The 143,904-nt window shown below is 44.1% G+C and overlaps 3 protein-coding genes across 3 annotated transcripts; all 3 read right to left on the bottom strand.

The window, feature by feature from the left end:
- Window positions 1–1,882: 1,882 nt before the first annotated feature.
- Window positions 1,883–15,118, bottom strand: LOC115310046 (monocarboxylate transporter 12-like). The gene is made up of 6 exons (XM_029968317.2): window positions 15,028–15,118; window positions 14,915–14,925; window positions 12,961–13,147; window positions 11,535–11,678; window positions 8,786–9,628; window positions 1,883–2,151 (listed from the first exon to the last, which is right to left on the bottom strand). Exons 1-6 carry the CDS (start codon window positions 15,116–15,118, stop codon window positions 1,883–1,885), a joined length of 1,545 nt encoding a protein of 514 aa, XP_029824177.2.
- Window positions 15,119–67,810: 52,692 nt separating this feature from the next.
- Window positions 67,811–116,641, bottom strand: LOC115309999 (monocarboxylate transporter 12-like; the record flags this gene model as incomplete). The annotated part of the gene is made up of 4 exons (XM_029968268.4): window positions 67,811–68,079; window positions 68,736–69,578; window positions 110,696–110,839; window positions 116,446–116,641. Coding segments are annotated over 4 exons (1,452 nt in total), but the record flags the coding sequence as incomplete, so codon positions are not given.
- A 10,082-nt stretch (window positions 116,642–126,723) lies between these two features.
- On the bottom strand, window positions 126,724–139,684 carry LOC115310003 (monocarboxylate transporter 12-like; the record flags this gene model as incomplete). Its single annotated transcript, XM_029968279.4, has 4 exons — window positions 126,724–126,992; window positions 127,631–128,473; window positions 130,427–130,570; window positions 139,489–139,684. Coding segments are annotated over 4 exons (1,452 nt in total), but the record flags the coding sequence as incomplete, so codon positions are not given.
- Window positions 139,685–143,904: the final 4,220 nt, after the last annotated feature.

Below are 143,904 nucleotides of genomic sequence, written 5' to 3'. Positions count from 1 at the left end.
CCTCGGGGTTCATTTGAAACGGTGTAAAAGTTGGTCCCAGGGGACCAAGTGCAAGGGCCTAACGGTTGGTCCTCGAGGTGCAATTGAAACGGTGTAACAGTTAGTCCCAACGGTGCTAGTGCGAGAGACTAATGGAGGGGCACAACTGTTACTTCCCTTCCCGTCAGTCCCCGAGGGGACTAATGGTAGTGTCAACGCACTTGCTCCTTTCGGGGACTAAGTCGCGCTCCCCTTTTTCTTAAAGTGTAATTGCTAAGTTTAACTCGTGTACAAGCCCATCGTGTGAGTTTGTTTTTCCTTTATGTCCTTATTTCCGTTAATAACTGAGACTGCCCTTGTTCAATCATTTGCACTGTCTGAAGTATTGAGTCTAGTATCTGGACCAGGGTTAGTCCCGATGTCCCTTGATAATAAGAAAAGTATGTTTGATAGACAAATCTGGGCGCAAATGACCAGCCACTTTCTCCAATTCAACTAGGAATTTGGACATCCTACCCTTTTTGAGTAGATTGCTCGCGACTGATATTCTAGTTGTAAACTATGAAGCCAAAACTTGTGGTATATATTAATACGCAACCTTTCACTGGGGACCAGATAGATCCTTTTTGACGCTATAACGTCTGCATTCTCAAGCTGTCCGCGACTTTACTGCATCTCAAACGCAGGAAACTGAAAAACTAAAACATGTCCGACATTCCGGGACTCCCGTGCACTCAAACATATTCTTTATTTATTTATTTATTTATTCATGGTACCTCAAAGGCCCAATTAAGGGCATTACATGATGGGGAGTACATTCAGGGTAAGTATCAATCAGAACAAAAGAATAGAAACAAAGTCAATAAAAAAAAAAGAAATAGAAAAAAAATAAACCACACACACAGAAACGCGCGCTCCGAGGAAAAAAAAAATCTTGGATTACAGGGAAAGAAAGCAAATGCAAAGCGAAAGTATGTAGATAAAAGAAAACGGATGTGAAAATGAAGTTATAATGCTAGCATGCGCGACAAGAACCCAAAAAGCAATGATTCAAACTAAATGATTACAAATAATAACAATGACAATACAAAAGTTCATTTTGAAGCAAAAATGACAGAGTAAAAAAGGCAATAGAACAACAAAACAGCAATTTTCAGGATGCAGTGGGGGATCATGGGAAAAAAAATGATTCGAGAGGGCATTGCGAAACATTTTTTTTATCAGATATGTTGACGATGGCGTCGGGAAGACCGTTCCAGTTCCCTCGTTAATCAAGTTTATTTTATTGGTACATCCATTTCAATATTTATACTACCCTAGGTCAAAATAGACAAACATATGTTAGGTTAAATTCTCCAAATAACATATTTGCTTTGCTCGATTCGCTAGTGAAGCTAAGGTGACAAAGACCGGTTGCTGAAACTAAGACACAACATAGCTACGAAACTTCCCCATTTACCGCTGCGCAAGCGTTTCGCCAGTAATTTCAGGCCGATCCATCAGCAATGAAATGGGTCTGGATTACGTGCTCCCCGTCAAGGAACGCCACAATCTGGTGTCCCTTCGTCTGTTAGTGTTTCGAGCTATTTCCTTTAATATGTGGCATGGCGTGTCCTAGATATATAGCCTACAATAAAGCATTGAATAGTGCGGAGCCGGATCGTCTTATAGAACAAAACAGCTGTTATGGCCTATTTTGAGGCTTTGATTTAAATCACCGATCCACATGTGCTGGAAAAGACAAATATTTGTAAAGCAAATAAGTTAAGTTTATGTAAATGGTTTCGTGATATTTATGCCGCCTTCGTGCCCTTACGTTGACAAGGTAGATAAAGACATTCGTAATAAAACTTTTTTTTTATTTCAAGTTCTCCTTTCGTTAAAAAGACGGTATGTATATAATTTAGTAAAATACAAGCGCTGCTGTGTAAACCGATGTTCGTCTTTGATAGGCGTGCTTGCCGTCGTCCTTATGAGCCACCCAAGAAATGTGCACGTAGGTTCCATCCGAAATAACTCTTTCGTCATTCTCATGGTCGATCGTCCATTCGTGTCGTTCTGTGGTACATCTTACTACCGATATCGTGGCCCACGTCACTGAAGCCAAGATTGCTCCGCAGCCGCAGGCGACGAACAACAAGTCGTATTCTCCCAAAGAATCCCGGAAATAGCCTGTTCGTAAAAATATCATTTCAATTTACCGGTATACCAAACATCGCACGGACAATCCTGTCGTGAAACATAAAATACATGCAGCCAGTTTTTATTTTGCTCGAAGATGTTCAGAAACGAATATTGTCAGAGTTATTAACCATTAGCACCTCCTGATACACCTAGAGCACTATATAGCTCCTACGGAGCAGGGTAGCGCAATCCTTTGATCCGCGTGTTTCGCCGACAACATGGCCGACAGAGCAGCTCGGCGCGAGTCACGTGGTACTCAGGGTTCCAGGAGGCGGCCCGCCCTATGGGAGAATACATGGAGATCGACTCAGCACGGCTGATTAAAAAATAAACGCCGAGTTCACACTTTCAAAACTAGTCTGTCATGAAGTTGGTAAAACATTTATCACTTTATCAAAGTTTTAATAATATTGGATGCGTGTGCAAATTTTGCGAAGGCAATTTCCAAAGCAATGGCGTTTGAAGCAGACGATTGATTTACGCAGCGGAGATGGACTTTATGGATTGGCCGGAGCGGGTCACGTGAAATGTGTGACGTCGCCGCGTCGTCTGCTGAATGATGCTGCTCAGACAATTTTTAAAAAAGAAATTAAGTTATTCCACGGCGCACAACGTAGCGCAAATTATTGTAAACTATTCCCTTATTATGTCCAAAACTATTGTCGTTCCATAGATCGCAAAAATAATCGGGAAGCAGCGATTTACTCCCGTTCGATCCCCATGCATTTGTGGCCGTAGTTGGAACCCCCGGGCATTCGCCGCTAGTCGCCGAGAGACGGCGTTCTAGATTGCGGTACTCTGCTGCGAAGGAGCTATATAGTGCTCTAGATACACCTTTCCAAAAATCGCTCCTAGGCCGCCGCCATGTTGCTGATGCTAATGCAGCTGGTGCGACTCTCTCGACCTATATCAGCTAGACTGTGAGCAGCGTGCCTGCCCACAGCGCCGAACGTGCCTCATATGGCCTCAGAGACAGGAAAAGAAGTAGAAGTAGAAGAACGCCAGCCAGCCATGACGAGCCATCAGCCTTCATTCAGCCGTCCCTCCATTATTTACTTTATTTTCATTCATTAAACATTTTTCTTATTCCCAAAGTCTTACATATGGCGCAGTCGACGCCCTCAACCTGCCTTCGCCACCTAATCGCCACGTAAGCCTGCCTGCCCGCTTTCATCCGCGTAGCCGAACGCGAAGCCATTTTTAAGCCTACCAGCCTCCCCTTTGCCCATCGCCCGCCCAGAACAACGATGTCACTTATCAACTAGGGTAACGCTACATCCGAAGATCTCGCGACCCTGAGCGTTCAGTTCCTCAAAATAGAACTTCAACGCCGAAACCTTAGCACAATCGGAAACAAGGAAGAGCTTATTGACAGGCTTTTGACTGATGCCACCCAAAACCCGCCAAACGCACTAGCTCCTGCAACGCTATTCCCGACTATGCCAGCGTTTACCACAGACGAAGCTGAGAACATGCAGCGCATGGCCGCATTCCTTCACCAGAACATGGCCGTAATGATGACGATGCTAGCCAATCAAGCGAACCAAGTGCACATGACAACTCTGCAAGATCTATCAGCTTCGCTGCCCACTTTCAACGGAGGCGGCACTCCTACATTCAAGCACTGGATTGAAGAGCTTGAACGCACTCAGCGCCTTGCAAGATGGAAAGACCCCACTCTTTTAGCCATCGCCCAAGGGAAGCTACGTGGTGTCGCTGCTGACTGGCATGCGTCAACAGGGCGACAACTTACCACCTGGACCATTTGGACAGCCGGACTGAAAGAACAATTCGGCCAGCAACTTTCACTCATTCAGTGGCAACAGAAGGTAACAGCCCTCACCCAGAAACCTGGCGATAGCCTTCAGCAGTATGCCTTCGCCAAGCTCAAGATCATGTCGCGATGTCCAGTCCCCATCACTGACAAGGAACGTATTGAATACCTTGTTCAAGGCATTCGTGATGATCAGATCGCCACATTCATTGCTGTCCACCGACCCCGAACAGTGGACGACTTCCTGAACATTGTGTCCGAAGTGGACCGAACGATAGACCATTCCCGTCTGGCCCGCACACCCACATTCCCAAAGCCAGGCCGGGATGGACGTTTCTCAGCAAGCGGCTCAACCACGCACTTCTATTGTACGCCTACCACATCACAAACTGGCCGTACGCGCATCGCGGATATGCCTCCCAACCAACAGGAAGCCAGGTACAATACAATTTCCGCAGAATATGGTTCCCCAGCATACCGACCGGGACAAGACATAAAAGAAGCCATCTGCTACAATTGCAAAAAGCCTGTCCATCTCGCAAGCAAGTGTAACAAGCCAAAAGAGCCTCCAAATCATTCCAAGCCAAAAACGCCACATGAACCTACAGCTCTAGTTAGCCAGCTAGATGTTTTGCAAGGTTCTCAGCTGAAGTGCCCAGTCGTTGCTGCTCACAACTGGAGTTGGCACAGTAAGCGCCTTTCCTGACAGTGGTTCCAGCATAACAGTCACCACTGCAAGCCTTGTCAACGAACTCGCCCTACTGCCATGGACAAAACCACCATTGCTCGTCGTTGGCGGCGCTTCTGTCACTCCAAAAGGTGTGGTCCCACTCCTGATTACAATTGGACCAATGTCAGCCACAGCCAAAGCAGCAGTCCTCGAAAGAAACGCCTTACCTCTCATATTGGGAGAAGACTGGTTTCGCATCGCACAAGCCGAGCTTGACATTAGGCCCCCAGAGCTGCCTATCATTTGCCTACCCAACAGAAACACGGTTGTACAATTTAGAGAAGAACTTTTACCAAGGATGTCCAACGCCGTGATCCTCACACGGTCGGCTCTCTCGCAGTTTGATCCTCCGCATGCTACGGCGAGCCTCTGCAGACCAAACTTGAGCCCGACGAGGATGCACCACTATTTAGTGAGCTGAACAACGCAGCTTGTTGTCATGAGCCCTCAACCTCTGCTCCGCCACAACTAGCGGCAACCGGATCACCAAATCAAAGCCTCACATATGGCTCACATTCATATGCATCCGTATCAAGTGAAACTACTCTTGATGGCGTTTGCATCGGCTCCCAGCTCACGACTAAACAACAACACGATGTGAAACAAATCTTGCTCCTCCACACTGACCTCTTCCCGCGTGACCTTCTCGACATTGGCCTCTATGAGGGCATTGAACATCAAATTGACCTTGTACCTGAGGCAAAACCATATGGACGACAGCCATATCGCTACACGGCGACGGATAGACAATTCCTTGAGACCCAGGTCGTCACGCTTCTAGACAAGGGTATCGCCAAGCCATTCTCGGGACCATGGGGATTTACAGCCATTATGGTCACACAGAAAAATAAGAAGAGACGGTGTGTCAACTACATCCCATTAAACAAGATGATGATCAACGTCCTGCAACCGCTTCCCCGGGCCGACGACATCCTAGACGATCTTGCAGGATGCTCTTTGTTCGCGGTCCTGGACTTGTGTTCTGCCTACTGGCAAATTCGTGTCAGGGAGTCCGACCAAGACAAGAGTACGTTCATTACGCATTATGGTACATTCAAATGGACCCGAATGCCCTTTGGATTGAAAAACGCACCAGCAACATTCCAACAGGCAATGAATAAAGTTTTTACAAGTCTGCAACCTAGACAGACCAAGTCAGAAGCCAGGACGTACCTGGACGACATCATTGTGTTTGCCGTTGGATTCTTGGAATTCTTGGACCGTCTGGATGACACTATGAGCCTTCTCCAACTCGCCGGCTTCAAGATTTCGTTAACGAAATGCAAGTTTGCCGTGGCCTTTGTTAAGTTTCTTGGGTTCCTGATTTTCGACAAAGGAAAAGAGCCAGACGCCTCCGAAGTTGGAGCCATGCTACGCATTCCTATACCATGGACCTCAAAGCAACTGCTCTCCAGGGTTCTGACAGCCAACTTTTATAGGAGATTCGTTAAAGAATTTTCGAAGATTGCTGCCCCCGGCAAGCTGTTATCCGAAGACCTGAGTTCAACTGGACACTGGAGTGTCAACAAGCAATTGAGACCTTTCGTGTAGCCCTCACCTCGGCGCCAATCCTTGGACAATTCGATGCTGTTGCGCCAACACCTGTTGCTACAGATGGCACAGCCACAGCCCTTGGTGCTGTCCTCTCTCAGAGGCAGAATGGCAAAGAGATTTTCACTGAGTATGCAAGCCGTACCCTCATTGAACCGGAACGCAAGATCCACAGCCTACCCAACAGACCAGGGACCACAACAGCACCGGACACAACCGAAACGACCACACGACTAAGATTTGTCCCTGTAACGATTTCAATGCAACAACAGAGCCCGAGACGGGCTCATAAAGGACCCGGCCGGACCCCGGCCGTTCTCTCGAACTCAGTCCCCTCGAAGTTCGTCCTCTCGAACCTCAATCCACGTGATAAACTACGTTTTCCATGCCAAGCTTAGTCCCAGGGTTTAACTGATTGCCAAAAAACCCTTCAATAACCCTGAAAAAAAAAAAAGATCGGATGTGAGCAGCGTGCCTGCCCACAGCGCCGAACGTGCCTCATATGGCCTGAGAGACAGGAAAAGAAGTAGAAGAAGTAGAAGAACGCCAGCCAGCCATGACGAGCCATCAGCCTTCACTCAGCCATCCCTCCATTATTTACTTTATTTTCATTCATTAAATATTTTTCTTGTTCCCAAAGTCTCAAAAACCCTTCAATAACGCTCAAAAAAAAAAAAAAAAAAAAAAAAAGGTCGGATGTGAGCAGCGTGCCTTCATCCTCACACGGTCGGCTGTCTCGCAGTTTGATCCTCCGCATGCGACGGCCGAGCCTCTGCAGACCAAACATGAACCCGACGAGGATGCACCACTATGGAGTGAGCTAAACAACGCAGCCTGTCGTCATGAACCCCCAAGCTCTGCTCTGCCACAAGTAGCGGCAACCGCATCACCAAATCAAAGTCTCACATATGTTACTGATGCTAATGCAGCTGGTGCGACTCTCGCGCCCTTTATCAGCTGGACATTTTCTGCCTCTCTCTTGGACTGTAAAGACCCGCTCAGCGCGGTTCTCTACCTAAGATTTTGCGGTTTTGCATTCGACATTTTCTCTCCTTTCTTGAAAACTTCCGCTTAGTTTTTTTTTTTTTTTTATGCGTGCTGCGTACTCTTTTTGTGTTATCTTCCATTGCGAGAAATAAGTATGGTAAAAGCCAGCCATTCAAGTTTTTCAGCTTTACATTCACAGAAAACGAAGGAGGTGAAGGACGTCGAACGACCCTCGACGCGATTTTGCGAACATTGTTCTCCCCCCCCCCCCCCCCCCCCCTTACAGGTAATCCGCGTAGAATCCTCAGTCGTTTTCAAAAATAGTTGTCCGGGTTGGGGTGGGAAACGGGCCAGTCGCGTTCGTTCCTTTGCCTTGGAGCGGTTGTGAAAAAAGGAAGCTCTCCCCAAAACGTGCCCCGAAATGAAGTCATCTCGGATTGCGTCCGATCGTCAAGATGTGACTGTCGTCGATTGTGACTGTGTTATTTGAGAACTTTCTCAAATAAATTCTTTTCGGATAACGCTGCATCGTGTGGTGCGTACGATATATTGTTAGAATTTTAACACTCCCTCAATTGTATGTCCGTGTCCTGTCAATCGGTAAACACGTTATTTGTGAGCGTGAAAAATGCATGCCTTTCGGCCCTCTTCTGTTGCAATTTATTTTTGACAACAAAGCGCTTTGTCGTTTCACATGCGGCGAATCCCACGGCGCCGTCAAAACTTATCGTAAGAAAAAAACGCAAATAATATAACTATACATTCCAGCCGCATTCGTTCTGTCGCACGCGTACCCAACAAAAGTAGTTCAGTTTTTTTTTGTCTTTTTTTTTAAACATGGTAAAATGCTTTCTCAATGTCCTTGGAAAAATACATGTACCACGAAGCACAAAATACAGCGAGAAAAGACGAGAATTTAGCCGCCAGCAGCGTTTGAAACTGCGTCTACGCAGGCTGCGCCTATTGAAATCACAGTCCACTCGGTTAGGGTTAGGAGGGACGCCTGTGAGAGTCTAGCCTCAAACTCAGCGACTGGGCTCGAAAATGGTTTGTTGAACCTGGGGTCGCGTGTTTTTTGGAAACGGGCATATTCCGAGTACTGTTCAATACGAAAGGTCCCAAGCAAACTTCTAAGAATGTGCCATAGCTTTTTAATTCTTCTTTTTTTTTGTTTTTTTGTTTTTTTAATGAAACCAAAGCTTTTGTAGATTTTAAGGGTTAAAGAAATATGTTTCATTTTGAAGCCGAGAAGAATTAACTTTCAAGCGAGAAGGGTACATTTTGAAATATTGTAAGTCTGATGTAAGATTCGCACGTAGTTCTACAATGGAATGATTAAAAAATAATACTGCCACTCTGGTGATATTGATACATTCAATAACGCTCTCTTATATGTTAAGTAAATTTTTTTATCAGTGCATTGTTTTTAAGTTTTAAACACACAAACAAAAGCTCGTTTAGTTGAGGGGGTAGTGTTCTCAAGTAATAGTAATAAACAAAAACAAGAGTAAGACAATAATAATGTTAATAGTTATAATACTCAAGTTTTTAGAACGCTATAACTGTGTCAAAAAACTTACCGATCAAGAATGGTTTAAAAAATGAAAAAACTGCTGTGAGAGCCGTCAGCATGCCTGTAGCCATAAATATGTTGTCCAAACCGACGTGTTCGACAAGAAGCACAGGAAAGAGCACGACACCACAGCCGAGAAGGGCAGCTATTGCCATTGTAAATGTAAATATGACCCAAAAGCCACTTGCAAAAGACATCGCAATATAGAAACATCCCAGCAATGTAAGCAGAGCCGTCACAGATGTCTTCCTTTCGACCAGTTTTTTGTCAGTTAATGCCGGTAAGATCAATCTTCCGGCGAGGTCAGCCAAGGAGCAAATGGACGTCATGGTTACAGCATTGGACATACTTATTCCCCGACCAATGGTAAAATCAAGGAACAGGGAATTGTAGCAGTCGTAGCTTAGGCAAAATGCAATGAATGAGAAGGTAATTAAGTAGAACACCGGAGCCTTGAAAATAACAAGCGATCCTTGCATTGATTCTACCTTCTGCTTCGATTGGCCACCCCGCAGAGTCATCTGGCCTGAGATGGTATAGGGTTCATTGGCGCCTTGGAACTTCGACTCCCCTGGTTGTTTAGGTATATGCTCAAGGTTCTGCGGTACGAGCCAATGAGGTCGACGAAGGAACAAGCTGAACGCCAACGCGTTGAGCAAGATACTCCCAAAAATGAGCATGGCGCTGTGAAAGCCGTACACCTGCACTAGTTGTTCGAGGAGTTTTGGGAAAATAAAACTTCCAAGAGGGGATCCTGCGAAGTTGATTCCTGTGGCGAGAGCCATGTACTTGTCAAAGTGCTCACTGATAACAACTGGGTTCATCGCATAAACAATGCCACTTCCGAATCCTGCATCAAAAAAGAGAAAACATCGTCAAATCTTTGGAGAACAATATCATACTTTGTGTTATATTTGACGTGCATGACTGCATTATATTAAATGACCTAGCTCATTTATCATACTTTTTACCATCACATGTCTAACTTTCTTTGACATAAACGCCTCGGCGCATGCATTGAAATGAGAATTTAAATGAACAAAAGTAAATATCGCAATGTTCGCCTGAAATAACTTACATGGCATTCATAAAACATTCATAAGCATTAAATAAACATTTGGACCTGTATAGTCTTTTCTTCCACAGAACTCTTTTTTTTTTTCAATGTATTTTGTGGTCTACATTTACAAAATTGTTAATCTATGCCTTTCTTGACAAAAGATAGTAAGGTTCCTGTGGGCCGTATTTCACTCGGCGTCATAGTAAAAAAATGTATTAGAATTTTGATATTTCAATATTTCATCGAAAACCATTTATTCCACAGATTGTTCCAGACACTAGACCATAATTCAACATACTTAAACGAACACTTATAGCTTGTTTAACAACAAACATCAAGGCACAGATTTGCATACACGTTGTGCTTAAATTGAGTCATATTTTTAACTGGCTTGAATAAGCGAATGTTTTTTATTCTCTGACCTATTTCGGCAAACCTCCAGTGGAGAACGACAATATATTTAAAGAGCAAAAAAATATAGACATTAATTATACAACCTCTCAGAATTCCAGCAGAGTTGCTAAGAGACAGCTCCTCGAAGCCTAATGCTGACAACTTGAGCTTTATAAAAGATTTGTTTCCAGTAATTTTCCGCCATTCACATAACTGTCAGTTTTATTGGTGGAGTTTAGAACTACGGCATCTTCAAAAATGATTAAACTAAACATAATCAACGCGAAATATTTTATCTTTTATTATTATATTACCACACTTCCTTTGTAATTACTTAAACCATATATCACACAGCACTACATTTAGAATGCCGTATATTCATCGTATCTTATTCTTATTGGAGGGGTGGAACTTAATTTTCACACTTAATGTCCGAGAAATCAATATTGTGTGAATGAGCTCGAACTACTTTTATTATTGGCGCACATCACTTGTCAGAGTTGCTTACATCGCTGCAATCGAGAAGGTTAGCAACTCTTATATGAGAGAGCAGTGTCGCATATTCTTGACACCTGATGCCACGCAGACGAGGTTGTAATATAAAATTGATTTTCGGCTCTGGCAATGTAGGGGAAATTTTCTGCTTATATTTGTTAAACAGATGTGGTGGGCTTCGCCGCCCGTTTCATATAAATGAGCATTACAAATAATAAAATTTATAATCATAGTATCAAGTTTTAATATCCATGGGCGTACATGTTGGCAATTATTTCCTTAATTTATATGGTTCTTTTTAGTCATATTAATTTATTGGCCACAAATGTTTAGACGACCAGATGGGATGGAAAGGATCTTCCACCAAGAAACGACTCAAAAATATTCCCGCAAAAATTTGCATACAGCTCTGATAAGTGCAACTTTTCCGGAGTGCAAGTTAGTCTGCTTCCTGCGCAGGGGTGCAATGGTGTCAGAAGGCCAAGCTCTTATTGGCTGATAAAAAAAATAGTGGGTAGATATTAATGCTAGATGCCTTGAGGCCTACCCACTATCCTTCCGACCAAAGCCAATCAGAACTCGGCGTCATTCTGGCGTCACCGAAACCCCTGCGCTAGCATAAATTTTGGAGTGTATTACCTCGAGTGCACTCATTTGTCAAACAGGAAATTAAGTTTAAAACCGTTCCCGCAAACACCGGGCTAGCGTGTTTCTTGTTTGAGTGAAACGTAAATATAAATTTACTGACCGAGATCGAATGCTACCCCACATTTCTGACATTTCTGCTTTTTATGCGAAAATTACTTACCGTGAATTGCTCCTAACGTCAAATGAAGCATCCAAAGTTTATGAGCAAAAAAGCTGAGCATCACACCTAATGAGGAAACGACGGCGCCGAAAATGATTAGCGGCCTTGCTGTAAATCGATGTCCAATAAACGCCGCCAGTAGACCTAAAAAGTACCAGAGAAGCTGTATAATATTCGTCATATTATGAATTATACAGATCAGCTGGCTCTAGCAGTCAGTAAAAGCTATCTTGGTCCTATAATTTTTACTGATGGAACACAAAGTTTGATTTATTTGTTAGCGTATCTGTGGCACGCAAATATTTTATCAGTAGCATTTAACGGTGCCCTATCTCCTGAAACCTAAATAATATAATGTTTGTTAGTTTGTTTGAGTGTGTATGCGGTCATGCTGGGAGGATGGGAATATCTAATAAACAAGCATCTAAAATAAGATTTCCTAGAGTATTACTGATCTCAGCCTTTTGAAATATAAAGTTGATAACGCTTACACTAATTTTCAGCAAAAGCTTGACTGATTACAAAGAAAAAAAAACTCTCGGCGACTGTAAATATAAAATACATGTGCTAAAAAAGCGAAGAAATTAAAACTATATACAAATTATTTTATTTTATCTGGTGATGTACGTGGCATATAATAATATGACAGCAGCTTTTTTTTATTTTTTAACATAAATGGATGGGCTCTACCAGGTGAATATGCCCGTGGAGGAATCGCTGTGCCCTAGGGTGATTTCCAGCAGTTCTATTTAAAAGTGCGATATAAAATATCATATTTTAATGTTTTGCATATATTACCGAAGATGCCATGCTTTTTCTAATATCCACTGAATTTGAAATAAAGTCCATTGTCGGAGGTGTGGACGCATGCCATGTTTAGAAAGCAAATCATGACTCTAACTTTCTGTTTAATTTAGACGAAAATATTAAGCTTTTGGAAGAATTGTTTTTGAATAAATATTTTGCAATGCTGCACACACAAAAAATATGGCTCTTACAATGATAACGACTCTACAAAGAATAATGGTTGCGAGGCAAATCTTAATCGTCCATAATGGCATATTTTGATGAGCTAATTTGGGCAGCAGTTTCCCGATTTACTTCGGAAATCGTTTGGTACGCGATCAAGAAAGCCAGATATCTGCTTGTCTGAAAAAAGGGTTAGTATGTTACCCCAGCGAACTTTTGTTTCACCTTACTTTTATACAGGTAAAAACCCATACCTTAACAGGGCCTAATTAAGTGTACAAGGTGAATGGAATCACTGTGAAACAACATTGCCGTAAAATTATATAGCAAAATTTCTATTGCTTCAGTGATAATTTTAAGTGTAAAATGTGTTCTCATTGAGAAACATCAATAAATTCAGTTCTGTCTATATAAATTCTGTGAAAACGTTTATTGTTCAATATTCGACGAGCCTTGCCTGAAAGAACCCTCGCTCCTCCAAGAATCATGATTGTCCAAGAGGCTTCTTGATGGCTCACATTGAATTCGTTCATAATGGTGACGTAAAAGAATCCAGAGCACATTAAAGGGGCCAGGGCGAAGAAGGTGGTAAACGCACACGCTCCAGCCGTGAGCCAGCTCTGGATGCTGTCACAACCATATTGCTGAAAGCGCGCGAAGTGTGTCGAGTTTTGGTCGAACTTTAGCATCCCGGATAAAAGTCAAAACAATGAGTTTGGCCAGCATATATAAACTATGCATAATAGAATGTTGAAGCTCCGTTTGATTATGACTCTAGTGGGGGTGACAGAATGTAAAGGTTTAAGAAGACGTTAGTTAAATGAAACGACAAACCATATGCCAGATTTTTTTGAGTCGACACCTACCTAGCCTTAGTATTCGTCAAACCAAAAAAATGCCGCCCTGGGTACCTATGACATTAATTTCGGTGCAGCACATTTGCGATCTAGACAGACAATCTTCGTTTCTTTCTCGTTAATAATTAATTACAAGATGCATGCATTTTTTTAACCTTTATTAACACTTGAATATTATTTCTTCTAAACCTTTTTCGATGTTCTGAAAAAAAAAAGATTTGAGTATTCATGCGGATATAACCAAAACGTAAAACAATATGGAATGATAAGAAAACTTTAAGCTGACAGAGCCGCATGCCAAAACTAAATAAAAAGTATTATCTTTTTTTTAATGTAATATTTAAGAATATTTTACCTTTGGAAAATGATAGGGAGGTGTAGCCTCGGTCTCCGAGGTGATTTGAGTGATGTCGATGTCTTCTTGACGCTCACTCAGTGTAGGGGATACATTTTTGAAAGGAAAAAACTGACGAAAAAAACCACTACGTTTCTGCTTGTTGTGAAATGTCATATTTTAGCTGTTAACATAAATCGAAGCTTGCCCAGTAGCGAAAAGAAAGTGGGGAGAATTGGACCTAAACACAAAAAGAAAGGAATTATGCTCAGCTCCAACCGACAATGTTGAAATATGCAATAAAACTAAGATGCCACCTTATCTTAAGTCATTATTTTCATATAAAATACTCAAAATACAGAAAGGGAGGAAGTAGGATAGATTTGAGGGAGACTAATAGAGACATACGGAATTCCATCAGGTTCCTTTCAACAATACTCAAGATTAAGTACAAGGTTTCTTCTGTCAATTTCTAGCATCTATTTATTCTTTTTTTTTTTTTCATTTCACAAAATATAGCGCCGCCCGGCAACAGCTTGGAAGTCAACGAGGAGCTGCGGGTGATGTATACAGAAATTTTGCTCTGGCCTAGGTTTTCTTTTTTTTTTTTTTACTTTCTGACTGAGCAAATAATCACTGGCGGGCAACAGTGCCCTATAAAAGCTCTTCCCAGCGTATGATCTAGGCTCTCAGAGACAAGACAGCACATAATATAAAATATAAAAATTTAGTATCCACCTACAAAAAGCAGCCATACTCTGGTTACTATTGCGAGATAACTCATTTATTGTGACAAGCAGACGTGTCTGTCAATGTTGAGCTTAATAGTCATTCTGCTGCTTGAGTCCCCAGCCAACAGCACTTGTGGTGAGGTCGGACAACCGGTGCGCCATATATTTCAGTCTGCTTCTTGATTGTGCATTATACGTTCAAGAACTTAATGTTTTTATTCTTGCATTTTGTTCTAGGTTAAAGTAAAAATGCTGGATTTTAAGAAATGATTCTTCAAATATATTTTTAGAGACACCCTTTCGATCTCAACAGTTCAAGGTTGTAGCCGACCAACATTTTTTTAATTAACCAACGCAAATAACCCATCGCTTCTTATGCGGGCGAATACATTTATATAAATCAATACAAACTATCGCCGGAAACACTTTCAAATGGAAGAAGATACTCACAATAACTTTGTTCTGAGTGTGTCTGGTGTGAGAGTTTACTTGGATTTCCTCTTTAACAAATCATTGTTCGGCCATATGCAAATAGTCCCCGCCAAATGGGATTCGCCTCAACGACCGAACGGTGCTTTGCACGAAAGAGAACTCATATATACCTCTGTAAATTTTAACTCTTTTTCCATTTATCAGCAGGAACTGGCTTTTTTCTTTCCGAATTATTTTATGTAGGCGTTCGTGGCAGGACATATCTTACACGCCGGATGTGCAATAGACATGCGTGACAGTATTGTTTATATTTATTTGGAATACACACTGCGGGCCTTTTGAACAGGTCCCTGCCATTGTTGGGCAAAAAGACCTGAGATAACTAAGAGGAGGACATAAAAAAGGAATAATTTCACATGCCACTTTGCATTCAGATAAACAGGCGCATTAATAAAAAAAAATATTGTAATACAGTTTATGCCATATTATAAAAAAAACATTAGTCAGTCAATTGTATTGCATCATCTGAATTACAAAGGGCTTGTGGAAAAACAACGAGCGAAACGAAATTGTCTTTATAACCTGTAATTATAGTGAGCTTTATCAAAATCTGGAGCGAGAGAGGGCGTTCCAAGCAGATATACTTAAAAAAAATGCTAAAATAATGTAGAAACCAAAGGAGTAATTACCTATGAATGCAACAGCATTTATCGTTGCACACACGCTAAATTTAGCGGGGAAACAGAATTGGTATATATATAGGTCACGTGTCGTAAGTTTCCCCAGCAGGGGAAACTGAATTGGTGCTTCGGTCACGTGAAATCAATTTTTACGCTGAATTTAGCGGGGAAACTGAAAACACGGCAGAGAAACAAACGCGTATGGGAAAGAACCTTGAATAGTAGCTTAATAATTCTACTGCACCGAAATGCTTGTTTGAGCCATTATTGGTACTTCATACGTTCCTGAGAAACTTCAGGTAGTTCGGAAAATATAGTCATGTGTTCGATAGAACGCTAAATAAATCGAGCTTGTTTCAAACCTCAAATCAGCCGTTTTATATTTTCTCGTTTACTTGTACTAGGCGTTTGAGTGTAGTTTATTTATGAACGATTCTATGTCGTTTCTCAAAATAAAAATTTGCAGGTATGTGCTTTTTAAGTTTTGCAGTTTTTTTTTTTTATGTATTGGTTTTCAGTTGCAATATGCGCAAACAACGGCAGAACGATATTTAAAAAAAAAAACAAAAAAAAAAAACGAAAAAAACGTTTACGTGAATTTTTTTGAGATGCAGGAAAAGATTGCTCACCAAAATGTGTACACACATTGGTGGCCCCAGTAAGCAATAATATTTGCGAGTGGTGCACTGTGCTGCCAATATTTTACCGTGGAGAAGCACCTTGACATAAATTTGGGCGTTACCTATTTTGTTGAAAAAAATACTTCCAGTCTGATACCACAAGAAAAAAATATTCTCGGATATTTCCTAGCAAAAAAGTTTACTTCAAACTATAGCAGGAATTTTGAAACAAAAATATTAGTGCTGGACAATTGATCAATCCACCTACCGATGAGTCCGTTCATGCTTTAACCGCGTTTATTTTTTTTTATCCGGTTAATCATTAGGCTTTTGACGATCCGAAAAAAAGTAAAAATTAAAAGCCTTCACCACGCAGACATGGAAGAGTAAATCACTATGAAGGGCAAATATGAGGTGACCTTTCAACCTACACTAAACTGTAGGGGCTCGATTTGTAACTCCAGATAAGCGCGAGGAAGGTTACACGTATCACGGCCCCTTCAACACCGTGCGAGTGTGCGTCTAGGCAATCGTGAAGAATCAACGTCGGTCACTAGAGCCGAAAATATCAGCCACCCCTCAGCCTCATGCAGCTGAAGCATGAATCATTGATTTTGAGTGTTCTTGAACTGTTCTTAATTGCACATCAAGGTTGATTCATAATCGAAATTGTATATTGCACCGTTTATCACGTACACAGCAAAGGAAAAAAAATGGCGTTAAACAAATGTTGTACATGGAATTGAGAGACCGATTAAACGATTCATTTATATATTAAAAGGGTGACGATCAATTGATGAAATATTTATTCAACGTCCAGCCCAAGACGAAATGCCAACAAACCGAACTACGTTCGATTATTTCCACACGCTTTTTCTCGTCCTCGATCGAGCGGTTTGGAGCGCCAATACTTGTGAAGCTGTTGAGCAAATATAACGTGGGGCTAAACCACCGCCATCCGCTCACACGTCCTGCAGCCCGCAGTAAGCAGTTTCGGAATTTAATTTTTGTCCTTAGTAGTCCTATAAAATACACGATCCTAGCAATGTCAGTTTAATGTGAGTAACGAATGTTGAATCTGGTTAGAACTACGCACAAGTAGTTCTAACCAGATTCAACATTGTGGGTGGGCATGGAAACAGCCTGAGGATGCAGTCTTCTAATCCGTTCTGCTTCATTGTACAGATCCTGCTTTGCCTGTGTTCAGCGCCTGTCTGGGCATCGCCGTTTTCTCAAGTCATCGTCACAACAACGCTGGCCACGGAAGGATTTCCAGTTTTTCAAGATAAATCCGACGTATGTTTTGGCGTACTCGCGTACTGGCCGCAGTATGCCTTTACCCGGCACAAGGAAGCTACCCCATCGACATCGACACTAATCAACGAGGCTTCAAAACCGTGGAACGTCGCCAGTTCTGTCAGTGGGCATGGAAACAGCCTGAGGATGCAGTCTTCTAATCCGTTCTGCTTCATTGTACAGGTGGGTTCCTCTCCGTCGTTACATACTAGACGAACGAATAACGTCGTTCTTCTGCTGTTTCCATGCCCAAGTGTCATTTGTGTTACGGTCATTGAGTGTTATGATGTGGTAAAATCGTTACTAGCACTTTCGGGCGACATTAAACTCAATCCCGGCCCCATGAGCGACGTTCAAGCGAAACAATTCGCGGATTTGATGCAGCTGGTGAGGGATATGAATGAACGAATTTTGAAATCTGAAGTTGGGCAAAACAGTTTACTAGACAGTGTGAAAGAAATAAGAGAAAGTCAGAGTTCAATCGAAAGAAAAATTAACGACATCGGTAATCGACTTACGCTTGTCGAGAATAAAGTATCTGCGCTTGAATTGGTTGACCAAGATTTCAACACAGTGAAATGTCTCGCTGAAAAATTCAATTATGACAACGCCACTTGGAATGACCGTCTAAACGACCTTGAAGATCGATCACGTAGAGATAATCTAATTATTTATGGTTTGGCGGATTCTCCGTCCGAAACTTGGTCCGTTACTGAAAGAAAAGTTCTCGAGCTTGCTTCTGGCTCTCTTGAGCTACAGGTGTCTCCAGACTGCATTGAGCGCTCACACCGCATCGGTGCTTTTAGTGCCAATCGCTGTCGCCCAACAATAGTGAAATTCTCCTCCAATAAAGTCAAGAATTATGTATTTTCGTCGCGTTTTAAGTTGAAAGGTAGTGACATTTACATCTGTGAAGATTTCTCGCCAGCAACCCGCCAAGCTAGGAAAAAACTAACTGAGTTTGGAAAAGCCTCTAAAAATGTGTTTCAACTACGCTACAATAAACTGTTTATTAACAAGAGGTCTTATATGTATAACTCAGTGTCTGACGAAGTGTTTGATCTCGGTGCTAGTCCTGATAGGAGTGAAGGTGATAACGTCAACAGGCCTCCCCTTAACTTGCATCAAACGCCCTCATCTGATAGGCGCGAAGGAGATAACGTTAACATGCTTCGTAACATACATCAAGCGTCTTCTTCACCATAACATGTGGCAAGGGGCGTGGGCGCTATTCCTTTTTCCAAAAATGTGTCAGCACTTTTTAGCAATATAAGGAGTATTTTACGTCATCGTGATGAATTGTGTTCAGTTATTGATTCTTGTAGCGCTGACGTAGTAGCTTTAACCGAAACGTGGCTGTCATCGAATGTTCGGAATTGTGAATTATTTAGTTGTGATAAGCGTTTTAATGTCTACCGTTGTGATAGGGGTGCACGAAATGGAGGTGGCGTTTTATCGGCAGTTGCCGATCACATTGATTCTTTCTGTGTGCGTTTGAATAGTGATTTAGAAATAGTTTGTTGTTGCTTGTGTTTGAACTTCCAAAAAGTTATCTTAGCCGTGTGTTATCGTCCACCATCAGCTCATCCTTCTTTTGTTTCGAATCTTCATGATGTTTTGAACTCAATAATAGTGCGCTTTCCTTCATCTCCTATACTCCTCCTTGGTGATTTCAATTATCCTCAAATAAAATGGTCTCACCCGCATATTTTCTCTAACCCTTTCTCATCAGATGCGGAAGATTTTATAAAGTTATGTGATGACTTCAGCTTTTCGCAGCTGGTGTCTCTTCCTACTCGAATCACTGCTACAACTGCAAACGTATTAGATCTCATTTTGTCAACTTCACCTGAACTTATTTCTTCTGTTACTTTCATGCCGGCTCTCAGCGACCATTCGCTACTACATTTTTCACTTGATGTGCCAGCCAAAACAGCCCAGCGAACTCTTAAAAAAATACGAGACTATGGTAGAGGTGACTATGACTCTATTAACGGTGCCCTTGGCCTTTTTCTTAACGATTACTTAGACCACTTTTCTGACCGTTCTTTAGAATTAAATTGGACATTGTTTAAGACGCAGGTTGAGCTCCTAACCAATAAACATGTACCGCTACGTAACATCCCAATTGTTTCGAATTCCCCTTGGTTCAGTAACACTCTAAAAAGACTTTCCAATAAAAAGAAGCGCAAATTTCGTGGAGCAAAGTTAACAAATTCGGAGGTTAAATGGCTCGAGTATCATGAGGCTGCCAATGCTTATAAAAGTGCAATCGCGGATGCAAAGTCAGTTTATTTTTCTATCACCCTGCCATCACTACTAACCAACAACGTCAAACAGTTTTGGAAGGCGATTAACAGCAATAAAAACACCACACTGTCTCTGTTTACTTTATCAGGTGAACCTGTTTCCACCGATACTGTGCAAATATTTTCAATTCTACTTTTGTTGAATCATTTTCAAACTGTATTTCTTCAACTTTACCTCAACTTCAACAACGCGCTTTTCTGCCCATGTATCCCATCTTAATTCAAACAAGTGGAATTATAAAGGTAATTGAACAGCTAAAAATATCCTGCTCCGCGGGAGTTGACGGAATTAATTCTAAATTTTTGCTAAGAACAAAAGAGTATTCTTCTGTAATACTGTTTAAATTATTTGAGCAATCACTTACTCTAGGCTGTTTACCTGACGATTGGAGGGTGGGTAAAGTGATGCCCGTGCATAAAACCGGTGATCATCATTCTCCTCTCAATTACCGTCCCATTTCCATAACAAGCATTCCGTGTAAAATTCTTGAGCATATTATTTTTTCTCATCTCGTTCAACACCTAGAATCCAATTCATTCTTTGCTCCTGCACAACATGGCTTCCGTAAATCATTTTCGTGTGAAACTCAGCAACTCACCTTCACTCATGACCTTCACCTTATTCTTGATCATGGTTCCCAGGTGGATTGTATTTTCCTTGATTTCGCCAAAGCTTTCGATAAGGTGTCACATAATCTACTACTCCATAAGCTTAGCAAACTTAACATTGATCAGGATGTACTTTCATGGATTCGCGCTTTCCTTAATAACCGATCTCAATTTGTGTCTGTGAATAATACCTCTTCAAGTCCAGCTCCCGTGACATCAGGCGTACCTCAAGGCTCAGTGTTAGGACCCCTGCTCTTTCTTATTTTTATCAACGACTTACCTTCCTGCGTTTCGTCCTCTATTAGCTTATTTGCAGATGATTGCGTTCTTTACCGAGAAATAACTAACACCTCTGATGTTGCTATCCTTCAGTCTGACCTTGATTGTGTATTAATTGGTGTAACAAATGGAACATGCAGCTCAACACTAACAAATGTAAAGTAATGACTGTTTCTCGTCTTAACTCGCACTCTACTTTCTACTATCTAAACAGTGTTTTGTTGGAAGGTGTATCATCGTATAAGTACTTGGGGATCCATATTTCATCGAACCTGTCTTCGAAGCCTCATATTCGCTACATAACTAACAATGCTAACCGCATGCTTGGCTTTCTCAAACGTAATTTTCCATCTGTTCCTGTATCTCTCAAGCTACTACTATACAAAACCCTTGTCCGCTCAAAATTGGAATACGTCTCCCCTATATGGGATCCCGGTACTGACTTACTTACAACAGCAGTCAAAGCTATTCAAAATAGATCTGTTCGCTTCATTCTTACTAACTATCACCGTAGTGCAAGCGTAACATCCATGAAAACGTTTTGAAACCTACCTAACCTTTCTTCACGTCGTGAGTTATCCCGTCTTTGTCTGTTTCATAAAATTTATCATCACAATTCTTCCTTGCATCAAAAATTACTAACCCCTCACTCATATGTCTCGCCACGCGTCGATCACCAACACAAAATCGGTCTACCTGTTTGTAAAACCACTACTTTTTATAATTCATTCATCCCCAAAACAACAATCACGTGGAACCACCTTCCATTGTCAGTTGTGTCTGTAACATATGCCACCATGTTTAAGCGTTGTTTAACTACTTTTCTAAGTTAAAATTTCTTATGTTCGTGTTTCTATTCTTAGGTTGTCATTTTGTTTTTTAGTGATTTTACTTTGTAACCCACTCCCCTCTGTAATGCCCTCGGGCCCTGAGGGTACAATAAATAAATAAATAAATAAAATAGAAATGAACAGTAAAAAGAAAAGAGAGAAGAGACAAGCGCAAGCTCACAACTCTATGTATTGAAGGAAGAAAAAAGAAATAGACCGGCGGTATCACCTCGAGCCCAGGCCACATTCGCACGGGGGCACCCGAGCACGCGGAGGACACACTTTATCAACCACACTCAAACTATTGTAGAAAGGCAACTTCCTTGCCAGTTAATGCCACAGAAGGATGGCTGACGCAACGCTCGCCTAGGCAGAGTATACTAAAAGCTTCAAAAATTTCCCTAGTGCGTTTTTCGTGAAGTCTGCCAATTATCGAGGTTTTTTGCAAAGAAGGTATACACTTACACGCTTGACAATGCAGAGGTAGATGGCCCCGCACCGTGGAATTGAAAAAAAAGATTGTGTTCCCTTAAAGGGTGATTAATAAGCCGTCCTGTTTGTCCTACGTAGGATCTACTACAGGAAAGGGGAATGCTATAAATCACTCAGGTTGAACAGGGCACATTAGGGCGGATGTGCTTTGTGCAGCACCTGTGTTTTGTAATTTTTTCTACTTTTGCTCGAACTTTAGAATTAATTTGACCCATTTTTGGGTGGCTGACATTACTAAGGGGACTCCGTACCTATTGGCTACCTGTTTAAGATTGTGAAACATTCTGTGTATATACGGAACCACCACCACGCTTTTTTTTTTTTTTTGTCGACAATACGTGCAGCTTTTTCACATCCTTTTACTTTTTTTTTATCAGAGTTCCTACCATGTCAGTTAGCACCTGCATTGGAAACCCAGACGCTGGCCTCTCAATTTGAGCCGTAAAACTACCTTTGATGGTGTGGAGGCATGACTTCTTTAAGCCTGAAGTAAGGCAGGGAAGAGCTATGGCTCTCTCGACGCCTTTTGAGTGCGAGGACGTATAGTGTAGTAAACCTTTTTTAGGAACAAGTGAATATTACCAGCAGAGGTAGGTTGTTTGCACAAATAGGGGAAGGTCTAGAAATAGCAGTACACGTTCCTTAGGAGTTTTACAGGTAAAAATAAGTCCTAAGCCGCACTTGTGGAAAATGTCCATGATGCTACAAATTACATTATTGTCCAATGTTTTTCGGTACCGCCCCTAGCAGGAAATTATCTACATAAGCCATGCCTCCACACCGTCAAAGGCAGTTTTAATGCTCAAATTAAGAGGCTTACAGCGCCTGGGTTTCCAGGCGCTGAAAAAGTGAAAGCCGTTCACAACTCCCTGTAATGCCGAATTGGAGCGCAGCTCTTGAGGAGGAGTAGGGAAGGGTACTGAGGGGAGGGTAGACCCCTCCTTCTCCTCCTCCTTCTCCTCCTCTCCCCTCATTCTTTAATATGCTCCGGGGGGTTACCTGACCTCGGGGGGAGGGGGTCACGTGACTTCGAGGGGGGGGGGGGTCGCGTGACCTCGGGAAGGAGGGGGTCCCGTGACCTCGGGGAGGGGGGTCAGGTGACCTTGGGGTGACCTTGGGAGGGGTCGCGTGACCTTTGAATGACCTTGGGGGTCACGTGACCTTGGGGTGACATTGGTTACGCCGACGGCGACGGCGACGCCGCTCAAGCCGGAAACGGGCGCCTAAGGGCTGCGCTCTAAAAAGCTGCACGTAATGTTGACAAAAAAAGAGTGGTAGTGGTTCCGTATACTGTATCCACAGAACGTTTCAGAATCTTAAACAGGTAGCCAATAGGCACGGAGTCCCCTTAGTAATGTCAGCCCCCCAAAAATAGGTCAAGTTTGTTCTAAAGTTCGAGCAAAAGTAGAAACAATTACAAAACACAGGTGCTGTACAAAACACATCCGCCCTTATGTGCCCTGTTCAACCAGAGTGATTTATAGCATTCCCCTTTCCAGTGGTAGATCTTACGTAGGACAGACAGGACGGTGTATTAATGACCGGTTAAGGGAACACAATCTCTAAATTTCATGGTGGGGGGGTCACCTACTTCTGCATTGTCAAACGTGTAAGTGTACACCTTCTTTACAAAAAACCTCGATAATTGGCAAATTCCATTAAAAACACAATAGGGAAATTTTTGAAGCTTTTAGTATACTCAGCCTAGGCGAGCGTTCGGTCAGCCATCCTTCTGTGGCATTTACTGGCATGGAAATCGATTTTCTACAATCGTGTGAGTGTGGTTGTTAAAGTGTTTCCTCCGTGGTGCTCGAGTGCTCCCGTGCAAGTATGGCCTCGGCTCGAGCTGACACCGCCGGGCTGTTCCTTTTTTCTTCCTTCAATACATCGAGGTGTGAGTTTGCGCTTGTCTCTTTTCTCTCCCCTCTTCAGTGTTCCTTTCTATTTGTGCGCAATTTTAACCATGTTCAATCATTACCAACTCGCCCAACTAACTCCTTTACTACAATGTTGAATCTACCATAAGGGGGTAATACAATTCAATGTTGCAAATAACTGCTACCCGAAAAGTGTCTGATGATCGCTGATATTCTTTTTACATAGCACACCGTTTTAATAACACTTATGAGTGGCAGCAGGGAAAGTTTAGAGTTTCTGGTTCAACTCCCCATTAAGTTTATTGCGCCGCAAGCTCTGCCCACAAACACACTGTAAGAGCTAAAATGCAATCGGATTTGAAGAACATTGTCAATGATTGGCTTGACAAGCAGGATCTAACCGAAATGTTTGCACGGAAATGTATCCCGTCTTTTCAACCTCGCAATATTGTTCTTGGAGTTGTTTGTTAATGTTTTTGTCTAAAATTAGAACGAATTAGGGGATCAAATTTTTGATAAACATTGGGCAGCTCTCTGAAAATATTCACGCGCATTTTGCCCGTCATGCGGAATGTTGGGAGGTGGTCACTGCAAGAACGAACTATGGCACACAGATGCTTGAACATACTATCCCAAATATACTTCACCTACTTGAAGATAAACGAATGGAATTCAGTTCTATGTCCCTTAGAGAAATTCGGCTAATTTTCTCCACCACGGAATCTGAGCATGAACTAAACTTTTGGGGTCTCATAACTTCTGTCTGCAAATAGGTCACTTTTCTGTTATAGCTGATGATAAAATATATTATGTCTGAAACGCGCTTTGTTGAATTGTTGTATCAGGATTCGTGATTGTTTCTCTTTTTTTTTGTCGTCAAGCTGCGGCTACTGTACCTAGTATACGCTGTCAAAGACGTGACAGGCTGTGCCATATAGTTTTTTTATTTGATCGCCACCATCAACGTTCAATAGAAACTCTTTAATATTATTTCATTACTGTTATTGTCGTTGTCGTTGTCGTTGCTGCAGTTGCAGTTTTAGCGCGCATCTCTTGGCGCCAATTTCCGGCGTCGCCGTCGCCATTATCGTCAGCGTAACTGAGCGCTGCATTATGGGAGGTTTCCCGTAATGACGTCACACGTGTGACACCCTCGTGATATCATGTGTGACGTCACGAGGGTAAACGTTTTTCTCTAAATTTAGCGCGAAACATTTTCCGCTAAATATTGCGGGGGAAACTAAATTTAGCGGCAAAAGTTTACCCTCATAACGTCACACGTGATGCGCACAATCCGAAAAAAACTATTTCCGCTAAGTCTAGTGGGAAACTTTCCCGCTATAATTAGTGGGGAAATTTTGCCCTCGTGACGTCACGTCTAATGTCAGACGTTCCGTGCCGTGCGACGTCACTAGGGTAAAATTTTATCGCAAAATTTGGCGGGAAATTTTCCCGCTAATTTAAGCCTGGAAATAGTTCACTAAATTTAGCCTGAAACTTGTACCCTCTTACGTGACCCACCCCTCCGTACTCTCCCCTCCTCCTCAAGAGCTGCGCCCTGATTCGGCATTACAGAGAATTATAATCGTCTTTTTTATTTGTGGATTTGTTTATTGTGCTTGTTTTGTTTAGTGCTGTTGTTTATTGTTGTTGTTGTATGTAACTGTTTGTTGTTGTTGTTGTCATCTGGTTGCTGTGTGCTGTTGTCGTCGTCGTCGTCGTCGTCACTATTGTTGCTGTTGGAGTGCTACTCTATCACTGCCAACTGAAAGGTGGAACTGTAGCGCACTTTTTAATGTGCTGGTCACAGGGGTCTTCTTGGTTGACAGAGCTGCTGAGGAAAGAACTGAAGCCTCCAAAGACCAAAAACGTATTTCATTCCAAAAATGACTTCGGAATAGAGAAGTGTTGTTTCCCTTAGTTTACATATTACGCAACACAACTCACTTGATTGAAACCGAAACCATATGCCTCAGTTTCAGAACAACATACTATGTTTACACATTTAGAATTTTCTATATAAAAAAAAAAAAACCTGATACGCACCAAACTCTAGATAAGCGAATTCGTTTTTCTACACTCTAAGAAAAAAGGGTGCATACGGGTACTCCCCTCAGGGGAGTTAGACCGTGTCCCATATGTGACTCCCCTGGGGTGTTTGTGGTATCCTCTCAAGTTGGGGAATTCAAGTACTCCCCAGATATACGGGATCACATAGCACCCCCCTCAAAGTCCACGGGCCTCAACCGACACCCCTTACTTCAGGTGCTGTTAGGCGCCCTCTGTTACATTCGGGTACTTATATTACACTGCTAATTAGAGGAATTATATGAAACCATTTTCAACTCGCAGGGAGTCAACGAATCCCTTCTAAATAGGGTGCTTTTTGGCGCCTTTTGTGACACCCAGGTACTCATGTGACACCCGTAAATCCAGGCATTATTTAGTACCGCTTAATACTCTCAAGGAATCACTTGATCGCCCCTAAATTGGGTGCTTTGTGGTGCCCGTTTTTATACCTAGAGACTCACGTGATCCCCCTAATTGCGAGTGTTGTCAGACACTATACACAACCTTCGAGGTTTTCCGGGACTCCCCACTTTTGGGGTCCCCTTTGTACACCATGGGTCTCGCGGAGCTCCAAATAGTGAAGGCACTTTTTCAGACCCCGAAACTCAGCTAACTGGCTTGTTCAGGGGTGCTGGAGGGGCGATTATTCCTAAGGCCAGCTGTCATACGAGAGAGTTCTGAATTATTTGCGTGTCAAGTTCCTTAAGGAGGCACTTCGAGGAGGTTTCAGGGATAAGAGAATAATACCCACGGCAACGTGCCGGCATCAAAATTTAACTGAAAACTTCTAGAAACACACAATCCAGACATTTGAAAAAAAGTCCTGCCAGTCATGTCAGCCAACAATATTGTCAACCACGTTTTTATTGTAAAATGAAAAACTTGATACAGGTCAAAAGCTTAAAAAATAATTACTAAAAGCTTGTAGCCTGCCAAGAAGCTTCAGGGCTACCTTTTCCAGTGGTGGTTCTTTCAGCCCGATCGTACGTTCAAAGAGAGCCAAGGCGGACTTGATCCCCGTTGCATATTGAATATCCAAAGTTCAATAGATTATGAGGCTGAAGCCATGGATGACGTCGCCAACATCCACCGACAGGTCCTCCACCTGGACTTGGACAGCTGCAGAATAGAAGGCGTCCTCTGTAGAGAATAGGACCGTCAGATGAGTTCATCTTTCTCCTGGAACCTGCAATATAATAAAGTACCGCACTTAAAAAAAAAGTATGCAAACATGGGTCATGATTATACGTTCTATTATTTTTCATATTTAGATATAATAATCAGAGATTGCCTGCTTCCGTATGCTGTGTGAGTGCATAATTTTTCTTTTAATGTCACGTAATGATTTCGATGTTCGCAGCCATTAACTTTCCATAGACTGTTGAGGCCTTTCACCAAATGCTCACATATCACAAGATGAAGTGAACAGGTAGTGCTTAAATTATTTTAACATACATATGACCTTCATGTGCCTAGTACGAAGCGGGCACATGTTTAGGGGATGCATATAATTCGAATATGAATTTAGCTCAATTTGGACCCATTAGTGCAACGCCAATTCTCGAAACGTCCCACACGATTTGGTCATGTACTAAGCTAGAAAACTGGGCCAGTTTAACTTCGTAATTTGTCAGGACTCGTAAGGAACCCCGCCAGGCACGCACAGGAAAAGGAAAATATTGTCCTGCGCAGATCGCGTTTTCGATTTAAACAGTGTTATGAGCTGCGTCATTCGCTTGAAGAGCTCTGCGTATTCTGTGAGGACATCGACACGAGTTTCGCTGCATTTTTGTGATGGGTATGTTTTCTTGATCGGTTGCTTTAGCTATACTCTGCTCCAGCTGCGCATGTCTGAGGAATAGCGAGGCGTCCTTTGTGAGCCCACCTTCTCCATGTCAGTTCAAGGATCTGCTAGGACTTTGGCTCGAAAAATACAGTGAGGCTTTCATAAGGCATCTTATCACTGCGCTGCTCAAATTTGTTAAAAATCCGTGGAAACAAAAATGATTGTCTGAAATTAATATTGTTCTTAGAAATAATTAGTATAAATCTGAAGAAGCGTAAAAGGTTGAATATAGTAGATGTTAAGCATAGATAAAACAAGGACCCTACTACCTATAGTCGGTTACAAGTCAAGAAGGTAGGAGAAGCTCCACCCACAAGCGTGATGCGCCCGTTTCAAATCTCTCCGCAGTCGAAAGAAGAGTTCACTGTAAACCCTCCTTGTTCCGCTTCAGTGGATTCCAACTTGTCTCCGATCCCACTTTTTAAGAAAGCGACCTTTGTATTTATCAGAGAGGGAACCGAGCCCCTGAAAGCAGCCTTTGTATCCATCGGGGGGGGGGGGGGAAGCTAATCTCCAAAAGTCGTAATTGTTTCCGTCGGTGGGGGAGAGCTCTAATCTCCCTCTCGTGGCTTCCACAATGCTAAGTAAAAGTCGAAAGATAAAGCAAATATGTACAGAAAGGCAAGCCCTTCCTCGCGCGTTGGCCGCGACGTCACGGAAACGGTGGAACGCTATTGGATGCGGAGGTGGCGGAGGGATATCTGATTCCCTTTGAGGGGCATTTGCCGCTACCTTCTTGACCTGTAACCGACTATAGTGAATAAAACAACAATCTCTTCGCATTCCCTCAAAGTCCTGAACAGATCACCAACGATAAACACGTCTTCGCCGTAATGCAAGTGGAAGTTATACGTGTCCCAGTAACGTTCAGCGACTGGCGAGAGTCCGTCTAGCGCATATTCAAAGCAGTTCGCTATTGCCGGAGAATATGAAGGAACCTCTTTGCCTCCGCGGCTGGAGTAATAAATTGGGAGTGTGAATGCCTTTTGGCTGATTTCAACTACACATCAAGGTTAATTTAAAGTCCTGAATTGTATATTGCGCCGTTTATAACAATATTCAGCGAAAGCAAAATATCCCATTTTGACTTTTTTAGTCTATTATTCATGGTAATAAACTAAACCGATTAATCAATTAGTCAAGTGAATAAGAGAAAATATTTAATCGTGCTAACATGTTTTTTTACCGACGTTTAGCCCTACTAGTAACCAAGCTATTGAGATGCTTTGAAAGACTAATACATGAATGGTTTACTGAATTTCCCCTGAGAGCTCTTTCATTTTGTAGTCTTTTTATTTAGGCAAGAATTTTCTAGACAAGCCAATATTTATGTCAATATTTCGGTATTTAACATTTTGGAACTTAAATAAATATTCCGAGAATATTTCTGCTTACAACATGAGCTCGCCAATTTCGGCAAGCCATTGACTATGCGACTTTTGTTTTCTAGCACGAATTATTCGACTATAACACCAGTCGACAGCAGACTATTCCGATGGCCTTAAATATAATTTGACGGAACCAGTGCGCTCTAAGCAATTTGTACTAAGAGAAATATGAAGCGCCACATCTTACCTGAATCATCAGTCTCGTTGACGAACACCTTGAGGGCCGATTCTAAAAACGCTTGGCGCACTCCTTTCTCTGTTCGACTGCCACCAACAACGATAATTTTTGTAGATGTCTTGGAAGTCACGAACAAGTGACACTGGTGCACGCCGTTGAAGGTAGGACGGGAGGAGGAAGCAGACGGATTGCTGGAGCGGAGAGGAAGGAACATCCCTTCTATCCACCATTCCGCCTGCTTCCCCCTCCCCAGCGTACTTTTCCCTCGCCCTGAACCTCTAGTTGTTGCTTTTTTTTTATTTTTTATAACTTTTTTTTTCTTTTTTTAGAACACCCGTAGCCGTACCACGTCGCCGGTGACGCCATAAGGGTACGGGATGACACGGCTGTGAACCGGAGTTTAGAGGAAAGTCAATGCTCATCCAAGGGCAGAAGGGAACAACAAACCTGTCGAGTCCGTCCTTCCCCTAGCTTAGCAAAATCGGGTTGGAGGACGTAAGAGATTATAAGGAGCGGCCGGGTGCTGGCGCGCCTGCCTCCATTGTGAGCGTACGCTGGGAAAGCTTCAGCGAAAACATTTCAGAGCCTCGGGAGAGATCACCTTGACGTTAGTTTTCGTAATTACTTCGTCTTCGTTAGGCCGCGCTCTGTATTCTCCATCGTGATTTTATCGGAGAGCAGAGAAATTAATAAAACATTGACCAGATTTGTTTTGACGTCCTGTATCCACGTCTTGTGTATAAAAAAAAAAAAAAAACTCTTGCTTCGAGAAACGAATATTTATGGAAGTTTTTAAAATTATTTTTAGCTTCTCACTTTAAGTCGTAATATTGCTTATATAATGGGAAAAAAGGTAGTGAATTTTTGTGGAATTACTGATTTAGATCCCGGCCACTGCCCCATTGGATTCGGATTATCATCGTACAGGAGTGCGATAAAGGGACAATAAAACTGTTCTCCATTATCGTCAGATACCTCCAGTTTATAACCTATCAAACACTTATTATCACTTCTGGCCGCGCACGAGTAGTCGCAGAAAATATTTAATAAAAACAACTTGCTCTTGCACTTTGAACAGAAAAAGCGGCCACAAGTTTGAGGCAATGAGCTGTGTTGTCTATTTTTTTTTTCAATTCTCTCCGTCCCAGGGTTTACAAATACAACATGTTCTTTTCCAACCAGCTCGCCTGCCCTATGTATTTCTTGCGGATGATGTGCCGCGAATGATCATTACAGCAATGCGCAGAGGTTGTCAATGAACGGTGCACGTGCCGCACTCCGCACTCCGTACGCACTCCCCACTTCGTACATTTGGCTGTTCCGGCGGTCACTGCAGTGATTGAGCTCGAGCCAAAATTTGAATGTCCCGCAAGGCATCAATTGCGGCTAAGCCTAAGTGCAGTGCTAACGCAGTGCTCGAGTCCAACACATGAACCCCATTCAAATATCAGTCACGACAGTTCAGAAGGTATACCCGTGGTATATCAACGTCGTGGTTTCCCGAAACTGCGTCAGCAAGCTTTGCGTAGGAGCGACTGCAAGAGGAGTTCGCTTGTGCTTTTAAAACTATACAAAAAAAAAACAACAAAAAAACGCACAGTTCAGAGGCATTGCATGAGAGCATGAAGTTCACATACTTCTGTCAGCATTCTTTTATGAAGTGCCTAATCTTTAAATTCAGTATCGTTTCATGGCAAAATTTATTATTATTGCACGATGAGCGTCAAGATCCCACGTTAGCTTCCGCACTGCGGTGGCAAAACTATCCGTCTACAGTAAGAACAGTTTCAATCCAGAACAACTTCTGATTGCCTAGACCTCCTCACAGAAGATATGTACATACGTTTGAGTTTGTGACATGTCACATAGAGTGCATTGCAGCAAACACCCGAAAACATAAACTGAATTTGTTAAACTTAATCACGGTGCTGTTTTTGTTTTGTTTTTGGAGCATGTGTTTCGAACTTTCGATGAATGCGTGGGATTCCTAGATTGCTGTAAAACAAGCATCTGAGTAGCCGGTCATCGCACTAAAGCGAAACGTGGAAGAACGTTCTGTTAACGTTATAATATTGATCGGGACGCAGAAAAGACGATGGGCGGACATGAACGCCAGAGAAGAGGGGAAAAGTGAACTTGCGGGGCTCGGGACCTTTGTCTCTCTTGGGGAATGTCCGCCTGCAGGCCACCTTCTATCGTTCAGGAGCGCCCTCCCTGTGCTGCCCATGCCGCGCCCCTTCCCGATAACTTGCGTCATGAAACCCTAAACCTAGTACAACACGTTGTAAGCCAATTTTCTAACCGTGACACATCGAAAACTTAGAGAGACAATCCCTAACAGACCCCGGAATCGTGAAGCAAAATATAAAAACACAACCCTGCAAGAAAAGAAAAAAGGGTCATGTTTTGCATTTTGTACATTTTATTCCCTAAAAAGGGCCCCAACCACAACTTCAGAGTTGCTCACGAACACGTTTAGCTATTTCAGAGGTCGTTGTATGGGTCTTGGCAATCCTTTTATGCTCATTTAATCTGTCGTTAATGCGTCTTTATGTTTGACCTACATGCGTAGACCCGCAAGCTAGAGATATTTCATACACGACACTGTTCCAACAAACTGATTTTTCAAGATGACCCTTTTGCACTCATTCGTACCCGCGTGGAAGGGCGCCATCCTGTTGGACTTGAAAGCGGAAACAGACACACCTATCTACACCAAAGTCATTCGCATAAAAGCAGGAGCACAGGTTTAACCTGTGTGTCTGGGTTCTGTAAATAGTATTTTTAAGGTCGAGCCCCCTTTCATCGTCCCTTTTGTGTCTGAACGTGTGTGTGTTCGCATTCTTTCACCACAGCATCATAGAGAATGGTTTTGTGCGCCTCATGCAGATGGCGTCGCGAAAACTCACCCAGATGTACCCAAATATCCGTCACTCCAGCCGCCGCGCGTGGTTTAAAGACCCAAGATATTACCGTTTTTTTGCTTTGCATTTTACGAAACGGAATCGCGATATTTATATTAAAAATAGACGTGATTTTTATCTTTTTTTTTGAGATAAACGATACAAAAATTACAAGCTGCGAATTCCTTCAGCATTAAAACCATTCCATCCCCCCTTTAAATATTCTTGTTTTCGATCCACCGCCCAGCCCGTCTCACGTTGTAATGTTACCTCTATTCGGTCGGAACCCTCGTATAACAGGGACATAATAAACGAAAACGACCTAAAATCCGCTCGCAGTTTACGCCAGGGCCGTAAGTTTGTCGAAACTGGAACACACAAAATGTAATTTACGGAATGGCGTCTCGGCCCACCAGGCAGTGCGCCAGCGCCGTACATGAAGCAGTCAAGAAACTTCTCAAACTGACAAAATAAAAAAAGGATGGCTCCCAGAAGTTTTTACCCTAAAATATCCTAACGCGAACAGAGAGGGTCATCATACCAAGTGAAAAATTCCGACGATGTCCTGACTCCTCAGCACTAATAACTTCGGTTGGGCGAGGTAGGGCGCTGTGTAACAAAAACTTTGTGAAAAGTTGTGCTCTGAATGAGTATGGTCGCGGGCTTTTTATTTCACAATATTTGTACGATATATAAAACGCGGCATAAATTAATATCGGGTAAACTTCGAGAGTTCGCGAAAACGTCGTGCCCGCGGAACTTCAAATCTAGAATAAATGCTGTCTTCACGCTTTCTCCACGATTTTATCTCTTTGCTATATATTTCCTAAGTTAAGAGTTTTTCGGTCGCCAGCTCGTGCAGCTGACTAATTTGATTGTCACCGGAATGCACCTTTCAGTGCCTCCCACCGCTAAACAAATTAATGGCGAGATATTTTTATTATCGTTTTAGCTACCCAGATTGTCTCACATTAGTTTGTGTCCTCTATCTTACCGGATAAGACCAGCGACAAAGACATTTGTATCAGAAGCGTAAACAAGACCAATCTAAACCTCCTTTGAAGGTTACATGCTCAACCGTAAGCTTGTAAAAACTCGATCTCGCAAAATGTAAGCCACGGCATGGTGTGTCGGTCTGTCGATCTAGAGTTCCTGTATAGGCTCCCTACAGGAGCCAGAGTTGCGCCTTTGATTCCACGTGCCGCGTGCAGCCCTCGCCGCTATTCATTCATTTATTTATCCTTAACGGCCCGGGTAGGGCATTACATAAGGGGGGAGTAGACGAGAACTAAAATACACTTTGACACTTGAAAACGACAAAAATAGGAAAAGGAGAGAGTCAAAATAACAAAAAAGTGAAAGCCGTTTACAAATCCCTGTAACGCCGAATTGGAGCGCAGCTCTTGAGGAGGAGGAGTGAAGGGTACTGAGGGGAGGGTAGACCCCTCCCCCTTCTCCCCTCATTCTTTAATATGCTCCGGGGGGGGGTGTCACGTGACTTCGGGGAGGGGGGTCACGTGACCTCGGGGAGGCGTGACCTGGGGGTGACCTCAAGGCCACGTGATCCCAAAGGTGACCCCCACGTGACCTTGGGGGTCACGTGACCTGGAGGGGTCACGTGACCTCAGAGGGGTCACGTGACCTGGGGGTCACGTGGGGTCACGTGACCTTGAGATGACCTTGGAAGGGGTCACGTGACCTTGGGGGTCACGTGACTTCGGGGGTCACGTGACCTTGGGGAGGCGACCACGTGACCTCGGGGGTCACGTGACCTCAAAGGGGTCACGTGACTTGGGGGTCACGTGACCTTCAAAGGGTCACGTGGGGTCATCTTGGGGTCACGTGACCTTGAGATGACCTTGGAAGGGGTCACGTGACCTTCAGGGGGTCACGTGGGGTCACGTGACCTTGAGATGACCTTGGGAGGGGTCACGTGACCTTGGGGGTCACGTGACCTTGGGTTGACCTTGGTCACGCCGACGCCGACGGCGACGGCGACGCCAACGGCGACGCCGACGGCGACGCCGCTCAAGCCGGGAACGGGCCCCTAAGAGCTGCGCTCTAATAGTAAAAAACACAAAGTACTGATATGGTTTAGTCGTGAATGGTTAGTGGTTGTGTAAAGAGACTTCCTGGCGAAACCTTATTGGGTCAGTAATGACTACAATGTCGTCGGGAAGGGAGTTCCAGATGGCTATTGCATGAGGGAAAAAGGAAGTGTTGAAGGCAAGCGTTTTGCCTGCAATACGCTTGATGCATTGACTGTGATTAAGGCGTGATGATACTCGGTCAGGAGGAGCGAGAGGGGTGGTATGGGAGTATGGATAGTTATAGTAGAACTTATGCAATAAACATAACCGAGAGTTCAATCTTCGACTGGACAGTAAGGGTAGTTCTCGAGTTTCTTTAAGTTGGGTCACACTGATGTCATGAGTATACGCTGATGCGATGAATCGGGCTGCGCGGGTTTGTATGCGTTCCAGGTTATCAGAGAGGTAAGCTTGAGAAGGGTGCCAGATGGATGACGCATATTCAAGCTTTGGGTGAACGAATGTTATGTATGCAAGTTTCTTAAAGGCCGGCCCGCAAGCAGAGAGAAGGAACCCGACCCTCACTTTCCTTCTCGCCACTATGAAAGGAGGAAATCACCTCTCGTTTCCTCCTCGCCATTTTGCAATTTTTTCTTGTTTTTTTTTTTTTTTGCCAGCTGCCTGTTCTTTTTTTTTTGACAAGTTTGGGGTGAAGAACATGAGAGCGTCAAGGATTTGACAAGATTATCCAGAAGCCAGCCGGCACACCTGCGACAAGGAGCTGGACCAACCGAGTAGCTGCTTTGAGCGAGCTTGGGACTTGCTCTTCCTAACGAATTGGAATGGCTTTTTAGAGCGCAGCTCTTGGGGGCTCGTTCCCGGCTTGAGCGGCGTCGGCGTCGGCGTCGGCGTAACCAAGGTCATCCCAAGGTCACGTGACCCCCAAGGTCACGTGACCCCTCCAGGTCACGTGACCCCTCCCAAGGTCATCTCAAGGTCACGTGACCCCACGTGACCCCCTGAAGGTCACGTGACCCCCAAGGTCACGTGACCTTGGGGGTCACGTGGGGTCATCTTGGGGTCACGTGACCTTGAGATGACCTTGGGAGGGGTCACGTGACCTTGGGGGTCACGTGACCCCTTGAGGTCATGTGACCCCCGAGGTCACGTGGTCTCCTCCCCAAGGTCACGTGACCCCCAGGTCACGTGACCCCTCTGAGGTCACGTGACCCCTCCAGGTCACGTGACCCCTCCAGGTCACGTGGGGGTCACCTTGGGGGTCACGTGACCTTGAGGTGACCCCCATGTGACACCCAAGGTCACGTGACCCCCAGGTCACGCCTCCCCGAGGTCACGTGATTCCCCTCCCCGAAGTCACGTGACACCCCCCCCGGAGCATATTAAAGAATGAGGGGAGGAGGAGGAGAAGGAGGAGGGGTCTACCCTCCCCTCAGTACCCTTCACTCCTCCTGCTCAAGAGCTGCGCTCCAATTCGGCGTTACAGGAATTTGTAAACGGCTTTCACTTTTTTCAGCATTGGTTTGGAGGACGATTCTTGCTGTTGTAAGAGCAAAAATACCTTGTTCTGCTCAAAGGAGTAGTCATTGAAGTATCAATTTTATTATAAATATCTGATTTGGCATCTTTCGTTGTTTAGGCGGATTCATGGCGGCAACGGGAAGTACGAGCGGCGTTTTCTGTATATCAGGGATGGCGCTCCATAGACCAGTGGTTCTGAATCACTATGGTTCGTAAACCGGCAGAGGTGACGGAGGATCCCATCCGTAGTGGGTCTAGTACTTTTCGGTGTAGAGCGTTTTGCTGTAGGGCATTTCGGTGCGGACTTTTTGGTGCACAGACATTTCAGTGTACGGACGTTTTGCTGCAAATACGTTTCGGTGCGCGGATATTTCGGTGCACGGACATTTTGATGCATGGACATTCGACGCTATGGTTTGCCCTCGCCGGTATCTCTTTTCTAACGTACGCAGACACGCTTCACATCGTGTTTTCGCGTTGAGTTGATAGAGATAGTCTCCTCTATAAGGTTTTGGCTTTATTATTGGTCCTGCTTGTAGAAAAGGACCCAAACAGCAAGACGTTTGAAGATGTTTGTGTAGTTAGTAAAATTTTAAATATCTTGAAATGCGCCTCCTCCGCGTAATCGCATACGTCCGATTGTTAATAATAAATTGTGATGACCTCCCATGACAAAGAAAAACAATTTAATTATCACTTGCAACTCATTAGGAAATGAAGTAGGCGTGTGCGGGTACAAAATAAGTGTAATCAAGTCAAATATCGATTTGAATCAAGTAAACAAGCCGAATTTGGTGAATGCTAAATTTATTTTATTTGGTATCAAATGTTTGCTCATTCTCGTACGAAAAAAAACAGTGACCACAGATCATACACAGCGTATGATCTGGGGTCAACGTTTCCTTCCATGCCTTAATGATGTCGCCGGACGTAAAGAACTGCCTTACAATCGTGCTTATACAGGGCGATTTTTTTTTTAACGACTAGACATTTTTTTTATAAAAGACGTCAGAGTTACGCACTTGCGGTTTGTGCCTTATCTGTAGTCATCAAAAACGCCAAATCATTCGTTTTTAAAGAGATGTAGTGCACGTGAAGTGGCTCACGGCGTCCTAAAAAGACTCATTTGGACGCGAATCGTGCTACCGCAATCTTTTCGGCCGCCGCACTCCTCGCCCCTTTTACAGTGGCGTTGTCACAGCGATGCGCATGATTTGTCGCTTTGGCTTCATGACGTTAGGCTGTGCCACGCGGAGATGGAGCCCACATAAAATCAGAACTATATTTTCGCGCCCAAATCAGGAGGACGCCGTATCAGGACGCCGTATAATAGTGTACGCGCGTTACATCTTTTTAAGAATGGACGGTTTGGTGGCTTGCGATTATATGGCCAACAACTTTCTAAATACACGATGCCGTTTTCTTTTTTAATTAAAAGGCTAATTAGCGAATTTTAGGCAATCGCTTGGTTTTAGTTGCGTTCTTTCTTGAACCCAATCTTCGCCTCGCCGTATAGCTCACGTTCACAAAGCGTTAATTTGCACATTTTTTTTTCTAATATCCCTAGTAGGTGAAAAAAAAAAAAATTCTATATAAAACAGAGGGCAGTTCTTTTCTGACATAAATAAGGTGTGGGGACCGCGTCTTGCATGCATCTCTTTTTTTTTCCGGCCTATAAACACACGTCTCGGGACATTCCAAATTGAGTTTATGGTGGGGCGGGCGCTTTATCACGGGGTATTTTGTCATGTTTCATAAGCTTTATTACTCTAGTCAGAAGGAAGCCACGCGAGCCGTACCACGTTGCAAACAGCTAATCGGGTGTTTGTCAAGGAGCTCTAGAACTTTCCAATTGACATTTCGGTTCTTAATACATTTAAAAAAGTTTGTTACTTAGTCATAAACATTTAATTTATTAGGCATAATTAAAAATACTGCACTCTCGCAAGACGTCTGCCCAAAACATACAGTTGGTTTCATTGGCGTAAAGTGGCTGCGCTCTAATTTCGCGTTACAGAGATTTGTAAGCGTCTTTCATTTTTATGCTTGGTCTTTAAAGATTCGTGAAAGGCATTCGCCACCTGTCAAGCCGCGTACGCGGACAGCGCGGCCTCCTCGGCAAGTTGTTCCCTCATCGAAGACGACAATGAATAATAAAAGGTACGATCAAAATCTTGATGCCTGAAGAAAGCGCAAGTTTAAAATAATTCTAAGTTGATTTTATTTCTACTATATTCAAATTTCAACACCCGTCGCAGGCAGCATGAAAGGAAGCACTGCACTCTTGGCGCAAACCAGTGCCCAGTCAACGATCCTACACTCAAATACGCATCACCACCCGACCTGTTTGAAAAATAAATAATTTCCAGTAGTTTTGATAGAAGAGGCGAATTTTCTACTCAGCGTGATATTTTGTGGACCCAAAAGTCCTGTAGCCAAGATCGGTGCTTGACAGCTTCAGGAAGACGAAGAACGACGGATGCATTATTTCCCGCAAAAGTGCTGTTTTGACGTTGAATTCCACATAAAATTGTATATGCACAAATTGTGGCACGATACCGAACTTGCTTGATTACTTTTCTTGTAGAGACAACATAACCAGGCATAATCTACAGATATTGCAGAATTTATTGTAATTGGCGTACAGCGCGAAAGACAAGTATGGACATAAAGAACACAATAGAGCTCTGCATTTCTGCTGCATTTCTTTCTGTACTTGTGGACAGTTAGTCCGCATGACTATAGTCAAAAATTGCCAAATTGTTTAAGCCTACCCCTTTTTGTAGTTTTTTTCATAGATGAAATATACCATAAACCGTTTCACTTGTAATGGAAGTTTGTTTTTACTCTTCTTAGTAGCTTCAACGAGGCAACCGTCACTCTAGAAAGCACCCGTATTACGAACCTATATATTATGCCTCAGAAATGGTCAGACTGTGTCCCTCTGACTGCAATATCTTTGACCTGTAATTACTCATGATTATTACTTTGCACAAAAAACAAAAACAGTATAGGGATACAATCACTCTTCAGTGTGCCGTTGTTAGAACGAACAATTTTCACCTTTCTTGGTAGAGCTCAAAGTTCAGATAAAAATACCCATATTTTTTCCCTTTGCTGTGATGTTCAAGTTCCGTTCACTCGAGATAAATATGCGGTATTGTAGCGTGTGTGGCCGCATGCGGAAGTATCTGTATGTAAAAGAACTTGTTGTTGGGCTAGTTGGTGTTGACTATCTGAGTGTGTTTTAGAGCTGCAAAAAAAGAGCAACAAAAAAAAAAAAAAAAAGAAGAAAAGCGAGCCAGCCCGAACTTTTCCGAGCTCATATCCGGCCTGCCTAACTAATCCCTGGTGTTTGGGATTGAAGCAGAGAACCTTGAAGGGGTTACAGAGATTTTGTCGGGGGGCCGGTAAGCCCATTAGCACTCGTGCGAGAAGGCCGTAAAAAGCAAGGAGGAAAATGGAGGAGGAAAGGGGAGGAGGAAAAAAAGAAAAGAGGGGGAATCTTCTGCCACGCTGAAGAAAATTTTGAGCGCCCGCCTTTAAGGTGACTGGGCGCGGACTTTAAATTACGTTTCAGGTATCCAAGTGTGCGTGATGCCTCAGCTATAATATTATCGACATGCAGAACCCAAGAAAGCGTTGAGGTTAAATTTACTCCTAAGTAGTTATAAGAAGTTGAAGTATTAATTGGGGTGCCGCCGAGTGAATATAAATACGTATCTGTAGATTTTCTCCGGGTAAACGAAACGAAACTACGCCGAGATCCGATCGCGTGAGGAGCCGTATCAAGTGTCGTGCAGCAAAGTAGACGTTGCACGCGCCCCGGCGTACGTTCCCTGGCTTTTGAGCGCGCCTCGAACGCGCGGCGCTGCTATTCGCCGAATTCAGTCACGTGAGGAGCTGTATCCACATGCCATGCGTGAACGAGCAACTCTGGCTCCCGTAGGGACCCTATACAGGAACTCTACGTCGACCTGCCCGCCAGCGCCCTCTATGAAACAGTCAGGTAACTTTTTGAACTTGGAAGTAAATAGGAAAACGTAAAAAAAAAAAAACGAACAAAAAGGGAACGTCAGCAATTTCAAAGAATCTGTGAAGCAAAAAAGAAAAAAAGAAGTAAAGTAAAAACATAAACTCCAGGATCGGATTTAACTTTCTCAAGGCTAGTCATCCACGTTCCCCCTTCGCAAAGGAAGCCTGGCCCGAGGGCAGGCTTCCCCTTCCCATAATCCTTTCGAATCCCCAGGGGACTCTTGTAGCACCCCATTCTCTTTCCCCTTGCTCGCTCCCTCTATTTGAGAGAGGATATTCTTTCCAAAAGGGTGCTAACGCACGCTGTGGGTGTTGTCACGCCGTCTAACTCCCTCGAACTCCCCTCCTTTCTTAGAGTGTATATGCTACACGTGTGTTTTATTGTTGTGCTCTTTCCTGTCCGGCACACCGAGAGAACGATATACTGATCTTGGCGAACAAAATTAAACCGTGTTCCTCGTGGTGCCAACAATAAACTACGCACCCTCGAAAGTTCAGACTTCTCCACAGAAATCAGCTGGGAGAAAACAAAATATTAGAGAGTATGCTTAATGAAATAACAGTTCCAAGAGTCGCTTTGAATCTACCTGCGAAAGAGGTGTTTCATAGCAGAAGCCGATGGACTGGTTCTGTTTTCTACTCCCCCTCTCGGATGGCGCCACAAGTGACTCCGGGGGCACTGATCCGAGGTGTAAAGCTGATAGAGCTACAAAGAGCAATCAATCGGGAAGCCGAGCCAGCAGAGGCGATGCGTGAAGTCGCCAGTAACACCCTTAGAACAGAGCAGAAAACACTCAGTCCGTTACTGTTGAGAGACACCGATACGTCTCTCATAGGCAAGTATAACTTATCTCCGTTAATTCGGCTGAAGTTAAGTTTATCTTACTAGAACTCGGAATTTGATACTCTAACCTTCCGATTAATTGATTATACCGTATGTATTTACTGGTTAATCTATTCGCTTCTGAGTTGGAATTTTTGCAGATAAAATAAAAGTACCTGCTTTACTAGTCCGTGAATATTCGCCAAGTACAGAACCCAACAGTTGTTTCGCACAGTAAAACACTGTCAAGGTCTCTATGATTGTCATCTAAATTGAGTACAAGTTTCAATTAGAATGTGTATTTATTTCGATTTTAAAAATGATTTCGCCTGATTTCTTTTGCTTAATTTATTGCAAAGATATCTCCATGTAACCGAGATTTCGGTTGCATTTCAATGCATTTTGCCAGCTAGAATTAGTGAAACATAAATGGTAGTTAAACTTTTCTTTAGCTATTACGAATTTAAGTCGACAATACTTATCAAGTGATAGATGAATAGATTGAAAATTTGCGTTTAATCCGGTTAGAAGATTATTCAACGTGATTTCCCGTTTCTATATAACTGCAGCTTATTATCCCAACCGCTAGCGCAGCCTTCATGGGGTGTCGGGTTTTCTTCGATGCTTGGTTTATTTTTGTTGTGCTTGTTGCTCAAAAGTCTCGGCACTTGTCTTTCGGCTAAGGAAGAGCCTGTAAATGATTTAAAATCACAGCATGGATGATAGGCTAAAATGTGGATTAGTATGGGAGTTTTTCCTGACGCTCGTCAAGTTTGCAACTAGAACCGTACATTTATTCGCACTTATTAAACGGTTTCTAAACTGTAGGTGTCTAGTTTACTGTCTAGTATGCTTTTTTTCGCTCCCTAACGTTTGCCGCAACTAGACAATGTTAGCACAAAAACGACATCGGCGGTTTTGACGTTTGTCTCGGGTTGTATCCTTAGGCACCAAGCTTTTTCAGCATATTGTAGTTCGCATCAATGTACATTCGAATTACTTTGATCCTTCGAACGGCATACCTTTAATTTTTAAAATATAAAATCATTAAATTACAGCAATCGCTTGCTGGCGCGAGCCTGTAGGTATTTTTCAGTCTTCACGTGGACACTCGGTATAACGCATTATCCTCCGACACTCCAAAGGTGGCAGACTGACTGCATCCTGCATCCAGACTGACGCCAATGTAGGAAGTCTTACACGTTGAACGCGGGCATTATGTAAATTGCAAGTTGCAACCCGTCTAATCATGTGCTCATGTGTCAATGTTGAAGCGGTAAAAAAACTAAGCTATTCGTATCCGCTACAACTCGACAAATTATTACTAACAGAAGCCAGCTTGGTCTGATGTGCGCCGCAAATTGTTTTAAAAGTTTTTCTGGTTAATTTTTGCGTCCCTAAAAATTCCGGGCACGGGATTTACCACACATATTTTCGGTCCGAGTACGTGGGTAGAGTTGCTCAACTTTTTTACTTTCTTAATTCTGTATTGAATGTCGGTGTTTTTGTGAACACAATTAATCCTAATTAATGTAGTTACTTATGTAGAACAAATTGAACTTTAATAAATACGTTCACTGCGCGACAGGGTTGATTCAACAAAAAGGACATTGGCGCTTTTGACATTTGTCTCGAACTGTATTCTTAGGCATCAAGCGTTTTTAACATAGGGTGGTTTGCATGAATGTGAGTTCACATTACATTGCTGCTTTGAACGGCACACCTTTAATATTTAGAAAAAAAATACATAAATTTCCAGCGACCGCTTGCTTGCACTAGAAATCTCATGTTATGTACATATTAATTTCAAACAATTTTTCTGTTATTAAACTGAATATTTCATTAACTTTAAAACGCACAATAAATACGTCTACAATTCTGCTTCTTCCCATGCTTCGAGTTGTGACAACCACTACGTGCATGACCAATGAAACATTAAAAAATCTGTATAAGAAGTGTTATGTTAATTGCTCCAGCACTGTTGGTATTTTCAAGCTAAGTTCTGTTGCCTCTTGTTCAGTATGCAACAACAGGCGAATCCCTCGGCCAAAATACATGAACTGAGTGGTGTAGTTGTTAGCACACCTGACCGGATTTTGGTACCGCCGGGGTTAAAACCCCAACTCCACCGAAGATTTTGTTTTTCGGCGGCTTCGTAGACCTTGTTTCATTCGATCAAGAACGGTTCATTCATCTGAATATTTTGGAATATTTACTCTTTGAAGAACACGCACGATGGTGAAAGTGCCTGAAATATACTGCAATCTACTTTTAATAACTAAAGTATAGCTTTTGAATAATTTTAGCATACTTTTTGTTTCAATGGCGTGCTGCACGCGTATGCCCGCTGTTGACGCCTTCACATTCGGCCATGGTGACCTAAGCATTAAACAAATTAATTGGCTGCTAGTAAACACTATACACATTTTACGCATCCTCTCCAAACAGTAGTTTCTGCTCTTTAGAGCTCCAAGTCGCCAAACTTTTAGTGTATAAACGACTGCAAGGGCGTATCTATGTAGTCAAAGCAATAACATTATCCACCGCTCAATGAAAAGAAGTTGCCATGCTTTATGTAGCGCTTCTGCTAAACTGCCTGCCGTAAATAGCACGTATGCCTTGGTTAACTTTCCAAGAATTTATTTCTATTGTGTAGAGCTGGCCCATTGATCTATTTAACAACCAATTAATCGATTAATGCTTTAATCGCGATTAATTTTTTAACAGTTTAATCAGTAATCGTTTGCGTAATCAAAAGAACCCAAAGCTTCAACGTTTTTGCCACGCAGATCTTGAGGAGTACACCTGTATGAAGGGCAAACTTTACGTGAATTTTATTCTGGAGTCAACTGTAGGAACGAAATTTGTAACTCCAAACAATTGCAGAAGGCTACACGGGGCTCCCCACTTCAATAGCTTTCGAGTATCCGGTTAGCGCAGCAGAGACTATTGTGAACAACCAAGGGAAGTCGCTGTTGCCGGAGAATATCAACAAACCTCTCCGCCTTGTGCAGCTGAAGTAACAACCTGTGAGTGCGAGTGCCTAGCAACTCTTCCCAACTGCACATTAAAGTTGACTCAAATCAAATTTTATGTTGTGCCGTATGTTACGTATTGAACAAAGGCATATATATTTTATGCATGGAAATTAACAAGACCGACTAATCCATTAATTAATCGATTAAATGGTGGCAACTAATCGCGTTCAAAGTTTTAATCGACGCCCAGCTGTAAAGATGTGATATTTCTGACTGCATTCGGCACCTCCTTAGCTCATCTGAGTTTACCTGTCTACTATAAACAGGGACCATAGTGAGAAGATTGTTCAAAACTCGCCTCTCCCCGATTTTCTTAAACTGTCAGTGACTGTAGTCATGCTCAAAATAGCTACAATTTTGTTCGAGCGATATACTTTTAGTTTGTTTTTCTCTATCATGTTATTGCTTCTTAAAAATTTGTTACTTGCCTCGATTCTATTGATAAGCCTGGGAATCACGTAATGTGTCGTGCTGGTATTATCCGTACGTTATGATTTGCTATGCATGGTTGCGGGAGCATAGGGTAATTTCTTATGCGTTGCACACACGACACCCTTGTGAACTCCAGGTTCATCTGGAAGGTTACCAAAAAACAAGCTTAACATTTTTCGAGTGTTATGTCACTAGCGTGTTTTAATAAAACTTTTTTCAATGGGTTTTTTCCTCTTTGGCGGGTGCATGAAGGGTATTCGATTCTTGGCGCTCTTGGATTCAAAGGACTTCCATGTTGTACCCCAAGTGATCTCCAAGGGAGAATATTTATAACGACGGTCGCGTGCGGACGTAGTATGCTGGACTAAGTACCACTCACACATGACAAACGGCTGCGGTTTATATTCCGTTCCACTCTAAGTGCAACCGCACCCGACGCTACGATTCCATGGTATCAATCAAGCACAGTCAAAATTGAATCGGCCAGGCCCTTGTCGTCTTTGTAACGTTAGCTGTCACCGGCTACACCAATCGTGAAAAATCAGGGCGGCGCGATCATACGCTTTTTTCTCGCGTGATTGGTTTAACATGTAATAAAAAACCCACAAAAAAAAAAAAACGCGCGCCTTGACAATTTGTGTTTTGCACTGCTTGATTGGCCCCATCAGGTCGCAGTGTCGGCTGTGATTTGATTTGAGCATAATAAAGTTGAAGTAAATATCCCTCGCCGCCGACGATTGTCAGCAAACTGAATATTGCGGACTAGTACTACTCGACACCTGCTGTCCCTTGAGAAGAAAGTATGCTGCAATAAGTGGGTCTCGACGCCGACGTTTCCCTGCGGACTAAATATGCTGGAGTAAGTATAATTCGCCTCCGACGGTTGCCCGCAGACCAGTGTTGTACACGTCATCTTTAGAAGCGTATGCACTTGGGCTAGTTGGTGATTCGTGTTTGTGAGGGTAAAAGCGCTAAAAACAACGGACAAGTAAAAGAAACGTACAACACACAGCGCTTGCGAGGGTAAAAGCGGTAAAAACAACTGACAAGTAAAAGAAACATGCAACACAGAGCGCTTTGTGTTGTACGCTCTGTGTTGTAGCGCTCTGTGTTGTACGCTCTGTGTTGTACGTTTCTGCGTTGTACGTTTCTTTTACGCTCTGTGTTGTACGTTTCTTTTACTTGTCTGCTGTTTTTAGCGCTTTTACCCTCACAAACACGTCATCTTTGGCCGCTGATTTTATTTCCTAGAAGGTCTTTTGTTACCGCTTTTAAATCTTGTGTGAGCGAGGGTGGGCCATCACGCCCAGAGGCCGCTGCTGACCACCCAGAGTGGACAACGTCCGGGGCGCGCAACAGCGCACGAAGGACAGGCGTGCGAGGATGTAAAATATGGGGACACGCCCACAGAAGGGAGAGACGGACCAAGGGCACGGAGAAGCGTAGGCCGGATGCCCGGCATTGTTATACTTCACTACTAACAACCCTTTGCTCTTACTTTCATAAATGTAGTTTCTTGTTTTGGAAACCCCGGCTTCGTGTTGTTCCTCCAGGAAGGATATGCAGTTAGGCAACTCTACCACATGGCCCCCAACGTACTTTTGCTGCCCTTCTGTCGGACCGACACGGGGCTGGGTTTCTTCTCTCGTTAAGTTTTCTTTCAACTGCGGTGTTTTTTTTTTCGAAGTAGTGCTTGTATTCGCGACAGCGCGGTCGCTTGTTGAATTGGAGCCTGAAAGCATGGCTTAGTCACGCAGGGGCGTGTTTATCGCTTTGGGGCCGTGTTTAGTTTTCTCGCGCGCTGGTGCTGTCCTGGAACTAATTTATTGTGATTCAAAGTATTAGACATGCAATGAAGTGACATAGTTCCGTACTAGAATAATTGGATGTGGGGCGGTCAGTTAGAGTGCCCAGATGTAGTACAGCTGCATCTGTTGTCTTGAAGGTAAGTGAACTGGGAACAAACAATGCGAGCATTGCAACAGGAAAGTGTTTTGGGCAGTACAGTACAATACCGAAATTGTTCGTTTTAGGGGCTTTTACCATGGGGGGAGAAAAAGAGAGCAACCAATGGTGTTTATCTCAAACATTTGATGATACTGTAGCCCCCGAGCTACAAGGACGAGAACGACAGCGAGATAGGTGTGTTTCGGCGCCACGCGATTCGTGGCGGGTGCCACGAGAGTCAGTGAGATTCGGGGTGACCTGGTGCACGGACGTTCTACGATGGCCCGCTCCTGCATCGCAACTAACCATTTGTAAATATTGTAAATATAAATGTAGTTACACAAAACCAAGCACGCTACATTTCTGGTGACCCGGACATCCGCCGCCATGGCTACAGGAGCTGACCAAGACGTCCCCCTCGCCATTGGAGCTACCACTGTCCTGACTCTTCCTAAGTTCTGGGCAGAAGATCCAGCACTCTGGTTCGTGCAGGTGGAGAACAAGTTCCGCCTGCACCGAATAACCTCCCAGATAAGGCAGCACGAGCTCCTCATCGACGCCCTCCCACGCCAAGCCGCCACCGAGGTTTGAGTGTGCCACTCCGTATGACACACTCAAGGATGCTCTCGTCAGTCGCCTCGTCGCTTCAGAGCAGCGACGCCTCCAGCAGCTCCTTAGCGCTGAAGAACTGGGTGATCGTCGCCCATCTCAGTTCTTGCGTCACCTACAACACTTGCTAGGCGACAAGGCGGCCTCCCTCGACGGAGCCATCCTTCGAGAGCTTTTCTTACAGCGGCTCCCGTCTCCCGTTCGCGTCGGCTTAGCTGTGGCCCACAGTCTTCCACTCCTGGAACTCGCCGAGCTAGCTGACCGAATCATGGAGGTCAACAGCCCTACCATCGGCGCAACACAGCGAACTTCCGACCTTACTTCGGACATCGCCGAACTCCGGAAGGCCATGGAGAAACTGACGGCAGAGGTGTCCGAGCTTCGACGAGAATCCTCCCAACGTGCTCGGTCGACGGCACGGCACTCGCGAGACCGTGCAGGCCAACGCTTTGGTCGCGACAGCTCCCGTCAACCCTCACCATCTCCTCCGTCTTCTACAAAGTCGCTGTGCCGATACCACCGACAGTTTGGCTCTGAAGCCCGCCACTGTCGGGCTCCCTGTTCCTGGGACCAGGGAAACGGGATGGGCGGTCGCTAGTGGCGGCCAGCGACCGATACCAGCCTACTAGCCGCCTTTTCCACGTTCGCGACAAGATCAGCGGCACACGTTTCCTGGTCGACACAGGTGCAGAAGTAAGTGTCATCCCTGCCTCTACTTTCGACCGCAGAAATCGTACCCAAACATCTTCGCTGCAAGCCGTCAACGCTTCCCTCATTGCTACCTATGGACAAAAATCACTGACCCTGGACCTCGGTCTCAGACGTCGGTTTCAGTGGTTGTTCTGGGTAGCTGACGTAGAGCACGCGATCGTCGGTGCCGATTTCTTGCGAAACTTCAATCTCCTCGTAGACATGAAGAACAAACGACTGATCGATTCAAGCACCAAGATATACGTCTCGGGAGTCCTATCGCGGGCTCCAACGCTTAGCCCAACTTTCGTGAAGCCGCCCGCAAACGAGTTCACCCGAATCCTGCAGAAGTATCTCGATCTGACCAAGCCAAGAAACTTCGAGGAGACGCCGAAGCACGATGTAACGCATCACATTCTCACGACCGGACCGCCAGTTCATTGCCGACCACGTCGCCTTGGACCTGACAAGCTGCGCGTCGCTCGTGAAGAATTCGAGCATATGCTTCAACTAGGTATTGTCCGACCCTCATCCAGTCCCTGGTCATCCGCCCTTCACATGGTGCCCAAAAAGTCTGGCGACTGGCGCCCCTGTGGTGACTACCGCGCCCTCAACGCCGCAACAGTGCCGGACCGCTACCCCATCCCAAATGTCCAGGACTGTACATCGTTTCTGACGGGCACGACAATCTATTCCAAAATCGACCTCATCAAGGCATACCATCAGATCCCCGTTGAGCCATCCGACATACCGAAGACCGCCATAACAACACCTTTTGGCCTCTTTGAATACGTTCGGATGCCATTTGGGCTTCGTAATGCGGCCCAAACGTTCCAACGTTTCATCGACGAAGTCATCCGTGGTCTCCCCTTCTGCTTTGCTTACCTGGACGACCTCCTCATTGCCAGTGCGAACCCGGATGAGCACAAGGTCCACTTGGAGCAAGTCTTCGGTAGGCTCCACGATCATGGAATTGTAATCAACACCGACAAGTGCCAGTTCGGAGCAACCGAACTTGAATTTCTTGGCCACAAAATTAACAGTCAAGGAATCAAACCGCTTCCAGAAAAAGTTCAGGTTATTTTGGACTGTCCACTTCCAACAACAAAGCGCGCTCTACGACGATTCCTTGGCCTTGTCAATTTTTACAGGCGTTTTGTGCCACAGTGCGCAGTGTTGCTACACCCCCTGGAAGCCCTACTCTGCAGTTCCACCGCAGAGAAGTCACCCCTTGCTTGGCCCCCTGAGGCAGCATTTGCTTTCGACAAGGTTAAGAAAGAACTCGCGGATGCCACCTTGCTTGTACATCCTTCACCTGAAGCACTGACTTGCCTGATGGTCGATGCTTCCAGCGCTGCTGTTGGCGCCGTCTTGGAGCAAAAGATCGACAACATTTGGTCTCCCATCTCTTTTTTCTCACGAAAGCTGCAAGACACTGAAAAACGCTACAGCACTTTTGGTAGAGAATTGCTGGCTACCTACTTGGCTGTAAGCATTTCCGACATTTCCTAGAGGGACGCCAATTTTTCATCGCGACAGATCACAAGCCGCTCGTTCATGCTATTCAGTCGCCCAGTCAGAACCATTCCCCGCGAGAGTGCCGTCACCTCTCCTTTATCGCAGAGTTCACCACCGACCTGCGCCACGTGAAAGGAAAAGACAACACCGCTGCCGATACACTGTCTCGTTTGGACCTCAACGTCATTGCTACAGAGAAGACGCAGTTTACCTATTCTGAGCTTGCAGAGGCCCAAAAAGATGACGACGAGCTTCCATCCATTCCCGAAGCCGGCACTTCACTGATATTTGAGGACGTATTTTTCCCCGATCACGGTGTCACCCTCGTCTGCGACAAGTCCACGGGAACACCACGACCTTACGTTCCAGAAAACTTACGTCGTGCTGTGTTCACGTCGCTAAATTCGCTTTGCCATCCTGGTGTCCGCGCAACGCAGGAACTGATTACGAACCGTTTTGTCTGGCCCAAAGTCAAGGCCGACGTTCGTGATTGGGTACGTTCCTGTCTTGCCTGCCAACGTTGCAAAGTACAGCGACACACACGAACACCGCTCGGAGCCTTTCCACTTCCGTCACTACGTTTCGAGCAGGTGCACGTGGACATCGTCGGACCTTTGCCCCCATCACGCGGTTTCACCTATTTATTGACGTGCGTCGACCGTTTCTCCCGATGGCCTGAAGTTTACCCACTCGAGAACATAACGGCCGAGACGGTCGCCAGAGCTTTCCTATTTACCTGGGTAAGCCGTTTCGGAGTACCTTCCACGGTGACGACCGATCGAGGACGCCAATTTGAGTCCGCTCTATTTCGTCAACTCACGTCCCTCCTCGGCTGCTCCCGTACGCGCACAACAGCTTACCATCCTGCAGCAAATGGCCTCGTGGAACGCCTTCATAGGCAGCTAAAATCAGCACTTCGCACGCAGTCGTCTCCCGATGCTTGGGTCGACAACTTGCCCATTGTGCTGCTTGGGTTGCGTTCGACGCTCAAACTTGACCTGGGGAGTACGGTGGCTGAGCTCGTCTACGGTGCTCCGCTACGCCTGCCTGCGGACATGATCGAGTCGCCTACAATACCAGACAGCGTGGATCCCCCCTCCTTCGTCCACAAGTTAAGGCAAGCAATGTCAACGCTTCGCCCAGTCCCATCACGCCAACAAACGCAACCGAAGGTTTTCTAACATCCTGCGCTGATTGAGGCTACACACGTCTTCATCAGGAAGGACGCACCGCGGAAGCCGCTGCAAAACCTCTACGATGGACCATTTCCTGTCCTGGAAAAATCACCAAAATACTATACCCTCTTGCTTCGAGGTAAACGCGAAACCGTCACAATTGACAGACTCAAACCGGCTTTCTTCTCTCCCTTCGATTCACCAACGTCCAAGCATCAGGTTAACCCACCAATACCCACAGACCACCAAACAAACTCCACTCAAGTGGCCCCAGCCACTTGTCCAAGGGGGGGCACCTGTAGCCCCCGAGCTACAAGGACGAGAACGACAGCGAGATCGGTGTGTTTCGGCGCCACGCGATTCGTGGCGGGTGCCACGAGAGTCAGTGAGATTCGGGGTGACCTGGTGCACGGACGTTCTACGATGGCCCGCTCCTGCATCGCAACTAACCATTTGTAAATATTGTAAATATAAATGTAGTTACACAAAACCAAGCACGCTACAATACTATTCTTCGACTTAGGATGCTACATGTCAGTCATCAGAGCAAAAAAAAGGGGCTAGATGAGCTGTGGACAGTGTCCGGCAATGAGCACAAAACATGAGCTAACGCTACTATGAATGTGATATGCTCCTTGTTACAAACAATAAACCTTGTAAATAAATATACTTGCAGTTTTCTTGGTAGCTACCTATTTGCATAACTGCTCATATTAGACCACGGTTCTCACCACTTCACATTCGCGGCTTTAATGCAGTCTACGTCAGCTGCAGAAAACACGTTTAACACTGTTTTGAGAATCTGCTGAGTAATCCGTCTGTCACAGCAATATGACACTTTACAAGTCATTTCCGAATGCTGTCGAACATCTCGCATGCCTCTCGAAAGGTGCAGCAGGGAGCCGTTCGCGGGCATAATATTTGACGCTGGAGAGACTGAAATCGCAGGCTACCAGTTCAATAAGCAAATCAAACATAAGCTTCTTCAACAAAACCGCGGGCGTAACGTAAGGGAATGTCACACACAAATCTTTGTTCTTTTTGCTAGAAAATAAATTCACTCTTCATGTATATAACTTTGTACAGCCTTTGATAAGACAAACCCCAAGGCTTCATAATCAGAACTCGTTAAAACCAATTTTTGACCTCACTAATCGTTTCAAGTTTTTCTTCATTTCCCGCACCGTCGCTGATGGAATGGTTTAGCCACCAGCGTTTTTGAGAACGATGTTTTCCGGAATGCTGTTGATGTTGTTTTTTTATTCTTCATTATTGTTATATATGATTTATAAGCGAATTTCAAAGTAAAAAAATGTGAAGTATTTCCCCTGTTTTTTTTTTTTTTAACTTTGAACACTGATTGTTAAAAATTAAACTGTTTGTAATTGTGCGTGTATTTCTGCTTGGAAATTTGACTCGGCCTGTTTTCCCGTTATTCTGGCTTAGAAGTGACTGATTTTGTACGCGCTATTTTTGCTCTCCTGTTTGGGCAATCCATTGGCCTGCAGGATGTTCTAAATAAGAACAAAAACACAGAAAAGATGAAGACGCATCACTGCACAATATTGGTCATACCAACCCGAAGCGAAGCCTAATGTTGATGGCTTTTTGTGAAAGATACTAAAGTGCTTGTAATATAAAGCAATACGATTACTATAATTTTCTATTATCCTAAGGGGATACAAAATCGTGTTTTAAAACGGCACGAGACCAAGTATGGTACTTTATAGTCTACCGTGCCATAATTTACGAGACTGTAAACGTGCTAATTTATAAAATTCATTCAAAACAACTGCAGATATGGGCATTGAAAAGCCACCTAATCCTTTTGATTGATTCGGCAAAAATCTACAGTAATGAACAAGTACATGATATAAAAATATTGACTAATCAATAGGTGGAAAAATAATTCTGAATTATTTATAAAATATAAATAATCAAAAAGCATGCTATTGTAATGCACGCACATTTCACGCGATCCACTGGGTGATTGGCTCAAAGAGGGTCCCCTTGCACGCACCTCATTTCGGGGCTTTTATTTGGTAATGATCCCAGCAAGTTTCCTCTAATGAGCGCATTTATTGGTACATTTTAAGAGCTTCGCGACTCTGCTTTTTAAGAATGTATCAACGAAACTGAGGAAGTGGACAAAAATAAGACCGAATGGTAGCCGAGACTGTAAACGTTTTCTTAAACACCACTGAGAATTCCTATAAAAAAGAAAGACGTTTACAATTCCCTGTAATACCGAATTGGAGCGCAGCTCTTGAGGAGGAGGAGGGGAGGGTACAGAGGGAAGGTTATGCCCGTCCCCCTCCTCTGTACCCCCTCCTTCCCTTTCCTCGTCCTCTCCTCCTCCTCCCTCCTGCTCTCCTTCCGCTCCTCCCCTCCTTCTCCTCCCTTCACCTCCTCGCTCCTCCTCCTCCCTTCCTCCTCCCCTCCTCATCCCCTACTCCTCCACCTCCCTCCCTCCCTTTCCCTCCCTCCTCCCTCAAGACGTTACTCGTGACTCTCATGACGTCAACCTTGAAGGCCTCGTGAAGGTTGACCTACTACTTTCATCGTGACCTTCACGTGTGACCTTCGTGGCGTCACTCGTGACCCTCGTGACGTCACACGTCACGTCAAGTGTGACGTCCTTATAAGAAACGTCCCATAATGCAATGCGTGGTCACGCCGACGTCGACGTCGGCGGCGACGGCGACGCCGCTCGAGCCGGAAACGGCGCTTAAGAGCTGCGCTCTAAAAGATACTGTCGATAACGCTAGCTGTCGATCAGGACTAGGCGTAGAATATTTGAGCCCGGTTAATGGACACCCTTTAAATGAGCAATTAATCGATGAATCGGTTTTGTTCATTCCCCGCCTAAATGTTTTAAGAAAGTCAAAAATTAGGTTGTTCGCCTATGTTGAATATGTGATAACCGGCGCAATGTACAACTCTGAATTTAAAATCAATCTTCATCTGTGCTTGAGAACAGGCCAGAAACAAAAGTAACACTCACAGATTATTATTTCAGCCGCAGAGGCACAGCGTTTCGTTGATATTCTCCGGCAAAACCAAACTCCTTTAACTGTTAACAATATTCTCCGCTGCGCCAAACGGACACTCGCACTGCAGTGAAGTCACCAAGAGACGTAAAACCTGCTCCGCTTCTTTGAAGTTACGAATCTCGCCCCTACAGTTTACTTCAGGACAAAGTTTCACCTAACGTGTGCATTTATACCGGTGTACTCGTTCACGTCTGCGGGATGAAAGCTTTGAACTTTTACTTGTTTGCCGTTTTTCCAAATTTAACCGATTGGCCACTTAAGAAATTAATCTCGATTAAACCATTACTCGATTAATCGGTAGATTGATCGATGAAGTGCCCAACCCAACTGTCCATTGCTTAACGAATCTTGGCATTACAGTTATGTCAGTTGTAATAGAAACCCACGCAACCTGAATACGTTTAGTACTCACTGCGCGATGGCAATAAGGTTTTTGTGCCTAATCATATTGGCAAACTTCTACAGGGATTAGCCCAAAGACATATTTCTTATCCACTTCCTTCAGTCTGAATACAAGAAAATGCGTTTCCGGAAGCTTGAGATGGCTGTGAGAAAGTATGTGAGCGTTTTGTGGTGTTTTCATTTTCTTTTTTTTTTTTGTAATATTAATAGGAGTCACGTTGCATGGGAATCTCAAACTCATTGCTTCACAATAAAAACGCGGCACTTTCAATAAATGCAGCTCTCTTCCGGCTAATCTACAACAAGATTACATTTGGTTTAGCCAAAATTGCAGACTTTCGGCATCTAAGGCCAAAGCTCATAACTTCTATACAAACTTCTTAAACATAATTTTTAAACAAAAATATTGAGAAGCCTTTTTTTGGGGAGGGGGGGGGGGGTGTATCTGCAACGTCATGAAAGCTCTCTATGACAAGTTTAATGCCAAGCTATTCTACTTGCGTCCGAATGCGTACATTGGTGTTTCCCAGGTATATCAAAATGCATTAAGCGTAAGGATAATATTTAATTTCATACAATGCGTTCGCAAACACCAGCCCGAGTAGAAATGGAAACGCTGTGACATCCAATTTTGCTCTTAAGAAAAATTGGAAGTGAATGACGCCATTGCAAGAGAAGCCTTTCCAGTTGTTCCCTCTTCTTTTGGCGCGAGCTTTCTTGAAAGGAAGGCGACTACCAAGACCTAAAGTTTCGAAGGACCAGCTCGGGGCTTCCCACAACCAGTGGGTTTGGAAACAGCCCCCTTAGTCTGTTCCATAATTCGGCCTTTTGTGCAGTGTGCTGTAAAACCTTTCCACGCGTTTACATTCTACCAGACAAACAATGACCAACATCTGTGAATAACAAGAGCCAAATGCATGTTGTTGTTTCTGTTTCGTTTTACCGGAAACAGTATCCGGAGAGTTTCACAGAGTGCATACAAGTCGTGTTTAAACCAAAATGTATTTCTCATTGTAGGCCTTGTCTCTCTCGACCTCACTGAGGCTTTATACAGACATCCCTGGGAGTGCATTATTGGTAAGGCGCAGAAAAAACAAAGAGCGAAGGGAATATACTAACACTGTAGACGACAACTGAAAATAAGAAAAACAAGTTAATTGCTTTTCTTGTTTTGCCACTTACGATTGCAGTGGCTCTCGTACCATACGATACCATGCTATGGCTATAAGAAGAAATTATTCCACAGGAGTAACACTTTTCAATATTAGCTTTCTACCTTTCTTGGGGGCGAGCTACAAGTAACACTCAATCAATGAAAGACAAAGCAACTTGATTCGTAACTAAATGGTAAAAGAGGAAAGAACGAATAAAATGAACTTCTAAGCTTTATTTTGCCTACACTCAATCGAGGGACGGTTTGATAAAGCACAAAGTTGTGCCTGCGAATTTAATGGGATATCCTAAAATAGAAAGTGCAGTGCCAGTCTTTAGGCACGTGTGGGTTCACGTATCAGTATTTTCGTACTCGGACGCCAGACCTTCCTTATCAGTCGGCAGTCTATGGCACTGAGTTAGAGTATTAAACACAAAAATAAAGTCCCGCTCGCAAATACAGAATTATAAAAATACCAGGCTTTATATATCCACGGATGTCTACATATAGGTAGTAAGTTGAAAGTAGGTTACACGTGTGCTGGTATATTTTTTGCGCCGTTTATATCAGGGCCTTGACGTGACAGTCCTCGTAGCTTTAGCAGATTTTTGGGAGAAATGTTTATGGTGTGGGAGAAAGTTTCACCTTCTTTCTACCCGACTTTTTCTTTCCTGCTTCTTTTGGCGTCAAGATCAAGACTAATAGTCAGCCTATTTAACAATATTGTTTGTTAATCCCTTACTTAGAATTCTTATAATATCAATTTGTTTGATTTGCAGTTAGGAGATAGAAAATAACAATTGGTGACACTACGAAAGCATATCGAAACCTAAGGGGACTGTGCATAGATTTTAACATCGAAAGAAATTTCGGCTAGTACTTTTATATGGCCTGTATATGGGCACAAATAAAACAAAATCGCGCTACCTTTCGCCGATATACTGTGATCCCATGCGGAATCGCAAAAAAATCAATTCACTGTATCCCGATCTGCAGCCGTGTTGAGCAGACATTGAAAACACGGTTTGACGTCATCAGAGAGCAGACCGCTGTAAGCTATCAAGTTGCCAAACTTTTTGCTTAGTTTATGATTAAGTTAAAAACTATTGTCGGTCAAGCATGGATAAATATAATAAAAGCCTAGTATTATAAGTAAACGGTTACTAAGTTTTCGAGGCGCCCTTAACTAGACTTGTTCGATGATGGGAGAAATGACTGCATTTCCGTTTTTTTTTTTGTCTGGCATTCGACCTGCCACACGACCATAAGAACACTGACCAGACGTGGCGTTTTGTTCTGCCTTAACGGAAAATTTAAAATTCGTGAAATAAAGAGAACGCACGGGGACTTCATTTCGCGTCCTCTCATAAGATCACACCGCACATGACCAGTAAAGCCGGTGCAACTGTTGAGATGTATCACCAACTTAAAATTGTTTAGTTGGGAGATGCATAAAAACAAAGGTCAAGAAAGCGAAAGTAGTGTTTTGTTCTTCATTCTAAAAGGGACAGAAACTAACTACCAAAACTATTCCGCCGAAGGCCAAAAACTATTGAATTGGAATATACGGTTCCAGATACTACCGTAGCATTTTTATTTGCATCGCACTCTGGCATTTTCTCTCTTATCTTACGCCTGCGTCCACTTGTGTGCCTACGCGCTGAGGCTTAAGAGTGCTGTTCATAGCTGACGGAAATCCTAGCACCTGTGATTCCATCCTCTCATGGTTGGTGACGCAGTCAAGTCTAATGCAAGCATGGTGTCCGTTATGTTTCTTTACGTGTTCTATTATTGCTGGACCTATCATGCAAAAAGGAGGCCCACTGACTTGGTCTTTGGCGCTGCTTGATTTGGCCCATTAGTTCATTGCGGCGGCTGCGTCTGCACTGAAGTTAAAACGAAATATAGAAGCTTCGAAATGTTATAGAGGCAGTTTATTTTATAGACTACACTTTCGCAAGCGCAGAACAACGCCAACGACGAACACGGTTGCGGAAAATGCAACAAAACCCAGGAGAACGCATGGTTCCGAAAGTCTGCATAGCTATCTTTCAGAGCAAAGATCAAATATTATAGATCGTTCAGCAGCTGTTCAATTGTTTTCGCCAAGCCCTGCATGACCAGCTGTCGCTGAGTGTATGCCGATTTTAGCACCGAATGTATAGGCGTTCCGCGACAAACGGTAAAATCATGCGTGGCTGAAACCACCAGCTCGGCAGGCTCAGCAATGAACTTTTGAGGAATTTGATAATTAGTTCGTGGGATAAATGATTTTAAGACATATAGGTCTTGTTTCGCCTATCGCTACCACTTTCTATGTTCATTAAACATTCGTAAAATGGGGGGCAACGACCAAAATCGGACAGCCGCTGAAATGCCGTCCGCTCACACGATATCCTCGCTTATAACTGAGTTTTATTCCGTTATATATAACAGTAAATATTAAATTATTTTGTATTTATTGACATAATAAACACTTTGGCGATTCTGAAGCAAACTGGGGCCTCCAGATGCTTGACGGGTCGAAATCCCGTCAACTACACACCTATGAACTAGGTATTCAGCCATCCTACCCTATTTTGAGTAGATTGCTTGCAACTGATATTCTAGTTGTAGAAATCAAACCAGAAACGTGTGGAATAATTTAATCGACAACCTTTGACTGGAGCCAGGTTGATCCTTTTCAACGCGATAATGCCGAACGCATGATAACTCGGACTTACTGTTATACAACGTTGTACTTTTTAAACGCCAAGAAGAAAACAAGAGCAATATCTATCAAGTTAATGTGTTAAAAGCTAGCTCGAACGCGTTTAGCACTCCTGATTTTGGGTTCTTTGCCAAGCGCTGCATTCTATACTGACGCATTCGGCACTTTGGAAGGAGTTCTTCGACCAACAAGCGTCTTTTGCAGCGACGGTTATCGGCCTTTCTCGCTGTTCATCATCCGTGGAAATTCAATTCATTTTCACGTGGTCAACTCAAGGGACGCCAATAGACGGCGCCTACCGTCATCGGGATTGTAAAAGAAGACAGCTTAACCAAGCCTTTCGCAGTTCGGCAGCAGTTCTTCGTCCAACAAGCAACTAATATATGTCTTATTAGCTTTGAAGATAAAAGACTTTCTCTTTTTTTTTCTTTTTTTTTTAATTGCTGCCGCACACAGCACGTTTGTGTTTTCTACCTGCAAGTGTGTATTTGTACTTTCTGTTTCGAAGTGCATCACAAATATTTTGTGACGTTATAAGCAAAATATGCTTTGTGATAAACATGAAATGGCCAAGGAAATGGCCAAACTATTTGAAGATCTTAAGCGAGAACTGAGGCAAGGACACAAAGAGTTAAAAAGCACGATTGAAAGAGAGTTGCGCAGAGAGTTAAGGGAAGTGAAAGCAAGTATGGAATTTATTAACAAAACGTTCGAGGAAATGAAGGATAAGCTAAATCCAACACTAAAGGAAAATGCGGACTTCAGGGCGGAAAACAATGAACTTCGGTCGAAGTGCAAGCTTTTGCATCAGCAGACCAAAAAAAGTGAAAGTCGGCTTGTAAAGTGCGAGTAATACAGCCAAAATCGAAATGCTGAGATAAAGGGAATCCCACCCCAGCAAAACTAAAACATCCTTGACGTTGTTGGAAAACCGGGAGTCGTGATTGGTGCGCCCATACTTGAAACTAATATCGAGGTGTGTCACCGTGTGCCCGTTCCGAACAGCACGGCTAGGAACACTTTTGTTCAGTTCATGCGCCGGGACAGGCGAGATAACTTCCTTGGGCATGCAAAAACCGACGCGTCACTTACGGGGACCTTGGCATTAGTTCGGGTAGCTCTGTCTTTGCGAACAATCACCTGTGCCCCACGCAAAAAAAAAAAAAAAAAAAAAAAAGGAAATTGCTGGGAGTGGTTTTAGCAAAAAAAAAATATCATGCAACTGGAAATTCGTCTGGTTCCGAAACAATAGCCTATTCGCTCGCAAGGCTGAACAGACGCCGCTTCTGAAAGTAACCTGTGTTGATGACGTGTGCAAGATAACGGCTAGCTAGCAAACCTGCTTGTGTTGAGTTTCTAGTTGCCTGCTTGAAAAACTATGTCTCAAACCTTCATTTCACCTTCTAAACTAAAAATCTACTTCAGAATGAGTCTGCATTTCAGATGACAATTGTTCACCTAAATGTTCGATTTGCAAGAAATAAGCACAATGACCTCGCTGTTTGTTCGACTGCATTGGACCGAATATTGACGTCGTCATGCTAACTGAAATGTGGTACACATCGCGGACTGTTAGCGCGAACACGACATCGGCGCATTTTTGCATTTTACTTCTAAATAGTATTAGCGAGCACGAACTTTTGTCGCTTACAATATACAACTAAATGAGCTCTTTCAGTAGCAATAATAACTTGGATGACGTCTCTTGATTTCAAAAAGAAAAAGTGGAAAAAACCGGCTATTTCTCGTGTCGCACTCTGTACAGTTGTAGTGCTCATTACTTTTTGCTTCCGGGATATTTTCATGTCAACTTAAATAGAAACGATAGGCTAAGCGGTGGTGTTGCTATGTTGGTAAAAAAATGAAAGAAATTGTGAGATATTTGAATCGTTCTCTAAAATTACTGAATTTTTGAGGTTGTAAATGTACGTTTCAAAAATACGCTACTCTCCGTTGTATATAGGCCACCTAATTCTCCAGTCATACCGTTTTTTTTTTTGCTTGTTTTTAATTTTCGCGAAGACAATGTTTAACTTTGTCAATGATCACAATTACAAGTTAATTGTGGATGGTGACTTCAACATTGATATGATTTCAAACTTTGGCCAGAAAAATGTCTTTATCAAACCTGATTGTTTCAAACGGGTTGTCGAATGTTATCATACATCCTACAACAATAACACACACGTTATCTTCTATGCTTGATTTGTTCATCACGAACTATGAAAAATCGGTGGTATCATCAGGTGTTTTTTCTACTGATAGCAGTGATCATCTTTTATTTATTTTCGTTTGCACAATGAGCACTCCCAGAAAGGCCGCAGTGACCTTATTACAGTGGTTAAAGTTTTCGCGAAGAAATTAAAAAGACATCTTGGCGAAATATTTTTCAACAAAACCAGCAAATTCCTCATATGATTTATTTCTCGGTGCATTTAGTCCAATTTATAGCAGACATTTTCCTTTTGTTAACCTCAAAGCATCTTAGAAGTCACGTAGGCCTTGGATCACACCAAAGCTACTCTCTATGATACGGGTTAAGAATACTTTTCATCAAAAACTTTTAGGAAAAAAAGAGATTGGCAAGTTTGAAACCTTAAAAAAATACCGCAACACGCTCACAAGTCTACTAAGAAATACTAAGCGTGACTACTACCATAATTTTTTCAATCCATTAGAAACTAAGAAACCTGGCGTTATGTAGAAATTGATACGATCAATACTAAATCATAAGCCACTTCAAAACGTGCCCCATGAAATAAGCATAAACACCGCTAAAGTAACAAAGGTGAACATGGAAAATGCGTTCAATATTTTTTTGTAAATGTTGGTACTCCTGGTGTGTCATCGTTCTGAAATTAACAAAGCTCTAGAGTTTATGCCAGTATCGTATACGAAATCAATGCTCTTATTACCCACGGATGATTCAGAAGTCTACTCGACCGTCATAAATCTTAAAAATAGCAAAAGCATTGACGCCGATAACATGCAGGTAAAATCTATAAAATACGTCATTGATATTATTGCACAATATTTAACATATATGTATAATCTCGCAGTAGAAACAGGCTGTCTTTCCTAAGAATTAAGGTATCGAAAATTTGTGTTCTACATAAAGGCGGTGATAGGCTTGACATAAATAAATATAGGCCCATCTCAATTCTTTTCTCTTCTCTAAATTACTTGAGAAACTAATACACCATAGACTCATAACACATCTTGATAAGCATTCTTTTATTTCCGATGCGCAATTCGGTTTTCGTAGTCAGATCTACCGAATTGGTTTCAATAAACCAGAAAGAACAAATTGTAAAAGCTTTTGACAAAAGAAAAATGACATTCTCATTCATCTGTCTTGATTACTCAAAAGTTTTTGATTCCATCGATCATGATATTTTACTAGCCAGATTACCATTTTTTGGAAGAAGAGGCGAAGCACTTTGTCTCATAGAAGCATACTTAGTAAATAGAAACCAATAGGCGTCTTTTCCGAATTTTCATTAGCATAGGCTTGCTATCAAATCGGGTGTTCCTTAGTGTAACATTTTAGGCTCATTGTTATTTATATTACACAAAAACGAAATTGTTCATGTGGCCAAAAGCGGTGATGTAAACCTGATAACTTTACTCTGATGATACAAGTTTTTTTCTACCATAACAATCTTTGCACTTGTATTGCTACAGTGCATGAAGTACTAAAACAAATCTCCGACTGGACGCTAAACAACTAAATAAAATTAAACTCTAAAAAGACCAAAGCTATTTTGTTTCGGCCCAAAAATAGGAAAATAAATATTCCACCTCACCTTACAATAAACAATGAAGAAATTGAGTTCGTAGACTGTATTAAAGCTCTGCGTTTGTTGTTTTTTCATGACATAAGCTGGAACGCGCACATAGACTATGTGCTACCCAAATTATCTAAAAAGGTAGGCCTAATTACAAGATTTAGTAGTTCACTTCGTACTCGAATTAAATGAACTGTATATAATATGTTAATTTATTCTCACTTAGAGTAGTGTAACCTAATATGGATAACCACAACAAAAAGTAATCTTAATAAGTTGCATCTATTACAAAATAAGGCAGTACGTGCAATTTCAGGAACTTCATTTCTTCATCCCAATGAATCATTTAAATCCCTAAATGTAAAAGCCGCCAAGCACATGTATGCTTACAAGCTTCTGTCAACGTATCACAAGGCTCTTCAACACAATATTGTTAATTTCATTAAACTAGCCAACCTAAAACATCACATCATCCTATGAAACCTAAGACAAAATGGGCCCTGGATGATTCGCCGAACGCGAACAAATTACCTAAATTAGACGCTTCATTTCAGACTGTGCACCATGTTAAATAGCTTGTATAGAAAGGGTCAACATTTAGAATCACTATAATATAGGGAATTAAAAGAACTTACTTTTCCATGCGATTTTTGAATACTGCTGATATTTTTGTTATGAATAGGATGTATTATTTTATGTACGATTGTAGCATTGCTTTAATTATTCGTGTTTTTCTTTTACTGGCTTGTGTTTTTTTCGTTTATATGTTTGCATCAAATCTAGTATTGTATAAATCAGGCTTTTTTATTGGTTTGTACTCCTCTCTCTATACTGTATAGTTGTAGTCCAAATGTTACTTGTTAAATTGTGTTTAAAACTGTCGCGAAGCGCACGCGGGTTGGGACCTTTGTCAAACTACTCTTTAGCAGCTTTTTTATGCGAGTCTCTGTTGTCATGTAAAATATGACAACAAATAAACTTAATTTGATTGGATTTGATTAAACTTTGGGGCAAGGCTAGCATTAACCCTCCGAATCTTCTAAAAAAATTCGCCGCTAAGTACGAATGCGTTCTTAGGAAATCCGTGTCATTCTCCACTACTCTGCTCCTCCACGATTTTTTTTTATTTATCTACTTTCAAGAAACGCTTTTACACGAGCGTTAACATGAAACCAATGACACAAAAAGATCTCAGTTTGCCACATGCATTGATAAAGTTGATGGATCTTACAACATTGAATGAAGTGGCCATCTGTTCTTTCGAATCAACGGTCAGATCGACGATTTTTGAACACTATTGCGTTCTATCTCCCACGAAGTAATTTGTACTCAAATATTTAAATATGCCCATAGGTAGCGGCAGCCCTCGGTAAAAATACTACGAAGTGGCGCAGAACGTTGTCAAATTAACCTTTCATCGGAAGCTTAGACACCTCAATGAAGAACAAGAACAAAAATGTAATTACATTCGTTAATCTCCACCGACTGATGGGATGGTTTAACTGAGGTTACGGGAGCTTAAGGAACAAAGGGCGTGGCTTGTTTGAGTTGTTATATTTACAGTACGCTTCATACTTCGTGATCCGTTATTCGGCGTTCTTAACGGCGAATGCAGCAATCTCGTGAACTGCTGAGCGAGAGTGTAGATGTATCGACACGCCATGGCCTGCGCTTCGTATGCCGACAGTAACCACAGTGGGATATGCGAATGGGCTTGACAATAAAAACTAAAAATAAAAGTGGTAACAACTAGAGATGCACTTTAAACAAAACAACAAAAAAAAGTCATTGGTTGCTGGGGATTGTGCGTTTTTTTAATGTATTATTCACTACTATTTGTTCTTTTATTTTACATCTTGAGTTTAGCATGCTTTCAACACTTTCTACTCCCTCAGCTTTATTTTGTTTGCTAAACTAAGAAATAACGATCTTGGAACTTGAGTGAATGGCCACCGTGGCAGTTTGCAAATTGCCGCGATATCAAGCACCTAGTTTTACGGTATTTTTGAGCATCCTAGAGTTTCTGTCCCTGTTATGTAAAATCAATGAAATGAAAAGAATCAATATCATTCTAATAAGTCATTTTATATGCATGCATTATTCCCCCGGGCCAGTGCTTGTGCGACACACACAACGCTTTGTGTGTGTCTCACATACAAATATAGATCCCAATGAATAATACATTTTTAACACTGTACTATAACCTAGGTATAACAACTTATACCTAGGCGATAGTGAAGTGTTCAAAAATGAATTATTCATTGAGAGCATTATTTTTTTTACATTTTGAATTTAACGTGCTTTCAACACTTTCTACATCGCGAGCGTTATTTTTGTTTGCTCGAATAAGAAATAACGGTATTGGAACTTGAGTGAAGGGCCACCGTCGCAGCTTCCAAATGGCCATAGTATGAGGCCCTAAGCTTGATGATATTTTGAAACACTCCACACATGCTGCCACTCTTATGTGAAGTCAATAAAATGCAAATAAATTAATAATATTCTAATAAGTCATTTAAAATACAGACGTTATTCAACCTGATAGTGCTTGTGACGCACTCAACACTTTGTTCTATACCTTACAAAGTTGCTCGGCAGATTTATATATGTTCAGTAATATGCGTGGATATTTATATACTAGGGAAGCAGATTAGGCAAACCACTCAAACCCGTTTTTTTTCCTCGAGAGTTCTGATCATTTTTAAAGACATTATTAGAAAATCCTCGTATATGTTTCAAAGACCTCAGTCGCACCTACGCAATATTGCGTACGTAGAAATATAAAAGAAAAGATTGCTTTTGCTTTAACAATTTGTTGATGCCACTAAAATTAGCCTTTTTCTGTCGCTGGCGCGTTGGAAAACTATAAAACGGTGGACAAATTAGCTGGTGTGAAAAGGGTAAATCCCGTCGTTTTTTCTTTATTAAAAAAATAAAGGACGTTTACAAATCTCTGTAATACGAAACTAGAGCGAACTTTCCGCACTCTGCGTACTCTCCCCTCCTCCTCCTCCTCAAGATCGCAGCTCTTGAGGAGAAAGAGGGGAGCGTTCGAAGCCTTCCATCCTCTTCCCTTCCTCACCTTCTCCTCCTCCTCCTTCACTTCTTCTCCTCCTTTCCTGCCCTCCTCCTCCCATTAAATTTTCCTCTAAATTTAGCGAAAATTTTCCCATTGAATTTTGCGATTTAAGTTTACCAGCTAATTTTAGCGGGGAGATTGACGTCACGTGACTTCAAGACCAATCCAGTTTCATCACTAGACTTAGGGGGGAACTGACGTCACATTTCGTGTCACGTCACCTATGAATGAATTCAGTTTGTCCCCTAGATTTAGTGTGAAAATTGACGTCATGTAACGTCAACACCAACTCAATTTTCCACAAAATTCAACGAGGCGGTTACGCCGACGGCGACGTCCACGCCGCTCAACATGGAAACAGGTGCCTAAGAGGTGCGCTCTAAAAAGTGTTTCCCTCTACTTACTAATATCTATTTTTGAACCTCACAAAAAACGCCCTGCATTCTCAAACTTTAATATATATGACACCACATAGTAGAACAAGTCTCTGAAAGTTACAATATACTTATGACTGCCAATATTTTATGAGAATTAGTAAATTATAGCACAGTAACATGAGTCATCCGCTATATATGGCCTATTGGGAGTGCTGTACATATTATTAATGTGTTTAAAACATTTGACACAATCGCCATTAGCGCCAGCATCTCAAGTTAAGACTTGATATCCGTGTTGCCGTATCAGCTATTCATACTTAGGACGATCATTGGGCAGAAATTTTTTTTACCAATTCTTCAGCAAAATGGCATTGGCTGTCTGCATTTTCAAGCTGTCCGCGACAGAGCTGCGTCTCAAGCGCAAGATACTGAAGGTCTAAAATGTGTTCGACATCCCGTAATCCGGTGCACTACACGATGTTTTTTACCCTAAAATATGAAAAGGGCTCCTGAAATAAAGCAATGGTTTCTTAGGGTTAACATCATCAACCGCAAGGGATGATAAAACACAAATGTCACGACGATATTTTAAAAAAATTATCTAAATTTTCTAAACAACGTTTATCAAGCTTATCTTATTGTTATATCCACTTCACTATTTATATCGCCCACAGTCAAAACAGACAAACAGAAGTTAGATCTTCTACAAATAAAATTTTGCTTTGCTCGATTCACTAGTGAAGCTCAGGTGACAAGGACCAGATGCTGAAACTAAAGCTCAAAATGGCGACACAACTTCCCCATTTACTAGAATGGAAAGTTGCTAGTTGGTAATAATCCATATTGAAAAACAGCGCCTCGTCCTCTGTGTTCTCTTCTATTTGTCAGTGTGTCATTCGCACTATTTTTTAATATGGATTCTTCCCCATGCCTCTACGGAAGTGTTTCGGCAGTAATTTTTTGCTGATCCGTCAGCAGTGAGATAGCTCTGGGTCAGACTTGGACGTAGTTCAATTACTCTACTCAAACTACTGTAGTTCAACTAACTACTTTTCAAAGTGACTTGGTAACTTTCAATTAAAACTTTATTTGGGTAAGTAGTAGTTAAATTTCTATACGTTTTTAAGGTAACTTCTACTCAAGTTACTAACCACTTTCAATATCTAGTGCTAATTTTGCTCATAACGAAAGTTTGAGCGCAGAAATAAATAAGACGCCGGCGGATGAGGTGGCATTCCCGAACAAGGGGCCCCTCACATTCCGTTCCCACACATTTATACTCGGAAAGCCGTAGAAACTGCATCACAGGCGTCCTTGGGCCATGGTGGCGACGAGCTGGCTGACGACCCGACCAAGGCTTAACAAGCCTTGGTCGGGTATTGACCTAATCCGGTAATGCACGCCGGCGCCGCGCCTCCAGCTGCAACCGCGGAAGGAGGAGGCACTCCTATTGTTGTTGTTGCTTTCAAGTTGTCTGCCTTTAATGAGGTTTGCCTCAAGCCGTTTGGGATTCCACGGGAGACGCCACTGGAGTGACCCTGAAGCTAGGCGCCTGTTCCCATGGTCGCTTCGTCATCAGCGCATACGATTTGGCAAAGCTGGCCTCCCCCGCGCACAAACGCAGACACAGATAATACGTTCATGGGAGCACGTTCCCGCTTCCAGGTGCAACTGCACGAGCGAAGATGCTTGTTCAAGTAATCCTTCGCGTCCTTCCAACCTTCTGCGCCTGGGAGACCTTCTCTTTGTTTAAAACTATTTACTTGTCAGGGGTGTCTGGCGCGTCAGGGTATCGTAGTCGCCGGCGAGGATTGCGAGTCACCCTTGGGAGATCCATTCGTCCGGATGATTTGATAGTTGCGCGCGTGACCTGAACCCTTTACGGTCAGGTGCACTTGCTCGTAGCGCGTCTCAGCTTGGAGTTGGAGCGAAAGTTTGCGCTGGGAACCTCCTGTGTTCACACCCCCCCCCCCCCCCCCCCATCCCCCTACCCCGCCCGTTTTGGTTTCGATGAGTTTTGTACCGACACGAATTCGCGTAATCGCTGCTACGAGATGCACGTTAAAAAACCCAGGTTAGCGGTTGTACTGCACTGGCTAAATTTATCATCTACAGCTAAGAGACCGATCACCCGTTGAGGTGCATCTCCATCAAGCCTGTATAAACGTACAAAGCAAGCCAATTTTTTTTTTGTGCTCTTGCTCAGCGTACTCTCCGAACGTCATGGGAATAAAGAGGAGCCAGTCATACCAAACTCAACTTGCCGAAGAAAAAAAAAAGAGGAGAGTTCATTATGAAAGACGCTCTAGCCGAGGCAAACCTCATATGTTTCGTTATGGACACCTAAGATGCCGACATTCACTTGCCCGACTCTGCACACCTTGTTTCTCATATTCAACGCTGCCGTTTCATCCAGAGCATCGGTGGAACGTCTTTTTAGCTTGGTTGGGCCCGTTTTTAGGAGGAAAGGGGGAAAAATCTCCTATCAAGAACTTTGAAAGTTAATTGCTTCTGCAAGCGAATAAACTATTTTGGTGACACGCAAGCCATAAAATGACAGCATTCATTTTAGGCTCCTAAGTTTTTTCACAGATCAAAAGTGTTGTTCATTTTGCTACCACAAAAGTATAAAAAGTAACTTCGAAAGTAACTTCAAAGTAACGCGCTAGGTTTTACAGTAGTTAGTAGTTTACTCAATTACAAATGCGTAATTTCTACTCTACTCCAATTTTGGCTTCGATAATCAGTAAGGTAACTGCCTTTTTTGAGTAATTTGTACACGTCTGCTGTGGGTTAACTACTGTCAGTCAAGGCATGTCACATTCTGGTGCCCCTTCATCTCTTGGTTGTTTTCTCTTTTTCCTTGAAGGTTTGGAATGGCGTGTCCTAGATATATAGCATACAATTGGACATTGAGTAATGAGAAGCCTTGTTGTCTTATACAACATACCAGCTGCAATAGCCTATTTTCATGCTTTGTTGTAAAAAAAAACGGTTCAGATGTGCAGGAAAAGATAACTATTTGGAAATCAAATCAATTGACTTTGAGTAATTGTTTTTCTAATTTTCACGCCGCCTTCGTGCCCTTGCATTCACAACTTGGATAAAGACATTCGCAATAAAACTTTTTTTTTATTTCAAGCTTTTTTTTTTGTTAAAAAGACGGAAAGTATATAATTTAGTAAAATACAAGCGCTGCTGTGTAAACCGATTTTCGTCTTTGATAGGCACGGTTGCCGTCGCCCTTATGAGCCACCCAAGAAATGTGCACGTAGGTTCCATCCGAAATATCTCTTTCGTCATTCTCATGGTCGATGGTCCATTTGTGTCGTTCTGTGGTACATTTGACTGCAGATATTGCGGCCCACATCAATGAAGCTAAGATTGCTCCACAGCCGCAGGCGACGAACAAGAAGTCGTATCCTCCCAAAGAACCACGGAAATAGCCTGTTTGTAAAAAGAATTATTTCAATTCACCTGTATACCAAACATCGCACGGACAGTCCGGGGGTGAAAAATATAATACATGCTGCCAGTTTTAATTTTTCTTGAAGATCTACAGAAACGAACATTGCGAGAGTTATTAGCCATTAGCCTCTTTTTACATTCCGACTACTATTTCAGTACAAAAGGTATCAAGCAAACTCTTAAGAATATGCCAAGGCGCTTTATTTTTTTGTTTGTTTTGTTTTTTGTTTTTAGTAAGATGAAACTAAACCTTCTGTAGATATTCAGGGCTGACCACTAATGCTTCATTTTGGAGTCGAGAAAAGTTAACTTCGATACTAGAAGAGAACAATTAAAATATTGTAAGTCTGATGGAATATTCGTACTTAGTTCTTCATTGGAACGCTTTATGTTACTCTGGCGACATTTGCTAATTTTATAAAGTTTTGGAGTTTGACTTTAGCTACCTGATTTTTCGGTGTGTCATCGCACTCCTTTTTTTAAGTTTCTAAACACACCTACAATGGCTCGCTTAGTAAAGGGGGTAGTGTCCACAAGGCAAAGTAATAGGAAGAATATGAATAACAAGAGCGGTAATGCTAATAGCAATAATACTAAAATAGTTAGGAAATCATAACTGTGTCAAGAAAACTTACCGATTAATATAGGTTTAAGAAATAAAAACACTGCTGTAAGAGCCGTCAGCATGCCTGTAGCCATGAATATATTGTCCAGGCCGGCGTGTTCGACAAGAAGCATAGGAAAGAGGACAACACCGCAGCCGAGAAGAGCAGCTATTGCCATTGTCAATGTAAATATTACCCAAAAGCCACTTGCAAAAGACATCGAAATATAGAGACCTCCCAACAAAACAAGAAGAGCAGTCACAAATGTCTTCCTTTCGACACGTATTTTGTCATTTAACGCCGGTAAGATCAATCTTCCCGCAAGGTCAGCCAAGGAGCAAATGGACGTCAGGGTTACAGCATTGGACATAATTATTCCCCGACCAATGGAAAAATCAAGGAAAAGCGAATTGTAGCAGTCGTAGCTTAGGCAGAATGCAATGAATGAGAAGGCAATTACGTAGAACACCGGAGCCTTGAAAATAACGAGCGATCCTTTCATTGATTCTACCTTCTGCTTTGATTGGCCGCCCCGCTCATTCATCGTGCCTGATATGGTATAGGGTTCATTGGCGCCTTGGGACTTCGACTCTTCAGATTTTTGAAGCACATGCTCATGGTTCTGCGGCACGAGCCACGAAGGTCGACGAAGGAACAAGCTGAACGCCAACGCGTTGAGCAAGATACTCCCGAAAATGAGCATGGCACCGTGGAAGCCGTACGCCTGTACGAGCTGTTCGAGGAGTTTTGGGAAAATAAAGCTTCCAAGAGGTAGTCCTGCGAAGTTCATTCCCGTGGCAAGAGCCGTGTACTTGTCAAAGTGCTCACTGATAACAACTGGGTTCATCGCATAGACGATGCCACTGCCGAATCCTGCAGCAAAAAAGAGAAACATTGTTAGATGTTTGGAAAACAATGAAATTTTGTTTGCCGATTCGGTATGCACGACTGCATTATAATAAATGAGCGAGTTCATTAATTGTACTTTTTACCAACACATGTCTAACTTCGTTTGACATAAACGTCTCGGCGCACGCATTAAAATTAGAATTTCAACTGAACTAAACCAAACATCGCAATGTTCCCCGGTAATAACTTAAATGACATCCATAAAATATTCAAAAACATTAAATAAACGTTAGGACGCGTATTGGTTTTCTTCCATGGCTCTATTTTTTGTTTATTATTATTGAATGCCATGGGCTCTGTTTACAAAATTTACCAATTCGTGATTTTCTTCACAAAAGATCGTAATGTTCCCGGGGGCTGAATTTCACGGGGTGTCAGTACCAAAATAAATTAGAATTTTGATATTTTATTAAAAACCTTTTATACCACAGAATGTTCTAGATACTAGACCATATTTCAATGTATTTAAACGAACACCTTTATCGTGCTTAACCTTAAACGCCAAGACAGAGTTGTATATTTTGCGTTCTGCTTAAATTGGGCCATTTTTCTTTAAACTAGCTTTATTAAGCGTTTATTTTGTATTCTCTGACTTATTCCGGCAAACCTTCATGGCCGAACGATAATATTTTTAAAACACAGAAAAACACATTACTGTTAATAATACAGCCTCTCAGAATTTCAGCAGAGTCGCTAAGAGACAGCTCATCGAATCCTAATGGTGACAACTTCAGCTACACAGATTTGTTTCCAATGATTTTCCGCCATTTACATAATTGTCAATTTTATAGGATGAGTCTAAAATAATGGCAACTTCGAAAAATATTCAACAAAACATAATAATCGCGAAATTAATTTATTTTTATTTTTACATACTACACTTCCTTTGTAATTGCTCAAACATATTTCACACATCACTACATTTAGAACTCCGTATTTTCGACATATGTTATTCTTATTGAAGGAGAACTTAATTTTCATAATTAATGGACGAGAAATCTACATTGTGCAAATGAGCTCAAACTATTTTTATTATTGGCGGTCATCACTTGTCAGGGTTGCTTAGATCATTGCAGTCAAAAAGTTTCGCAACTATTAGATGATAAAGTAGTGTCGGATATTCTTGACGCTTGATGGCACGCAGACAAGGTTGTAATATAAAATTGAATTTTGTTCTGGCCATGTAGGGGGAATTTTCTGCCTATATATTTAAAAGATATGGTGGGCTTCGACGCCCGTCTTACATGCATGAGCGCACCACACAAGGAAATTTATAATCATAGTATAGATAGAACTCCGCCGCGAGGAACGAGCCGTACGCCATGGTTGAACCAAACCAAGCAAGAAAATGACGATGTTTATTGGGATGGCGTAATGTACGATGACTGTACAAAAAAAAACAACGAAGATTGAGCTTCTTCACACTCTCCCACAATGACGTCAAGTCATTGGTGAATAGATTCCGTGGGGTATAAAAGTTTAACGTGTCTCCTAATGATCGTACAATTAGAAAGACGCACCATAGCCACTCGGATGTGCCAGTCTCGTCCAGTCAATGCTGCTACAACTTCTCCCGTTTTCGAAAGTTGTCGCGGTTATATATGTTGGTGGGCCAACACTAGAGTTCCTTTCTTCAGGGTTCCTACTTCCTCCAGTGCACTGGAGGAAGTAGGCACCGTGAAAGGGGCAGATCGTAGACTGGTCAAGTATTCCCTCTTCCATTTACGCCGAAAATGATCCGCCATCTTTTGACGGTAACTCCCCCGCCTGTTATATTGTCCTTCAAGGGAAGGCACAGGCTCTGCGCTGGAGCTGGTCGAAGTGCAGTAAAACACTTTCCCACTAGGAAAGCTGAAGGGGTGAGTGGTTCCTTTTCGGTGGTTTCGGTGTACACGTATGTCAGAGGCTTAGAGTTTATTACAGCCTCAATTTAAGTTAAAACGGTTGTCAGTTCTTCAAGTTGCAGTAGCTGTTACCCAAAACTTTCTTGAGAGAGGACTTCACCGACCGGACCATCCTCTCTCAGAACCCATCCTACCAGGCAGCCCTCTCGATTATAAACTTCCATTGTATCTGCCGATCAGCGAAGTAGGCTTGTGTCTTCCCTAAACGCAATATTGCCCACAGTTTCTTCAGGTCCCTTGAAGCACGCTAAAACGTTTTTGCATTGTCAGAAAAGATGGCTCGGCACACTCCTCTCCCTGACACAAACCTTCTGAAGGCCATCAGAGAGTGGGTGGTGGTCATGTCGGACTAGTTCAAGGTGAATGGCACGGGTAACGGCACAAATGAAAATGCGGATGTAAGACTTCTTGTTGTTGCTTTTATCCTTCGTGTTGAGTGATCCTGCGAAGTCTTGGGTTACTCTGTTTCGAGGAAGTGGAGCAACTGGCTCGTTGGCAGCTCGGCTGTTGCCACGGTCACAGATCACACATTTCTTCAGCACCTTTTTACCACCTGTCTTCCCCTAAAGACCCAGAACTGTTCCCGCAGTTCTGTCAGAGTCTCGAGAGTGCCAGCGTGGAGAAGTCGTCGATGCGTGGCGTTGGTAAAGTGCTCGGTAAAATTATGATTTGATGGAAGAATGATGGAATGCTTTGCATTGTCGCACATGTCAGCGTTACTAAGGTGTCCTCCGGGCCTCAGCATCCCGTCCTTGTCCAGGCATGCATTCAGGTCCCGTAACGGAGAGCTGCTTTCCATACGTGCTGAGCGCCGAAATTGGAGCTCTCTCTGAAACGCCTCCTGTTGAACTTGCAGGATCAGACACGTTTGAGCTCGCGCTACTTTTTCGGTCGAAAAAACAACCCTCGTGTTTTTGGCTGGGATGCCTAGATTTATGAAGAAATCGTCATAAAAAAGGCAACAACTCGAACAAGCTTCGAAAGGGAACTGTGGGGTTGCATAGGCAAATCCTGTTTTTTTAGTGTTACGTTATGGACTCAAATTTGTTTCTTCTCTCCATCTGCCGCTGTCATATCAGCACCCGCTTCATGCGTCGGCCAGGCAGCAGGTGGCTCCGTAAGCCATGGTGGTCGGTTCCACCATACCGCGGTCGGCTTTAGTGCTTCGGGTGCCAACCCCCTTGTCCAGACCTGAGCTGTTTGAAGTAGTACAGCAGGTGTTTTATCGCTCTCTCTGCCAGTCATAGAGGGTAACTCTGTTGCTGTGTTCTTACTTTTCTTCCAGAATGGGTCACACATTTGAGTTATGTGCCCTCGCCTGCATGTTTCACGCTTGATTCTTTTGTTGCGACATTCTTTGAAGTGTGTCCATTGATCGAACACCGCAAGCATCGTCCTGCTACTCAAAATCTCTTCCTCTTCTCCTCTAGAGAAATTGAGGTCTGGCAATCTCATGTCGCGTGGTTCTTCACGGCACAGAATGCGCGCGGTGCAGTCTGCTTGCAGCGACTAGTTGAGGAAAGAGAAGCGGCTGATCCCTTGAGAGAGGCCTTTCCGCCTTCTGTTATCTTGGTATGGCTCATATTCTTGGGTTCTCGCTGACGAAGTTATTGAGCCTCCTCACGGCTCTCCACTTCGAGCTTCAGGAAGCATTGTACGCTCTCTATTTTGATACCGTCGTTTTCCTTGTCCGTAAGACGTTGACACCTGTGGTAGTCAACGACGAACTCTCCTAGCAGCATTCTCAGTAGCGCATTGCAGAGCATAGCTTGGTAAGTGTCGCTCTTAAGCCCGAGCGCGGTGAGAGCGGCCATATTACGTTGCAAGTGGTCATAGAAACGTGTTAGTCCGCTTACCTCACTCGAGTGTCGTACTGCTGGCAAATCAAGTAGTTGTGAGAGGTGTTCTTGAATAATAACATCAGGTCCAACCGAAGCGCTTCCTGAGAAGCTCAACGACGATGTCGTAGTTTTCTTCCGCTGCTTGAATGCCGGCTATCGCTGATGCTGCCCTTCCCTTAAGCGCTGACCGCAAGTACAATAACTTCTCGGCGTTAGAAAGGCTGTCGTTGCCATGTATGGCTTGCTTGTACCGTTCTCAGAAGGGTTGCTAATCGGTAGCTGCACCGCCAAACCGTTGAAGCTCCAGTTTCGGCAACTTCACCTTAGAGGTTGCAACGTGTCCGTCACCTTCGTTGTGAATTCGCGTTGTAGCGACTTGGGGGCTCGCTCGCCGGAGTTCCTCCACCTTCTGTGTGATGGTGGCGATGTACATGACCATCTTGTCGTCATATTCAATCGTGTGGGCGTAGTTTTGATCCGCGTGTCCGTCAGATATTAGTGGTTCAATAGATGCGTTCACGTTGCTCAGCTGTATTCGAAACTCACTGAGCCTCACCGATAATACGTTGAGGCTTCGCTCGTCTGAGTGGTTTGCGACAGCTGCGTCGATGTCGGAGATCAGTATCGTTACTTCAGACCTCAGAGCCGTCCGCTTCTGCTTAAGTCGTTCCATGGCGTCTCTGGTTCTCGCGGCGTTGCGGCGTCACTAGGCCTCTTTGAGTGATAACGTCGGTAGCGTCGTTGGAACTGGTTCTCTTGCGGCGTCCCTTGGCTCGTTTCGTTGCGGCAGGATGCCCCGTCGTCCTTCATTGTGACTATATCGTTGTCATCTCGGGTTTTCGGCACCAAATTTGATAAAATTCCGCCACGAGGAACGAGCCGCACGCCATGGTTGAAGAAAGAAAACGTTACTAAACCACTCAGGTGGGAAACTGCCATAGAGACGGCTCTGAAAAAGTGGCACCGACCCGTCCTCCAGAACCGAGCTAATGGCGATCACAACGCCACCATTTCTCCCACAGTGGCTACTCGAGGAACTGCACGCGACTTCCATTCTGGCTTTAATCGGCCATTATGGCGCCGAAACAGATACGGTGAAAGAGGTTGCAGGTGCGTCACCCCCGTCTCCCCAGCGGACGCGCCGCGAATTACTATCGAAGCTAAGATGAACCTAGGTCGGGACGCGCTACCTTAAATCACCGCTGAGGCGCGCTTGTATAAAATAATAATTATTGTGCCGCAAAACCTTGCAAACTAAAAATTTTAGAAAACATCACGTGCCCTCAATTTGTACTAAACTCTAACAAAAGTTAATACAAAACAAATTTTTTCCGTTGGTTTTTACACAAAAACATGCGTCTGAAAGCTCAAGATGACCACAGTAAAGACAAATGATATAGGGAGGCTCTGTTGTCGTATTTAGCTCGGTCTCGGTGGCCGCCAGCGGCCTATGTTTCAACGGTGAGTTTCCCAACTGAGTGTTATAGTAACGTTGAACAAAACCAAGCAAGAAGATGTTAATGTTTATTGGGATTTCGTAATGTGCGATGACTGTGGAAGAAAGACGAAGATTGAGTTTCTTCAAGTATTAAGCGTTAGTGTACATGGGCTTACGTGTTGGCAATTATTTTCCTAATGTTTATGGGTTTTTTTTAGTCTCATTATCTTATCGACCATCCATGTTCATCCTCAGCATTCCGGGACATGCTCCCCTTGCGCACTCTCTTGGTTTTTCTCAGCAAAACGCAGTTAAATGATAATTTCAGCCAAACTACTGCAGAACTCCTTAAGTTCCCCGAGTTATCAGTAGACGGCACTAATGCACTCTTATTTAATACCTTACTTGAACCTTAGGATTGCGTACTTTTTATTCCTGGGCCCGATAATTTTTTTTTTTTTTGCATTAGGTTATATGGGCTATTTTGACAAAATTTTGCGTTTCTTCTCACTGAAATGAAAACTCGTGATGTTTTCGAAGAATATAATAGCTGCCAACTCATAGCACACGACGCAGTTACAATTTCGGTATTTTAATTAAACTTTTTTATTCCTCAAGACTTTTCGTATGCTCGCTTTTTGCCCCTGTAAAATTAGCCCTCCGCCGTGAACCAAACAGCTGGCGGCCAAACTGCCTATACACAAACTCAACTCTATGACGTCACGGCGCGGTGGTGGCGCGTCGGTCGCACTTCCGGTCTGGGGCTGTGGGCATACGTATCCATACGAGACGTGTGTTTCTGAATTGTTTTGAAAGGAACCAGACAAAAATTCGCCTTCTCGTCAAAACGCCGCGACTGGGGCCGTACCAAAAGTGTCAAGAAAGGTTTGAAGGTCAGTTTTCACGTGCTCGGTTCTTCCGAGAATCTGGATATGTGCCGTGAAAAGGGAAAAGCAGACGCCGTCGGACAACGATTGCTTTGGCGGGAAGCACTTTGGGTTGAATTCACGGATACTTGTGGTCTTCAGATTCATTTGTTTTGTTCCAACATGAAGGCCAGAAAACCGTCAAGTTGTGCGAACCACCTGCGGACTACGTTCAGTGCGTCTTCAAGTTCAAACGGCCGCCTGATCGTTCGAACTGTCGTCTGCTCTTTCCAACGTTTCTGCTTGTCGTCTGCTCTCTTAGACGACGCCGGCCCGTAGACCAAATGTTGGCCCGGCACTTGCGATACAAAGTAAGTGCAGGCCTCAAAAGACGTAAATTTGAAGGTTGGTAAGCAGGCTTAATGTAAACAGTAGATACAATGAGATATTGATCATTGTTGCCAGTGACCATCACCGACTTGTTATCCCTAATTCACTTGATCCGAATATGCTTGCGATTTTCAGTATCGACTTCGACCATATCAGCTACGGTTCTCACGCGTTTGCATCCGCAGCGGCGTTGCGAGTGAAAATTGCGAGCGAAATCGCATCATGCGAATCAGGCTTTAACGTACACATCGCGACACTGTTAGCGCGAACACGACATCGGCGCATTTTCGCATTGTACTTGTAAATAGCATTTGCGAGCACAAAAGTTTATCGCTTATATTATAGAACTAAGTGAGCTCTTTCCGTAGCAATAATAACTTGGATGACATCCCTTGGTTTCAAAGAGAAAAACTGGAAAAACCGGGGATCGCTTCGTGCTAACAGTGTCGCGCTCTGTACATACTGCGGCGTCCACGCGGAATGAGTCACCACATGTCACATTATTCACGCGAAGTTTTGTTTTGCAAAGATCGAGCCTCGGTAATTTCGCTGACGCCGCTCAAGCAGTCAGACATCGACAGGAAGACGTAGAATCTACGATTCGAACGCGAAAAAGGGCAGGGGGATTCACACCGACGCCGACAACACCGCATTCCAATGGTTTGTTTATGGGTGACGGCGAGCTTCTTGCCCACACGCCCATCGTGCATGAGCGGCGCCGGTGGCGTCCGCTAGGGGCGCTCTAATTTGTTTGTAAACATGAGTTGGTGTATACATAGGCTAATCGAAGAAAAAATTTGTACGACGCGTTTGTGACAGCATATTGGCTAAGAATGCGGAGGTTATAATATGACCATGGTAAAAATTAGATGTTTACAATCAAAATTAGTGCTCTAGATTTCAAATATAAGCGACTGTTATATAGGGTAAGAAACACTGGTATTGTACCTATTTTGCTTTGAATTTGTCTATGTACGTAAAGTTTTAGGTCGGTTGCACCCTCAAACTGAACAATATTATTTGAGGCTTGCATAACTAGAAATATTCACGACAGATTCTAGCGTCACACTGAGCTGTCATGCGGGACCGTCCCTGTGGACCGTCAGAGTGGATCGTCGCGCTGCATCGTCATATCAGACCGCAAAGCTGGACTGTCAGATTGGACCGTCAATTTGGACCGTTATTAAAGTAGCAATCAAATTGTGGTCGCATGGACATGTGACCGTGATTCGTGCTGCAAGTCCGTGGGCGGTCCCGGGTCTATTTTCCGAGGAGTACCATCCACCTCGTCTCATGCTGGGAATTTCGGTAAAATGGTGGTTACATAGCCACGTGACCGTAATCCCTCGGGTCATATCACAATCATTGATGTGGGGTTACGTGACAATTGTCCGGGATGTTCCGAACACCTAGTTACATGTTGTAAATAGCGGACCAATGGTGGTTCGGTGGTCACACGGCCATAATTGATGAGGTTCCCTGACCATCACCCTGGGTGGTCGCGTAAGTACTGTCCGCGAGGACCCGTCCACTTCGTCACATGCTGGAAATAGGGCACCAACTTTGGTCACGTAGTCAAGTGACCACGATCCGTGCGGTTACGTAATTATCATCCATGGGTCGTCACGTGACTTTCGTCAGCGGGATCCCCTCTAAAATGTGACCACGCCAAAAATAGTAGACCATAGGTGGCCAGATGGCCCTGTGGCCATAAGAGGTAGGGTCACGCGACCATTATTCATACTCCGTGACCATGCACTGCATGCTTTTGAGTGAGATGAAACACACCATGTGCTTTTCCAGTCTTTGTCGTCTGCACGATCAAGGTTATCTAAATATATTAGATGGCAGCGCGCACGACTCAATTACTATGATTAATACGTCCGAAAAGTGCAATCGGCTGTACGTGCGGGATGCCTTTAGTAATATAAACAGGCTATATTCACGAGCATAAGTCGTCACAGACCAATATTGACTTTTTTCCAGACTTGGACGTAGTTCAACTACTCTACTCAAACTACTGTAGTTTAACTACTTTTTCGAGTAACTTGGTAACTTTCAATTACAACTTGATTTGGGTAATTAGTAATTTAATTTAACTACTTTTTTCAGGTGACTTCTACTCAAATTACTAACTACTTTCGAAATTATATAGTGCTAATTTTTTTCCATCACGAAAGTTTGAGCGCAGAAATGAATAAGACGCCGGCAGATAAAGTGGCATTTCCGAACAAGGGGCCCCCTTGTTCGGGAAGGCGTCCTTGGGCCAAGGTGGCGACGAGCAGCCAAAATATAACACCGGCACGCACGAACGCAGGAAGAGATGCTTAACAAGCCTTGGTTTGGTATTGACCTAATCCGGTAATGCACGCAGGCGCCGCGTTTCCAGCTGCAACACTGAAAGACGGGGACACTCCGAGAGTTGTTGTTTTCGTGCTGTCTGTCTTTAGTGAGTTTTGACTCACGCGGTAGGTTTCACGGGAGGCGCCACTGGAATGACCTCGCAGCTGGCCGCCTGTTCCTATGGTCGCCTTGTCGTCAGCGCATACGCCTTTGTAAAGCCGGACTCCCCCGCGCACAAACCCCGGCACGGATAATCCGTTCATCGGAGCACGTTCCCGCTTCGATGCTTGTTCACGTAATCCTTCGCGTCCTTCCGACCATCCATGGCTGGGGAGCTCCTCTTTGTTAAAAACGATTTACTTGTCAGGCGTGTCGGGCGCATCAGAATATTGTAGTCGCCGGCGAGGATTGCGAGTTACCCTTGGAAGATCATTTTGTTGGACCCGGCGTCAGCGGCGAAGTATACTACTTTTCATCTTCTGTTAAACCAAATTTTTTTTTTTTTTTCAGTCGCGTAGCACTACCACTACAACGGGACGCGCAGTCGTCCGGATGATCTCATCGTCGTGGCGTGAGACTTGAACCCTTGACGGCCTGGTGCACTCGCTCAGCGTACTCAACTTGACGAAGAAAAAGGAAAAAAGAAGGAGGAAAGAAGAAACACGTGAGGTTTGCCTCTACCCGATGCAAACCTTACGTGTTTAGTCATGGACACCTAAGATGCCGACACTCGCTTACCCAACCCTGCAGAGCCTGTTTCTCAAATTCAACGCTGCAGTTCCATCCAGCCCGTCGGTGGAACGTCTATTTAGCTTGGCTGGGGACGTCCTTAGAAGGAAAAGGGGAAAACTCTCCTATCAAGAACTTTGAAAGTCAATTGCTTCTGCGAGCGAATAAACTATTGGCGAAAACGCAAGCCATAAATAGACTGCATTTATTTTAGGCTCGCAGAATTTTTCATTGATCAAAACTGCTGTTCGTTTCGCTACCGCAAAAATATAAAAAAAGTAACTTCGAAAGTAACTTCAAAGTAACTCGCTACTTTTTACAGTAGTTAGTAGTTTACTCAATTACTATTACAAATGCGTAATTTCTACTCTACTCCAATTACTTTTGGCGTCGATACTCAGTAACTTAACTTAACTACCTTTTTTGAGTAATTTGTACATGTCTGCTTTTTTCCAACATACTGGTGCTGATGACGATGACGAGGAGAGGGATGTTTACTTTGGAACGGGAGGGCTGGCACTGTCTTCCTGACGAAGCCTGAAGGTGTTTAAGCTCTTAATTCTTCCTTAGTCGGACTGTCCTCCACTAGCCTTCCAGTCGTCTTTTTATTATGGCTACTGTAGGCCTGTGCGAGCCGCTGGAGGTCGTCCAATTTTTCGTGGCACGCTTGGTTATTTTTTTGCACGCAAGTTCGGCTCATAGGTGGGGGGTACTTCATTGGAATAGTCAAGCCCAAAACCTAGGCCTAGAGCCATTCTTTTGTGTCGGAGGCCAATTTTACTCCTCCATATTCCAGTACGATGTGCCAGTCTGTATGGTCCTGGTCTCCACACGCTCGGCACACTCTCGCAGCCACGGTCGCAATCTCCCTCTAAGTCGTCACAGCTATTCCCAGAAAACTGACGTAAAAAGTCATTTTAGCCGAACTATTGCAGGAATTGTTATATTTCTCGTAATATCTAAATGCTGAAGAATTAAGGTCTTATTATTTTTTCATGTTTTAACATCAGGAACAAGTAAATTTTTGTAGAACATTCGGTTCTACAAAAATCTTGAATTCCTACCCATTACCATACCGTTCCCGTAGGTACTAATATTGCCGCAGACCTTGGATATATTCAAATTAAATTTGTTTTATTTTCTGAAATACTTTTTTTATTTCTTGTAGACTTTTCTTATTAATCCCAGTGTTAGCCTCTGTAAAAGTACCACTTCCCCGACATCAACGTACTGCGGCCGGAACCCCTTTACAAACGCTGATGGCGACGAGAGCGTTGGTATAATAACTTTACAACGTAATTTTATCAAGGAATCTTGACAAATTTAAAGGCCTTACATCATCATTAAAACTCCAGGACTTTATTTTGTATGACGTATTAATAAAGAGGGTTAAGCGTGCTAGCCCCTGTCATAGGTTGCTTCTTTGTATATGCTATCCTGCAGGATATTTGGTCAGTAGTCAAAACTAACACCGAATACTAAAGATTTTACTGCAAAAAAAATGTATTCGCCCTGTTAACCCTAATCTTAACACATACAACAAAATTTTTACACACCCGTTTGTACAAAGAAATCGCAACGAAAATTTGTATAAAAAATTTGAAAGGGAAGCCTGTGACAAAAGACCCTCTTACCACCTTAGGTCACAGACAGCTTCGACCACATCAATATGGACGAAGACTTAGACAGTGACGGCGATGATGACGACGCGACGACGTGAGGGCGTCGTCCATCCCTTGCCGTCGGATGTCCTTAGATATTCGTCGGACGTCGCCGACGACGTCGGACGATGTCGAAAATTTCTTTGTCGTCAAAGACGCCGACGGCGGTGTGGACAACGTCTTAGGTTGCTGAATTTTGTATCCTTAAAGTACAGACGAAAAATGTAAGACATTTTAATCAGGCTGACTAAGACTGGGAAGCATAGAGTGTGTTTAGTTTAGTTTGAAAGGGAGAGAAAGATAAGGGGTCAGAAAAGATAGGACAGAGAGGTTAACCTAGGTCAACAGTCCTGATTTGCTACTCTGTTTGGGGGAGAGGGTTATGAGGAATTAAAAAGGAAATGAAAGGATAGGGGTAGGATGCAAATCATGAAACTCGTCTAATATTAAACAAAAAGCACGGGCGCACGCACTATAAAACACGTGACAAATGAAGTTGCGGCGCGCTACTTTCAGTGAACGCAGAAAAGCTTCCGTGGCCCTCGCTGCTCTCTGAAGTCTTTCCCAAGTGCCGAGCACTTTCCTAATAGAAAACAGTCGGTTGTCAAATTACACCAACGTATTCTTTAGGTATTCTCTTTCCATGTCGTAGATTGCGCCGTCGCACAATAGGTGAGCAATTGTTTAATCGCATCTCCACGATTGACACTCCGATGTTCTGGCTTGCCCGATGCGTTAAAGGAACGACTGTACATAACCAACGCCTAGCAGGAGGTGATGCGTGACTGCCCCTGTCCTGAATAGATGAGTGCACGTTGCTGCGCAACCACACATATAATCGCCTCTCTAAGATGAACGTATTTTGTGCTTCCTTACCTTTCAAAGCACGATGAGGCTTTCTCGGAGGAATTGATTTATTACAAGTAAGTGCTGAACCTTCGCAATCCGTACGGTTTACACAGTTGCACCTCCTCAAACGCTCAATCACATCGAATTGTGGCTTGTACAACCAATTTGAAGACATCGATCATACAATATGGGCATGCCAAACGTACGAGGATCAAAATTGACGATAAGATTTTATGCAAGCCACAAGAAGTGAGCCAAGCATTTGCTAATCACTTTAGTTCTTGCTTTTCGGAACGTGACAGTGTGCCTAATGATTTTTAATTTGAGGGATTTGCTGACTTCTTAACATACCACAGTGTAACCGAGGATGAGGTGATGTGCTCGATACGGAAGCCCAAACCAAAACTTTCAACTGGGTGTGATGACATTCCTAATTTTATTATCAAAGGATGTGTTGAAATATTTATACCTATCCTGACACATATATTTAATCTGTCCTTACAGTATGGGGTTTATCCTTCTCGGTGGAAAATTTCAGTTGTAATACAAGTCTTCAAGTCAGGAAATTCTTGTAATGTCAATAATTTCCGCCCTGTGTCTCTTCTTTGTGGCTTTTGAAAGGTTTTTGAGATAGTGATGTATGAACGCTTGTTCTCATATTTTAAACAAAACAATTCACCTTTGCAACACGGATTCCTCAGGGGCAGATCAGTGGAGACGAACTTAGCTACTTCCCTTGGTCATAATGGTCCCGCAGTATGCAACCGTGGTCAGGTGGACACAGTCTACTTTGACATGACAGAGGCCTTTGATAAGATTGACCACCAGATACTCTTGTTGAAACTAAAAGAATACGGACTATGCACTTTGTATTGCGCATGGTTTGAAAGTTACTTTTCAAATCGCCAAAATTATGTTAGATTTTTAAATTGTGTATCGGAGACATTTGCATCTTGATCTGGCGTACCGCAAGGTTCTAACCTTAAACCATTCCTGTTTTTGATATTTGTTAACGATCTACCATCTTCCATCAGAAACTCGAAAGGGCTAATGTTCGCCGATGACTTTAAACTTTTCCGTGTTGTTGACAATGTAAATGACTGTATTCAGATACAAAATGACATCCGCTCCGTTGAACATTGGTGCTTAAAAATAGGCTTCAACTGAATCCAAAAAAGACAGTAGTAATGTCCCTTACCAGGAAGAAGGGGAGCGTAGCCTTCGACTACACTATATTTCAAGAACAAGTACTGCGGGTTGTCTATGTACGGGATCTTGGTGTCTTTGTGGACTCGAGATTGGATTTTCGCCTCCACGCCTCTCGCATTGTTGGTCAAGGACTTCGCCAACTGGGTGTAATTTTGCGGATGACAAAAAAATTTCTTCGCTCTGAGTGTCTTTTATGGGGTGTTGTATAGTTTCTGGCCTGGGTGGAACCCAAAAAAAGGGTCCCTCCCCTCAAAAGGGATTAGAGGGGATTATTTCCCTGGACTGCCGCCCCTGGAAAGGGATAAGCATGGATTATGCTCGGACCACTTCTTTGCATAAACCCGAGGCAATCGTCGCGCTCTGATAGGACGTTCGACGCGGAGCTTTGTTTGACGCTCTCCGATTATATTAGAAAGAAAGGGAAGTGCATGCGTGGATAGACTGAGTGACGGGGGGCAACGGGGGCTTCAAGAAAGCCGGGTGGCTTTCTTGAAGTTTCTCGAAATGCGGCTTGTCTTGTTTTGGATCGGTAGAAACACTTCGCTACTTCGAGCAGCGAGCGGCCGCTAAATTAACCGCTGATGCGTCGTCATACCGACTCCGTGGAATTTGGCTTGTCTTGGATCGGCAGAAACACTTTGCTACTTCGAGCAGCGAGCGGCCGCGAAATTAACCGCTGATGCCGAGTAGTTTTCGTGACGACTCGCCCATGTCTCTTCAATCTGCAAAATGCGGTTTGTTTGCTTCGCTTTTCTACGAACGTACCGATATTGTGAAGCAAGGTGCGTTTCTCGGGCTTTGCGTAATCAGGATAAATCGTGTTCTTTTCAATACGCGTCGATTACGTTGCACCGACTCCCTCGTGAACCGCGCGCCCGAAAACCACGAGAGGCAAGGTAAGCGAACGCCTCGGACCCCAGAACCGCGCGAGACGGCAAAGCCCGCCGAGGAGCCTCTTTGCTCTCCTACTTCTGCGTGTTTTCTCGTACTATGTCGACTTTGCGGAGTAAGAAAAACAAGGGGAAAATAAAAAAATAAAAGTGAAGGGCAACCACACGCGCGTCTCTTCGTTTTATTATTTGTGTCCCCGTCTCGGATTAATAATGAGTCGTTCTCCGTCTATACTCCCTTTCACCTTATGTTGTACCGCAGAGAAGGCCAGAAGCGCGAGCTCATAGCGTTGGCAGCTGCCCTTGTTGCACGAGAACTTGTACCGTCGAGATGTGCCCTAGAGCAAGGAGCTCGCGCTTGTAGCCTCTCCTGCGGTACAACACTAGGTGAAACAGAGTATAGCCTGTGTTTTTGCCACGAGTTTGTGACGTGTAAGCAACGCAACTGTTCACACTGCTTTTATTTATAATTTTTTTCCGCTGTGGATTTTTTAAATTTTTATTTGTGCCTGGTTCTGCTACTCTTCTGCTCTCGCCTCCCCTCCCCTCCATAAAAGAAAGGCCCACACAATAACGTGTTCCAGTAGCCTGAAGCAAGTCACTCTCCTATTCTTCACCGTTGAAATATTTTAGGCTGTACAACAGTAATGTGTGCACACTGAAAAGTAACTTCTTGCTGCAATGTTTGTCGTTGAATGTTGGATCACCAGCACAAATATTACTTACCGATGAGTGCCCAGGACAGCTTAAGAGACACCAGTGCACCCTTCAATGGTTCAAACCACTGCTTCATGCACCACACAGGTGACTGTGGCATAGTGACAAGCACAACCAGGGTGCTTGCTGTTTAATGTCAGAAACACTTTGGAAAATGCAGTTACCACATGACCCTGAAGTCCTAGAGAATCTTAAACCTTGGTGCCATACAAAATAACTAAGCTAAAGAAACCGTCAAGGAAGAGTCACAACAGGTGCAACCCACAGCTTCTCGTGACTCCACATACCGGGCCGGGCAGCTGTAAATCAGCGAGCAGGTGTCGTAGAGTAGCTGCCACTGCAAGCGGTGCAGTGTCTCATAAAAAGAAACGGTTGCTGGAGAAAGCTCCCATGAATGCAAAGTCTGTGGTGAGCTTGGAGTAGTGATGGTGATCCTGAAGCAAAAAGGATTCAAGCCAAGCCTGTTCCTGTGTTCCATGACGTATGGCATCCTCCCCTTACCAGAATTCCTGGCTGTTATTTTCCTTCCTTACGTGCGCGTGCCCCCATCAGCAGCAATAGTAATAATTGCACGTTGCTTCGACAGGACGTGCTGATTTGGAGGGGCCTGGTGGCAGAGTGTGTTAGCCCACTGCAGCTCGCAGTGTGTGGAGCGAAAACTTGCACTGATCGCCCCTGCCCATTTTGACCTGGATGATCACTGCACCTTCACATGGGCGTGTATTACTGCTATATGAATCATCTTAAAGACTTTGGGCTATCGGTTGTACCGCACTACTCAAATTTCTCACATAGAGCGTGACAAAGTGTCACCATGCGCTACCAGACCGACCTTCCTTCTTCTCGACAAATAATGTCCAATTTTCTTTGTTCCTGCTAATTTGGCAGTTGAGTAAAAGAGAAAAAAAAGAACTACTTTTGTGTGTGATGGGAAACGTATAAACCTCTCCATATACCAGGTCTACCTACAGCCACCTGAAAACATCGCACCTCTTCCAAGTGTGAAAGAGGGTAGGCCTGCACGCAATCCACTACACCCTGTTTCACATTATTTTGGGAAACTGTAGAAACTGCGGCGTCTGTGCAAGCCGGAGGAGTCTGCTGTGAAATTAGCACACTTGGGAAGAACATACCCCATGTACCTAAAGACATTAGATGGTTTTAAAAAGGCATTCATACTTTCAGTCGGCTTCCAAACTCTAGCAAAAATGTTGGTTTGTACCATAGAAGTTTCAATTTACCCTGCTTGAACTACAAGGAAAATAACTTCAAATTCACAATAGTGCTGAACGCAACTAAAACACATGGCGGAACGGTGGCCCGAGTCGGCTAGCACGTCTCAGCTCCGGGCATGTGGAGCGAAAGCTTGCGCTGCAGAACCTAGGATCGTGGGCTAAATCCCAGCACTTGCTCATTTCGATCTGGACGAGGATCATACCCGTAGGCGTTTGTGTAATCACTACTACATGATGCACGTTAAAGATCCCAGGCTTTCGGTCATACTGCGCTGGCTAAATTCCTCATCTACAGCGGCAAGCTTGGCACCATTCGAGGCAGGCCGACCTTTCGCTGTCTAAACATCCTCAACACAATGCTACATTTTTTTTTTAACTGAAACACGTACAAAAGAAAACATGCCTATGACATTGTACAGTAATGCATTGAACTGTTTGTGAATGCTTGTGATACACAAACGGGCAAAAGGCAAGAACGAGAGCATGCACTTTCACACTGTGGCAGCAAATACACCACACCAGCCTCCTTTGCCGTTGTTGCCATGGCGGATGGAAGAGCAGGGCAGCGAATGCCGATATGACTGAAAACATTGTAAAAGTTATTGCTTTGCTTTTAATAACAGTTCAAAAAAATTTAGTTAATAGCTTTTCAAAACAAAGCCACGGTAGCAGTACTTTTTGGCGCAGATGGAACAGTCTGCCGCGATGGTGAGGAAATGCTGTAGCCGTTGCCTTTTGCCAAGTTATGGAGAAACACAGCACAGATCATTCCACTCGGAGAGAAGACGCACCCATGAACCAGAGCGCTCAGACGAGACTTTTCCTCGGTGTGTCGTCTGCGTCAAGAAACGAGCTGTACAAATGATTCGTTAGCATGGTTCCAAATCTCACATTTAGGCTATTTCAGGTGCAAATTTAGAAGTGGGGGTTAGCATGCAATGCCATAGTTGATGAAGAGATTTACAGGGCACAATTGTGCAACCATCTCCTGTGCAAAGGAAACAGAAAACTGAAAACAAGCACATAAACAATGTGCACAGTCAGTCTGCTCTGGCAACAAAACAAAAAAAGCTTTACACCAATTTGGATCGGAACTCATTGAACCCCCTAACAGCGGAGTCTTAAAAAAAAACATGAAAAAATAAAGCACCCTCCAACAAGCAATGATTATGCATATTCAAGGCATTTCGTCGACGAAAAACAAATCCGCCGCCTGAAACCCGGTGCTTGCTAAGCCTTCCAGAAAAAAAAACCAAGGGTGCTTACACTATTGTTGATATTTGTGGCAGTGTTACACACCAACTCATGTTTACAAAAAAACCGGAGCGCCCCTAGCGGACGCCACCGGCGCCGCGCATGCACGATGGAGTGTGGGCAAGAAGCTTGCCGTCGCCCATAAACAAACCATTGAAATGCGAATGTTGTTGGCGTCGGTGTGAGTCCCCCTGCCCTTTTTCGCGTTCGAATCGTTGATTCTACGTCTTCCTGGCAATATCTGACTACTTGAGCGGCCTCAACGAAATTATCGGGGCTCGTTACACCGCAAAACTTTGCGTGAATAATGCGACATGCAGCGATTCATTCCGCGCGGACGCCGCAGAATGCATGCTTAAGCCTGATTCGCATGATAAGATTTTGCTCGCAATTTTCAGTTGCAACGTCGCTGGGGCTGCAAAAGCATGAGCCATAACTGAAATGGTCGACGTCAATACTGAAAATCGCAAGCACAATCAGACCAAGTGAACCAGGCATAACAAGTCAGTGACGCCCACTGGCAACAATGATCAAAATCTCCTTGTACCTACTGTTTATATCGAGCCTGCTTAACAACCTTCAAACTTCAGTCTCTTGAGGCCTGCACTTCTTATCACAAGTACCAGGCCAACATTCGGTCTACGGGCCGGTGTCGTCTAAAAGAGGAGATGACAAGCAGAAACGTTTGAAAGAGCACACAACAGTGCGAACGATCAGGCGGCCGTTTAACCTGAAGACGCACTCAGCGTAGTCCGCAGGTGATTCGTACAACTTGACGGTTTTCTGGCGTTCATGTTCATCAAATAAATCTGATGACCACAAGTATCCATGAACTCAACCCAGAGTGCTTCCCGCCCAAGCTATCGTGGACTGGCGGCGTCTGGTTTTCCCTCTCAACGGCACATATCCACGTTCTCGGACGAACCGAGCACTAGAATACTGACCTTCAAAGCTTTCTCGACTCTTTTGGTACAGGCCCAGTCGCAGAGTTCTGACGAGAGAGCAGGTTTTTGTCCGGTTCCTTTCAAAACAATGCAGGAATACACGTCTCACATGGGGTACTTTCGCCCACAGCCCCAGACCGAAAGTGCGCCCCGCACGCCACCACCGCGGTGTGACGTAACTGAGCCGAGATTGTGTATACAGAAGAGAGGGCGGGGGGACATATAAGTCACATACCTGCCTTTTAGATGTGGCACATGGGACAGAACGCTTGGTACGTTCAGAAGTAAGTTGGATGTGATCAATTATATCCATAAATAACAATCGCACATTTGTAATTCGAGTGGATGGCCATATTTCTTGCTCCAAACAACCCACCCTGGCAGGCGCTCGACAAGTTGCAGTCGGAGAAGAGTTCATTTGTTACGTCGCTTGCTTCGTATCCCACAGACCACAGGCCACGCTACTTCCAGGCTGGCGCGATTATTGGCTTTGCCACTTGGCGATGCCAGCACGTCACTACTTGGCCCTCTGAGACGCCCCAGGACCGGCCATGACAGCCACGGCTTCGCAGTTGCGTTCAGGTGGACGCGCCAAACTTCCATGGAGCAGCACTGCTCTAGATTGGCGTTTATCTGGTGGTCTCATTGCCTATGCTCCATCCCACAAGTTGTCTTCAGCAGGTGCAAAGGCACGAGCACGTTGCTTTCAAACGTGCCATTCTTGCGCCAGTGCTCATGCAAACAAAGCTCACGGCAGTCCTATGCCCCCGTGCCCTCGCCTTCGTCTTTGCTGCGCACACCCTGCGAGACCGAGTATAGTCGACATCTATGGCTGGTATCAGCACAATTGAAAGCGCGATAAATCTTAAGCTGTCTCTAGGTTCGTATGTAAGAACAATCGTGCATTTGCGTCAAGGATCGAGGGAGCCAACTATGAGTTTTGCAAAGTATGAAATCGGAACCATATTAGCCTCTCGTGCAATAGACGTAGTAGCCGGAGGCAGTGCCGCCAGTAGGTGAAATTTCTCTGGACGTAATAATGGAATACCTATGCTAGGTGATTAACGCATGAAAGGAGCAGCAGACAACATACCGAGCCCAAAACAGCCATTCATGCGCTGCGCAAATGAACAACATCACAGAAGCAGTAAGGAGGGAGCCGCTAGATGTTTAGTACAGCCCACCACGGGGTACAGCTGAAAATGGCGAAATGCCCACACTTGGCTCGTGCCCTCTCCTTCGTTCGCCCTGCCGAATTCCGTGAAATTGCCCAGATGCACATAGACAGCACGGCAATCGGACAACATGGCGCCACTCTGAAAGCCCCAAGTTGAATGATGTATAGCCATTGACAGGTGTCACCACAAAGATAAGAGTTGCAGCTGCTTGCTTTGGCTTCAATGGTACAAGCTGTGCCAAAAGCTGCATCGACCTACTTTGCATAGCTAATACAACCAATGCTAGACAATAATACAATTAGATAGCCAAAGCGGTGCAAGTGACAGCACTCCTAAGCCCCATATTTATTGCTGTAGCAGACACATGGGCCATAGTCGCTTGCTGTGTTCGCTATTGTTAGTAATAGCACCCGAACGGCAGCATGGCCTTGCAGTTGTCCCATCTACGGCACAAGCTTATTGCCTTCAAGAATGCTTTGGAATCTCGTAAGCTTGGAGCATGATGGGGCCTAGAGCCTGTGCAGCCAAAGCACAACGGAAGGTGACGAGCGGGTGCTGGAGGCCTGCCTGCTTACCTACAGTGACACGGGACAGGTTTATGAACCTCCGAAAGGATGAGTTCACATGAAATTCACAACCGTTGCATTGTGGATATCGCATTATTTTTCTGTCTGCACGCAAGGGCAACATTTGAGACGCCACGCAGGGTGCTCGCTCATTGCCCGGCAACATCAACATGACTTTTGAGGCGGTTCGCTAGATTCCGAGCGGCAGGTCACAGCTGCTGTATTATATTGAGTGGTGCCATCTATCCGAAGTCAATGAAAGTGTTCCCTCCCCGCTTCCCACTTTGCTGTTGGCCGGCGACTGACGAGCCTGACCTTCGACGCCCAAGTCGGTTTTCTCCGGTTTCCCCAATGTGCCCTCATGGCACATCATAAATCGAGCGATCCGAAGGCGGTGTACAGCTGAGGAGCAGAACAACTGCCGGAGTTATTTGGCCGAGGTCCGAAAATCGTTTCGTGGCCCCTAGACCAGTTTTGCTACGCACAAGCAATCGAAAGGATACAAACGTTTAGATATGCCCAACTACCTCGCATAAGGGTGGGTCCAGGAGCCGCCACTGAGAGCAGAATGGTCGACATCCCGCAGGCCAGCTAAGCTTGATGTTTACAAGATCACGGCCAGTCAATCCGGTTTTGGTGGCGTGTCGTCATGTACACAATTTTGTGCTGCACACACGACTGGTTGGATTGTTTTCATCACTACAGAGCATCGCTCGTTAGAGAAATGGAATGGCTCTTCTTAGTGCTTGTACAGTCGGGGACAAAAGTCCCCAGGACGGGTGAGCTGTGACTGAAACGCAATGCTGTGCCATCTGCCGGCTGGTTGGCTGGTTTCGAGATTACACAAAAGCGCATGCGCGTCCTACTGTGCCTGCAAACATGTGTGTTTTCCCGCTCGTCTACGGCACGGCGCCTAACTCGGAATCGGGCGCGTGGTAGGGGCTCGGAGATAGCGCTTACTGACACGGCACCTATAAAGCAAGAAGTCACGGCAGCTCAAATGAGCGATAAACTCGACTGGTTATAAAGCAAGGTGAGCTGACATGGCGAAATGTGGCGCAATGTCGCAGGCGGTATCTCCAGTTTCGGAATGTGTAGCAGACGCTCGTCAGCCGCAAGCGCCATCTCCGAGGCAGTACCACGCGCCCCATTCCGAGTTAGGCGCCCTGCCACAAAATAGCGGGAAAACACACGTTTGCAGGCACAGTAGAACGCGCATGCGCCTTTGTGTGATCTCAAAACCAGGCGACGCGCCGGCAGATGGCAGAGCAATGCGTTTCAGTCGCAGCTCGTGCATCCTGGGGACTTTTGTACCCGGCTGTACAACTCACCGCAGGCAGGTTAACGACGAAACATCCCTGACGAAACATCCATGAAACCTATGTGGCAGTTTTTTTGCATTAGCAAACCAACATACCAGTCTGACTATAATTCGCAAGCAACAAAAGTCTGGCTCCTCTACGAGATGATGATCATCCTTTTGGTGCTCACGGCTTTCAGTGGTGGATAATTGTACGCACTCAAAGATCTGGACACCTTTGATGACTCACATGTAACGAAACTGGTCTTAAAGACTGGAGATCAGGTGGTCGTGGATGTCCGTCGACTCGCAGCCACAGCTCACTGTCTTGGACATGTCACCACTCCCACGCAGACCTCCAACAACATTCTAAATCTCCTTGCAACAGCAGTGGAAACCCCAGCACAAGCACACCGGAGGAGCACTTTCAAGTACAGCACCTTCCACAGGAATACAAGGAAGGCACGCAACCAAACAAAACAACAAAGCACCTCGGTGATGGCTTGCTACCCTTCCTGGAAGAAACAGATTAGTTGCAGGCAGTATGACAGGCACGCCCGTAAGAGACCATGTTGGAATCTAGGCTTCATCACTTTGCTTATGGTGAATTCCCCTCACAGTTCTCAAGCGCTCCCAAAGCGCTCCATTTTGAGCGCACATATTCCGCTTGCAGATCTGGCTCGACTTGGTCATCTTCCGCTCATAGATCTCTGGCAGCTCCCGCTCATTGGGGCGCCTCCAACTCCGCCGAACTAGATCTACAGGATTTCAGAGATCTACATGCAAGTTGACAGAGCACGCTACGTCATTTCCCCTCCCTCGGCGGTGGCTCCACCGACGGCAATCGCTGTGCACGCCTTGCCGCTTCGAGGCGGCCGAAAGGTATGCGACGGTGCCGAATGCGGACGTCTTCCTCGTTATTTGTGACATGGGCTCCGTGGTATGTATAATTTCGTCCGGCCTGTGTTGTGTGTTATTTCTGCAGCTAAGCAGTTGACAGTTGTCACTGGTTATCGGAAAGATCAGTCAGCTGAGGCGTTGGTGGGCTTGTTAATTTCAAGCAGCGGCCATTTTGAACGGCCGAGGGGAGAGCAGGGGGGGGGGGGGGGGGAAGGAGTCCCTCTAAAAAGGCGAGTTCATCTTCCCCTCGTCGTTCCGATGCGGGGCCCACAGAGCGGAATTTCGCCTCCCTCGCAAATTTTGGAAAGCACTCCAGATCTACGAGTGGAATTCACCATTAGTTTGAGAATCCAAAAAATAAACGAATGTGGACAAATGCAGTTTTGTTTTGCTCTTTGTATTTCCTTAAAATCCTCGTGACTAGGAATCGCAGTGAACAAATTGAAAAGAAGATAAGATTAGACGCAGGGTAATATGCAGCCTCTTATCTTCAACGATATCCGTCGTTCCGCTCTCGCTCCTCAACAGATTGCCGGCAGCTTCCCCGGAGGCGACGCTGACGCTTTCCGGACATGCGGGAAGTAAAACATCATTTGATCAAAGCAGGGCTCTTCGACAAGGCTGAGTCACATGTTCCTTGCAAAACGAACTTCACTTACTGACGATGTTCTCGAATGCCGACGTCAGAGCGCGCTTTCAAAGCAACAAGCGCACACCGTTTGTGGTGTTACGCGGACAGCACGAACGCGCGCTGTCCCAACAAGCAGTCTCGACAACGCAAACGTTTGTTTCGTTGTGGGATACGACAACAGATTTCATAAAAGCATACCTCCGCAGGCACGATTTCAGCTACAGCTACAAATCGTGCCAGGTGCGCAGAGAAAGAAACGAACGAGAAGACGTTTCGAGCAAGAGTTATTTGAAGAAAGCGATTGTTATTTCTGCATCCTTAAATACTTCTTACTGTACTAATGTAGAGAATGCCTGGAAATGCTCGAAAGTTGACCATGGAAGTGAAAGTGAACGTACCGACTCATCTCACAGCACAAAAGTCGCCATCTTGACATTCCGATTTGGATTTGGATTGGATCGATGAATGGATGATAACGGCTGGTGACCAGTGTTGCCGAGATGCTCGCTTCTTTTTTTTTTTCTGATTGCAATCCAATTTAACATTTTTTTCAAGATTTTCTAGATTCCGCCGGGGAGATATCTTAACTTACTGTTAGCCTTTTTAAAACGTGTTAAAATTATTTGTGAAATTTAAGTGAAAAGTAAACCAGATCATGGCTAATCAACACCTCGCTTGCGTTTACGATTTTTGTCCTTGTGGTCCGGAGTTTGATCTTTCCTTCTGTTCGTTTTGAACGAAATCATTAGGCTGGATGTGCCCGAAAAACAATTTACGCAGGTTAACAAACCTTCTAATCTCTGTTATTCCCCGACACGTCGTCAAAATCCCGGGCCCTGGGATTTGGAAGATTCGTTAGGCCTAAGGATTGTTGGCCCGTCGGTCATTGGGATAATGGCTTAATGTGCCATATCAGCGGAGTCAGCATGTTTTCTGATGGGCTTAAGCGGCTAAAGCCAAGGTGCCATGCTGGTTGCCGCACCGCGGCATTCAGGCAGTTGTGGAATACGGAAGAATGAATTTCGAGCGAACGCGTTTGTTTCATCGATACGTCTTCCCACGTTTTGGGGACATTTCTTTTGTTGCGACGTTGCCATGAATATGCATGGCACCCTTGGTTTGAGATAAATAGGTCTGGTTGCGACAACGTGTACGCCGCTACGTTTAGGTAGTTTAGTGACACCGGGTTCTGCGTACTGCGAAGACTTGTCCCGATGACTCTCGTTGCTGTCTATCCAATCACTCTGATCCAACGCAAGTGTGGTGCTTCATACTATCACGGACACACTACTACCATCTAGATATCGAAAGCACAGGAGAAAAGTAACAGCCCTTACAAATGAGAAAACAAAATTTTTCAACACTTTGGTACACCCGAGACGAAGACAAAGTCTCGGTTTTACCGGACGTCTGTGCTCTTTATGTTATTTCTAACAAATCCTTGATTTGGAAACGATTTGCCAAAAGCCTTAGCTCCAGTGAGCTCTGTATGGTCCGTAGCCTTCGCTCCAGTGAGCTTGCTGGTGAAGGGAGTTTTGCTATGACAACAACATCAAATACGCGGGCTAGCTCAGTCACCACACTTGCGTTGGATCAGAGTGATTGGATAAGGGTCCATATCACAAGAGCGAATGACATTTTAGCGAACGGCGACATTTGAGCGAATGGTCGTTTTAGCGAATAACGAGGGTGCGCGTTAACCCATCCGTCGCGCTGCGCTTTACGCCGCTTCGCGGCGGCAGTCTGAGGCAACTCATTACAAAAATATGGACTCACTTGGCCCACCCGAAAACGCCGCTTCGCGGCGTCCGGCTATACATGCCTTGCGCCTGACGTCACGCCGTGATGCCCCGCCCCCGGTCGCCATTGCTCCGTACCACCGGAGGACCGGAGAACCTACAGAGCGTAGTCGACGGCGTGTTTCGTCCGACCGTGACGGGTTTACGCAGTTTGAGAGCGTAGCGGTTTTTTTTTTGTGTGTGTGTGTTTGTTGTTCTCCGCACAATTTGTAAACAAATCGTTTTAATCTATTTTTACCAGCGCCCACGGGCTAAATATGCCGTCGCCGGAGGAGCGGACGTTGCCGCTCTGCGGAGATTTCTTCGACGAGCTCGTTGGGCCTACGAGAGCGAGATATGCGAAGAAGGTGGAACTTTGCGACGGCGAGGATCCCTACAAACTTCGCGTCGGCGTGGACACGACATTCGACGCCGCCTTTTTCCCTAACGTAACTCGCTGAGCCTCGAGCGCTGCGACTCGAGGCTGAGCGATCTCCTTCGTCCGTCTAACCGTGCTTCAAACTCGGCGCCCAGTCAGGGTTCGTGTCATCGAACAACTTAGAAGGAGCTCCTGTAAAACAAAGAAAAAAACGCCATTCGTTGACGCGCTCACGTTCGCGAAACTCGGCGCAGCAGACAATGCTGCGCCGTGCTTTACATTTCATTTTGCGACAGCAACCGGGTGAACGCGTCCCGAAAACGGAGAACGACAAGAAGCATTTCTTGCCTGTAACAAAGTGCTCGCTGCACACCTGTGTGTTCACGTTCGCGACCAGGTCGGCCCTGTTAATCTTCGCAAACCACATGCTCCTTCGCTTCTTTGACAGTTCGTGTGTCCGCCGACACTGAGCGGAGATCACCTTCGGTAGTTGGAAAAATCTTGCATCATTAATGGTGTTACGATCACGACGCTTGTTGCTCTTAGTCCTGTTTGCACAATTAATAACCGCACATGCAACCATCTACGTAGCGAAACTTTCGCTCAGCGAGGCAAACTGACGGCCCCTCCAGGGAACTTCCTATGCAGCGATGACGATTTGGTACGGCGCAATGGCGACGGCCCTCCCAGCATGCAATTTTAATGACGTAGGTGCAAGGCATGTATTCGCTAAAGTGACGTTCGATGAAACGTGGGCGTTCGCTAAAACGTCATTCGATCAAGTGAGTGCCTCTCATTGGATAGACAGCAACGAGAGTCATCGGGACAAGTCTTCGCAGTACGCAGAACCCGGTGTCACTAAACTACCTAAACGTAGCGGCGTACACGTTGTCGCAACCAGACCTATTTATCTCAAACCAAGGGTGCCATGCATATTCATGGCAACGTCGCAACAAAAGAAATGTCCCCAAAACGTGGGAAGACGTATCGATGAAACAAACGCGTTCGCTCGAAATTCATTCTTCCGTATTCCACAACTGCCTGAATGCCGCGGTGCGGCAACCAGCATGGCACCTTGGCTTTAGCCGCTTAAGCCCATCAGAAAACATGCTGACTCCGCTGATATGGCACATTAAGCCATTATCCCAATGACCGACGGGCCAACGATCCTTAGGCCTAACGAATCTTCCAAATCCCAGGGCCCGGGATTTTGACGACGTGTCGGGGAATAACAGAGATTGGAAGGTTTGTTAACCTGCGTAAATTGTTTTTCGGGCACATCCAGCCTAATGATTTCGTTCAAAACGAACAGAAGGAAAGATCAAACTCCGGACCACAAGGACAAAAATCGTAAACGCAAGCGAGGTGTTGATTAGCCATGATCTGGTTTACTTTTCACTTAAATTTCACAAATAATTTTAACACGTTTTAAAAAGGCTACCAGTAAGTTAAGATATCTCCCCGGCGGAATCTAGAAAATCTTGAAAAAAATGTTAAATTGGATTGCAATCAAAAAAAAAAAAAAAAAGAAAAGAAGCGAGCATCTCGGCAACACTGGTCACCAGCCGTTATCATCCATTCATCGATCCAATCCAAATCCAAATCGGAATGTCAAGATGGCGACTTTTGTGCTGTGAGATGAGTCGGTACGTTCACTTTCACTTCCATGGTCAACTTTCGAGCATTTCCAGGCAATCTCTATATTAGTACAGTAAGAAGTATTTAAGGATGCAGAAATAACAATCGCTTTCTTCAAATAACTCTTGCTCGAAACGTCTTCTCGTTCGTTTCTTTCTCTGCGCACCTGGCACGATTTGTAGCTGTAGCTGAAATCGTGCCTGCAGAGGTATGCTTTTATGAAATCTGTTGTCGTATCCGACAACGAAACAAACGTTTGCGTTGTCGAGACTGCTTGTTGGGGCAGCGCGCGTTCGTGCTGTCCGCGTAACACCACAAACGGTGTGCGCTTGTTGCTTTGAAAGCGCGCTCTGACGTCGGCATTCGAGAACATCGTCAGTAAGTGAAGTTCGTTTTGCAAGGAACATGTGACTCAGCCTTGTCAAAGAGCCCTGCTTTGATCAAATGATGTTTTACTTCACGCATGTCCGGAAAGCGTCAGCGTCGCCTCCGGGGAAGCTGCCGGCAATCTATTGAGGAGCGAGAGCGGAACGACGGATATCGTTGAAGATAAGAGGCTGCATATTACCCTGCGTCTAATCTTATCTTCTTTTCTGTTTGTTCACTGCGATTCCTAGTCACGAGGATTTTAAGGAAATACAAAGAGCAAAACAAAACTGCATTTGTCCACATTCGTTTATTTTTTGGATTCTCAAACTAATGGTGAATTCCACTCGTAGATCTGGAGTGCTTTCCAAAATTTGCGAGGGAGGCGAAATTCCGCTCTGTGGGCCCCGCATCGGAACGACGAGGGGAAGATGAACTCGCCTTTTTAGAAGGACTCCTTCCCCCCCCCCCCCCCCCTGCTCTCCCCTCGGCCGTTCAAAATGGCCGCTGCTTGAAATTAACAAGCCCACCAACGCCTCAGCTGACTGATCTTTCCGATGACCAGTGACAACTGTCACTGCTTAGCTGCAGAAATAACACACAACACAGGCCGGACGAAATTATACATACCACGGAGCCCATGTCACAAATAACGAGGAAGACGTCCGCATTCGGCACCGTCGCATACCTTTCGGCCGCCTCGAAGCGGCAAGGCGTGCACAGCGATTGCCGTCGGTGGAGCCACCGCCGAAGGAGGGGAAATGACGTAGCGTGCTCTGTCAACTTGCATGTAGATCTCTGAAATCCTGTAGATCTAGTTCGGCGGAGTTGGAGGCGCTCCAATGAGCGGGAGCTGCCAGAGATCTATGAGCGGAAGATGACCAAGTCGAGCCAGATCTGCAAGCGGAATATGTGCGCTCAAAATGGAGCGCTTTGGGAGCGCTTGAGAACTGTGAGGAGAATTCAACTTAAGCAAAGTGATGAAGCCTAGATTCCAACATGGTCTCTTACGGGCGTGCCTGTCATACTGCCTGCAACTAATCTGTTTCTTCCAGGAAGGGTAGCAAGCCATCACCGAGGTGCTTTGTGCGTACAATTATCCACCACTGAAAGCCGTGAGCACCAAAAGGATGATCATCATCTCGTAGAGGAGCCAGACTTTTGTTGCTTGCGAATTCCAGTCAGACTGCTATGTTGGTTTGCTAATGCAAAAAAACTGCCACATAGGTTTCATGGATGTTTCGTCAGGGTAAAGTTAACCTGCCTGCGGTGAGTTGTACAGCCGGGTACAAAAGTCCCCAGGATGCACGAGCTGCGACTCAAACGCATTGCTCTGCCATCTGCCGGCGGGTCGCCTGGTTTTGAGATCACACAAAGGTGCATGCGCGTTCTACTGTGCCTGCAAACGTGTGTTTTCCCGCTATTTTGTGGCAGGGCGCCTAACTCGGAATTGAGCGCGTGGTACTGCCTCGGAGATGGCGCTTGCGGCTGACGAGCGTCTGCTACACATTCCGAAACTGGAGATACCGCCTGCGACATTGCGCCGCATTTCGCCATGTCAGCTCACCTTGCTTTATAACCAGTCGAGTTTATCGCTCAGTTGAGCTGCCGTGACTTCTTGCTTTATAGGTGCCGTGTCAGTAAGCGCTATCTCCGAGCCCCTACCACGCGCCCGATTCCGAGTTAGGCGCCGTGCCGCAGACGAGCGGGAAAACACACATGTTTGCAGGCACAGTAGGACGCGCATGCGCTTTTGTGTAATCTCGAAACCAGCCAACCAGCCGGCAGATGGCACAGCATTGCGTTTCAGTCACAGCTCACCCGTCCTGGGGACTTTTGTCCCCGACTGTACAAGCACTAAGAAGAGCCATTCCATTTCTCTAACGAGCGATGCTCTGTAGTGATGAAAACAATCCAACCAGTCGTGTGTGCAGCACAAAATTGTGTACATGACGACACGCCACCAAAACCGGATTGACTGGCCGTGATCTTGTAAACATCAAGCTTAGCTGGCCTGCGGGATGTCGACCATTCTGCTCTCAGTGGCGGCTCCTGGACCCACCCTTATGCGAGGTAGTTGGGCATATCTAAACGTTTGTATCCTTTCGATTGCTTGTGCGTAGCAAAACTGGTCTTTAAAGGGGCCACGAAACGATTTTCGGACTTCGGCCAAATAACTCCGGCAGTTGTTCTGCTCCTCAGCTGTACACTGCCTTCGGATCGCTCGATTTATGATGTGCCATGAGGGCACATTGGGGAAACCGGAGAAAACCGACTTGGGCGTCGAAGGTCAGGCTCGTCAGTCGCCGGCCAACAGCAAAGTGGGAAGCGGGGAGGGAACACTTTCATTGACTTCGGGTAGATGGCACCACTCAATATAATACAGCAGCTGTGATTTGCCGCTCGGAAGCTAGCGAACCGCTTTAAAAGTCATGTCGATGTTGCCGGGCAATGAGCGAGCACTCTGCGTGGCGTCTCAAATGTTGCCTTTGCGTGCAGACAGAAAAATAATGCGATATCCACAATGCAACGGTTGTGAATTTCATGTGAACTCATCCTTTCGGAGGTTCATAAACCTGTCCCGTGTCACTGTAGGTAAGCAGGCAGGCCTCCAGCACCCGCTCGTCACCTTCCGTTGTGCTTTGGCTGCACAGGCTCTAGGCCCCATCATGCTCCAAGCTTACGAGATTCCAAAGCATTCTTGAAGGCAATCAGCTTGTGCCGTAGATGGGACAACTGCAAGGCCATGCTGCCGTTCGGGTGCTATTACTAACAATAGCGAACACAGCAAGCGACTATGGCCCATGTGTCTGCTACAGCAATAAATATGGGTCTTAGGAGTGCTGTCACTTGCACCGCTTTGGCTATCTAATTGTATTATTGTCTAGCATTGGTTGTATTAGCTATGCAAAGTAGGTCGATGCAGCTTTTGGCACAGCTTGTACCATTGAAGCCAAAGCAAGCAGCTGCAACTCTTATCTTTGTGGTGACACCTGTCAATGGCTATACATCATTCAACTTGGGGCTTTCAGAGTGGCGCCATGTTGTCCGATTGCCGTGCTGTCTATGTGCATCTGGGCAATTTCACGGAATTCGGCAGGGCGAACGAAGGAGAGGGCACGAGCCAAGTGTGGGCATTTCGCCATTTTCAGCTGTACCCCGTGATGGGCTGTACCAAACATCTAGCGGCCCCCTCCTTACTGCTTCTGTGATGTTGTTCGTTTGCACAGCGCATGAATGGCTGTTTTGGGCTCGGTATGTTGTCTGCTGCTCCTTTCATGCGTTAATCACCTAGCATAGGTATTCCATTATTACGTCCAGAGAAATTTCACCTACTGACGGCACTGCCTCCGGCTACTACGTCTATTGCACGAGAGGCTAATATGGTTCCGATTTCATACTTTGCAAAACTCATAGTTGGCTCCCTCGATCCTTGACGCAAATGCACGATTGTCTTTACATACGAACCTAGAGACAGCTTAAGATTTATCGCGCTTTCAATTGTGCTGATACCAGCCATAGATGTCGACTATACTCGGTCTCGCAGGGTGTGCGCAGCAAAGACGAAGGCGAGGGCACGGGGGCATAGGACTGCAGTGAGCTTTGTTTGCATGAGCACTGGCGCAAGAATGGCACGTTTGAAAGCAACGTGCTCGTGCCTTTGCACCTGCTACAGACAACTTGTGGGATGGAGCATAGGCAATGAGACCACCAGATAAACGCCAATCTAGAGCAGTGCCGCTCCATGGAAGTTTGGCGCGTCCACCTGAACGCAACTGCGAAGCCGTGGCTGTCATGGCCGGTCCTGGGGCGTTTCAGAGGGCCAAGTAGTGACGTGCTGGCATCGCCAAGTGGCAAAGCCAATAATCGCGCCAACCTGGAAGTAGCGTGGCCTGTGGTCTGTGGGATACGAAGCAAGCGACGTAACAAATGAACTCTTCTCCGACTGCAACTTGTCGAGCGCCTGCCAGGGTGGGTTGTTTGGAGCAAGAAATATGGCCATCCACTCGAATTACAAATGTGCGATTGTTATTTAGGGATATAATTGATCACATCCAACTTACTTCTGAACGTACCAAGCGTTCTGTCCCATGTGCCACATCTAAAAGGCAGGTATGTGACTTATATGTCCCCCCGCCCTCTCTTCTGTATACACAAACTCGGCTCAGTTACGTCACACCGCGGTGGTGGCGTGCGGGGCGCACTTTGGGTCTGGGGCTGTGGGCGAAAGTACCCCATGTGAGACGTGTATTCCTGCATTGTTTTGAAAGGAACCGGACAAAAACCTGCTCTCTCGTCAGAACTCTGCGACTGGGCCTGTACCAAAAGAGTCGAGAAAGCTTTGAAGGTCAGTATTCTAGTGCTCGGTTCGTCCGAGAACGTGGATATGTGCCGTTGAGAGGGAAAACCAGACGCCGCCGGACCACGATTGCTTGGGCGGGAAGCACTCTGGGTCGAGTTCATGGATACTTGTGGTCATCAGATTTATTTGATGAACATGAACGCCAGAAAACCGTCAAGTTGTACGAATCACCTGCGGACTACGCTGAGTGCGTCTTCAGGTTAAACGGCCGCCTGATCGTTCGCACTGTTGTGTGCTCTTTCAAACGTTTCTGCTTGTCATCTCCTCTTTTAGACGACACCGGCCCGTAGACCGAATGTCGGCCTGGTACTTGTGATAAGAAGTGCAGGCCTCAAGAGACTGAAGTTTGAAGGTTGTTAAGCAGGCTCGATATAAACAGTAGGTACAAGGAGATGTTGATCATTGTTGCCAGTGGGCGTCACTGACTTGTAATGCCTGGTTCACTTGGTCTGATTGTGCTTGCGATTTTCAGTATTGACGTCGACCATTTCAGTTATGGTTCATGCTTTTGCAGCCCCAGCGACGTTGCAACTGAAAATTGCGAGCAAAATCTTATCATGCGAATCAGGCTTAAGCATGCATTCTGCGGCGTCCGCGCGGAATGAATCGCTGCATGTCGCATTATTCACGCAAAGTTTTGCGGTGTAACGAGCCCCGGTAATTTCGTTGAGGCCGCTCAAGTAGTCAGACATTGCCAGGAAGACGTAGAATCAACGATTCGAACGCGAAAAAGGGCAGGGGGACTCACACCGACGCCAACAACATTCGCATTTCAATGGTTTGTTAATGGGCGACGGCAAGCTTCTTGCCCACACTCCATCGTGCATGCGCGGCGCCGGTGGCGTCCGCTAGGGGCGCTCCGGTTTGTTTGTAAACATGAGTTGGTGTGTAACACTGCCACAAATATCAACAATAATGTAAGCACCCTTGGTTTTTTTTTTCTGGAAGGCTTAGCAAGCACCGGGTTTCAGGCGGCGGATTTGTTTTTCGTCGACGAAATGCCTTGAATATGCATAATCATTGCTTGTTGGCAAGTGCTTTATTTTTTTATGTTTTTTTTTTAAGACTCCGCTGTTAGGGGTTCAATGAGTTCCGATCCAAATTGGTGTAAAGCTTTTTTTGTTTTGTTGCCAGAGCAGACTGACTGTGCACATTGTTCATGTGCTTGTTTTCAGTTTTCTTTTTCCTTTGCACAGGAGATGGTTGCACAATTGTGCCCAGTTAATCTCTTCATCAAGTATGGCATTGCATGCTAACCCCCACTTCTAAATTTGCACCTGAAATAGCCTAAATGTGAGATTTGGAACCATGTTGCATGCTAACGAATCATTTGTACAGCTCGTTTCTTGACGCAGACGACACACCGAGGAAAAGTCCCGTCTGAGTGCTCTGGTTCATGGGTGCATCTTCTCTCCGAGTGGAATGATCTGTGCTGTGTTTCTCCATAACTTGGCAAAAGGCAACGGCTACAGCATTTCCTCACCATCGCGGCAGACTGTTCCATCTGCGCCAAAAAGTACTGCTACCGTGGCTTTGTTTTGAAAAGCTATTAATCTAAATTTTTTTGAACTGTTATTAAAAGCAAAGCAATAACTTTTACAATGTTTTCAGTCATATCGGCATTCGCTGCCCTGCTCTTCCATCCGCCATGGCAACAACGGCAAAGGAGGCTGCTGTGGTGTATTTGCTGCCACAGTGTGAATGTGCATGCTCTCGTTCTTGCCTTTTGCCCGTTTGTGTATCACAAGCATTCACAAACAGTTCAATGCATTACTGTACAAGGTCATAGGCATGTTTTCTTTTGTACGTGTTTCAGTTAAAAAAAAATGTAGCATTGTGTTGAGGATGTTTAGACAGCGAAAGTTCGGCCTGCCTCGAATGGTGCCAAGCTTGCCGCTGTAGATGAGGAATTTAGCCAGCGCAGTATGACCGAAAGCCTGGGATCTTTAACGTGCATCATGTAGTAGTGATTACACAAACGCCTACTGGTATGATCCTCGTCCAGATCGAAATGAGCAAGTGCTGGGATTTAGCCCACGATCCTAGCTTCTGCAGCGCAAGCTTTCACTCCACATGCCCGGAGCTGAGACGTGCTAGCCGACTCGGGCCACCGTTCCGCCATGTGTTTTAGTTGCGTTCAGCACTCTTGTAAATTTGAAGTTATTTTCCTAGTAGTTCAAGCAGGGGAAATTGAAACTTCAATGGTACAAACCAACATTTTTGCTAGAGTTTGCAAGCCGACTGAAAGTATGAATGCCTTTTTAAAACCATCTAATGTCTTTAGGTACATGGGGTATGTTCTTCCCAAGTGTGTTAATTTCACAGCAGACTCCTCCGGCTTGCACAGACGCCGCAGTTTCTACAGTTTCCCAAATTAATGTGAAACGGAGTGTAGTGGATTGCGTGCAGGCCTACCCTCTTTCACACTTGAAGAGGTGCGATGTTTTCAGGTGGCTGTAGGTAAACCTGGTATATGGAGAGGTTTATACGTTTCCCATCACACACAAAAGTAGTTCTTTTTTTTTCTCTTTTACTCGACTGCCAAATTAGCAGGAACAAAGAAAATTGGACATTATTTGTCGAGAAGAAGGAAGGTCGTTCTGGTAGCGCATGGTGACACTTTGTCACGCTCTATGTGAGAAATTTGAGTAGTGCGGTACAACCCATAGCCCAAAGTCTTTAAGATGATTCATATAGCAGTAATACACGCCCATGTGAAGGTGCAGTGCTCATCCAGGTCAAAATGGGCAGGGGCGATCAGTGCAAGTTTTCGCTCCACACACTGCGAGCTGCAGTGGGCTAACACACTCTGCCACCAGGCCCCTCCAAATCAGCACGTCCTGTCGAAGCAACGTGCAATTATTACTATTGCTGCTGATGGGGGCACGCGCACGTAAGGAAGAAAAATAACAGCCAGGAATTCTGGTAATGGGAGGATGCCATGCGTCATGGAACACAGGAACAGGCTTGGCTTGAATCCTTTTTGCTTCAGGATCACTATCACTACTCCAAGCTCACTACAGACTTTGCATTCATGAGAGCTTTCTCCAGCAACAATTTATTTTTATGAGACACTGCACCGCTTGCAGTGGCAGCTACTCTACGACACCTGCTCGCTGATTTACAGCTGCCCGGCCCGGTATGTGGAGTCACGAGAACCTGTGGGTTGCACCTGTTGTGACTCTTCCTTGACGGTTTCTTTAGCTTAGTTATTTTGTATGGCACCAAGGTTTAAGATTCTCTAGGGCTTCAGGGTCATGTGGTAACTGCATTTTCCAAAGTGTTTCTGACATTAAACAGCAAGCACCCTGGTTGTGTTTGTCACTATGCCACAGTCACCTGTGTGGTGCATGAAGCAGTGGTTTGAACCAGGGCCGTAACCAAGGGGGGGGGGGGGGTTAGGGGGTTCTGACCCCCCCCCCCCCCCCGACATTTTTTTCTGGGTACGGCCCTGGTCGGTGCACTGGCAGCCAGCCGATTTTAATCTCCACCTCTGCGCACGCGCAGTGGCGCCGGTCGGATACCGGGTACCAAACCGGGACCGGTTCTCCGGTTTGCTGTAACTCTATATTATATGCCACCGATGCACATGATTCATAGGCGAAAATAAGACAATAGACACTTTCAAAATGGCCGCCGTTGTCCCCAAAACACCCCCCCCCCCCCCGAAATATTTTTCTGGGTACGGCCCTGCTTTGAACCATTGAAGGGTGCACTGGTGTCTTTTAAGCTGTCCTGGGCACTCATCGGTAAGTAATATTTGTGCTGGTGATCCAATATTCAACGACAAACATTGCAGCAAGAAGTTACTTTTCAGTGTGCACGCATTACTGTTGTACAGCCTAAAATATTTCAACGGTGAAGAATAGGAGAGTGACTTGCTTCAGGCTACTGGAACACGTTATTGTGTGGGCCTTTCTTTTATGGAGGGGAGGGGAGGCGAGAGCAGAAGAGTAGCAGAACCAGGCACAAATAAAAATTTAAAAAATCCGCAGCGGAAAAAAATATAAATAAAAGCAGTGTGAACCGTTGCGTTGCTTACACGTTACAAACTCGTGGCAAAAAGCAGGCTATACTCTGTTTCACCTAGTGTTGTACCGCAGGAGAGGCTACAAGCGCGAGCTCCTTGCCCTAGGGCACATCTCGACGGTACAAGTTCTCGTGCAACAAGGGCAGCTGCCAACGCTATGAGCTCGCGCTTCTGGCCTTCTCTGCGGTACAACATAAGGTGAAACGGAGTATAGACGGAGAACGACTCATTATTAATCCGAGACGGGGACACAAATAATAAAACGAAGAGACGCGCGTGTGGTTGCCCTTCACTTTTATTTTTTTATTTTCCCTTGTTTTTCTTACTCCGCAAAGTCGACATAGTACGAGAAAACACGCAGAAGTAGGAGAGCAAAGAGGCTCCTCGGCGGGCTTTGCCGTCTCGCGCGGTTCTGGGGTCCGAGGCGTTCGCTTACCTTGCCTCTCGTGGTTTTCGGGCGCGGTTCACGAGGGAGTCGGTGCAACGTACTCGACGCGTATTGAAAAGAACACGATTTATCCTGATTACGCAAAGCCCGAGAAACGCACCTTGCTTCACAATATCGGTACGTTCGTAGAAAAGCGAAGCAAACAAACCGCATTTTGCAGATTGAAGAGACATGGACGAGTCGTCACGAAAACCACTCGGCATCAGCGGTTAATTTCGCGGCCGCTCGCTGCTCGAAGTAGCAAAGTGTTTCTGCCGATCCAAGACAAACCAAATTCCACGGAGTCGGTATGACGACGCATCAGCGGTTAATTTAGCGGCCGCTCGCTGCTCGAAGTAGCGAAGTGTTTCTACCGATCCAAAACAAGACAAGCCGCATTTCGAGAAACTTCAAGAAAGCCACCCGGCTTTCTTGAAGCCCCCGTTGCCCCCCGTCACTCAGTCTATCCACGCATGCACTTCCCTTTCTCTCTAAAATAATCGGAGAGCGTCAAACAAAGCTCCTCGTCGAACGTCCTATCAGAGCGCGGCGATTGCCTCGGGTTTATGCAAAGAAGTGGTCCGAGCATAATCCATGCTTATCCCTTTCCAGGGGCGGCAGTCCAGGGAAATAATCCCCTCTAATTCCTTTTGAGGGGAGGGACCCTTTTTTTTGGGTTCCACCCAGGCCAGAAACTATACTACACCCCTTTTGGGTATGTATTGTGCATTGGGTAGATCACGCCTCGAGTTCGCGTCTGTGGGTGGGAACTTTGTAACGATGTTACATAGTAAACTTATTGAAAACGTTCAGCGTAAGTTTAAAAGAATCTTATACGACAAATAGATCGGCCGCCGCCGTTTCTACAATTACCATTCCGTGCTCACTGACCACAGTCTAGTGCCTCTGCACGATAAACGAATTGCAAGATACATGCATTTCCTGCGTCAAATTGTGCATGGTTCTCTTGATTGTGCCCAGCTGCTGATGTCGCTGAGGTTCCGGGTACCGTCAGGGAGGACATCAAAATGCAGACGCACGTTTTATCCTGATGTGCGGGCCACTCGCCCAATGACACGTCTGCAACAGGCTCAGGATGCCTTTTTTGCTGAAACAGACATTTTCGCCTGATTGTGTTTTTATCTCATATTTTTATGTATCTGTGTACAGGACAGTGCACTGCTTGGCTGTTTGCAGGCACGCAAATAAACCCCATCTATTTATCTATCGATCTATCAAAAGAGGGGCGCTACCCAAAACCTTCGGCAAGCTAGAATTCATCGCCAGCACAATAGAATATTTCCTGTTCCTTGCAAGTACACGGGCAAAGCGATCTGCTGCGCTCCAGTGGGCAGGACGGCAGCAGCTCGTTCACCATGTTAAAGTGCAACTCCGCTCGATTCCGAAAAATTTAGGCTTCCATGTGATTCACATTCACAAAGCACTACTAAACAACTCTACGTCTTCGGATTCGCGAAATGTGGAATATTATTTGTGTAATACTAATTTGAACATCAGCAGATACCGAAACCGGAACTTCGGTTGCGTCAGGCAACATTGATCTCGGGTCGTCAGAGTCATGGCCACGTCACGTCGAACCACGTGGTCTTGTGACGTTCGGGAGGGAGCGAGAAACAGGACACGCGACGCGGGCAGCTTTTTTTTTTTTTTTTTGTTATTGGACACTGGCAGGTCGTTTCGCATGCGTGGACGGTGATGGCCCGGGGGAGAGAGGAGGAAGGGGAGAAGACGAAAGTGGAGAAGGGGAGCGGAGAAACAGACCGATAAGCACGCAGGGCAGCGCAAACTAGCGCATCCGTGTTACGGTGATCACGTGAACGCCCGGTCAGCCAACACCGGGAGGGGAAACTCATGACGTCATCGTTCAATTTTGCTCTGAGAAGAAAAAACAAGCAAGACGTCAGAATGACGTAGTCATGCCTCTGACCTAGTGGTTCAACGTTGGCCGCTCCAACTCCGTGGCATTGACTGCGCTGATGATTGCGCCTCGCGCCGCACGCTAGAGTTGGCAGATTTCGGCGACTTGGCTCGCTTGAAGGTTTGCCTGGTCAGTTTATTAAATATATAAACGGAATTAGATCGTAATATTAGACATGGGGTCTTCCTATATGATACTAAAGAGGGCTACATAGTTTTCTAAATATCAAAAATGAAGCGGAGTTGCCCTTTAAAACGAGTCTTCTTTTTTGTGCAGATTCTGCTGCGGCCTTCCGGGTACCTTCACAGAATTTCTGCTGCCTCGGATGAACAGTTTCAAGGTCAGATCGTGGCGATTTCAAGCGACGTGACGAGTACCATGAATTGTACTGACGCACAATCTTCCCCGATACCCTCAACTGTTCTGTGTGACAGCGACAACCGCGGTCACGCGTTCACGGGCTACTTTCTGACGCCCACCGGGACGACTACGGCGCGCGTCGCTGGAATAAAAAGCTTCGGACAAGGATTCGACGCCAGTTGGCAGGACGGCCGCAGCTGATTTGCCATGCTGAAACGAGTCTTCTTTTTTGTCCGGGTATGTGGAAGAAGGGATAATCATTGTTACCAATCCAATAATCGTTTTACCCACAGCAATATTTGCGTTTTTGTTTTATTGTGTCAGAAACACTGTACAGCCTTTGCTGCGTTGTGGCGACATTGAGGCCCATCCTGGTTTCATGAGCGATGTTCAGGCTAAGCATTTTAGCGAAATGTATGATCTTTTACAGAACCCGAATGCTCGCTCGCTCCAGTTTGAACAGGCAAAGTCAAAGCTGCTTACCAGTGTAAATAAGATAAAGAAAAACCAGAAAGCTATGCAAGAACAGGTGACTCAAATTAACAAAAGGTTGCATGCCATTGAAACTAAAACAACCCTTCTTGAGTCAAAATAGCAAGAACACGGTATCGCCGGTCAAGCACCTGATAGCTTACGGAATGAAAACATTGCTCTGCGGGAGCGTCTTGATATAGAGGACCGGTCTCGTCGAAACAGCGTTATCTTTTACGGTATTGTTGATCTTGCTTAAGAAACATGGGGTGACGCTGAACGAAAGAGAACAAGCCTGCTCTCCAAAAGCTCCTTGCCTTCCATAAACGGAACATTTGGTATAAAGCGCTCACATGGGCTAGGGGCATTTGCTGCAAACAAATGTCGCCCCATCATCGTACAGTTTTCTTCCTTCAAAACAAGGGATCGTATCTTATCTTGCAAGGTGCAACTAAAAACGGTAGGCGTGGCTGTCAGTGAAGATTTTTCTGTTGCTACTCGCCTAGCTAGGAGAAAACTAATAGAATTTGGCAAATCCCAAGGAAGTACTTTTAAACTGCGTTTCAACAAGCTTTATCAAAATAACAACTGCTATACGCACAACCACCAGAAAACTGAATAGGTATGTCAACCTCATTCTCGCGCTGGGAAAGAAATATTAGCGTGCCTCCACGAATTTCAGCTCCTCTTTCTCAGCCGTATGGCTCCACCTAGCGGTCCGAGAGGGGTGGGAAACCAGCGAATGTGCAAGTTGTTTTTTCTAACATCCGAAGTCTGATTAAAAAACGCGATGACATCTGCTCAATGATTGACTCATGTGATGCTGGTTTAGTTGTGCTAACTGAAACTTGACTTTTCTCTGAAGTTAATGATCTACTAAATATTTCATTGTAGTAAAAGTTTTAATATTTACCGCCATGACCGCAAGGAACGTTCTGGTGAAGGAGTTTTGATAGCAGCTGTGCCGGGACTTAATTCTTACGTGATAAACATAAATTCTGATCTCGAAATAATATGGGTAGGTCTTTCCATTGGAAACGAAAAGCTAGTATTAGGTTGTTGCTATCGTCCTTCAACAGGATCGAATATAGTTTTGCTGAGCATATTCATGATGCAATAAACCTTGTCCGTGTTCGCGTTCATTACTAACTCATTTTTCTTATGGGCGACTTTAATTATCCCGGCATCATCTGATCTGGTTTAAGCTCTTCATCGAAAAAACCCTCAACCAAATGCAACCAGTTTTTAGATCTATGTTTTGACTTTAACCTTTCACAAATGGTACCATTTCCAACAAGGACAACACACTCTTAGGCGAACGTGCTCGACCTGATACTGACTGACACACCTGATTTAATTTCTGATATTTTATACCTTCCAGTTTTTAGTGATCACTCGTTGCTTTAGTTTTCTTGTATAACTCCCAAGTTCCGTAACCCAAAACGAATCAAACGAATTCGGGATTACTAAAGGGCCAACTATGCAGCGATTAATAGAGGTCTCTGCTGTTTTTTTTATGACTTTTTGCCAGCGTTTTACAAGCGTTCCGTTCAAACCAATTGGGATTTATATAAGAACAAAGCCATTTCTTTATTTTATTAACACATTCCATAACACTTAATTATAACAAACACTCCGTCTCCATGGTTTACTCCCAAATCTGAAGGCTCTCAAATAAAAATAAACGTTCGCTCAGAAAGGTAAAGCGATTTGACTCGGAGGAATACTGGCAAAGTTATAATCTCGCAGCAAATGAATACAAAAAAAGCAGTAGGGGAAACTAAATATTGCTTTTTTAAAGGAGTGCCTCCCATCTATGCTAATGAATCATCCGAAACAATTTTGGTGTTGAGTTCCCAGTGTTGAGCGTTCTCTTTCCCTTAAAAATAAATCGGGTGAAATGATTCCCGATTCATTGTGTTTGACTATTCTCAATGACATGTTTTCTAGTGCATTTAACAATGTTACTAATACACTTTCTCCTTCATATCGTTCATATGACTTTTTTTCCATGAATCCAATTGTCATTGATGTGAATGGCATTTTAAAAAAATATATAGTCAAGTAAACAATCATCGCCGTGTGGTGTTGACATTATTAATTCAAAGTTTCTAAATAATGCGAAAGAATATACATCTATAATTTTCTCTAAACTATTTGACCAATCTCTTTCACTAGGTCAGATCGCAGACAACTGGAAAATTGGAAGGGTGATTTCATTACAAAAGACTGGAGACAAACATTCCCCTTTTAACTTTAGACCTATTTTCCTCGCAAGTATTTGTTGCATAAAGTTATGGAGTGAATTACCTCCTGGGTAGTAATTTGTCAAACAGGGAATTAAGTTGAAAACCGTTCACGCAAACGGGCTACTCTAGCGTGTTGCTTGTTTGAACCAAAAATAAATATATATTTTCTGACCGAGATGAGACGCAGCCCCACATTTCTGACGTTTCTGTGTTTTATGTGATAATTCCTTACTCACCGTGAATGGCTCCTAACGTCAAATCCAGTACCCAAATTTTATGGGCAAAACAACTGAACATCACACCTAATGAGGAAATGGCGGCGCCAAAAATTATTAGCGGCCTTGCAGTAAAACGATGTCCAATAAACGCCGCCAGCAAACCTGAAAAACAAAATACCAGAGAGGTTTTATGATATTCGCCACATAGTGCATGATACAGATCAGCAGGCACTAGCGTTCAGTTAAAGCCATCTTCGCATTATTGTTTTTATTGATGGAACACGACGTTTGTTTTATTTGTTAGAAGAGCTGTGACAAGCAAATATTTTATCGGTAGCATTGAACTGTGCCTTATCTCTCGAAGCCAAAAACAATATTATGTTTGTTAATTTGTTTAAGAGTGTGTATCCTCACAACATGCTGCGGTCATGTTGTCAGAATATGAACTTCTAGTAAACAATCTTCTGAAATGACGTTTCGCGAAATATTACTGGTATCAGCCTTATGAAATATACGTTTTATAGAGCTTACACTAATCTTGAGCAAAAGCTTGACTACTTAAAAGAAAAACAAACTCTCGCCGACTGTACCATATAAGAACCGTGTGTTAAAAAAGCGAAGAAATTAAAACCATATAAAATCAATTATTTGAGCTGGCGATGTACGTGGCATATAGACCAGCTCATGTTCACAAGCAAACAGGAGCGTCCCTAGCGGACGCCACGGGCACCGCACATGTGCGATAGAGCGTGGGCAAGAAGCTTGCCGGCGCCGATAAATAAACCATTGGAATGCAATGTTGGCAACGTCGGTGTTTGTCCCCGTGTTCTTTTTCGCGTTAGAATTGTTGATTCTACGCCTCCCTGGGCAATCTCTGACTACTTTAGCGGCTTCGGTGAAATTAACGAGGCGATCCATTCCGCGTGGACACCCCAGAATGGACGCAAAAGCCTGATTCGCATGATCAGTTTCTGCTTGCTATTTTCAGCCACGACGTCGCTCAGGCTGCAAAAGAACGAACCGTGGCTGAGATGGTTGACGTTGATATTGAAAATCGGAAGCAGAATCGGACCGAGTGAATTGGGCATAACAAGTCGGTGATAGGCACCGGTAACAATTATTAACATCTCCTTGTTTTTACTGTTTAAAGCGAGCATACTTCCCGCAACCAACCTTCAAACTTGAATTCTTTTGAGGCCTGCACTCCCTTCGTACCGCAATTACCGGGTCCGGCTTTGGTCTACTAACCGCAATCGTGTGAACGAGCAGATGACAACAAGCAGAAACGTTTGAAAGAGCAGACGATAGTTCGAACGCAGTCTGCATGTGGTCCGTAGAACTCTGTGATTTTCCCCCGTTCATCTTGGACGAAAACAAATAAATCTGACGACCACAAGTATCCGTGTATTTAACCCAAAGTGCTACCCGCACAACCAATCGTGGTCCACTGCACACTAAACATTGTAACACCCATAATCGTGTAAAAAGGGTGTAAGAAGGGTGTAGGTTAGGAAAAACACCCTTTTTACATGTTTTTTACACGATTTCTGAATATCGGTGGGTGTAAAAAGGGTGTGCTGACGTTTTACACCCTTTACACGCCCTCTTTACGCCCCACTTGCAGCGATGGTGTCTGAAATCGTGTAAAAAGGGTGTATGGGCGAATTTTACGCCCTTCATCCACACGGTGTGAAAGGGGCGTAATGGTGATGCTGTCAAATACACCCATGATTTCATAGCCGTTCATATTGAATTGAATTGAATTGGTTTTTATTTAGACACTCGGTCAAGGGTAACAGGACAAAAGGCAGATTATCTCTGCGTGACGTGGTCCTATCACCCGTTTAAAATGCAAGCAATATTTATTGCTTTATTACAATACAAAGCAATATTTATTGCTTTGGTGAAACTGTTGTTGATGTACGGCGGTACAAACATCGAGTATAATTAATCGCCACACGGAGTCGCGTATGATTAGGAAGTGCTAGAGAATAGTTTTTGCAACTCCTATTGAACTCTTCGTTCGACACGAGCCTAAAATTAGGTTTCGCGCGTGCATCAGTTTTATCGATTCAACCTTGGTTATAAAAAAAATCAACTCCGCTCGCAAAAAAAAAAAAAAAAAAAAACATAATGAAGACGTGTAAATATACAAACTAGGCAGCACACACTACTGCGCTGTTATGGAATTAAATCGGAAAGATTGTGTCGATATTATTTTGGTCTAGCCAATATCTGAAAAATGGGATGGGTCGCGCCGACGCTGTCCTGACATACCGTACTTGACGCCGTTTTTGGTTGACTGTCAAGAGTGTCCTGCGTGAATCGGCTATGCCGGCGAGGTATTTCTATTTCTTGTTTGTCTAAAATCCGACGTAAAAAAAAACAATACAAAGCAAGATTAACCGAAATAGAATCTGCTTACTTTTAACCTGAGAAAGACCTTTTAAGTTGAAGACTTGAACAAACTGCGGCGCCCTCATTTCGGATATTACAAACTCACCTGACTGGGTTTCGCACCTTCACTGATACTTTATTTTGGAGTGTAGCTCTGAAGAAACAAAGTCGCAAGACAATCGAAAGTGCCGGATCAATGACACCCCCAGGGACGCGACTCTTATCTCTCCGTAATGACACCAAAATATCTAGCTTTCCGACGCTTTTTTTTCCGGTTCTTCTTTGGTACACGTGAAACCGCGTCTTCGGCGGCGTTAAAAATGGTTTTTTGTATTTATCTTGTGATCTCGCGGTCCGCACCAGATCATGCGCGTCTACAGGAGTGGCAGTTTGAGGCGCTCAAGGTTGTACTACGCAAAGCAAGCCCTGGCGAGTCCGATTTCGCGACCTTCCCTGGGCAGGGCAGGTGGCAATACAAAACAGCAGAGGGAGATTAGCGGCTTTGTCCAACCCCCTTTGACCTCGTCTTCTGATAAGCCTCGAAACCTTCTTTTGTGTCTTCGTGCTGCTGTGAGCGAGTGCGAAGGCCACTTCTAGCAAATCAGAGGGGTGGCGCAAAACACGTGACCGCTCTCCGTAGGACAAGGACGCTTGGACGAAAATTTTTCACGTGATTCGCTCTGACGCGCTGATGGGCTACTGGGGCCGTAGTCTTTGCAGTAAGCCAAGTTATGGCGAGTTGTAGGGGCCACGTAGGTCCGGTTTACAAAAAGGGGGGCGCCCGTCAGTGTATTCCTGTTTTTCGTGCGTTTGAGTCGCGGCCGTGATTTTTCGTCGTGAACGGCCGGAATACATCCATGCCAACTTTTCGGAAATGGTCGTTTATTTCGTCGGAGTCCATGGAATTATTGTGCTGTATTTGTTGGACGCGTTTCGACAAAGAGCTGCTCATCGGCGGCCGCGAGACTTCCGTTGAATGTGATCGACCGCCTTCAACCTCGGCATTGTGTTTGCGTTGTTTTGTGCTGCCCGAATCGGATTACGCATCTATCACGACAGAGAGGTGCTCATCGGCGACCACGAAACTTCCGCTGAATGTGAGCGACCGCCTTCATCCTCGACATTGTGTTTGTGGATAGTTCTGTGCTGCCCGAATCGGATTATGCATCTATCACGGATTACATGAGATCGCTGTTTTATTTGTGAGTACTCTGCAAGCATGCTTTTGATAGTAGTCCAAGGGGGCTATGTTCGACAAATGTTTTATTTCTCCTAAAAGGAAACGGAAGTGACGGAAGCGACGATATCGCGTTTGATTGGTTGGAAGGTCAAATGGCGAAAATAGGTAACTTTCGTCATTTGAACCTCTAACCAATCAAACGCGATATCGTCACTTCCGCCACTTCCGTTTTTTTTTAGGAGTAACGAAACATTAGTCGAACATAGGCTCCCTGCTTCCGTTTCAATAGACCATTTTACGGTTTACAAACATGAACTGCCGCTTACGTCTATAGCAACTCCCGGTCGTACCGTCTTTGCAAGCCTGTCAGTTTTGTCCACGTCACCAGTGCAAGGAAGCATAAATGTCACAAGAAAAGTACAGTTGGAGATTCAACTAGGGCCTTCGGTTGTACAATTTGAAGGGGTTATGAAACAATATCCGGTTGAAATATTTATGACCTTACACGCACGGACCGTCACTGGTTTAGAAGCGTCTCGGTCGGGTGGAATTGCGAGGATAAAAAAGAACTATTTCTTTCAGTCTTGCCTTCGTCAAGTTTGATGACGTGCGCGTGAACGTAGCTTTGCCCTTTGGCACGCTTGTAATTGCACGCACTTGCCCGCATAAGCAGAGACATGGCTGCGGCCAGATGACCTGCTTGCAATCGTCTATAGAGAATTTCGTAGAACCTGTTAGAACATTGATTAAAAAATAAAAAGTGAACCAGGCATTTGCAGTCATTTTCTCGTGCACTCTTTTGGGTTATTACGCGCTACTTCATGGGTGTTGGTAATCGCGCCTTTTTTTATTTCCCTTTCTGGCGGTGATACACATAATTTAGAGGTCGTACTGCGCAGGCATAACGCCCCAATAAAAAGGTGTACAGTGGAAGCACACCCTAATTGAAAGGTGTTCGAAAGAACGCCGTCCTATAAGGGTGTTAGGGAAAAACACCCTATTTTATGGGTGTTAGAATTAACGCCCTTTGTTTAGGGCGTTTATCTACACCCAAATGGGTGTTAGTTATAGGACAAGCCATTTACACCCACAAGGGTGTTACGATGTTTAGTGTGTGGCGTCTGGTTTTCCTTTTTCACGTTCCTTGTCCACGTTCTCGGACGAACCGAGCAGGGGAAAGACATGTGAAAACTGGCATCCAAACCTTTCCCCACTCTTTTGGTACAGCCTCAGCCGCGGCGTTTTCGGGAGGAGGTTGGTTTTGTCCGGTTTCCTCCACAACAACACAGGAAAGCACGTCCCGCATGGTGACTTCCGCCCACAGCCCCGGACCGAAAGTGTGCCCTACGCGCCACCACCTCGCCGTGACGCAACAGAGCTCAGTTCGTGTATACTAATATGGCAGCAGCGCTTCGTTTTTATTCTTCAACATAAATCTGTTGACTCTACCAGGTCAACATGCCCGTTCAGGAATCGCTGTGCCCTTCGGGTGATTTACAACAGTGATTGCAAAACACTATGCAAAATAATCGTATATTATACAATTTTAGCGCTTATCTCCCAAGGGAGTCATGTGTTTCCAAATATCCACTTTATTTGAAATAAGGTTCATTGTCAGAGGCGACGAACGCATGGCCTGTGTAGTAAGCAAAACAGGTCTGTAACTATATATGTTTAATTTAGAGCAAAGTCTTAAGGTTTTGGCAGAATTGTTTTCGAATAAATATTCTGCCATGCATTACACGCTAAAAAATCGGGCTCTTAAATTTACGACTATGCAAATAATAATGATCGCCGCGCAAATATCCTTATTTTCCCATAATGACATTCTTTATCAAATCGTTTGGGCAGCAGTTTCCCGATTTACTTCGGAAATCGTTTGATACGTGATCAAGAAAGCCAGATATCTGCTTGTCTAAAAAAAGGGTTAATAGGATACCTTAGGAGAGTATCGCTTCACCTTACTTTTGTACAAGCAAAACTCATACTTTAGCAGGGCCGAATTAAGTGTACAAGCGGAAGAGGGTCACTGTGAAACAACATTGCCGTAAAATTAAAAGAAACACATTTTACTGCTTCAGTGATGATTTTAAGTGTAAAATGTTTGCTCATTAAAGAACATCAATATATTCAATTTTATCAATTTAAATTCCGTGAATATTTTTACTGATCAATGATCGACGAGCCTTGCCTGAAAGAACCCTTGCTCCTCCAAGAATCATGATTGTCCAAGAGGCTTCTTGATGGCTCACATTGAATTCGTTCATAATGGTGACGTAGAAGAATCCAGAGCACATTAAAGGGGCCACGGCGAAGAAGGTGGTAAGCGCACACGCTCCAGCCGTGAGCCAGCTTTGGATGCTGTCAAAACCATACTGCTGAAAGCGCGTGAAGTGTGTCAAGTTTCAATCGAACTTTAGGATCCCGGATAGAAGGTAAAACAATGAGTTTGGCCCGCATATATAATCTATGCATCATAGTGTGTTGAAACTCCGCTTAATTGAGACTCTAGTGGGGGTGATAGAATGTGAAAGTTTCAGAAGACGTTACTTGAATGAAACTACCAACACTAAAATTATATTTTTCTGAGTCAACAATCACCTAGCCCCAACCAAATATAATGCTCCCTGGGAACCTATGACATTAATTTCGGTGCAACACATTTTCCATTTTGAAATAAAATCTTAATTTCTTTTTTGTTGAAATTAATAACAAGATTCTATGAATTTATAACTATTTTAAAAACTTCGGCACTGATTTTAACTAAATAATTCCTCCATTTCCAAAAAAAATATATAATACATTTATGTATTTTTGCTCATGTAACCCAAACGTAAAAAAAAATACGGTATTATCCCAAAACTTTAGGCTGAGAGCAACATCCCAAGCTAAATGAAAAAAAAACAGTGAGTGCGCGGAAGAGCTGGTAGATCTTGATCATGATGTAGAAAATCCAAGACTGTGGTGAAAGCTGGGAAGCTTGGTCGAAGTACAGTACGGCACTTTGGTCGCAAACGGATATTGTGCACAGAGAGCGCAACAACACTAAGAGGCTCATAGGAGAGACAGTTCGTATCAAATCCATCGATAATTGTACAGCCATGCTTCGATACAACTCGGAAGTAGTTCCAGAAAGTTTTTTTTTTTTTAATATAATGTTTTTTATTATTATTATTTAGTTGTAAGTGAACGTGCAACGAGTGATTTTGCGGGCGGGGTTCAGTTGGAGGTTATATCAGTTCTCGTTTAGATAAAGCACAGCCCTTCCAGACTCCGGCTGGAAAGGAAGTGGGTCCGTGTGTTTGTTGTGTTATGTTTGTTTGGTTTAATGTCCCAAGTTTTCAGTTTGGGATTGAGGTCACCATTTACGGTTGAGGCGACGACCAGTGTGGGTAGGATTGTATAGATAACAAAGGTTGACCTTGTGACGTCGGTGGTCGCTGCTTAGGTTGTGGATATATAAGACATTGAAGAAATAAACGCAGTAGCTGAGTTCGAGACGTTCATTTCCCCTGTCCTTTTTTCTTCGACTAAGCTTCCCAGCTTTTACCACAGTCTCGGATTTTCTACATCGTGATCCCAAGCTAATTTTATCATACTTCTTAAGGCGATGGCAAAGAATGTTTTACCTTTGGAAAATCGTACGGACGCTCAGCCTCGGTCTCCGAGATTGTTTGAGTGATATCGATGTCTTCTTGACACTTGTTTAGTGAAGGAGGTGCATTTTCAGAAGAAAAAACCTGACGAAAGGTATCCCTACGTTCCTGCTTCTTGTGAAACGGCATATTTTATATGAAAACTTAAATCGAAGCTTGCTCAGAAGCAAAAGCAAAGCCTGTCGAGGGAAAAAAAAACAAGTCACAAAAGCAACGATTTCTAATAAGAGAGGATGAAGCCCTTAAGCTTAAAGCAGCTGCAGGTGAAACAGTATTCACTGTTTGTTTTGTGGTCCGCTGTAGAGGAGAATATTAGAGCACAAGTTATAGTTTCTTATCACTTTACGAGTAATACAGCAATTAATTAGAGCTCACTGTTTGTTATAAGATCGATTGTAGAATAAGCTGGGCGAGAAATTAAGGTTCAAATAATTATATAACCCCGTTCCTTGAGATCGTGTTGCCGTAGTTGTCTTTCCCTTGAATTTGAAGCTATTGCAGAAACTCACAAGTTAGGTGCGGATATACACTTAAAGCTCGTCACAATTACTCCCACGACCTCAAGTGCAACTAAGGCGTTTTAGTTGAATAAGAAAATGAAACAAATATAAAACGAGTGCATTGCATGCGAGACCCGGCTTGTAAACATATGTCAGAATTATAAAAGAGAATTCTGAAGAATAAAAAGAAGGTCATTTTCAACATAAAGAAATAGGAAAGTTACGGAATGCGGGGAGAATTGGACATAAACACGAAAAGAAAGAAATTAAACTCAGCTCAGACCGACAATGTTGAGGTTCGTAATAAAACTAAGATGCTACCTTCTCTGAAGTCATTTTTTATATAATAAACTCAAGATTCACAAAGGAAGAACATATAAAACATTTAAAGAGGACAAACACAGACATAAAATTCTTCAATTGATATAATTGTGTGTATGTGCTTACCCCTCTTGTTTCTTTATAATACCTTGCCATATGCAGTGTCTACAACGCGCTCTCCGCAACTACCTTTCAACAATACCCAAGAATACGTACAAAGTTTCCTCTGTCAATTTCTAGCTGAGGTTATGACTTAAAATGACCTCGAACTGACTCAAGTGAGGCCACTATATTATGAAAAATAAACAGAGGCCGGAAACAGAAAAGGTAATTAATTGTATGAAGGATCGGCCGCTAACTTATACTATCATTCTTACATTTCGTCCCTCCCCAATTTTGATGTCAGTATTTAATATTTTTTATTCATATGACAAAAGATAGCACCATCCGGTAACAGCTAGGGAGTCAACAAGGAGCTGCGGGTGATGTATACAGAAATTTTGCTCTGGCCTAGTTTTTTACTCTCTGGTTGAGCAAATAATCACTGGTGGGCAACAGTACCCTATAGAACCTCTTCCCCAAGTATGTTTAGGCTCTCATATACAAGATAGCATACATTAAAAAAACTATAGAATTTTACAATCCATTTTAAAAAAAGTAGCTATACTTAGGTTACTATTGTGCGATAACTCATTTATTCTTAAAGGCGGATATGTCTCTCAGCGTCGAGCTTATTAGTCATTCTGCTGCCTCTGTCACGAACGCACAACACTAGTGGTGATTGCGCGCAGCCAGCGAACGATACATTTCAGTCTTCCTCTTTGATTCCACACTATACGTTCAAGAACTGTATGTTGTTATTCTTGCATTTTGTTTAAAGTTAAAGTAAAAGTACCTGATTTTCAGGAAAGGATTCTCCAAATCTACTTTTAGAGACAGCCTTTCGATCTCAACAATCTAACGTTGTAGTCGACCAAATTGTTTTTTAAACAACCCACGCAACTCACTTACCGCCTCCGCTTTTGGCGAATAAATTTATATAAATGAATGAGTAATCTCGCCGGCAATAGTTTCAAACGAAAGAAGATACTCACAGTAACTTTATTCCGAGTGTGTACGGTGTGAGAGTTTTCCTGGATCCACTACAAAATAATTATTGTTCCGCCATATGCAAGTAGTCCCAGCCAAATGGGATTGGCCTTGACGATGGAAATGTGCTTTGCCGAAAGAGAACTCACATATACTTCTGTAAATTTTAACACTTTTTAGGTTTATCAGCAGCAACTGTCTTTTCTTTTTTCGCATTCTTTTATGTAGGCGTTCACTACAGGACATATTTTAAATGCCAGATGTATAATAGACATGCGTGGCAACATTTTTTTCTTGTTTATTTTGAATGTGCACTGCGGGCCTTTTGAACAGGTCCCTGCAGTTGTTGGATAAAAGAGGGCTGAGATAACTAAGTAGATGACATAAAACAAGGAACAATTTGGTCCGCCATTTTGCAATCAGATAACCAGGCGCATTAGTGAACATAAGTTTATTGTAATAAAACTGAAGCCATATTTTAAAAAAAAATCCTTAGTTAGTCAATTGTGTTGCATCATCCGAATTGAAGCATACCACATACCGTATTCACTCGAGTAATAGCCGCCCTATTTATGAACAAGGGCCTTGTGTCTACTTTCCCAGAGAACACAATCACCGTGCTGCATATAAATAACACAGCGAATATCCAAATACAGAACACGATTCTCCATACAAACGCAATCTTCACAGATGGTATCTTCGCGCGAAGAGGTTATTTTTGTCCTGTAAAGCGCTGGAATCATGCTGCCGATCGCGGTGATTGGCAAGCCGCATGCTTCGCAGAAAAGCGAACCCACAGGTGTTCTTTATAAACAGTCTTGCAATTAGTCTAGCAAACACGGTATTCTGCTTAACTATATAAAGTCAATAAAATGCAAAAAAAAAGTATAATATTCTAATCAGTTATTTAGAATGCATGCGTTATTCATCCTGCCAGGGCTTGTGTGACGCACACAACGCTTTGTTCTATACCTTACGTAGTTGCTCGACAAATTTATATATCGCCACATGCCAGACGCACGGGCCGGATGGCACAAACTATCACATTAAGATATGCGCGTGACATCGGGCAGTGCCACACACCAGACGCACGGGCCGGGGGCACGAGCGTGTGGCACTCGTGCCATCGCGTGACTGTGAGCTGTGTTTTTTAGTACATTCTTTTGATCTACTCCGCTGAGGCTTGACACTAAAGTGAAGAAGTTAAAGTTTTTGTTGTTCCGCAGGGCCGGACTTTTTTTGGCGTTGTACATAAAGTCGTGACATTAATGCGTGGAGGTGCGGGGTACTGCCCGCACATGCTCACGTCTAGGACATCCTCGAACAGCCGTGACCCCAGCCCAGCTAGGGACGGCCACATCGAAGGAACCACGTCATTAAGCACCGACGTTCGCTCAAGCCGACGAAAGCAAGGCCTACCAGCAGAGTACGGGCCTACCAGCGGAGTAAGGGAGTACGGGCTACCAGCAAAATACAAGGCTTCAGCAAGTAGCGAGACCTCAGGCACCGGGATCCGGTGCCTGAGGCCCCGAGCCAAATAATTTTGCAGGTTCCGCGAACACCGAAGGCTTTCCACGGCAATCTTTACGAAGACCCGGAAGGGTGGGTCGAGCATTTTGATCAGGTAGCGATACTCAATGGCTGGGATGGTCCATTGAAGTGACGGAACATTTACTTGTCGCTTGAGGACACAGCCCGCGTTTGGTTGGAAAACCGAGAAAAAAGCTTTACGTCATGGGAAGAATTCAAGTCCCAGCTCCTGTGGACCTTCGCCAACGCGAAGTGCAAGGAGAGGGCTGAGCATTTGCTTCAGGCAAGAACGCAGCACCCCAATAAGGGCGTCGTCACATACGTTGAAGACATGATTTTCCTCTTCCGTCATACCAACCCGATCATGACCGAAGAAAGGAAGGTGCGGCACCTGATGACAGGCGTCCAGCAAGACCTTTCCGGAGGTCTCGTGATGAATCCCCCTTCGACGGTGGCCGAGTTTGTCGCAGAGGCATCTACAATCAAGGAAACGCTGCAGGTGCGCTCCCGGCTGTACGAACGCCAACTGCCGAATGCCTCGCAAGACGGTCTAGTAACAGCTCTCGTTAGCACCAGCAACGTCCTTCGTGAGCTCATTCGAGGCGTTGTCCGTGAGGAACGTCAAAAGTTACAGGCGCCGGTACTTCAACCCACCAACGCCCCGGTGTCAGCAATCATCCGTGAAGAAGTTTAAAACGCCCTTGGCATAACGCCAGTGCAAGACGGAGCCTCGGAACCGCGCGCATTCTGTCATACGCAGCCGCGATGAGAAGTTCTACACCCGTCATTGAATTCGCCAGGCAAGTTCAGTCAAATCCGTGGTCACCACGGCAGTTCACTCGGCGCCCTAAAGAACAGCGCCCACCGACAAGGAAAACCGAGGTTTGGCGCACATCGGATCACAGGCCGCTGTGCAACCACTCTTGCGAAGCAGGGCACGTGTATACCGGCATTGCTTCTTACGCCAAATGGGACTTCGCGGCTTCTTAACTGATGCTCCCCGCCCGCGCAATACGACCAGCGACCACCCGAAATCAAGGTCTACCTCAACCAACCGGCTGGTGCTTCAGCTGATCGACGTCTGTCTAGGTCTCCGCCACCGAGACGTTACGAGTATTCAGGACGCCGCTCCTCCCTGACGCTCCCAGGGCACGGTCCCCAAGCCCACGCCGGGGAAGCTAAATGGGGCGACTTCGGGAAGTGAAGTTGCCCGCCGCCAAATGCTAGAAGACCCTCCAACGACGCGAGGCGCACAAAACGACGACATGGAGACACCGTACAGCGACGATAAACTAACTACCTCCCACCTCCCCCTAGTTATCGACGGATAAGAAGGGACTGCGCTGGTCGACACGGGCGACGATTATTCCGTGTTAACGGGGGGTCTTGCCGTTCGACTGAAGAAAGCTATGACAGTCTGGGATGGGCTTGGAATCCGCACGGCCGGACGTCATTTATTTACACCGGTCGGCAGATGCACAGCAAGAATCTAGATACGAGGAGTTACGTTCATCACCAGTTTTGGCGTTCTCAGGGCTCAAGAAGAGTAATACTCGGAATAGACTTCCTTGGGGAGAACGGCGCGATCATAGACCTACGTAGGCAAGTGATCACATTCTCCACTATTCGATGCGTTGAAGAGGAGAAATCAACGCTACGGCGTTTTCCACTCCGTGTAACGGATGACCACGTTTGTCCCCCGCCATGCAGCAGCATGGTCGTGACCGTGAGAACCGAGGAGACCGCCTCTTCAGGAATCGCCGAGGCGAACTCTTCTCTTCTGCTGGAACGGAGAATCTGCATAGCCAGGAGTCTCGTTCAGCTCCACGACGGAACAAATGAGTTTTTACTTACGAACTTTCGCTGCGAGTACCAGCATATTTCCCGTGAAACTACCATCGCCTATCTTGAGGACGTCGCTAATGTCAGTGGGTCCTTCTCACTAGAAGCTTCATTGCCAGACAAGATAACGACAGCCTCCACAAAAACATTCGACGTTAGCCACGAACTTCCAGAAAAAGAAAAGGAACATCTGCTGGATTTTTACATAAGTATAATGACTGTTTTTTATTGTCATCGAAGGTGTGCCGGATGACTGTCGCAAAACATCGGATCATCACGGACGAAACAAGAACGTCGAAACGGCAGCCACCGTACAGGGTCTCGCAGAAGGAACGAGAAACAATACGGCAACAGGTGAAAGAAATGCTCCATGACGACGTCATACAGCCACCAAAAAAATCCCTGTGCATAACCTATTGTGCTTGTGAGGAAAAAAAATGGTATACTACGATTTTGCGGAGACTACCGTAAGCTAAGCACGGTCACCAAAAAGGATGTATACCCGCCGCCTCGCATAGATGATACTCTGTACAAGGTGCGTGGTGCGAAGTGGTTCTTATCGATGGATCTCAAAACAGGCTATTTGCAGATCAAAGTGAATGAAAGAGATCGATAGAAGACCGCTTTCGTTACGCCCGACGGTCTTTATGGGCTTAAGGTCCTCTGTTTGGACTAAGCTCGGCGCCGGGCACATTCCAGCGGATGATGGACAGTGTTCTTGCCAACCTCAAGTGGAAAACATGTCTTGTGTTCTTAGACGATGTCGTAATGGTTTCTACGAGCTTTGAAGAGCACCTGAATCTGCTAGAATCTGTACTTCAAGCCATAAGGACCGCTTGCTTCGCACTTAAGCCGGAAAGGTGCCACTTCGCATACATTGAACTTACATTTTTCGGCCACGTCGTGAGCGCAGAAGGCGTTCTGCCTGATCCTGAGAAACCTTCTGCCGTCGGACTGTTCCCTCCTCCCACCGACAAGAAGACCGTGCGACAGTTTCTGGGACTGTGCGCATATTATAGACGCTTTCTGGATCATTTTTTTTCAAAATCGCCGAACCGCTCACACGCACACGATGTCTCATTTACGTGGACGGAAGAGCAGCAGTGTGCTTTTGAAGAGCTTCAAGGTCGCCTCCAGTCGGCACCAGTTCTCGCACACTTCGACGAGCTCGCAGAGACCGAGACCCAGACTGATGCTAACAACGTTGGCATCGGAGCCGTTTTAGTTCAGTGGCAAGATGGAGTCGAACGGGTGATTGCGTATGCCAACCGCTCACTGTCCAAAGCAGACTAACTATTCGACCACGGAAAAAGAGTGCCTCGCCATCATTTGGGCAACCATCAAGTTTCGTCCCTACCTTTTAGGAGGCCTTTCAAGGTAGTCACGGATCACCATTCTCTATGCTTGTGCCACCCTCAAAAATCCTTCCGGGCGTCTCGCGCGCTGGAGCCTGAGACTTCAGGAATTTGAAATCACCGTGGTGCATAATACGGGGCAAAAAAACAACGACGCGGAGTGTCTCTCTCGTGCTCCTGTTGACCCTACGCCGCAAACCGATGAAATGGACGACGCCTTTCTCGGAGCTATTGACACTGCGATCATCGTCCACCAGCAACGAACAGACTCCGAGCTTCATGCTTTTGTTGAGCACCTGAAAGGCCGTGATACGCCTGTACAAATCGCATTTTCTCGAGGTCAGTGTTCATTCTGCTTAAGAGACGATGCTTTGTACAAGAAAAATGTCCAACCAATCACGGCCTCATACGTTCTTGTCATTCCGACTTCCCTTGCGACGAAATTTGTTATGCCAGCCACGACGATCCAACGTCGGGACACCTTGGTTTTGCCCGCACATCCGCGAGAGTCCGTAGGAAGTACTATACTGGCCCGGAATGTACGCGGCTGTACACTTTTACGTTAGGACATGCCGCGAGTGCCAGCGGCGTAAGACGCCGCCTGTGAGGCCCACCGGCGTTCTTCAACCGATTGACCCGCTGTCAGCACCACTTGATCAAATCGGAATTAACTTGTTGGGCCCTTTTCCAACATCCTTTCCTCCTCTTCTTTAACTCCCGTTAAATTCCTCCCTAAATTCTCCTCTAAATTTAGCGAAATTTTCCTCATAAATATAGCGGGTTAAGTTTCTCCGCTAAATTTAGCGGGGCAATTGACGTCACGTGGCCATAAAACCAATTTGATTTCCCGCTAAAATTAGCGCGGCAGTCACGCCGACGCCGCTCAACTAAGAAACGGGTGCCTAAGAGCTGCGCTCTGAAAAGAATTTCTCCCTACTGAGTAATGTAAATTTTTGCTTCTGAGAGAAACCGTCCTGCATTCCCATATTTTAATATATACCACTCTACATAATAGAATACCTTTGTGAATGTTATACTATGCTGTTTGGCTGCCAATGATTTATGAGAAGTAGCAAATTATAGCCCAGGAACATGAATCACCTTGTATATATGATATATACGGAGTGCTGTAAATATTTAGAATGTGTTAAACATTTGACACAATTGCCATGAGCCCAAGCATCTGAAGTTGTGACTTGATGTATTCGTGTTGCCCCATCAGCTATTTTTCCTTAGGATGCTCATTAAGCTGTACCGTTTTTTTACCATTTGTTCCGCAAAATAGCATTAACTGTCTAAGTCGTCTCCCCGCGTCTAAGCGGCACCTCAAACGCAAGAAACTGATAGGCTAAAATACGTCCGACATCCCGGAATCCGGTGCACTGCAAGATGTTTTTTACCCTGAAAATATTAAAAGGGCGCCTGAAATAAATCCATGGATTCTTATGGTTAACATTATCAACCGTAAGGCATGTCGGAGCACAAATGTCACGAGGACATTTAAAAAAACAAAAAAAAAATATCTGTATACCCTAAACAACGTTTACCAAGCTTATTTTATTGGTACATCCACTTCAATGTTCATATCGTCAATTGTCAAAACATACAAACAGATGTTAGATTTCTCCAAACAAAATTTTGCTTTGCTCGATTCACTAGTGAAGCTCAGGTGACAGTTGGACCAGATGCTGAAACTGAGATACGAAATAGCGACAAAAGTTCCGCATTTTCTGCTTTGCACGCGTTTCGCCAGTAATTTCTGGTTGATCTATCAGCAATGACATAGCTCTGGGTTTAATTGCTCTCAGTCAAGGCTGGCCACAATCTCGTGTCAACTTGTCTGTTAGTTTTTTTAAGCTTTTTTCGTTTAACATGTGGAATGGCGTGACCTAGATATGTAGCCTACAATTGGACATTGAATAGTGCGGAGCCCGCTTGTCTTATAGAACAAAACAGCTGCTAAAGCCTTTTTTGAAGCTTTGATGTAAATCTCCGATTCAAATTTGCAAGAAAAGACAAATATTTATAAAGCAAATGAGTTGAGTTTATGTAAATGGTTTCGTAATATTTATGCTGCCTTCGTGTTGTTACATTATCAAGTTGGATAAAGACATTCGTAATAAAAAAAATCTTTATTTCAAGTGCTCTTTTCGTTAAAAGACGGTGTGTACATGATTTAGTAAAATACAAGCGCTGCTGTGTAAACCGATGTTCGTCTTTTACAGGCATGGTTCCCGTCACCTTTATGAGGCACCCAAGAAACGTGCACGTAGGTTCCATTCGAAATATCTCTTTCGTCATTCTCGTGGTCGATGGTCCATTCGTGTCGTTCTGTGGTACATTTGACCGCAGATATTGTAGCCCACGTCAATGAAGCTAAGATTGCTCCACAGCCGCAGGCGACGAACAACAAGTCGTATTCTCCCAAAGAATCCCGGAAATAGCCTGTTTGTACAAATAATTATTTCAATTCACCGGTATACCAAACATCGCACGGGCCATCCTAGCGTGAAAAATTAAATGCATGCTGCCAGTTTTCATTTTGCTCAAAGATCTTCATGAACGAACATTGCCAGAGTTATTAGCCATTAGCATTGTTTTAATATTCCGACTACTTTTCAATACGAAATGTCAAAAGCAACGTTTAAGACTGTGCCATGGCTCTTTACTTTTTTGTTGTTAAAATGAAACCAAAACGTTTGTACACGTTCAATAAATATGCTTCATTTTGGAGTCAACAAGAATCAACTTCTAAGCTAGAATGGCACAACTAAAAATATTTTAGGTCTGATATAAGATTCACACTTATTTCTACATTGGAATTATTTAGTAAATAATAGTGTCACCCTGGCGAATTTTTATAATTTCATAAAAGCTGTGGAATTTATCTCAGGAAGATTTTTTTGTTGTTTCATTGCATTCATTGTTTTATGTTTGTAAACACACATGCAATAGCTCGCTTAGTGGAGGGGTAGTGGTCTAAAGTAATGGTAATAGGAATAATAAGAATACGAAGAATATTAATGTTAATAGTAATAATACTAAAATACTTAGAAAACCATAACTGTGTCCAGAAAACTTACCGATTAAGAATGGTTTAAAAAAGGAAAAAACTGCTGTGAGAGCCGTCAGCATCCCTGTAGCCATGAATATGTTGTCCAAGCCAACGTTTTCGACAAGAAGCACAGGAAAGAGCACGACACCGCAGCCGAGAAGGACAGCTATTGCCATTGTCAATGTAAATATGACCCAAAAGCGACTTGCAAAAGACATCGCAATATAGAGACCTCCCAACAAAACAAGCAGAGCAGTCACAAATGTCTTCCTTTCGACCAGTTTTTTGTCAGTTAATGCTGGTAAGATCAATCTTCCCGCGAGGTCAGCCAAGGAGCAAATGGACGTCATGGTTACAGCATCCGACATAATTATTCCCCGACCAATGGAAAAATCAAGGAACAGAGAATTGTAGCAATCGTAACTTAGGCAGAATGCAATGAATGAGAAGGTAATTACGTAGAACACCGGAGCCTTGAAAATAACAAGCGATCCTTCCATTGATTTTACCTTCTGCTTCGATTGGCCACCCCGCACAGTCATCTGGCCTGAGATGGTATAGGGTTCATTGGAACCTTGGGATTTCGACTCCTCTGGTTGTTTAAGCATATGCTCAAGGTTCTGCGGCACAAGCCATGAAGGTCGACGAAGGAACAAGCTGAACGCCAACGCGTTGAGCAAGATACTCCCGAAAATGAGCATGGCACCGTGGAAGCCGTACGCCTGTACGAGCTGTTCCAAGAGTTTTGGGAAAATAAAGCTTCCAAGAGGTGATCCTGCGAAGTTTATTCCTGTGGCGAGAGCCATGTACTTGTCAAAGTGCTCACTGATAACAAGTGGGTTCATCGCATACACAATGCCACTGCCGAATCCTGCATCAAAAAAGAGGAAGCATTGTCAGATCTATGGAGAACCATGATATTTTGCGTTGGGATTCGGCATGCATGACTGTATTATATTAAATGACCTAGCTGATTTATCATACTTTTTAACCAACGTATGTCTAACCTCCTTTGACATAAATGCCTCGGCGCATGCATTCAAATGAGAATTTCAAATGAACAAAGGCAAACATCGCAATGTTCCCCGGTAATAACCTAAATAGCATTCCTAAAATAATCATAAGCATTAAATAAGCTTGTGTACGCGTATAGCTTTTTTCCATGGCACAGATTTTTTGTTATTTTTTTTTATTGAATTTTATGGGCTACATTTACCAAATTGTCAATTTATGCGTTTCCTGACGAAATATCGCAATTTTCCGGGGGAGGGGGGGGGCTGTATTTCACTGGCTGTCATAGTACAAAGATAAATTAGAATTGGGATATTTCATTGAAAACCTTTTATTCCATACAATGTTCCAGACACTGGACCATAATTCAACGTACTTAAACTGACGCGTTTAGCTTGTTTAACCAAAGGGGTGTATCATTTGGGTTGTGCTTAAATTGAGCCATATTTTTTAACTGGCTTGAATAAGCGAATATTTTATATTTCTTACCTATTTCAGCAGACCTTCATTGGAGAACGACAATATTTTTATAGAGCATGTAAAGCATAAAAATGTATTTATACAACCTCTCAGAATTCAAGCCCAGTCGCTAAGAGTCAGTTCCTCGAAGCCTAATGCTAACAACTTCAGCTTTACAAGAGATTTTTTTTTTTCAAATGATTTTCCGTGATTTAGATAATTGTCTATTTTATAGGTGGAGTCTGTAGAATCATGGCAACTTCAAATATTATTAAACTAAACATATTATCCGCAAAATATTTTTATCTTTTATTATCATACTCCCCCCCCCCCCCCCATACTGCACTTCATCTTTAATTACTTAAAACATATTTCAAATAGCACTACATTTAGAATGCCATAATTTCATCGTATCTTATTCTTATTGGAGGGGTAGAACTTAATTTTCTTAGACTTAATGTCCGAGATATCAATATTGTGTAAATGAGCTCGAAATATTTTTATTATTGGTGCTCATCACTTGTCAGGGTTGCTTACAGCACTGTATTCGAGAAAGTTCGCAACATTTAGATGATAAAGTAGTGTCGCATATTCTTGACGAGTTATGATGACACGCAGACAAGGTTGTAATATAAAACTGATTTTTGGTTCGGGCCATGCAGGTGAAATGTTCTGCCTACACATTTGAAACATAAGTGGTGGGCTTCAACACCCGCCTTATAAGGATGAGCATTGCGTAGAATAAAATTTATAATCGTTAGTATACATGGGCATACGTGTTGGCAGTCATTTTCCTAATCTTTGTGGTTCTTTTTGTCCACATTATCTTCTTGGACACTAATGCTTAGATGACCTAGTAAGATAGGGAGCATCTTGCACCAACAAGCGACTGCAACATTTTTCCATAGAAATAGGCATACGGATCTGATGTGCGGAAACCTATGCGGAGCGCAGTTCGTCTACTTCTTGCACAGGGCTTGCGATGATGCCAGAACGCCCAGCTCTTATTTACTTATTTCAAAAATAGTGGATAGACCTCAACGCTAGAAGCCTTGAGGTCTACCCACTGTCCTTCAAAATCGAGCCAATCAGAACTTGGCGTCGTCTGATGTCACCGGAAACCCTGCGCAAGAAGCACCCAACTCGCTAGCCGCATAAAGTTATGAAGTGAATTACATCCTGCGCGGTCATTTCTCAAACAGGGAATTAAGTTTAAAACCGTTTACGCAAATAATCGGCTACACCATCTCGTTGCTTGTTTGAACCAAACGTGAATATAAATTTACTAACTGAGATCAGACACGGCCCCACATTTCTGACATTTCTTCGTTTTATGTGATAATTTCTTACTCACCGTGAATCGCTCCTAACGTCAAATGCAGTACACAAAGTTTATGCGCAAAAAAGCTGAGCATCACACCTAATGAGGAAACGACGGCGCCAAAAATTATTAGCGGCCTTGCAGTAAATCGATGTCCAATAAACGCCGCTAGCAAACCTGAAAAACAATACGACAGAAGTGTTATACATTTGTCACATTTTGCATGATACTGAGAAGCAGGTACTAGAATTCAATAAAAACTATCTTGGCGTTATTATTTTTATTGACGGAACACGATGATTGTTTTATTTGTTAGCGGAGCTGTGCAACACAAATATTTCATCGATAGCACTTAACGGTGCTTTATCTCTTGAAACCTAACCCAGGCACAGTGTTGTACGGAACGGCGTTCCAAGGAACGGCGTTCCTTGGATTCAAATTCGTATGTTGCCATTTGATGAGATCGATTAAAAAAAACTAAACTTTGTTTGATCTAACTAAATATGGTAATTAGCTAAATAAAAATGTAACTTATATGTAACGATACGTTCCATTTTTTTAACTGTAACGGGAACGAGTTCCTTTCTCACAGATGGAACTTGTAACGAAAACGCGTTCCAAAAATCAAAATGAACGAGGAACCAGCTTCCGTTCCTCTTTTTGAGGAAGGTGTACAACACTGCCCAGGCAGCGCACAATATTGTAGCGATATTCGTTTCGGGTCAGTAAAGGCGTGCTAGTACTGCCCATATTTTTGTTGTATTGGGAAATTTGTGCCGGTACCATTTTGATACTGCCGATGTCGAAGGGATATCAATTTTATTGCGGCGACGCAACGGTGATATATATGGTATACGAACCGTGTTTTCCCTAAATATTGTTTCTGAATCGGCAAGAACTGGGCAGTATTAGGTATTTTCGGCCGATTCCAAAATGATATTGAAAGAAAGCCGGTATCATTTTGACGCTGGCGGTGTCCACGGAACATCTGTCACATTGCACCGACGCAATCCTGTTAAATAGTGTACGTAAACCGGGTAACCTCTACAGGATTGACACAGTTGTTTATTTTTCTTTCCTCCCAAAAAGAGAACTTGGAAAGGGAGAGGGGGAGAGACGGGACGACATGAGCTAAAGAGGAGGAAAAATAAGAGGGAGAGTGAACCCAACCTTTTTAGTTCAACGAATTCCGACACTATACAGACGTAACCTCGCGTTACCAGACTCCTTGGCACCTTCACCAGGCTAACGCAGCTAGCGGCGTTCATGAAAACTTTGGTAAAGGCCACCAAGAGTCAGGGTGACGTCACGATGACGTCAAATATGTTAATAACCCACTCCGGCCATTAGGACGGGTACAGCTGTTAACATCCGTGTTACTTTGGGGCACTCTTTCTGCGCTCAAGCATTGGGTTCTTCTTTCCACCCCCTCAAAACATGGCGTTACGATCGACACTGCCGCCGGGCCCCGCCGTCTGTGGTAACCGTTGCAACGGTGCAACCGGCACAACGGTCGCCGACATCCGATGAGCGCGATTGTCTGCTTTGAGTGTTCTGCGAAAAACGTGATATTCGCTCAGTCCTCGGTAATTTGACTTCGGACGTTCTGGTGCTCTCAGAAGAGGATGCCTTGGCGCTAATGCACTGCGAAATGCTGCGGGAGCTTCAGCGAGTCGAAAATCGTGTCGTTCTTTCTATTCCCAAAGGAGTTCCGAAGCGACAGTTAAAGTTTCGTTTTTCATCGGTTTCGTTTCAAGCCCGTTTCATGTAGTGCGATCCTGGTTGCGATTTTTAGCCTCGTGCGGCAGAAACTCCGTGAACATAGCACTTAAGCTGTCGCCCATGATTGTTTTCATTTTTATTTTCCTTACGTAGGAGCGACGTTGCACCTGAAATTCGCAAGCAGATCGAGCCCTACCACGTGCTAAGCGCACAAAACGACACGGGCATTTTTGGTGCTCTCTTCGTTCCGAAAGACCCTTGCCTTACTTTTGTGGGCAAGCTTGAAGGGTGCTTTCTGGCGTGCATTCTCAGTCTGGTATACAAGGATGATGTGATGAAGACTATTTGTGCTTTCATGGCAGAACAATTGGAGAATTTTCTCTGTCCATCACTTTACTAGAAGGTCCCCCAGATGTTCTACTCTAAATCCTGAGGCATTTACGCCTTTAAAAAGAAGAGATTTGCAAAAATCTAATTTTAAGAGGTTTGCAGCTGATAGGAAAGCACAGAAACCGTGACGCGGGTCGTCTATCACCTGATTATATATATATATATATATATATATATATATATAACGGGCATGGTGGCGGGAGGCCGAAGGCGTGGGTATAAAACTGAGAAGAAAAATTTTCTTCCTGACGAAGGCCGGACTCCGGCCGAAACGTCGAAGGTTAAATCGTCCGTTGTTGCTGTTTTTCATTAAGGGTTTTTTTCTTCTCAGTTATATATATATATATATATATATATATATATATATATATATAGAGAGAGAGAGAGAGAGAGAGAAGAAAATAACCCTTAGTGAAAACAGCAACAACGGACGATTTAATCTTCGACGTTTCGGCCGGAGTCCGGCCGGAGTTAGGAAGAACTTTTACAGATAAACGCGGGTGGTATTTACACAATGCTACCGTCGAGTCCAAATTTCGGCGGGTTGACGGTTGGAGCTTTCTTGAGAGAGAAGCGTAGGGCAGTTCTTATCCAGGTGAAGAACCTTGACGGTCGGGGCCAAGTTTCAAGGACGGCGGCATGACGGTTGTAGCTTCTTGAGAGGGGGCGCACGGTGACTTTGTGTCCGGACACCGTGACGCAAAGTGTGTCACGGTGCCCGGACACACTTCGTGTGTTTGGGCACCGTGACCTGGACGATAGCAGGGTGACCTGGACGATAGCGTACAATAGACGAAAGTTACGCGCGCAAACTGAAGTGCTGTCTCCAAAAAAAAAAAAGAAAAACGGCACGGTCACTTGTGTTGTTTTCTGGGGCATGCATGAGTCAGACCTGGAAGGGTACAATGTTAAACCTAGAAATAAAAAAGAAAGAAATACAATGAATATCAAAACCTGGAAATAAAAGAGAAAATGTGATGGTCTAGTTCCGTCCACAAACACAGTAACGCTGTTAACAATAATATATATATATATATATATATATATATATATATATATATATATAAGAAGAAATGAACTCTTAGTGAAAACAGCAACAACGCACGATTTTATCTTCGACGTTTCGGCCGGAGTCCGGCCTTATGTATATATACATATATATATATATATATATACATTGCAATCTTCACGGATGGTATCTTCGCGCGAAGAAGTTATCGTTGTCCTGTAAACCGCTCGAATTATGCTGCCGATCGCGGTGACTGGCAAGCCGCATGCTCCGCGGAAAAGCGAACCCTCAGGTTTTCTTAATAAACTGTGCGGTTATTACTCAAGTATAGACGGCAAATGTGTGCTCCTTGTCTCCTACCCACATGAGGATCAGCTTCTTTGAAGTTGCTCTGCAGGGATTTATATTAAAAAAAATATATATATAATATAAAAGCACCAGAAAACGAAAAGCAAATCCAAGAGAAATAAATTCAGGTTATAACGCGAGTAATGGTTACTGCCTAACCCAATTGAGACAATTCGTGAAAAGACAACGATCTTCGAGATATTTATGGTTAAAACTTTGCCTTCGCTCGATTAAAGACCGCAAGCTGATTATAATCCGCAGGAAAGTAACGTAGTTAGTTCTGTCCCAACAGTCACTATCATTTAATTTTTACGCGGGCGCATCCACTAAAGGCACGCTGTCGAGATAGTTACGAGGAGGCCCGATACAACTGCGTCAGGCTTCTACGCACCACGATCAGGCGTGCCTTCCTGCGTGCGGTTGTGAATCAAGCAAGGGAGGCAACCTTTTAAACGAAAAATATCTCAAGGGTTGTTATTTTTTTCCTGTGAACTGTCTAAAATGGGTAAGGCTTTAATCATTTGTCCCGTTAGACTGCAATGGCGGCATGGCCAACGTGTCATTAATTCAAAAGTTAATCAACATTCTTTGATTAACTTTTGATTTATGTACCCCCCCCCTCCTATGTAATACCCTCTCACGAGGGCCTTTAGGGGTAATATGAATAAATAAATAAATAAATTAATATTCTTTCCAGCAAGACATCTTCGCCAATTTTAGACTCTCCTCGAATATAACCTTTAGTAACAAAATTAAGTCGGACGCACGACCCTCGCTCTAAAATCAGACCTCACTTAAAGTTGACTATAGGCAATCATATTTGTGACCCTTGTCATTTTTACGCTTAAATAGCCGCGCTGATTGGCGAATATGGACGTCCCGCACAAAAGTATGCGCTTGGGCAGCTTAAATAATGTAACAAATGTTATAACTACTCTCTTTATTGTCAAAGTCTCGAAGTAATTACAAAAAAATTAAACGCCCTGTCCATGACGATGTTCCAAAATTAATGAACATTTTAATGCAATGTTATGTTCAACACAGGTCACACAGGTTTTTATTGTGACATCTTAACCAGCATTGCTTTCAGCTTTCCGTTCATTAACGATCGGGGTGCAGTGTCCTTGTGTAAAAGCAGTTTTTGGAGCAGTATCAACTGCTGTGCAAGTGCGAGAGGGTAGTGGATGTTTTTGATGTAATAGATGGCAAGGTACATGACAAGAGCTTTCTCCAGTGTGCACGAATCACAGAGTGGAACAAGTTCTCCTGGTTTTCCGTGGTAAATCACAACCTTCTCAGCTGTTGTGTATATGTGAGGGGCATACAAAGTGCGTTTGTCTGGTACCTTTAGCTGGGGAATGAACAGACAAAAAGAAATTAACTCAGCAAGCTTGGGGAAATTTTTATATCGTTGGAGTGCTGAACGTTTATCAATAGTGGTCCGACAATATGTGTATTTTGTTTCTCGTTAAAAGTACTATAAGAGGACATTGTCGGTCTGTATGTCATAAATGCTTCAATCTCACTTTTTTTGCCAACCTAAGGCATTATATTGTTACGTGAATCATACACATCAGAAGTATTAAACTTGTTATCGGAAATCTTATTCAAGACAACGCACAGAAGTGAGTCTTGAAACCTTCCGTACCTGGTTGATGAAGAGGTACTTCGCTCAATGTAAAAAAAAAAAAAAAAAAAAATGTAAGGCGTTTTCTGTGCATGTTCAAAAAAATGTTGACTAGATTACCGCATCCACATGGGCAGGTGCTTGCCTTTGGAACCTTAACTCGGACTCAAAAGCAAGCTGCATATAAGAGACATTCAGTATAGAAACTTGAACCAAAGCTGTGATGCAGATTCAATTCTGCGTTGAGTATAATATCTTTCTCACTAGCCAAACATCAAGAATAGCTTGTGAAGATTTGGTGTCTTAGATCCAGGTGAAACAGCAGCGACGACAAGTTCCGATCCGAAACCATGCACAACAGCCGCGTGCAGTCACAACCGCAATTCCCGCAAAACCAAAGTGTCGGAGACTCGGAACTTGGCCGACTCGGCGGTGAAGGCAGCAAAGCAACACCTCCTAGAAGAGAAGGCCGTAGCGCTCTTCCCGTGACGTCGCAAAGGAAGGCCCTCAGGTGCGCGCCTCGAAGCAACCGTCGTAATACGCTTTTAGTCACATACGCGTGTCTTATTAGCTAAAATGAAAGCTGCACATAGCAACGGGTCTAGAAAACATTTTATTACTCGGGCAAAATATTAGACCGCTAAATAATCGGTATGAAACGGTACGAGGCAGGCGTATAAGAGAAAACATTGAGTTACGCAATTATTGCTGTAGGAATGCATATTTTATACAGAAATGCTCCGACAAAATGGCGAGACACTCGCCATTTTGTCGGAGCATTCCCGAGATCTTCCCGGGTTCCTTCAGGAAAACCTCGGGAGGACCTCGGGTTCCTTTGGGAGGACCTCGGGAGGACCTCGGATACCTTCGGTGACCTCGGGAGGTCACGTGAACCCCCCCCCCCCCACCCCGTCACGTGATACCCCCTCCCCGAGGTCGCCCCCGAGGTCACGTAACCACCCCCTTCGAGGTCACGTGACCCCCTCCCTGAGGTCACATGACCCCCCCTCCCCAGGTCACATGACCCCCCCCCCCCCTCAGTACCCTTCCCTACTCCTCCTTAAGAGCTGCGCTCTAATTCGGCGTTACAGGGAGTTGTAAACGGCGTTCACTTTTTTTGGAGGAAACAAAAATAAACAATCGTATCAATCGTGTAGAGGTTACCCGGTTTGCGTACACTATCTATCAGGATTGTGTCGGGCGCAATATAACAGATATTCCGTGGACATTGGCAGTGTCAAAATGGTATCGGCTTTCTTTCAATATCATTTTCGAATCGGCCGAAAATGCTTAATTCTGCGCAGTTATTGCCGATTCAGACACGATATTCAGAGAAAACACTATTCGTGTCGCATATATATCATGGTTGAGTCGCCGCAATATAACAGTTATTCCGTCGACATCGACAGTAGCAAAATGGTACCGGCACAATTTTCCCGATAGAACGCAAATATCGGCAGCACTCGCACGACTTTCCCGACCCGAGGCGAATATTGCCACGATCTTGTGTGCTGCCTGGGAATATTAGCTTTGTTAATTTGTTTTAGAGTGGGTATGCGGTCATGTTGTGAGGATATGAACTCCTAATAAACAAGCTTTTAAAATCAGGTTCCCCAGAATATTACTGATCTCACCCTCATGAAGTATAAGTTTGATAACGTTTACATTAGTTTTGAGCAAAACCTTGACTGACTAAAAAGAAAAAAAGAAACTCTCGCCGACTGTAACATATACGAGCCTGATGCTAAAAAAAGCTAAAAAATTAAAAGTATATTAATATTAATTCTTTTATCTGCCGATGTATTTACATGGTATATACTCATATGACAGCAGTTTTTCTTTTTTATTCTTTAACATAAATTTATCAGCTCTACCAGTGAATATGGCCGCGGAGGTACCGCTGTGCCCTTAGGGTGATTTACAGCAGTGATTGCAAAGCAGTAAATAAAGTAATCATGTATTATAAGTGGGGTATGTACTTTCTGGTGTTTATTTGTGAGAAAAATCGGCGTATGTTTTTCGGTGCTATTTATTTTCGAAACACCGGTGTATTTCGGTGGAACGTCTCACGACGAGGCTAAAATCAGTGATTATCGGTGGAAAAAAATGCGATTTATCACAGACCGAGAGTTCCAGTTTTATTCACATATTTCATACACTGCTCGAGGAAGCATATATTTCTCACACTTGGTTATTATAGTAGATGCAAGCATACTTCGAGAGCCTTGCATCTGCCATGGCAGCACGTTCCTTGCGGTTCACAAACCGCAATTTTGAAAACGCACGCTCCACATTTGCGCTGGACAGAGGAAATCCCAAGTGTCCAGCGAGGCTTGGGACAGTGGTGGCCAGTCAGGTAAATGAAGTTTCCAAAATAACACTGGATCAACGGTGCTAGTCACAGCATACTGGCAGTAACAAAAAAACTCTGATTCTAGGTCACTCAGCTAGCTCTCGTCTCGGAGGACCAGCCGATAGATACATTCATAAGGTTCAAATCCCTCTGGCAGCTCTACGTTTATGCACGGATTAACAATTGGCACGCGGAACCAGAACGACGATTCATCCATGAAATCTGTAGCGTAGTCATCCTGAGCTTTCCGCTTACTTCCCATCCTGGTGGCCTTCTACTCCGCGTGACGACGAAGGGAAGCAAGTCTCACGTTGAGAAAACCCGCAGACGCGAGACGGACGAACCTTCTCAAACACGTCTGCAAATTTTTTTACAGAACGGTCTTTTTATATACAGCGAAAAACTCACCCGCCAACAAAACCCTTTTCCGTTTCCCCAAAAGCCCATGGAAACTAAGCAGATAACAAGGAACGCATCTCAATTCTAAAAGGTCAGTAGCCCTGCACAACACGGATGTTGGCAGTGTCTTCCAGGAAAAACAGCAACCTCTGAATACATGGCTTGCACCGACATTACTTGGCCAGACATAATGGGGAAAGGGCACGTGAGAGCGTACCCTCCACTGCGTTAATTTTTCCACAAAAGAGGGCCATGGGCGACACAATGGGGGAAGGCCGTGTGAGAGATTAGCTTCCACTGCGTTAACTAGACGCTTTTGACCCCCAGAAAGGAGAACGAACTGACGCCACGTGCAAGCCATGTATAGACACTGGAAGAATGCAGGATCCACGAGATAACACGTTTGACGAACCTCTACGGGGAAAGGGTTTTGCTAGGTTTGAAACGTGCAACGACCGGTGTGTTTCGGTTTTAACCGGGGCGAAAATATCCAACCACCGGTGTTTCTCGGTTTTAACCGATTTTGTATTTTCGTCTCCGACGGATGTTTATCGGTGTTTTTCGGTTAAAACCGGAAAATACACACCCTAATTATAAGGTATTAGCGTTTATATCCGAAGATATCGTGTTTTTCCAAATATCCGCTTGGTTTGAAATAAAGGTGATTGTCGGAGGCGACGAACGCATGCCACGTTTAGTAAGGAAAACACGACTCTAACTGTATGTTTACTTTAGAGGAAAATCTTAAGCTTTTGAAACAATTGTTTTCGAATAAATATTCTGCAATGCTGCCCACGCTAAACATTTGTCTTGTTAATTTACAACGATTATACAAATAATAATGATTGCCAGTCAAATCCTCTTATTTGCCAATGATGATATATTTTGATAGACTCATTTGGGCAACAGTCTCCCGATTTGCTTCGGAATTAGTTTGGTAAGTGATGAAAAAATCCAGATATCTGCTTGTCTGAAAAAGGGTTAATATGGTGACCTCAGGGGACTGTTGTTTCACCTTACTTTTATGCAAGTAAAAATCCATACTTCTTTCGGGCCTAATTAAGTGCACAAGCGGAAGAGAATCACTGTGAAACAAGAATGCAGTAAAATTAAAGAACAAACATTTTATTGCCCCAGTGATAAATTTAAGTCTAAAATGTTTGCTCATTAAGAAACATCATTGTATTCACTTCTGTCTGTATAAATTCCGTAAATACTTTTACTGTTCAATGATCGACAAGCCTTGCCTGACAAAACCCTTGCTCCTCCAAGAATCATGATTGTCCAAGAGGCATCTTGATGGCTCACATTGAATTCGTTCATAATGGTGACGTAGAAGAATCCAGAGCACATTAAAGGGGCCAGGGCGAAGAAGGTGGTAAGCGCACACGCTCCAGCCGTGAGCCAGCTCTGGATGCTATCACAACCATATTGCTGAAAGCGCGTGAAGTGTGTGAAGTTTCAATTGAACTTTAGGATCCCGGATAGTAGTTGAAACAATGAGTTTGGCCAGCGTATATAAACTATGCACAATAGAATGTGGAAGCTCCGTTTGATTATGACTCTAACGGGGGTGATAGATTGTAAAAGCTTGAGAATACGTTCCTTGGGTGAAACGGCAAACCCTAACACAAGATTTTTCTGAGTCGACTTCCACCTAGCCCTTATATTTGTCAAACCAACAAACTTCCGCCCTGGGCACCAATAACATTAATTTCGGTGGAACACATTTGCCATCTAAAAGGATAATCTTCATTTCTTTCTTGTTAATAAGTAATAAGAGGACTCAATGATTTTTTAACTATTATTAAATCTTTGTCTCTCATTTCTTCAAAACCATTTCCGCTGTTCCAAAAAAAAAGAAAAAAAAGAAAGATTTGAGTATTTGAGATTTGACTTGCGCTCTTGCCTCTCTATTTTCTCGTCCTTGTATTTTTTGCGCTTCTTTAGTTGATTTGAGTATTCATGCTCATATAACTAAAACGTAAAAAAAATGGTATAATCCGAAAACTCTAGGCTAACAGAACCCCATCCCCAAACCAATTCAAAAGCGTTGTCATGTTTTTAAGGCGATGGCCAAGAATGTTTTACCTTTGGAAATTCATTGGGAGGCGTAGCCTTGGGCTTCGAGGTTATTTGAGTGATGTCGATGTCTTCATGACACTCGTTTAGTGCAGGAGATACATTTTCAAAAGAAAAACCCTGACGAAATGAATCTCTACGTTCCTGTTTCTTGTGAAACGGCATATTTCAGATGTTAACTTAAATCGAAGCTTGTGCGGAATCAAAAACAAAACCAGTCGAGAAAAAGGAAACAGGTCAAAAAAGCAACGATTTCTAATAAACAGAGGATGAAGCCGTTAAGTTTGAAGTACCTTCAAGTTACATTGTGTTGGCTGTTTTTTGTGGTCCGCTGTTGAAAAGAATATTGGAGCAGAAATTATAGTTTTTTATCACTTTACGAATATTACTGCGATTATTTAGAGATCACTGTTTGTTGTAAGATTGATTGTTGAGCAAGCTGGGTGACAAATTAAGGTGTAAATAATTTTATAGCCCCATTCCTCTAGATCGTGTTGCCCTAGTTGTCTTTCTCTTGAGTTTGAAACTATTACAGAAACTCGCAAGTTACGTGCGGAAACACACTCAAAGCTTGTCGCAATTACTCCCACGACCTCAAGCGCAACTAATGCGTTTTAGTTGAGTTAGGAAACGAAACAAATATAAGACGAGTATATTGCATGTGAGGCCCGGCCTGTCAACATATGTCTGTATTAAAAAAGAGCATTCTGAGGAATAAAACGAAGACAATTTTTAACATAAAGAAATAGGGCGGTTACGAAAGTTGGTAAAATTGGACCTAAACACGAAAAAAAAAATTAAGCTCAGCTCAGACCGACAATATTGAGGTTGGAAAATAAAAGTAAGATGCGCCCTTCTCTGAAGTCATTTTTGTTATTTAAATACTCAAGATACACAAAGATAGAAAACATAAAACATTTAAAGTGGACGAACATAGACATAAATAATTCCTGAAATTGAAATAACTGCTTACGTATGTGCGTGCCCCTCTAAATGTTTTTCTTTTTTAAATAGTTGCTTGCTCTGTGTTGTGTTTACAACGCGCTCTCTGCATCTACCTTTCAGCAATACCCAAGATTACGCACAAGGTTTCCTCTGTCAATTTCTAGCTGGAATAAGTACTTAAATTGATTTTGAACTGACTCAAGTTAGGCCACTATATTATGAAGAATAAAGAGATGCCGGACACAGACGATAATATTATATGTATAAAGGGTCGGCAGCTAACTTATAGAATCATTCATACATTTCTTCCGTCCCCAATTTCGGTGTCACTACTTATTGATTTTATTCATTTCACAAAAGATAGCACCGCCCGGTCACAGCTTGGAAGTCAACGAGCAGCTGCCGGTGATGTATATGCTAGCAGAAAAAGTGCGCTGACCTTTTTTTCTACACTCTGGCTGTGCAAATAATCACTGGTGGGCGGCAGTACTCTTTAAGAACTCTTCCCAACGCAGGATTTGGGCTCTCAATTACAAAATAGTATATATTAAAAATAAAATAAGAATTCAGTATCGACCTAGAAAGAGTAGCCGTACTCAGGTTACTATTGTGAGATAAGTCATTTATTGTGACAGGCGGATATGTCTGTCAGCGTCGAGCTTATTGGTCATTCTGCTGCTTCTGTCCCGAACCAACAGCACTCGTGGTGAGGGCGCGCCACCAGCGCACCTTATATTTCAGTCTTCTTCATTGATTCTACACTATACGTTCAAGAATTGAGTGTTTTTATTCTTGCGATTTGTTTTAAGGTAAAATAAAAATACATTGATTTTAAGAAATTATTCTCCAAATCTGTTTTTAGACATTTTTTTCGATCTCAATAACCCATCGTTGTAGGCGACCAATACTTCTTTTAAACAACCAATGCACCTAACTTATCGCATCTACTGCGGCGAATACATTTATATAAAATTAGCGAGAAATATCGCCGGCAACACTTTCAAATGGATGAAGATACTCACAATAACTCTATGCCGAGTGTGTACGGTGTTAGAGTTTTTCTGGGTCCACTACAAAACAATCATTGCTCCGCCATACGCCCATACTCCCCGCTAAATGGGATTGGCCTCGACGACGGAACGGTGCTTTGCCGAAACAGAACTCACAGTCATTCTGTAAGTTTAAACCGTTGTTTTCCCGCTTATCAGCAGGAACTGACTTTTCTCTTTCCGCAATCTCTTATGTAAGCGTTCACGGCAGGACATATTTCATCTGCCAGATGTCCAACAGGCATGCGTGACACTATTTTTTATAGTTATGTTGTACACACACTGCGGGCATTTTGAACAGATACCTGCAGGTGTTTGACAAAAAAGGCTGAGATAACTAGGAGGAGGACATAAATCAAGAAACAATTTCATCCGCCATTGGCATTCAAATAAACAGGCCCATTAATGAACAAAAATCATGGTAATACAATTGAAACGATATTACAAAAATCATTAGTCAGTCACTTGTAGTGCATCATCTGAATCACAAAGGGCTTGTGCAAAAACAACGAGCAGAACGAAATCGTATTTATAATGTGTAAGCAGAGTGATCTTTGTCAAAATCTTGAGTGAGAGAGGGCGTTCCAATCAGAAATACTTAAAGGAAAAAATAATGCTAAAGAAAATAAGCAACTACAGGGGTAATTACCGATGAATGCGACAACATTTATCCTTGCACACACGCTGAATTTTGCGGGGAAACTGAATTGGTGCATAGGTCACGTTTCGTCAATTTTTCCGCAAAATTTAGCGCGGAAACTGAAAACGCAGCCAGGAAACAGAAAAGCCATATAGAAAAAGTCTTGAGGAGTAGCTTAATAATACTACCACATTAAAAAGCTTGTTCGAGCTATTATTGACACTTCATTTTTTCCTGTAAAACTTCAGGTAGTCCGGCCAATATAGTTACGTGTATAAGACAACGCTAAATAAATCGAGGTTGTTCTAAACCTCAAAACCCGCCAATCGAAGTTTTCTCGTTTACTGGTACTAAGCGCTTGAGTGTAACTTGATTATAAACGATTGTATGCCATTTCTCAAATTAAAAATTTGCACCTATGTTTTCTTTTTTTTCATTTTTGCAAATATTTTACATGTATCGGTTTTTAGTTGCAATATGCGCGATGAAAGGCAGAACAATGTTAAAGAACGTTCACGTGAATTCCTTCGAGATGCAGGAAAAGATTGATCACCAAAATCTGTACACACATTGGTGACCCCAGTAAGCAATAATATTTGCGAGTGGTGCGCTTTTCTTACGATATATAACCGTGGAGACACACACAAGCTTAAATATGGGCGTTACATATTTTGATAACCAAAATATTTAAAATATTTGATACCACGAGGAAAAGAATTATCGAATAGTTTCTAGCAAAAACAGTTTACTTCAAACTATAGAAGGAATTTTGAAACAAAACATTAGTACTGGGCAACAGATCGATAAACCTACGGATTAATGGATGAATGCTTTAACCGCGTTTAATTTTTTAACCGGCTAATTCGTTAAGCTTTCGACAAACCAGAAGAAAGTAAAAATTAAACGCTTTAACCCCACAGACATGGACGAGTAAACCTTTATAAAGG

The sequence above is a fragment of the Ixodes scapularis genome, unplaced genomic scaffold (assembly GCF_016920785.2).
Source record: "Ixodes scapularis isolate PalLabHiFi unplaced genomic scaffold, ASM1692078v2 PGA_scaffold1__304_contigs__length_218370807, whole genome shotgun sequence".
In the NCBI taxonomy this organism is placed as follows: domain Eukaryota; kingdom Metazoa; phylum Arthropoda; class Arachnida; order Ixodida; family Ixodidae; genus Ixodes; species Ixodes scapularis.
The sequence above is the reverse complement of the archived record's forward strand: the minus strand, read 5'-3'. Positions and strand labels throughout refer to the sequence as shown.

Excerpts from the sequence above, each read along its gene's own strand:
- LOC115310046 (XM_029968317.2), bottom strand. The coding sequence starts at position 15,118 with ATGTCCTGCCACGAACGCCTACATAAAATAATTCGGAAAGAAAAAAGC. Across the intron at positions 11,679-12,960 it reads AGGAGCGAGGGTTCTTTCAG|GTCTACTGGCGGCGTTTATT; the intron begins GCAAGGCTCGTC and ends GGTACTTTTTAG. Across the intron at positions 2,152-8,785 it reads TTTTAAACCATTCTTGATCG|GCTATTTCCGGGATTCTTTG; the intron begins GTAAGTTTTTTG and ends TTTTACGAACAG.